General features: G+C 53.2%; 1 protein-coding gene across 5 annotated transcripts; it reads right to left on the bottom strand.

Annotated features, from left to right (window-relative positions):
* Positions 1-4412: 4412 nt before the first annotated feature.
* PAX2 (paired box 2) lies at positions 4413-95358 on the bottom strand. 5 transcript variants are annotated; one of them, XM_047702970.1, is made up of 12 exons: positions 95137-95349; positions 84344-84454; positions 80643-80811; positions 79643-79840; positions 53407-53492; positions 51615-51734; positions 45967-46035; positions 26818-26993; positions 24291-24417; positions 9107-9208; positions 6901-6987; positions 4413-6404 (listed from the first exon to the last, which is right to left on the bottom strand). In XM_047702970.1, exons 1-12 carry the CDS (start codon positions 95159-95161, stop codon positions 6283-6285), a joined length of 1392 nt encoding a protein of 463 aa, XP_047558926.1. In that variant the 5' UTR covers positions 95162-95349; the 3' UTR covers positions 4413-6282. The 5 variants fall into 5 exon arrangements, with proteins under 5 accessions (XP_047558926.1, XP_047558927.1, XP_047558930.1 ...); XM_047702971.1 differs by having other exon boundaries at positions 4413-6423; positions 95137-95346; XM_047702974.1 differs by lacking the exon at positions 9107-9208 and having other exon boundaries at positions 95137-95358.
* Positions 95359-121896: the final 26538 nt, after the last annotated feature.

Here is a 121896-nt window from a genome sequence, read left to right as displayed (position 1 = left end):
CCGCTTAGGTGAAAAGAAGGAGAATGTACTGGCTTATGACTCTGGAAGCCCCAGAGCGGTCTTGTTTCAGGCCTAGCTGGCTTAAGAGGCTTGGAGAATACTACCAGAGCTTTTTTCCTATCTCTCTCAGCTCTGTGTGTTCTTGCCTGACTCTAAGTGGTCTGCGCTCTCCATGTGGTAGGGGGCTGTCCTTAGAGGTCCAAAGCCCTTAGGCATTTCAGCTGGCAGTCCAAGAGAAGAGAAAGCCTCTCTTCCAGTCCCGGTAATGAGCCTTCTGAGAGGCCTTTGCTCCTAACCTGAGGACTGTGTGCTCTTTGGACCGGGATGTAAGGTCCCTGTAAGGCAGATGTGGGTCTCAGGCCCATCTCTGTGGTTAGGAGCTGATGGACACTCAGACTGACAGTCCCACAAGGGCTACAAAGGAGGCTGGAGGGACGGTTTCCCAATGGGTGAAGGGGTGCCCCCTTGACGCCCCCATGAGGACAATGGTCGGAGCCTCAGGTGGTAAGGAAAAGTCACCCTAGGTAATGGAGGGAGTTGTTTAAGGAGTTCAGTGATCACATCAAACCACTGGGCTTCTAGAGAAGTAGGAGCAGCACCTGCCCACTCCCCACCTCCTCCCTTAGCCACTCAGCTGCTCTCCGCTGGTCATTCTCTTCCTCCACGTGACTGAAGGTTTCTAGCATCTCTCACTCTCTCCTGTGTTCCTCTCCCCTGCCTCAGCCTCCTGCTTACTCCTGATTTCCTGTTCCCCTCACTCCATTCCTTTATTCATCCATCGCTGTTTGTTGAACGTCTATGTGCCAAACACTGCCCAGCCACTGGTGACAGAGCAGCAAACAGATCAGACAAAAATCTGTCCTCATGGAGCTCCCATTCTGATGGGAGAGGACAAGACAGAAATCAATAACTCACAGCCTGTCAGGCGTAGTAGAGCAGACGGAGAAGCAGGGGAGGGGAACAGAGTGATGGCTTGTGTGTGCTAGTTCATTTAAGTTGGTCAGGGAAGGCCCTGTTGGTCAGGAAACATCAGAGCAGAGCCCTTAAGGAAGTGGGGAGCTGCCCGGGGTGGCGGGAGGAAGGCTCATGCTTGTAGTAACAGAAGCACTGTGCAGAGGTGAGCTGGAGGAGGTCAGGGGGAGGTCTGGAGGTGAGGTCAGGAGGGAGTAGCGGTGAGGGTGGGGCAGGGGTGAGGGGGAGACAGCCAGAACATGTGCAAGGGGGACATGATCTGTTCTACATGTTGGAGCATCACTCTGGCTGCTGGGGTAAGAATGGGCTGGGGTGGATGGGGCAAAGATGAAAGCAGAAAGACCAATTAAAATGTTCTTTTGCAAACCCAGCTAAAGGATCACAGTGGCTTGGTCTAGGACAGTACAGAGTGAGTAGTCAGAAGTGGTCCAGTTCCGTGCCTCTTTTAATGGTGGAGATGTCTCGTGCTGGGGGTCAGATGTGAGATGGGAAAGACAAAGGCATGAGTGCCGATTTGGAGTGAGTGGTAGACTTCAGCTGTCCTTTACTGAGGTGACAAAAGCTGGGGAATCCCCTCGGGGCCTCCACTGGGCTTTGCTCCCTCGGGGAATGTCCTCATTCTTTCCTGCATCCTGTGTTCTGTCCTGACTGGCTTGGATTGGATTTGCGCTGGAGTCTAACTGTTGTAGCAGAGTAGAGAGATACGGTGTCTACAAGGGCAGGAGGGGCTGGGAGTGGGGCAGCTACCCTAAAGGAGCTGTGTAATTGAAGGATATGATTTTGACATTTCCAGTACAGTGTCCTGGCTCTCAACTACTTTGACGCTTCACCTCCTGCCATCTCTCTCTACCCCCATCCCCTGACTCTCCCCAGGCACCTGATACTCCAGCCAGATTTTATCTGGTATATTTCCATGCCTCCATGTCTTGGTTCCTGCTGTTCCTTCAACCCAGGACACCTTTCTTCATCTGTTTCTAATTGTCATACTTGGCGTACCTCAGCTGGGATCTCTGTGGAGTGGGATGGGGACAGGGCCTGCAGAGCCAGAATTAGGTGAGTTCTGGGGAATGCTGAAGTGGGCCCTATTTGTGTTTGGGGTAGGTAAATGGGGCTGCAATTAGAACAGGAAACTGGTCAAAGAGTACGGAACAGTCTGGGGGGGCTCAGATTTCCAAGCAGAAATCAGTGCCTCAGGAGGGACACAGCACAACATGAAAGGTTCTGGGCGAAGGTGGTCACTATAGACAGTGGAATCCTTGCTGTCCAAGCTGGTCTGAAAGTGACCAGAAATAGAACAGAAGGTAGGGGGTTTTGGTGGGGCCCAGGGAAGGGCATGGCTTCCAATTTAATGGGTTGGGAAGGGCAGGGTTCCCAGTCTGGGGGACCTGAAGGCAAAGCCAGGCAGTGGGGACCTACTGGGTATCAGGCAATAGACAGGAGTTCAGCCATGTTGGGTTTTGATGGATTCTAAGCAGGATCTCTGAAGTGGGGTGTACATTTTCCAGGGAGTGCAAAATAATCCATTTAGGCATGAGATGAGACCATTACAACTTCTATTTCTATGTATTCCAATCGTGTCCCTTTTCTATTTTATGTCCTAAAATTCATAATGTTAGCCCAGGAGTATATCTATGGAGTTGGCAAATAAGTAAATATACCTATACTGGGAGTGCACATTCAGAATTCTTTCTACTGATAATGTGGATGATCAAAGAAGTTTGAAGACCACTCTTTTAGGAGACTGGTGATCAAACGGAGCAGCACAGGGCAGGGTAGACAATGGGACTGTCATTTGATGAGATGGGGACTAGGCAGGAGACCTTCTCCTAGAGGGAGAAGAGAGGGAATAGACTTGATTAGGGGGTTGCTGATTTGTTGGGGGGACCCTTCATATCCTCCCGAAGTCCCATAATGTGGGTGAAGCTGAGCAAATGGGCTTGGGGAAAGAAAGGCCTTTGGGTTCCTGGTGGGAAGGAGGTGTCTGGGAGACACTGGCCAAGGGAGAAGGTCACTCCTTAGCCTCCAGGCCTTGTTCGCCATCCTTGGCAGCCCAGAGTTTCAACAGCCTTTCAAGTGGGAAAGGGGGGACATGGGGCCTAAGTGGCAGGTTTCCCAAGGGCAGAGAAAGAAAGTCTCTATAAGAGCAGAGACCAGGTGGACACTGGTTGCGGAGGTTGCTGAAGAGATAGAGAGGGGGACCCCTTCCAAGTATCTCAGATGCAGCCCGGACAGTCTTGGACAATCACTCCTTACCTCCCCAACGCCGGAACAGACACAGGGACAGACACACAGATCGTTCCCTGGACACTGAGCGACAAGAACAGTAAGAGTGTCTGAAAAAACAAAACCGTTTTCCTACCCACCCCGCCACCGGACCTCCCCGCCCCCCGCCCCAAGGGACAGACTGACCCACGCGAACAGAAATGGAAGCCACCTACCGCCACACAGGCGTAAGCAACTGTGCGTCCTCTCCCCCTTTCCGGGACGAACCCAAGGGCGCGCGAGGTCCTGCGAGCAGCAGGGTGTCCCTGGGTCTTCGCAGGCCTGGCACGGTCGGGCCCTGGAAGTGAACGCCCAGCGAGGAAACTGGCGGCGCCACGGGCGTCTGCGGTCTCCGCCGGCTCCGCGCGGACGCGGGGGTGAAATTGCCGCTGCGCGCCGAGCGGAGGAAGGAGCCGGCGCGGCAGACAAGCTCCACCTGTGGGGAGAGCGCCCGACGTCGCGTCCTGAGAGCCCGAGGCGGGTGGAGAGGCAGGGCCTGGTATAGACGCGGAACTCGAAGTTACTCTGAAGTTTTGGGAAGCTCCACTCTTTGCCCTAAGGGTGGGGTGGGCGGTGCGGGTGGCCACCCAAGGGCACACGCGTCTGGGCCTCCGCCTGCGTTCAGCCGCCACCCACAGGGTCTGGGCGAGAGGGTGGAAAGTGAGTCGCGGTGGGAGGGTCCCTGAGGGGTTGTTTGGGATCGACCAATGTGAGGGGAGGCCTATCCCAGAGACAGGGAGAGACAAACCTGGAGCCGTGGGGAGTGACATACAAAATTTTTATTATTATTATTATTTATTATTATTATTATTATTATTATTTTATTTCTCATGTGCACAAAAAAAAAAAAAAAAAAGGAAAAGGAAAGAAAGAAAAAGAAAAGAATCAAAACGAACCGACGCGCTGAAAGTGGCTCAGGAGACCAGAGCTGTCAGGGGGATCTCTCGAGGGTTCGGCTGGGTCCTGGGGCTGGGGCCCCTGCCCGGCCAGCTCCACAGGGACTGGGACGAACCGGGCCTCGGGGTTTGAACCCCAGTGCTCTCGCCGCCCCGCTCGGGCCACGGGAGCCTTGCCGGGCGCCGGCAGATCCCTTAAACTAGTCTCTTCTCGTTTTCCTTTTCAAATGAAAAGGCTCGAAGGGGAGAGAGATCTGGGCGAGGACTCCAAGCCTTTTCGGATTTGTTCAAGGATATTTATTTATTTATTTATTTATTTTCACTTTTATTGACTTTGTTTCTGTTATTTCGAGTCGTCACGATCCACGGGTGAGGAGACATGCAGGGCGCATCGCCGCTACCGAGAGAGCAACTACGGGGCGGGGCGGCCCGGCCGCCGGCGGCCCAGGGCGCCACGGTGCCCGGCCGGAGCGGCGAGCCCCGGGGGCTGGAGCTGCCGCCTGAGAGCCGGCCTGCGTGGGCCAGGCGGCCTGGGCTGGGCTGGGGGAGAGGCCGAGGGAGGGGCAGAGACGGAGAGACAGAGACAGAGGGGGAGAGAAGCGGGGCAGAGAGAGATGGAGAGAGGGGAGAGATGCGGAGAGACGAGGAGAGCGAGAACACGGAATTACAGAGAAATAGCCAACGAAACAGAGGCGAGAGGAGTCCACAGGACCATGTTCGTCGTTTTGCATAGAGATTTCTTTTCTTTCGTAATTTTTTTTGTAACATAAAAAATGCCCCCCTCCCCCAGGACGTGCTGTGCTTTAGTGGGCGTGTAGCTGTGTCCCCCCCTCCCCCCCAGCGAGCGGCGACTCTCACAGCACAGACAGAGGGGCGTATCTACAGGCAGGGCTGGCGGGCAGCGGGGACTCTACCGGGCGGGGCGGGGCGGTGGGGCGGGCTTATATACACAGGGGTTCGCCTTCACACGACACACACCGTCTTTCTACAAAGCAGCATCCTGTTGAGTTTCTGTTTTGTTTTTCCTTTTTGCAAAGACCATCATATTAAATAAATGTAGACTTTTCACGGTTCTGTTCAGTTCCTGCCGGAAGAGGAGGCTGGGGGTCGTGAGGGGGGGGGGTTGGACTGGGCAGCCCCCATTTCCACCCCGCCCCAGACACCAGCTCAGAACCGGCTCCTACTACGGGCAGATCGCGAGTCTGTGTCGGGGGAGGGGACATCCAGTAGCCGCTGGGCAAGACCAGTGCCCGAGGCCTACGGAAACTGGTCCTGCGGACTGGAGAGCCTCCGAAGGGGCGAGGAGTTAAGGAGGAGAGATGCGGAGGGTCGTGGGATGGGAAAAGGACCGGCAGGAGGGGAGAATGGGAGGTCGGCTGATGGAAAAGACGCTGAGGTAGGGGCAAGGTGGGGCTGAGAGTCCGGTCACTAGTAGGAGTGTCTGGACCTTAGGGAACCAGGCAGTTCAGGTGGAGTAGGGAAGAGCCAAGGGCTTCCCTACTAGGGCTCGGTGGGTGCGCGCTGCTGGGGCCTGCGTGCCTTGGGTCCCAACTTCGGAAAGACCTGATGACCCCACGCCCCCATTCCATGCCACCTCCTGGGGCAGGGCACACTCGGAAGGTGGGGGCAGTCCGGCTAGCGCTAGGGTAAGGGCTCTTCCCCGAGGGTTCGGCAGGGGGCTCTTCCTCCTTCTGCAGAAAATCGTTTCGTTCTTAATTTCCTTCGCCCAGTCCCTCCAGCAAAGCCTCCCGGCGCCGGAGCGTCTGAGGCGGGCTGCGCCCGGGCTGGGCCGCGCTGCAGTCCGCGCTGATTGTGTGTCACAGAAACGTGTCCCCCGCGCGCAGCGGCGGGCCCGGCCAGGGTCGGGCGGTGTGGCTGGTCCGCTCCGGGGCGGGCTCGGGCCTAGCCGGAGCGAGCTGGGGCGCGCCCTCCTCTCGACGCCGCGCAGTCCAGGCAGGCGGGGAGGGGCGGCGGGCGGGGTTGGGGGCGGCGGGCCCGGGCCTGAGGGTCCCGCCCGCGGCTCCACCAGTCCTGTCCGGCCTTCGACTGGGTGGTGTGAAGGGCTGCAGGGTTCCTGGGATGGGGGTGGGGCTGGGGCGGTGGCCGGGAGGCATCGCGTGGCGTCGGTGCTCCCTCCCTCCGGGGTGGGCGGTCAGACGGGGACGATGTGGAGGCCGAAGCTGTCGGCCTGAAGCTTGATGTGGTCCCCGCGGTAACTAGTGGCGGTCATAGGCAGCGGCAGCAGCGGCAGGGGCGGAGCCCCGGGGGGCGGCACTATAATAATAAGGGGAACCTGGAAGTTAACACAGGAGAAGAATGGGCTGGGTGAGAGGACAAACAGGAGAACAAAAAAGGAAAGAAAAGCAAAGACCTCCCGGGGCTGGGGTCTGGCGGACTCGGGGCAGGGACACTTTGGCTGGGTCACGGGGCCGGTCGCCCTCGGGAGAGCTTCATTCACCGGTGGGAGAGGGACCCGATGGATCGGTGACCGCCGCCGCCCGACTGGGGGCCTTCCAGAGGGAGCCAGGGTGGGTGGGGGCGGCGGAGAGCCTTCTAGCCCCGGGGGAGGGAGAGAAAAGGAGGGAAGGGGCGGGAGGCACGGGCGTCCTCAAGGCATCCCGGGACTTCAGTGCGGCACTAACGAGCCCGCGTCCGCCCGGCACCCGAAGGTCTGGTCGCGGGGAGTCAGACCGGCGTCGGGAGGCAGCCCGGCTGAGCTGGCCCACCGGCGGACGCGCTGAGCCGCCGGCCAGCCAGGTGGCGTACTCACTTAGTAAGGCGGGGTTGCTGAATCTCCAAGCCTCGTTGTAGGCGGTGTACTGGGGGTGGCTGTACGGGTTGCCGGAGAACTCGCTCCCTGCGGGAGGGTGGGGGAGTGGAGATCAGACAAGCCCAACGCCGGGGCGGACCCGACGTGCCTCGTCAGCGGCCTCCCCCGGGGTCCGAGGTGCAGGTGCGGCGCTCAGGGCGACCCCGCAGAAGGTGTGAGGGCAGACAGAGGCAGAGCAGTCCACCGGGTCCGCGTGGGGAGAGCCCGTCGTGGGGCGGGTGCAGAAGCACCGACACGGGCCCGGGGGCTTGGGGCTCCCCCAAGGAGGCACTCTGGGCCATCGGGGAAGGGTTTGTTCTGGTCCCTGTGCGCCTACCCCGCTGCTTTGGGGGGCGTGGACACTCTGGTTCTAGGAACCATAGCCCCACAGGATGGAAGCCGGGGAAGGTGGTGAAGGAAGGCCCTTGGGACACTTTGTCCCAGAAAGTCCTCAGACTGGCATCTCAGCAAGGTGCCAATGCAAGGGGTGGGGGCTCTGCTGGGACACACCCCCCTTCCGCTTTTCCCTCGAGGGATTGGATACGCTGGCCACGCAGCAGGAGGAGGCGGTGGGAAGCAGGTGGACTCTCCGCCGGTCCACGGGCGGTTAGCCGAGGGCCCCGTGGGCTGGGAGCCGTCGGAAGCAGCTTCCCTCCCTCCGCGGGAGAAAGGCCAGGCCTCCGGGTTTCCCCCTCGCCCTTTCTCCTGTGTGATGACCCCAGACTGTTTACAGTGATCCCTAACCGCGGGTTAAGTAGAGGAGAAGGGGCCCCTCTCCGAGAGGGAGCTGGGGTGGGGGTGGGGGATGCAGCCACTGGAAAGCCTGTTTATTGACGAGGAGGGAAAGCATGCGTGCAGCAGGATAATGAGCTTCTGAGCTCAACTGTGACCAAGAGGAACTGAGCTATCTCCTTCCCCATCGCTAATGAAACAAGTGTAATTTCCTCATCAGCACTAGATTCTGTTTAACGACTCCCCCCTTGCCACCATGAGCTCTCTGCTGCTCCCCTCATCCCCACCTCCTTGCAGACACCCCCTCCCTCACCCCTACCTCTCTAAGACCTTCTCCAGCCTCCACCTGCTCACTGCTTGGACCTTCCCAGAAGACACTTCTGCCCCCACTCCAGATCTGGGCAGGGATCCCCTCCCCCACACCTCCCAGCTCTCCTTAGCCAGGCCCTCTAACTCCCTTCAGCCCCTGTGGTGCAGCACCCTCTTTGCCACTGCCCATCCCCCCAAGCTCTGTTTAGCCAGGGCTGTCCCTGAATGGACATCCAGGAATAGGGCCAGTCACCCTCTTTCATCCTCCCCCACCATAAGGGTTGTGCATGAGGGGAGGGCCACCAGCAGGGGTGGGCTGCAGGTCCAGCGAGTCTCACCCTCTTTAAGACAAGAGTTTGTTGGTGTTTCTGCTAATAGAAGCTTCAACTCTGTGGCTTCAAGCCCAGCTCTCAATCAGGGGTGAGAGGCTGGGAAGAGCACAACCTCCAGCTGGGCTCCTCAGACCCTAAGTGTGGCTTCCACCTCTCTGATCCACACAGTCCAGACCCAGCTCCTCAGGAGGAACGAGGGCCCCAGTACCTCTGAGGAGATATGGTGCTCTAGCTTGTCTCTCTGAAGCCAGTATCTTTGGGTCCTGCCATAGCCTGTCTTCTCTGTTCTACTTCCTTAGGGACTAGCTCCTTCCTCTCCCTGGGGTGGGGTCAATTCTCCACACTGGTTTTCCCTGCGGGTTGGTGTGGACCAGGGTGGCTTTGTCTGAGTGACTGACAATGCCCCTGGAAATGGTTCTTGGCTCCAAGTTTCCATGGAAACCAGGGCAGGCTCTTCCAAGCAGTGTCAGCTGGCTGGGGGTGGGCTGGGGCGCTGAGAGAGGAGCTGAGGCTCAGTGCTCCCGGGGCACAGGCTCAGGTGGGCGGGCCCTGTGGAGGGGCCGTGATGTACAGTGGGAGCACACAAGAGCCACTTCTGCAAACTCCCTCCCTGGCTTGCTCATGAGGGACCAACTGCAGCCTCTAGGGAGACAAAGGGATGGAACAGCATCCCCAACAGTTTTGGGGGGAAGGGATGTTGGATCCCCCCACCCCCAGACTACTGAGCCCATGGCAGCTCACCCACAATTTAGTTACCCCCACCTAAATTGGGCAGCTGCAGTATTGTCACCTACCAGGCACCATTCCTGCCAGGGTGGAGGTGGGGTAGCTTCCCTGGCCAGTGGGGGGCACATGAGGGGGGTAACCAGGCAGAGTGGTGCTCGCCATGTCACGACCTGGAAAAACACAAAGGGGAAGGGGTGAGGCCTGGAAGAGAGAGGCCTGCCTCTGCTCCACCAGGGTACTTCGTGGGGAGGAAACTCTTGGAGAGGACAGAGCTGTGTGCAGATACGTGGGAGAATGTCTGAATGAGCGGGTCCAGGTGTGTCTTTGCACGGGTTTAAGCTTGTTCCCCAAATGTCCTGTGACGGGCTGTGCACCTCTGCTCTGTGTAGCACTCTGTGTCTCTCTGCGTGTTTTACATGCCTGTGTTTAGCTTTGCATGTGTCCCTTTGTAGCCCAAACCCAGATGGAGAAGGGAGGGAGACGACCTGCTTTTATTCCTCTTCTCTGGCAAGAGAGTCAGCTGTGGTTTCTCCAGTAACCAAATGGACCTCTATCATCTTGCTCGCCTCTCTAGCACCCCGTCTTCCCTTCAGGCTTGGAGGATAACCCCCCCCCCCCCCCCGCCAACCCATGCTGGGGCTGATGGGTCTTCCTTGTCCTCTCTAAGTAGAGCTGCAGGTGCAGGGCCTGGCAGGTGTGGCAAGCAGGCAGTTGGGGAGGGGGCGGTGGGAGGGGGAGGGGTTGTGCCACTAGGGAGCTATTTTGCTGTTAGTGTTTATGGCATTTAAACAATAGAAAACCATCTCTGAAGTGAAAATCGGGAGTTTTGAGCCAACAGTTCAAGTGGATTGGATAAAGTTCCAATGAGCAAAATGTGCCCCCCCACCAGCTGGGGACTTCTGTCCCTGGAAACTTCTACTGGCTAGAGTCTGGAGGGTGGAGGGCAGGACTTCCCTTAGCAGTGTCCTGGAGGGAAGGTAAGGCAAGCCAATATAAGGGAACCACCCGAGTCCAAAGACCTCTCTGGGACACAGCTACACCTGAGTGGCCTCTTTTCCTTGCCTGTCCCCTCCATCACCATGAAGGGACCACCACCTGCCTTGCAATATATGTCCCAATCTTTAATGACAATAATTTGCCCTCTTCCCTTTCCCACACTTCCATGCGCTAGAGAAAACGTGGTGCCTGGGTCCCATTTATCTTCTCCAGATCCCCCTCATCCTCCTCTTCAGCCTATGCCACTCCCCCACTGTAGCGCCTCTGTCTGGCCCTGAGAAGGCGAAGGGTGGCTGCGAGAAGTCACAGAACTCTGCATATCTGGCCCAGTACATTTTCTTTTCTTCAGTTGCCCTGGTCTTCATCCTCCCTATGGCTATTCCAAAACACCCCGGCTCTCCTTGCCACTCTCTCCTTGAATCTCACCTCATCTCCTACTCTTCTGAGATGTTTCTTCATTCCTCCCTTAACACATCTGAGTGATTCATCATCCCCTAAGTATACAGAGCTACAGCTCAGGTTTCTGTATTTCCAGCTGCCTGCTGAACATTTTCATTAGCTGTCCCACTGTCGCCTCAGACCTAAGGGGAATAAAAGCAAACTCATCTCCCCCCCCCAATCAGGTGTGTTGAAGACCTTCTTGAAGACCACCAAACCAAAAATCTTTGGAATCCTCTTTTGTTTAGAGAGAGAGAGAGAGAGAGCGCGCACACATTCACAAGCGGTGGAGAGCGGGGGGAGGCCAGGAGGGAGGAGGGGTAAGGAGCATGAGAGAGAATCGTTAGCAGACTCCATGCCCAGCCCAACACAGAGCTTTGATCTCACAATCCTGAACAACCCTGAGATCATGACCTGAGCTGAAATCAAGAGTCAGACGCTTAACTAACCAAGCCACCCAGGCTCCCTGAAGTCCTTCTTGATATAGCCTGGGTCCTTCCACTCTGGATGAAGTCAGTCACCAGGTGTTCCCGATTCCCCTGAGCAATGTCTGTTCCATTGGTCCCATCTCCATTTCCTCTAGAGCCTCCAGAGCTCAGCTCCTGAGCCCCCCACCCCCACCCTTGGTCTGCCATAACGGTGCTTTTGCTGGTGTTCCCTGCACGCACATTCCTGCCCCTCCAGTCTATCCCACTTGTGGCTGTCTGGCTAGTCCCCAGGAAACGTTGCTCTCAACATATCACTGCCCTTGTGCAAACCACCGCTGATTCTCTGTAGGCCACAGTTGGAACCTCCACCCTGCCAGGCTTTCAAAGCCTCCTGGGTACTCTCCCACCTGACTTTCTTAGCGCTGACTCTCACTCCGCCTGGTTCAACTGGACTGTTTTCACAAGCGTATGTGCTGTGGAACATCTCTGTGCTTTCGCTGTTTGATTTTCTTCTTCTTCCTCATAGTTTCCCTCTTTTTCCACCTCCAGCCTTAAAATGCCTACCATTCTACCCCTCAGGGAAGTTTCTTTCTTCTAAACTTCTAGAATGTCTGTGCTGCTTGGTTGACCGTGTCATTATCTCTTGTAAGGCACTGGACCTGTTCCGTATGGTGGCTTACTTCCTCAAACAGACCATAATCAAACTGAGGGCAGGGCCCTGTCTTCTGTTCAGTCTTGCATAGTTGAGAAATTAATAAAATGATGCTCAGTAAATACCCTACTGATTGATTCTCTATTGCTCTGTTGGACTTCTAGCCAACTCCAGGTGGGTTGTACAGTTTTCTAATTGTTTCATGTGTGCTGGTCTCCTTTGAAGAGGTAAAGGCTGGGATAAAATGCACGTGCTGAGATCTGCTTTTTCTCTAAAAACAGTTTGAGCAAGGGATCATGAATCTTTATAGGATGGAGAGAGAGGACAGTGACTTATTACGACTCATTTTATCATGCGATAGAATGGTTCTCCTTGATACCTGTCCAATACAACAAAGATCCTACATTTCCTAGAATTCAAGATCAGACGACAGAGCAGAACCATCAGACAAGAGATCACTTCAGACTCCCAGGGAGACAGAGGAAAGAATCTGCATCTGCATTGTTGTGGGTTTTCTTTCACTGACTTCTATTGTTGTTAAAAGTTTCATTCCTCCTGTCTGTCTCTCAGTGGTGTGGGTCTGAAGTGGATGAGGACAGCAATATCTATCAGTTCCCTGAGAGATGAATAATATGGCATTTATTAGACAAGAGCCCCCAGGACAAAGGAGAGTTGGGGAAGAGTTAGAGGTTTTGCAATGAGAAAGATATAGAAAGTCAATTCCTCCTGGTCCCTGATCTTAATGCCTACAAAACAGCCAGGAAAAGAAGGATGCTTCTTCTTCTTCTTCTTTTTTTTTTTTTTTAAGATTTTATTTATTTATTTGAGAGAGAGAGAGAATGAGAGAGAGAGAGAGAGAGCATGAAAGGAGAGAGGTCAGGAGGAGAAGCAGACTCCCTGCCGAGCAAGGAGCCCGATGGATACGGGACTCGATCCTGGGACTCCAGAGATCCTGGGACTCCAGAGTCACGACCTGAGCTGAAGGCAGTCACTTAACCAACTGAGCCACCCAGGCACTCGGGATGCTTCTTTCTTTAAAAACAGGAATTTAAATGTACCCAAATTCCAATTTTCAGCTACCTGGTTCCTACAACATGACACGGATGAATTCCTTGTAATCTAAGGTTTTGTCATACAATTCCCTACCTGGCTTCAGGAGAGAGGAAGAAAGGTCGGACTCCTGGAAAGGTGTCTCCAGCTAACCTGGATTTTACTCTATAAACGATGGTTATTTCTACTGGCTTTTCCTCTCGCAAAACAGTCAGGCTAACTTGGAGCATACAGAAACTTCTGTGTGCTGGAAGTCGCCTAGAGAACTGTTCACTGAAAGACACATTTCTAAATTCTAGTTAAAAAACTGAATCTGGGGGCGCCTAGGTGGCTCAGTGGGTTAAAGCCTCTGCCTTCGGCTCAAGTCATGATCCCAGGGTCCTGGGATCAAGCCCCGCATCGGGCTCTCTGCTTGGCCGGGAGCCTGCTTCCTTTCCTCTCTCTCTGCCTTTCTCTCTGCCTGTCTCTCTGCCTGCTTGTGATCTCTGTCTGTCAAAAAAATAAATAAAATTAAAAAAAAAAAAGAAGTGTGCCTTGAAATCAGGGTTTGCTATCATTAAAAAAAAAAAAAAAAAACACTGAATCTGGGAAGTGCTATTCAGACATTTTTAAAATGTGAGATAAGAGGCCCATGATGAGGAAGAAGCGTACTGACTTCCTGGTGTTCCGCACACAGCTGTGCCGCTGTCTCCTGTGACATCAGTATCACCACAAAGAGGTGCCCGTCAGGACCCCTGAACCAACTGAGGTACAAGCCACTGCATACAAAGCACTCTCAATGGCTTCATTAGTACACAGGGGACACCTGAAGAAGAGGAAAAAATTGACCAAACTCTTGCCAGAGCCATATATTTTTCTGGAACGCCATTGTCAATAATGGAAAACATATACTGCAGGAAGTTTTCAAATTACTAAGACCATCATGCCATTTGCCCAGCAGCATTCTTTGAGCAAGCTTCTTTTAGTGAGAAATATGAATGGGTAATGGGATGTGTGCAAGGAGAATCAACAGAGCCCTGCCGACGGATGGACAGAGGAGAGCAGAGGGGCTCCAAGACTGTCAGCACAACCACCCCCTCAAAACAAACAAGCAAAAGCACCGGAAGAGGAGAAAACAGTGACATAGCAAAATGCACCAGTTACAAAGTATGTGCCGCCCAACAGTAGACAGGAAGTGGCAAGGTGATTTGCTCATCCACGATCCCAGGAATGTGATAACAGCACCAAGAATCACAAATGAATTAAAAAAAAAAAAAAACAAAAAAACAAAACCGGGTGCCTGGGTGGCTCAGTTCGTTAATCGAGGGCCTTCTGCTCAGGTCATGATCCTAGAGTCCTGGGATCAAGACCCACGTTAGGCTCCCTGCTCAGCAGGGAGTCTTCTTCTCCCTCTGACCCTCCCCCCTTTCATGCCCTCTCTCTCTCTCAAAAAAATAAGTAAAATCTTAAAAAAGGGGGGCGGTGCCTGGGTGGCTCAGTGGGTTAAAGCCTCTGCCTTCGGCTCTGGTCATGATCTGAGGGTCCTGGGATTGAGCCCACATCGAGCTCTCTGCTCAGCAGGGAGCCTGCTTCCCCTTCTCTCTCTGCCTGCCTCTCTTCCTGCTTGTGCTCGCTCTCTCTGTCAAATAAATAAATAAAATCTTAAAAAAAAAAAAAACAACAAAACCCCACATATTACCAGGGGATGGGCATTTCGTGGGGGACACTTGTTTCCTAAGGTCACAAAGTTTTAAAGATGGATGAACCTTCAAGATGATCTAACTTCCTTGTCTCCAAGTTGAGAAAATGGAGGCACAGAGTGTAATGACTTCCTCATGGCCGCAGAGCTAGTAAACCAGAGAGCCCACATTCGAAGCTATGTCTGTGGCACACTGCCTTTGAATGACAACATGAAGCCAGATAATCCTCAAAAGAGCCAAAGGAAATGAAAAGAAGTCATCCAACAAGCAAAAATCTCATATCGTCACTGTCGTCATTAAGACGAGGCAAGAAAAAAAAAAACATAAAGAATAAAATACTGACACAAAAAGTCTGTGACAAAACTCCACGGGGTGGAGTATTAATCTCCTTGGAGAGTCTTCTAAAAAACAAAGAGGCTCTTCAAGAAACAGCAGTAGTTGGGAATCTTAAAGTACCCAGAAGTGTGAGAAGCACTGTACTTGATGAAGATGTCTTCTCAGTTCAACTGCGGAAGTCCCCAAAGAGTCTACAGCCGATTTCTACAGCAATCACTGCATCTGAATCAGACAGTGCACTTCTGTCAGACATTCCTTAGCAAATGGGCCAGATCGAATCAACGGTTTTGGAGAATCTAAGTGCAGTTCCTCTTACAAGTACAGAGAACAGCAAAGTGAATGACTTTATTAAGAAATTGGAAAATTTCAGCCCCCAGACAATTTATGCTGTTTTGTCAGCTCTAAGATTCAAGGGCAGAGTTGCGTTTCTACTTCAGCTAGACTAAGCTAGCCCTCACTGAGCACCTACTACAGCTGGGCACCATCCCAAATATTTTCTATGTCTTATCTCTTTTGATCCTTGTATCAATCAATGATGCTGATCTGTTTTTAATCCCCACAGTATAGATGAAAAACTGAAACCCAGAGGGGCTAAGTGTTATGTTCAAGATTCCACAGAGAGTAGAGGGCAGACTCTGGATGAACAGAACAAGCAGTATACTTGGGAATTGATTCTGGAATGATGTCCTTGAATATTACAGACTCAGAAAATAGGTATTTGGTCCAGGAGAGTAACCTGGGGTTATGCTAGGGGAATCTTTCCTAAAACAACATCCTGTTGCTTCTTGTTGCTTGCATGTTTTGGCTTCTTCCATTTTCTACAGCAAGGATTTTAAACTGGGGTTCACTGATCCCATAGGACTCTATGGATTCGCTTCACAGAGCCCATATAAAGCCATACATCAAATGTTATAGGTACACATACATAATATCTAGACAGCTTTTATCATACTCTTAGAAGTATTCACGACTCCAAGATGGATAAACACTCTTTTTCCCAAACCAAAAGAACCAGTTCTTTGGCATAAGAAAGACACCGATTCGTCTGAACGCACTTGAATTGTACCAACGGACGAGCTCACACAAAGAACAGCAAATAAACAGGTAGAGGGGCAGAGAGGCTGATCGCAAGCGAGAACGTCGGCATCCAGAAGACCCAGGAAATAACACAAAGGCAGCCACCAGCGCGGCCCGGTGATGACTCAGACCACAAGACTTATTAGACGTAGATTTATACAGCAGAAGTTCTATTCAGTGAGTGTGGAGATGCTTTTCCTCAGCATCGTTCTCTGAAAATGAGCACTTCTGCTCTCCACTTGACACTATGGAGGACCCTAAGGCCAGAAAACATAACTCTTGTTTTACTATCCTATTCTCAAGTTTTGTCTGCTTCTCATAAGGTGGTGAAGATGAAGACGTTAGATCGCTCCAAGGTTGGCAGTCTGTGCCTGTTTTTGACACAAGCATTTATAATACTTCCAAGAATACAGTTATTAAATTTGTAATTACTGTCTACATATACTGTACGTTTATACTGACTGTACCAATAATGATCACTTTATGACCAATCCAAATTTACATAATATACTGAAGCCACAAACTTTAAATCCATAAAAGCTGCTTTTAAAGGAGAGGAAAAGAGTTTTCTACATGTTTCGTTTGGTTTCTTATTTCCCATGTTTCTGAATCCTCTCCAAGGTTTCTCCTGGGTTGGGGGTGAGGGGGAGCAGGGATACCTGAGTGAGAGCTGCCAGTCCCAGGTGCTGTGTTGGCCCCAGAGCGCTTCCTCTGAGGTTTGTCTGCCCTGGGTTCCAGCAGAGGGGGCTGTGCCCCCAGCTCAGGTGGCTGCTCTCCCAGCTGATCTTGCCTCCCCTACAGCTGGACCTTTAGCCGCCCATAGCTGGGCGGGCTCGGGAAGGTCTGCACCCTGACAGCCAACTAGCTGGGTACAACCAGTTAGGCTGTTCCCGCTCCTTCTCCTTCCAGCACACTGCCCTTCTCTGGGCCATGGTCACCTGCTGGCCTAGGGCCCCCCAAGAGGTGGCTTCCTTTAAACTCTGCCGGATGGCGGATATAGCCATAGCCTCGGGATCCTGGGAGAAGGCTAGGCAGTGAGGGCCAGTATCACATCTGCAGAGGCCTGCGAGGGAGTCTGGCTATTTTTTAGTGAAGGAAACTGCGGCTCAGAGAGAGGGGACGACATCCCAGCCCTCTCCTCCTTCACTTCCCAAGCTGCCTTCTCTAGCAACGAGAGCAAATCGCACGTGGGCAGGTGCGGGTGCCGAGGAGGCCGGCTCCGACTCACGGATGGGCTCAGAGCACGGGAGACCCTCTTGCTGGGTGGGCAGAGGTTAAGCCTGTTTGCACAGTCTCCTGATACTCCAGGTCTCCCAGTTCCTCTCCGGCTTTATTTTGTTCCCTGAGTGCACTGAATTGTCAGCTCTAATCCTTCCGAAAGCACAGCGTTTTTCAGGCGCTGTGTGTAAGTGAAACCCTAATCCCAAAGAGAAGGGCCACTTAAGCTGCTGGAGCATTAGGCCGCTCTGGGAGCGGCCCTCGGACTTCCTCCCTCCCTGCCTGGCAGCCCAGCCGCCACTGTGGAGGAGTGGGGGGATTCCAGGCTGAAGGGAGCAAAGCCCTCTCAGAAGTAACACTAGTGGCAGGGCTTGCCTCCCCAAGCTCAGGGTTGAAAAGGGCTGGCTTGTTTGTCCTGAGGCTGATAGCAAGGAAAGAAAGATTCTGATCCCCCTAGGGAAGCAGTGTGTGTAGGGGGGGTGGCGGGGGTGGGGGTGTGTATCTTCCTGTCCCTTGAGGGTTAGTTGATTCTCTGGGGCAAACAGGCCTTTGGGTCTTATCTGGGGGCCTTTGAGGCCATCAGGAGACTTCTGAGCCCTTCGTCCCAAGCATACCTATAATATTCATTGGGATACCACTATTTAGGATTTCTGGTCATTCAGAAAAGATTGAATTGACTGATTTACTTTTACTTAGCCAAACTTTTCTTCTTAGAAAGTGCCAAATAATGGAGTAAACAAGCTCAGTGTCAGGGGACCCCCCCCCTCCTTTTGGAGAAATGTCCTCTGGGATACCCCAAGCATCTCTAAACAACCGAATAAGAGCTGAGAGGTTCTCCATAACCTAGCTAATCATGAAAACGGTACCCAGTGCTATTAGGCAACCCTTCGTTAGCCTGAGTTGGCTACTATATGTGTTTGAAATAAAGATCACTGATTTCTTAAAAATATTTTGATTCCTATTAAAACTGGCCCCACTCCCTAATCTCTACATAGATCAGTGAGCCCTAGCTGTGGAGGAATAAGCACAGTCCTTTTGGGGTGCTCAGTTTTTGGGTCTCATGGGTGGAGGGAAGAGGTGAAGGGAGAAGTCAAGATGAAAGCTCAAGGTAATGGGCCACATCTGAGCTCAGCTTAGGCGGCCACGGTACTGCATCTTTGCTAAAGTACCTGGGAGCCTTTCACACCTTCTTCATCTTCTCCAGGACTCTGCTCCCCTCTGCAGCTCCGTTAGAAGCCCTATGTGCTTCTGTCTAAGGTGCCCTGCTGGGATGGGCAGGCCATCACCACTGGGGATGGCTAGTAGACACAGACATGGACGTGGAATTAGGATGGAGTTGGGGGTGGTACAGTTTTTATTTGGCTCCAATTCCGATCTGACTCTCCCAGGCCTAGAGTGGATTAGTGCTCCTTCTTTTCAATATCCTTTCCCTCTAAAGGTGAACTGGATAAAGGAGGAAGGGAAAGAGCCCAGATCCAATGACTCCCTAGGCTGCAAACCCAGGGCACCCGCATTATCTGTCAATGTCTCATTGCTATGGAAATGCCCCTATAATTAAATCAGAGCGAAGGTCTGGGGGCTGGAGGTCCTTGGGGATGTGGCTGGAGGCCTCAGGGATGTTTGAAGGAAGCTAGCTTCATACTCTTGGGCCTTCCAGGCTTAAGTGAAGGGTCCAGGGCGCACAGGTGTGTGGGGAAGCCCTCTGGCTTGGTTTGGCCTCCACAGCAAAGGGCTTAGACTTGCTAGATGTCAGAAGTTTCCCTAGCCCCCTCCTTTCAAGGTTGGAGAGGAGCTCTGATGTCAGTGCCCTAAATTCCTCTAGCTAATCAGGGGCTTTGAGCCGACAGACAAGGCTAGGAGACTCCCAGCCTCCTTTAGAAACATTTCTCAGCCTTTATTGCCCTCTCCTCCCCCGGAGGGGCTGGCCAAGGGCTAAGCTGTTTGTTTTATGGAGGGAAGTGCAGTTCCCTTGGAAGGGGGTTGTTAACTACAGGAAAGAGGCAGTTTTTGGAGGTCCTCAGGACTCCCTGAGTAGGAGGAGGAGGGTTTCCCAGGATCCACATTTCTATCTGCTAAAAGGCCGCATCACTGACCATCCCAGATGTGGGCAAGGAGTCTGAGCTTCTGAGGGCTCCCAACCCTTTCTCAGAAGCTGAGCCTGCAGGGTTCTCACAGGCCTCCAGGACCTGGGGGGTCAGCCCTGCTTTTCAGCTTTGAACTTTGCCTTATTGACCTCCCCCCAACTTACCAGCTTCCAGGAGAAGCTTCTGCTCCCTCTCCCCCCTTGGGCACTCCCCTTTGGGAAGCATCCCCACCTCCTCCTGGATCTCAGCTATGGATTCCTTCCAAGCTGTAGCCTTAAGGCATCAAGAGAAGTTTCTCCCAAACGCTTGAATAAAACCACCTTCTCCCTCCACTGCCATCCACAGAGGGTAGAGAAGCTAAGAAGGCTCTTTTTTTCACTGAGGAGGACTGTGTTTTCCTTGTCCCTAGCTTTCCAAAGTTCAGACGTTTTTTTTCCAAAGGGACGATTCTGTGCTGACACTTGAGCCTGGGAGCTTGGATAAGCAGGGGACAGGCTCTACTCTCAGGGCTGCGCCTGAGGCTCCTGGACCCCAAAACAATAAGCTATATATAGCTGTGGTCTTCCTTCCTGGCCTTTTTGGGTTTTTTTACCAGAAGATTGGCTGAGCTGCCGGGGCGGGGGGCGGGGGGTGCGGAGGGGATGAAGGATCTAGATCCGAGATAAACACAAAACTGATGTTTTTCTGTTATCTTCTTTGGAATATGAAACATGCTTATTTTATAGTTGCTTTTGGACTGTTCTCTCTAGTTCTTAGGGGTATTGATTGTCCTATTTCTTGCTTCTGCTAACTCCCCCTCATGATAGCTTGCATTTACATGAGGGGTGTAATTTTTCGTAGTGAGCTCATCTTTACTGCTGGGGTTCCATGTGCCCTAGGTTCGGGAATGTCTCTGTAGAGAAGGTTTGCCCTGGTTCCTGCTGGGGTTTCAGAGTAGGTTATTATCCTAGACAAATTTTTTATGTCAGGTCTTGGCTGGGGGTTCCTGCCACATACTCAGGTATAAATTTGGACCCTGAACCAGGGTCAGGAGTGGGGACTCCATTTTTCATGGAGACGATTTTTCACTCACTTGCTTCCCTGGGCCACTGGGATAATTTGTGTGTTTCCCTTTCACACACGGCATTGTCTTGCTCTGTTCCTGGCTTTATGCAGGGTGATCCTCACTTCTGGCTTCCTGCTTCTTTTGAACCCAAGGTCGTGGCTCCTGTCTACTGTGTTATAACCGCAGTCTCCCCCAGGTACGGTCCAGCTCCAGGGTGATACCCTCGGGCTCTCACCTACTGCTCTGGCTTTTGAGTTTCTTCTCCTTCTGGCACCAGAGCGTGAGGTTTGGTTGTGTGTTGACAATTCTTGTTACATTTTTATCCAGCTGGGTTTTGGGGGGTGTAGCCCGCTTGTTTCTGGACATGGATCTCAATTCCTCCACTACTTCTCTGGGACTAAAAGGAGGATGGAAGAACTACCCTCGCGTGAAGCTCTCCCAGTGCTCGGTGGCGATGCCCACCGGAGGCGAGTGAAGCCTGCTCAGGGTAGCAGCTCCAAGGACTGACGGGTGGATTCCTGGGCTGCTAGGGTTAGCATGGAGAGCTGCCACATACTCCCTGTCTCTCTCTGTGTGGCCTCCAGGGTAGGGAGCCTGTGCTCCTCTTCACTGTGTACTTCCACCAGGACAAGGGACCCTCTAAATGCTCAGGCGCCTCTCCAAGGGACTTGGGGCATCCTGAAACTAGTACTCATCTTCTCCCAGATCAACACGGCTGCCTGTGTCCCTTCATGTTCCTCTATGGCTGAAGACCTGGACAGACACAGGAAGGGAGAGGCCAAGGTGAAGGTCATGGGGATGAAGAGCTCTTTTCTACCAGTGATGGGAGACTTGAAGGCACCAGCATCCAGTTGGAGCAAGAGTATTCACTGAAGTCCTGGTCCAGAGGTCCCTGGGACTACTGAGGGGTTGATGACAGCCCCCATGGGATCCTCTGGAAGGGTAAGAAGTTGACAGAAGAAGGTACCAGCCACCACCAGCCAAACTGAGGCAGCCGGGGGCCAGAGTACCCCCAACTCACTCTTTCCTCTAGCTGGTCCCCTTTTCCTTATCACTTTGGAGAGACTCGGCTCCGTTCCAGACCAGCAGCCTAGAGCAGTGGGCTGGAGAGAAGAGATGCCACTGAGCTCGAGCAGCCCAGCGGCGGAAGGGAAAGTGGGTGATAAATTTAAATAACCAGCTTGACTTGGCAGCTCGCTGAGTTGTGATGCAGTGAAATTAAAATCTCGGCAGAACTTGCAAACACCACCCAGAAAAGTCTGTCTCTCTCCTTGGTTCCAAGATGGAAGGTGGGGAGGGGAGACTATCAGGCCAAGCCCCAGACACTGGCAGCTAGCCTTGCTTGCAATGTGATTAGCTGTGTCCTGGCCCACTGGGCCCCCCTCTCCCCTCCACACAATAGCCCAGGCTCCTCTCTCCTCTCAGTCCTGACCTTGTGGAACAGCTGTATCAAGTGGCTGGTGAAGTTTGAAATCAGCCTCTGGTGCCAGGAGGTGGCAGGAATATCAATAAGGTCGGCTCTCCAGGTTGGGCTAGGGCATTGCTGGGCCGGTTTCCCCAGGACTCATCCCTGAAGGTTTACAGCCTCTGCTGCCTGTCCCCAGGGAGGAAGATGAGCCGGGTGCCCGAGACACAGGGGATGACGATGGGGCCCGGAACACCTTAGCACACCCAAGCCAGGCTGTGGACACAGACGACCTCCCTGCTCCCTCACGGTTAGCACACACCTGCCCAGAAAGAGCCTCCCCTTTTCTTTCTTGACCAAAGTCCTTCATATTTTCCAACAAAATATGCTTTTTAAGAATCTTCAAAGGGAACGTCTACAAATATTCCCAAAGCCTCTCCCATATGCCAGCTGTGCTTGAAGTTTTCACAGATGCCAAGATCTTTCTAGAAGAACCTAGCCCAAGTCCAAGTCTCTTGTGTCTGCTGTCCTTGCATCACTGCTTACTGCTACCCATAAAGTCCTGGCCCCAAGGCCACCATGCTGGACCCACTCCCGAGGTGGCCCATCAAGTCTCTGGGCACTGCCCCGTTTCTCACCTTGACAGTAGTACCTCCAGCACATTCCGTTTGTCCCCATAATAAACACATCATGAATCATTCATCTTTAATAGATTATGCAAATTAGGAGGACATAAAATCAACAAAGATCAATAACTCCAGCCGTTTAATTGCCAGCAAAAACATTTTAAGAATGAGCATAATCGGCAGCCCTCTCTTTGGTAATGGCACCATTAATCCAAACATTGGATCTTGGCCTAAGTGTAGAAAAATCATTCCCTGCCCCCACCTCCTCTCACCTCCCCTCCCCCACCTCTCCACACACTTCTCTCTTTTTGGTAATTTCCAGTTTCTGAGCGAGTTTCCCGTCATTACCACTGGTGAACAGCTCCGAATGTTAATGGTTCTGCTTTTGTTACTCCTCGCTTGATTGAAATGTCGCATACAGATTGAGATGTTAGTGCTAACTTGCCACCTGGGAATGTCAAGCTGGGTCTGAAATGAACTTTTCTCACACTTGGATCCAGATGGATCAGCCGGAGATGTTCCCAGGCTGAGCTGGGACCGTTCCAGGGCCATGGGGGGGAGGCGGGCGGGGGAGGCTCAAGGTGGAGGCACTTTTCTGTACCAGCCCGAGTTCTCCTGCAGCAGGAACCCTACCCGAAGATCCATCTCTCCACCCCGGGGAGCTCCTGCCTTCTGGACCGTGTGGTCCCAGGCACAGAGAAGCACAGCTGGGATGAGGGAAAAGTCTCCTGGGCTCTCTTTTGTCCCTGGCCTGGGCTGGGCCACCTTCAGGAAGTGGCCACTGAAACTCTCAGCAGATCAGAAAGTTGGCCTGGCCTGCACCATCTCTCTGCCTTGGGTCAGAACACCCAGAAGCTCAGAGAGCTTCCACGTTGGCCAAGGAGGACTCATATCGAGGGCCAGTTGGTAATAGGCTATGCCCTGACCCAGCCAAGGTTGTCACTCCCAAAAGCATCGTCCGGGTCTCTGATACTTCCAGAACTCCATCTCTGATCACCTAGCTGAAGAGCTCAACCCTGTCTGGGCCAGAAACAGCTGTACTGTACCAGGACATGTCTTGAGGACAGCCTGGGAAGGTTAAGGACAAGGCCCTCCTAAGCCCGCAGGTGGAAGCTCGATGGCCACTCACAGCCCAGCTCAGGCCTGAGCCCTGCTCAGGCCATTTCCACACCAGCACCAGGGCCTTGTTTCCTGCCTTTGCCACCGGCTGTGACGCTGGCTGCCTACAGGCCCGCCGCTGGGTCCCCGGGCCGCCTCCACACGCCTCGCTCGGCAGGTAACGCCTCAGTGTCTCCCAATCCCCACCGAGACCCTTCTCAATCATTCTGTCTCCCAAGGAACAAACGGCACATTGGCTTTAGTGTCTCCAGAATAATTAGGTGAATTTTAATAACACCTCAATGTGTGTTTCTCCCACTTGGGCACTTTCCTGGCCCGGAAACCCTTCTGCAGTGCCAGGCGCCTTCCTTAGCCTGCAGCTCTGAGGCCTAGAGCTTCCTTGGCTGGGTCCTTCGCTGCACCACACCTCAGCCTGCTTCCCCTCCAGCCGCCTCTCCTGTTCCCAATCCACGGGAACAGCGGGATTAGATGTCCTCTCCCCTGCACTTGACTGTGGGACAGGCCTGACCCTGCCTGGCCTTGAAATCAAGCCTCAGTCTCAGTGATTTCTCTGGGAAGCGGGAGTGCGAATGGAATAATTGTGCTTTTCTGTAACCACGGAGGTGGAGGCCCTGCCCTGAAGCCCCAAACCGCAGCTCCCCAGGCTGCCTAGAAGGAGAAGAAGGTGGACCCCTGAGAAGCCTCGGAGGCATGGCAGTAGGGAGGCTGGACACCGCCCTCCTCCCCGCAGTCTGGCCTAAATTATTTACCCTCTTCCCTCTTCTGTGCACATCCTAGCAAGAGGCATCTGATTCTGGGCACCTTGGGGGTGGCAAGAGAAAAGGCAAAGAGAGAGGCAAGAGGATGGGCAGAAGGAACCAGCATGAGCTCCTCCTAGCTTCGACCTTTCCAGGCGGAAGCACACAGAGACCTTGACCACAATCTCTTCTTCTCACATCTGCACACATCTGTTCAGGAAGCACCCTGGTTTTCGGAGGCTCGCTCTCTCTGCAGATATCATGACAAGGGGCCCACTTGTCCCACTGGGCCCCAGATGGCATAGGCTGAGGTGCCCTTACTGAAATCAGTGCCTCCCCCCACCTTCTGGAAGCCTCCTTACCGGTCACAACAGGGTATGTCTGCGTGCCTGACACGTTGCTGCCCAGCTCGGGGTTGGCGGATGCAGATAGACTCGACTTGACTTCATCAAGCCCGGGGGTCAGGGCTGGGAGGGAGTACTCATTCCCCTGGGAGAAGAGAGAAAAGCGACAGCTCTCTACTGATGTGCACACGCGGAGAGAGGGCTCAGTGTGCAGATGGGGGGGAGGGACAGGGAGCCTTCCCAGATGGGGCGGAAGGAGATGGCCAGGCAGAGGGAGGGGAGCAAGGGAGGGGCGGGCTCAGCAGATGACGGAGAGTTTTGTGTGGGTGGGGGAGACCCAACTGGGGGTAGCTAGAGGATAGTTGGTGGTGGTGATCCCAGCCCTCTCTGAACTGCTGTAGCCTCTCCTGCCGACAAAGCCCCAAGGGCGGAGTGTAGCAGTTGGGGCCCCCCTGCTGAGAAGCAAGGGGTGTTCTCAGGTCCCCCTGGAGTCTTGGGGAGGAGGGGCGGACCCTGATGGGCCCGCCGAGGCAGGAGCTCGGGGAAGGGCCTAGGGGGACCTTGGGCCTGGCACTGCTGGACTGGCTGATCGGGTGCTGGCGCCCCCTTTTTAAAAAACAAACAAAGACAGCCCCACGGGCCCCTCGCTCTCTGCCTGTGCACTGGGGTATGAAATTGGGGAGGGGGAGAGTCCACATGGCTAACAGAAGGGTGGGAGGGGGCCAGTCATTGCCTCTGAAAGGGTGTCCTGCCCGAAACACTCGGGTAATTGCCTTTTTATTGCCGTCACTGCTCAGCCAGACCCCGGAGCTGGGCCGACCAGGAGCTTGCACAAAGCCGGAAAAGTTGCTCTGATTAATATTACGTTAAATTAAAACTGATTTTCTGCTCTTTCAGGACCGTTTTTTTCCCTTCCACTTCCTGGCCCCCCCAGAGGGCCCCCTCCCCTCCCTGGCTGGCCGGGATTGCCTCGTCATTTCCAATTCCTTCTCGTATTGATCTTCCTGTAGAAATCAGTTTTGTAATTAGCTGCAAATTAGGCCTTCTACTGGGGGTGAAGCTGCCCCCTGATTTATCACCAGAGTAATTCGCTGTGATCGGAGAGAAATTAAAATGAACTCAATTAGGCTTCGGATTTGCTTTATGGGCCCTGCTCTGAGTTTCAGGGGGAAAAATGACTGTGCTGGTGTTTAATAGTCTAATGAAAGTAAATAAAGGTTATTCATTGTAATACAGCCGGGGACTCGTGGAGGGTGCACCGAGCCGCCCGCCTCGGCCGGCTCCTCCTTTGTTGGTTTATGGCTCAGGGCACCTTAAAAAGACTTTTGATTTTTGTTTTATGAAGACAAACAGCTTATGGGATAAAAGGACGGGCGGAGAGAGAGGCGAGTGGCTGGGAGCCTCTGGCGTCCTAGAGCGGAACCGCGCCGCGTGGAGCCTGCAGGGCTGCGCGGGTGTGAGAGTGCGTGAGTGTGCGTGTGCGCGTGCAAGCCCAGTGGACGGGGTTGTGCGGTGGCTGTGAGCCTGGCCAGGTGTGGGAGGAATGGGAGTGTGTGCACTGGGGCCCCTCTGGATGTGTGGGTGGAGGCCGGTGCTGGGGGTGTGCCGAGCTGTGGTCTGGGAGAAGGCCCCCCTTCTGGCAGATGGGGTGGGGGGGCGTGTGCTAGCAGGAGTGTGAGCTGTGAGTGGGGGAGGGAGCAGGTGCCTGTGGTGGTGTGTAAACACGTGCACAAGAGTAAATGTGAGGAGTTAGGAGATGTGTCTACGTTGTGTATTGTGAGGGTGTGTTGTGGGCTGTGTGGTGCACAGGGCCGTTCTGCATCTGGACGAAGTATGGGGGCAGAGGGGTAGGCCATCAGCCGACCTCAGGTCACATTGGACAGCTGGACTTGGGAGCAGGAGGCAGGCCCCGAGGGCGAGAAAAGCACCCTGGTCTCGCCCAAACTTTCTATAAGACCTCCGAGGCATTTAGGCAAGGGACATGGCAAGAGGACAAGGACGTGTCCTGGGTCTTCTATGCCACATGCATGGAACGGCAGGGCCAGAAGCGACCTATTAGACCTTACCCAAGTCCTCCATTCTATGGATGGGGAAACTGAGGCTCTGAAAGGGAACAAGACTTACTCAAGACCTATCACCCAGAACTCATCATTTCTAACTGCCATATACCATAATAGTTTTTCTGAACACTACCATAGCGTCTCGGTGTGAGTGTGTCTACTTGGCATGCACGTGGTATACCTGTATGTCACATGGGTGATGCTGGGTACACACGTTTTTCAGATGCCTTGTCCTGCCCCGTTCCTGTCCACTTCTGCAAGCAGAAAGCTCCTTCCTGGGGTGCCTGGGTGTCTCAGTCATTAAGCTGCTGCCTTCAGTTCAGGTCACAATCCCGGGGTCCGGGGATGGAGCCCCATATTGGGCTCCCTGCTCAATGGGGAGCCTGTTTCTCCCTCTGCCTGCTCCCCCTACTTGTGCTCTCTCTTACTGTCAAATAAATAAATAAAATATTTAAAAAAAAAACCAAAAAAAGCTCCTTCCTCACCTGTTCTGATTTGATGTGCTCTGATGCCTGGAAGACGTCGGGGTAGGAAGGACGCTCAAAGACCCGATCCAAAGCTTCCAGCTGCTGCTGGGTGAAGGTGTCCGCTCGCAAGTGCTTCCGCAAACTGTCCACGCCACTCTGGGAGTCTCCATTGGGGACCGAGCCCTCGGACACATCTGGAGGACACATGGACACTGGTGGCATCAGCGCAGGCTGGCACAGGCATAGTAGGTCAAGGGGACTTTCTAGCCCTGCTGGGACCCCTCACCCCCAGCTTCTAGGCTAGAGCAGCTGACCCAGGGGCTGACCATGCCTCCAAAATCTGGCTGGGGAAGCCAGAGCCTCTGAAGGCCCTGGGAAAAGAAAGGCAAGTTGTCCCAGTGTGGGCAACCGGGGGTATGGGAAGGACTTGGCAGAGCTATAGCCAGGGGGTCTCCTGAGGGAATGTCTCCGAGAACCCCTTCTGTCCCCAGGCCTGGGTCAGCCTGGGGGAGGAGCTGGGTGTCTCAGACCAGCATTACCGAGCCTGTGGAGAATTGAACTCGGCTCTGAGATGAATTTCAGTTCCACTGACTCCAAGGGTGGAAAATCATCAAATCTCCGAGGCTGAGTGTAACACGGAGACTGGGTGAAGTAATTAACTTCACCACTGAGGGAGGAGGGACTCTGAAAGTCAAGCTGAGGGATTCTGCTCTCGTGGGGCCAGGACAGAGACCAGAGTAGGAGGACAGCAGGTGATACGTGAGGAGCGAGACCCCGCCTTGGACAGACTAAAGACAGTGTCTTTGTGCCCAGAATGTGCTCCTATACCCAGACTGCCCTCCTCAGCCTCTGTCTCCGACCTGGACTCCAGCCAGGCCTCTGACAGGGGCCAGCCCCATGGGCGCCTGGCTCCTCCTGTGGTTGTCACAGAGAGCCGAGACACTCCGTGAAGGAAAAGCCACGGAGGTGCCACACTCGTGCCTGCTCCCTGGGGCTGCAGGCCAGTTCTGTCCAGGTCCTGCTCTACCCAGACTTTCCGCTACCCCTCCCCCCCATCCCTGCACCCCTGCATCCTGTCTGTTAGTTTCCAGAGCACGCAGTGAGCTAAAAGTCTCCTCACTGGCTCTCTCTGTGAACATCTACGTGGCAACTCCCCAAGCCGAGGTTGGGTCCTTGCCAGCCCCAGTGTGGCCACTCCTTGGCTTCCTTCAGCCCAAGACCCACAGAAGAGCCTTGGGCCTGGGGCCAGCACATGCTGGAGGCCTCAGGGTGTTCCTCTGGGACTATTATATATATCAGTTTATAGGTGATTATACGATATGATATAATCAATATTGCATTATATACAGTAACACCGTACAGTATCATTCGGGAGACCATAGAAAATATTACATATTGATTAACCTCAACCCGCAGCCATCCTCTCTTCCGGCCTCCCAGATGGAGCATGGGGTCTGCTTTCCAAATGGGACCCGCTATCTTCCCTTCCCTGTACTCTATTCCTCAGGAGGTGGGAAAGCAAAGAAAGTGTGTGTGTGTGTGTGTGTGTGTGCGCACGCGCACGTGCGTGTGAAAGAGAGAGAAATGAAGGGCAGGATCAAGGCGAGGTGGAGAGACAGACACAGGGCCAGCCTCCATGGGGTTTCCATGTTCCCTGCATTCCTACGGGCACAAAACTTGGTTGTTGTATTTTTTACTGTGCAAGCCTCTGGAATGATTTTGTCTTAGACACTGCATGTGTCTCTCTTATATAAGTTAGGGTGCGGCACACTTAGTTTTTCCTTGCATGTGGGTATTCTCTGTGTATACGCATTTGTACACATGTAAACATCCAGACAGATACGTGTGGGCGTTTGTGTAAGTGACAGAACGAGAGCTGTTTTCCAAGCACACGTGCACGCGCGCGTGTGTGCACACATGCATGTTTCACCGCATGGGGAGCGTGAGCTCAGGTGCCCTGTGTTTCTTCTGTGCCTGCTTTTCTTTCAAGGATGTGTCTCCTGATCCCACCCCTGTAGCTCTTTGCGTGTTCATTGTGTCTAACCCTCTCCCACTGGAATCCTCCTAACCCCTTTGGGAATCCCTGCTGTCGGGCCGAGCGAGGTAGCGGTGTTTTTGTGTGCGGTTATTGCAGTGTCGTCAAATGGGTCCCGGCAAGGAAGGTGTGCATTTGTCTGTGAGCAGGTGCTCCCGCGTTCAGTGCCCGGGTGTGTGCATATGTGTGGGAAGGCTCACAGCGTGCCCCTGTGTGGATTTGTGTCTGAGCCTGTGTGTGGCTTGACTCCACCGTGTGTGTGTGTGTGTGTGTGTGTGTGTGTGTGTATGGGGGCTGAACTGAAGCTTTGTCCTCAGGTCACTGGCTGGAGGAGTCTCTTTTCCTTCATTTATTCAGGGGCCCTTCAGATCTTGACAAATCTGTCACTCTAAATTTGCGAGAGATTATGGTGCTCTCTCCCCAGCCCGCAGAGAGGTGATATATGATATCTGCTGCCCCTATTGATTGCCTGATCTGGTGGCAGAGGCCGGCGAAATGAACTTGAAATGAACATCATGCCTCAACTCATTGTGCGTATAATACACTACTTAATCCCACATTTTTCAGCCGCTATGGAATTCAATTGATCAATCATGTTCCACTGATAGTACTGTTTTAGGGGTTATTGCTGCTCCCTCCACTCACTGACCTTTTTATTTATTTATTTTTTTGTATACTCAGGCCCTGGTGATAAGACAGGTTACAGAGGCAGCAGTGGAAGGGGGAGGGAGGACGGAAAGGCGAAGGGAAGCCTGCTACTGGAAGAGGTGGCCGCAGGAGGCGGGCAAAGGGAAGGAGAGGAGGAGGAAGGGCGCAGGGGTGAGGGAGAGAAAGCAGGTGCTGGAGGATCAGGAAAGGAAGGTGGTGTGATGAGAGCCTGCAGAGAACCCCAAGAGAGGCTACAGGAGGCTTGAGGAAACTCCCAGAGGAAGAAGAAGGCAATGAGGAGGCAGGAAAGGCAGCGGTAATGATGAATGACGAAGGAGCACAAAGAAACTTCTGGAGGGAGTGGGGGGTGGGGGTGCAGAGACAGGGCATGGGCAGTGGAGCCATGGAGGATGGGGACCAGAAGCTCTCGCAGGCTCTCTTCAGAGGAGGGGTGGCACCCTTCCTTCAGCTGGAGAAGGATGGAAAGGATGAAGGCAAGGGGAGATTGTGGGAGGGAGTGAGGAGAGGTGGTTGGGAGAAGCCTGGGATCAGAGGTTCAAGAAGCAGAAGTCCAGGAAAGGAGGAAAGGCAGAGGCAGAAAACAGGCAGAGGAAGAAGGGAAGACGCTCCTTGCCTTGTGCTGGCTGGGGAGAAGTCACTTGAACGGGGAACCTGGGTGTCCAGCTGTGGAAGGGCCTGGATGGGCATGGGGGAGGGGAGGCAGAAGAAGGGGAAAAACAGAAGAGAAGATAAGAGAGAAGAGCAGACACAAAAAGAGAACATGGAAGAAAAGACTAGAAAAGGAAGAGAAGACGAAGTGGTGCTCAGCACTACCCACAGGCAGAGACCTCCTGAGGATGACGGCGAGAGAGCCCTCTCGGTGGGACTTCCCAAGGGGAGACTCTGAGAGGGGACACAAGGAGAGGGATGGAACCACACGGGGACATCACTGCTAGGCCCCGGGGAGTCAAGGCTCGCTGGCAGAGCCAGCCAAGACAGAGGAGGAGGCAGAAGCACATTTTGATCTAGGTTTCAGAGTAAGCAGGAAAGGAAATGCATGAGTAATTAGAGAGCATCCTTCTCCAAGAAGATTCCCGATCCAACAGAGAGCCAGGCCATGAGTTCCCCATGGGCAGAGACCGTGAGTGAATTCATCTCTGCGGCTCTAGCGCTGGGCACAGACATGGGCATAGAGGAGGCGTTTGATGAGTGACTGAATGAATGGCTGACCCAGACCCCTGGCCCAAGGTCTCTGGACTGGCCACCTGACTGGCTTGGCACCCCAGAATACCCAGTCGACTATCAGGTCCCTATCAATCAGAGGATGTGGGAAGATCCACAGCAGGGCCTTGGGTGGGCTTATGCCCCTTCTTCACTCACCCCTACTGCTGGTGAGCTTCTAACAGTGGCCCTCTCACCAACACCACCCTGCCCACCTATGGTACCTTTGCCCAAAGGACAGAGAACGCCGTCTTCCCAGTTAAGAGCAGCACTTGACCTGGGAGCTGCAGAACCACCATCCAAGGAAGGCAGCAGAGGTCGCTTGGGAACAGGGATCAGAGACAACCTCTGAATTGGACTCCCCACACTGAGGCCCTGTCACAGACAGCGGGGGTGGGATAAGATGGGTCGGTGGAAGCTGGTTCCACAGAAGTCCTTTCCTAACTGATGGGAGGAGGCCCTCGGCCTTTATCTTGATGAGATAAGCCAACCCCCTGTCAGGATTCCAAGAACAGGCCTGGAGTATGGTGGCCTCACATCCTGGGCTTTGTGGAACAATTCTGATTTTTAATTCTCTTTCCCACTGCCAGGCCCTATTTTAGACAAAGGTTGGAAAATGTGGTTGCTGTAGGTTTAGTAAGACCTCACCCCGCACACTGCTGGAGCAAGGAAGGGACCGTGTGCTAATTAGTCCCTGCGTGTGGGGGATTCAGCCCTGTCCTCCTTCTGTCCCTGACCCAACCACCGTCCATGAGCAGCTCACAGTACTCAGCTTATTACATGCCATTGAATCCTCCCCACAACCCTGTGAGGTCAGGACTGTGATACCTATGTGAAAGGGAGGGAAACTGAGGCAAAAAGACGTTACATGGCTTAGCCAAGGTAGGCAGGGTAGGCAGTCAGTTAGTGACAGTCGGGATTTGACTTCAGGTCTGCTTGACCCAGAGCCTACCCACTAAGTCATTTCACCCTGCTGCCCAGGTTCTAAACCCAGGGACTCAGATGGGGACCACTTGACTCCATCTGGGGTACAGTCTCCCTCCTAGCATCCCTACTTCTCTGCCTTGCACACTCCCTACACTGAAGACACAGCCTGTGGCCCTCTGCTGACTGAGCACAGACTGTTTGAAAATGACTAGGGGAGACTTGGTCCAAATTTCTCATTTTACAGTGAGAAAAACTAGGAGGGGTAAGCAGCGAGCAGGGGGAGGTGACCAGTTCGAGGTCATACAGCTCGGTGCTAGGGCTCTCAGGACTGGACCCCATTCCAGGTGTTTTGTCCACTACAGCAAGAGCACTCTCAAGGACAGTGAGCTACGACAAGTCCTTTTTGGAATAAGGCAGGATATAAATAAATTTATCAAATTAAACCGTGAGCTATAACTTTGATGAATATTTTTCTTTTGGGGGAACAAAGGCTCATATTGTCTTCTCCTCTGACTGCTCCCTATTTGCTGAGCAGTTAACAGAACGCTTTCACAGATCTTAGGTTATCTGGGCTTCCTAACCACGCTCCAAGGTAGGTAGGGATTATGATCCCCTATTTACTGGTGAGGAAACGAGCTCAGAGCAAACAAAGTAGAGATTAGTGGGAGGCTAGCTCAAGGGCATATCCACCGGAGAGCCTGGCGCCGGGAAGGTGCTCCGTGGACAGCTGAGGACGGAGCTACAATGGGCAGCAGGAGCCCACCCAGCCCGTGTCCAGAGCGGGGGCTCCAGCAGGGGTGCCCCAGTTTCCACAGGGACAAAGACAGGTGCACAACCAAAGATCATCTCGACTAGAAGTAGAGCCGCTTTGTGAACATGGTTGACGATGGTTACCTTCGGATCATGAGCAAATCTGGATCATTTCTTCTCACCTAAGTTTTTCCATATTGTCCAGACTTTGTACAATAAGCATGCACCACTTCTAGAATCATCAATAAAAATGTCATTTACTCCCCCAGCGAAAGGATCTGATCTCACTCACTTAGCCTTGTCACTCCCCATCTCTTCTGGGCTTGCTGGGAGCAGAGCCCTACCTTCTACATTCTCTACCTTCTCTGACTCCAGGCCAGGCCAGTCATGAATCGTGCTGTCCAGTGAGAGCCCAGCAACTTGGGCAGGAGAGAAGCCACTGACTACCACATCCTAAAGGTGAGGGCTAGGCACGAAGGTGTTCCGTCCTCCTTGTGTGATGACTTTCTACCTGAATTCTCAAAGTAGTCACTGCAAAGGACAGGAGAAAGTTTTGAGCACTGACCAAAAAGTGGGTGGGAGATGATTAGAGACAGAATGAAATAATGCCATTTCCTTGGTCATAAAACACCCAGGCTCATCAAAGTCTACAAAATCGAGGTGGGATCCAAGAAGTAAGAATTAGGCATTTGAGAGGGATCTTTCAAGTACAGGGAAGAAGTATGCTACCATCAGCTCTCGAAGCCCCAGTACACACGTCTACCTCTGGGGAAACTGACATTAGAGCTTTTACATATACTCATTAAATCCGCTTGACTTTATGAGGTACTTCTCGTTTTTCAGATGAGCAGGAAAATTATTTGTTCAACAACAGCCAAGGACTAAGCAGCAGAGGCTGGATTTGAACTCAGGATGTCTGACTCTGAAGCCCTCTCCAAATTCGCCACCAAATTTGCCTTTTATGTCAAAGGTCATCACCATCATTGTCATTAGCACGTATGGACACCATGTCCCAGGCGGGCTTCAGAAGATTCACACGTAGCATCTCCAGTTCTCACACAACACTTGCCAACGAGATACCATTAGTTCAGTTTTACAAACCAGGGAACAAGCCGAGGGAGGGTAAAAAAAAATGCACAAGATCACACAGCAGAGAGGAAGCAATCCGGGGGGACGTCAGTCTTACTTCATCGGAAGACAGAAAATGACTCCAAGAAGCGAGACAGGAAGAAAAGAGAAAAGGGACAGAGGAAGTAGGATCATTGCATGAGGGGCTTCGGCCCCCAGGGGGCAGGGGCGCTGGAGGGGCCTGGGCTCTCTGTGTTTGGGGTGGGGGGCTCCGTGCTAATGTCTGCGTCTGCTCCCCACCATTCTGACCGGTGGCGTCAGCTCCGCACCCCCCTTGTCTAACACTACCTTCCCCCTCTGAGGGGTTCACCCCCAGCTGCCAGTTGTTGCAGTTTCAAACTCAATTGTTCTCCTCGGTACTGAGGCAAATGGAGTCATTAATTACCTTCTATCGGCTGGGCTGAGTTCAGAATGCGATCAATATCCCCGCTTGTCATTCAGGGCAGCCCGCTGGTGCAGCCCGGCCCCACCCCCACGCCACGCAGGCCTTCCAGCTGATGGGGTGCGGGCGGGGTTCCAGGCACCCCCTCCCCTACTTTGCTTTCCTCAGGGGATCAAGAGCAGGGATTCGGGCCACAGGGAGGGGTCTAGATGGGGAAAAAAAAGGGAAGGAGTGCGAGGGAGGGAGGAGAGAATGGGAGGAGAGGGGAGGGGAGGGAGGAAGAGAGGAAGAAAGGAAGAGGGGAAGCTTGGGGGAAAGGAGAAATAGGAAAAGGAGAGAGGAAGAAAGCCCTACTGCCCTGTACTGGGAAGGGCTGCAAGGCCCAGGCTGGAGAGTGTACTGGTGGGAACACAGTTTGTCCAAGGAGATGGGATGACACTCCCCCGTGCCTCCCATCCTTAAACTGGACAACCTATGAGTCTGCTGTGGCCGAGGACAGGGCATGAAAAAGCCCTTGGAAACATGGCCCAAAGCTTAGGCTCTGAGCAAGACTAGGTTCTGCCTGGCCTTCTAGCCCTGCCAGACCACCTCCTCAGTGAGTTCATGGTAGGGGGAAAAAGGCAGGTGCCTGGCCTGCCTGACCTCAGTCTTGCTGTGTCCATTGACACCCATGTGCCTTTAGGGACACTAAGCTGCACTGGTGATCCTAACAGGACACTGGACTAGGAGTGACATCTGAGTTGAAATCCTGGTTTTGTTGCTCACGTGCTACATGGCCTTGGCCAAGTCCCATGAGTTCTTCTGGATTGAGTTTCCTCAAAGTTACACCAATGGGTGGCTAGCTCCTCCCTCTGCAGTATTAATTTCTTCTTTCTCTGTGTTCCAATTGCCATCTATCCAAACCTCTATTGTAGAAATAATAATAATAACTGAAATTGATCCAGTTCCTATTACAGTAGCAGACACTATGCGTAACATATAGACACTGACTTAATCCTTATAATAACAGCGGCTAACATTAAGTGCTTACTATATATTAGGCACTCATCTAAGAATTGTACATATATTAACTCATTTAATTTTCACCAGAACTTAAGCAGGAAGCTTCTATTATTATCTCCATTTCGTAGGTGAGGAAATGACGTGCAGAGGTTCCAGAACTTTCCTAAGTTTACACAGCTAACAAGTGATGCAAGAGGCAGAAGAAACACAGGCAATATGCTGGTGGCAGCTTAAGTTCGTAACCCAGAGAAACCAAGGGATGGAAAAGTTAAGTAACTTACCCCAAATTACCTACTACAGCCAGTAAGTGGCAGAGCCAAATTTAGAATCTATATGTATCATTGTCTTTTTTTTTTTTAAGATTTTATTTATTTATTTGACAGACAGAGATCACAAGTAAGCAGAGAGGCAGGCAGAGAGAGAGGGAGGAAGCAAGGCTCCCTGCTGAGCAGAGAGCCTGATGAGGGGGCTGGTGGGGGGGCCTGATGCAGGGGCTTGATGCCAGTACCCTGAGATCATGACCTGAGCCAAAGGCAGAGGCTTTAACCCACTGAGCCACCCAGGCGCTCCTTATGGTTGTTTTTTTAATGTTTGTTTTCTCCACTAAACTGTGACTATTTCGAAGGCAGGGACTCATCTTTTTCATCTTCGTAAATCTAGCATAGGGCCAGAGATGATTAAAAGAAAAAAAAAGGAATATTGGCTGGTTCATCTAACAGAATTCCAGAAGCAAAGGTAGATGACCTCTTAACTTGCTTTGCTTAACAGTTTACCTTTTAGAAGAAAAAAGAAACAACGAAGTGAGTTGCTACTCTGGATTCAGTGTCACTGCATTTTACAGCTGCAAATTATCATGGAGATGATCATTTAATCGGATTCCCTCTTAGAGACCAAAAAAAACAAAACAAAACAAAACAAAACGCTCAGAAGATTGAGTAATTTTCCCATGTCACCCAGCTGGTGATCTTTAAGATGGGAACCAAGGTTCTCAATGCCCAATGCCCTTTTCACTATTCCAAGCTGCTTAATTCTGACCAAGAGACAAAAACCAATAAAAGGCGGGGCACCTGGGTGGCTCAGTGGGTTAAAACCTCTTCCTTCGGCTCAGGTCATGATCTCAGGCTCCTGGGATAGAGCCCTGCATCCGGCTCTCTGCTCAGCCAGGAGTCTGCTCTCCCTCCCACCTCCCCCATCCCCCCGCCTGCCTCTCTGCCTGCTTGTGATCTCTGTCAAATAAATAAATAAATAAATAAATAAAATCTTAAAAAAAAAAACGATAAAAGGGAAGTGATGGGGATCTGCGGAGAAAGCAAGCATGTCTAGAGTTGACAGTAGCCGGCGAAGGAGGCATTGGACAGAATCCAACTTAAGGAAAGCAAACTGCTACACAGGGAGGGAAAGAATGGTCTTGTGATTCCATGGCAAGAGATTCTACAAGGGAGTATAATTCCGTAAGGACAGGGTGCTCTAAAAATGAAATTCCACCTTTACAAGCTCAAATAATCAACCTGACAAAGTAAAGGGACTTGAGTGGGGGAAGGGTTGAAAGAGAAGGACATTTAAGGAAAAATCATTGCTGTTGCACACGGATAAGCTTTAAAATATGATGAGCCTAGATTTTAAAAGGACATGTACACTGAACAGTGGAAGATTATGCAGCCATTAAAAAATCATGTTTTCAAAGAATATTTAATGATATGTGAAAATGGTCCTATATAATGTTAAGTGAAAATAGCAAGACACAAGCTGTATATACAGTATCATTCCAATTTTGATAAAAAATTATATATGCACGGAAGGGAAAAAAATATCATAAAGACTATACCAAATTCTAACAGTGGTTATCTCTCAGTGATGAGATTATGGGTGGTTTTTCTTTTAAAAAACTTACTGTATCTTCCAACTACCTTCCAATGAGCATGTGTGACACTCATTATCAGACAAAAGTTATTTTTTTCCCTTTTAAAAAGGACACAACAGATGGAAGGAGGGGACCATAACCAAGGATGGATATGAGAGTAGCGTGAACCTGTCAGGAAGACAAAAGGTCAGAACAAGCTGAGACAACAGAAAAGGGATTTCGTAGCTATGTCTGAAGAGAGAACAAAAAGGCAGGCTTAGGTTCAGTACTTGGCAAGGGGAGTAAGAAAGAAAAAAGGGGGGGGAGAAGGCAGAACCTCTCGACCCTCCCTCCCTCTGTTTGCCTTCTTCTCCACCAAAGCAAAATCTTCAAAATTGGACCAGCATGAGTTGCCCACATCAGCAGGGGGCCAGCCAGGTAACTCTTCTCTATTTCAATGTACTTAACTTTCCCTGGGCTCAGATAATTCATCTACCGGCACCCTCCAGGAGAAAGTGGATAGGATCCTAAATTTTTTGCTGGTAATCCTTGAGAAATCACAATGAAATCATGAGGCAGTGACAAAGCCCAATGCCATCTTCCTTGCAAAGGGGAGGGGGGTTCATGCAAATAACGCTCTAATAAATTTAATGCTAGGGTCAGGAAATCTTTTAGAAGACATTGTTATACAGTTAATGTGTGGGCCCTGGGAAAAACATGGGGATACCCCGGAACCTGCCTGCACCCACCAAGAAGAAGTTGTGGCACATTCATTAGCTATCAATGCTTAGATCAGATGCTAACCCCACTAAAACCCCTTTTAACTGCCCTGATTGGAAGCAACTGTGTGCGCTCTCTTTTTTAAACACTCATCATAGCACTTTATACCTTGATCATAGCATCTATCGCATTCTGCTTGTATAATGATGCGCATGTTTACCTCCCTACTAGATTAGAAGCTTCTCAAAGAACTGCATTCTATTCACTTTTGTAAACCAGTCCCGCCATGTTTTATACATAGCAGGCACTCGATCTGCTCATCAACTTAAGTTGTATTTTTAATTGATTGAGAAAATGCTGTGGATGTGGTGAATGTTAACATTTCACAGAGAATCCCCTTCCTAATTTTATGGGCAGGATGAAGAAAAGTGAAATGCTTGATGGCTGCTGGGCTTAGTAGTACCCAAAGCATTCATTTACTGCAACCAGGAGGGAAGCTTCCACTGGTGGGCCACTGTCTCTCCTTTACTGTAGAGACAAATCATTTTTTTTGAAGATTTTTTTTAAATTTATTTATTTGGGAGAGAGCACAGAGGGAGAGGGAGAAGCAGACTCGCCGCTAGAGAGAGAGACCGATGCAGGATTCAATCCCAGGACCCTGAGATCATGACCTGAGCTGAAAGCAGACGCTTAACCTAACCGACTGAGCCACCCAGGTGCCCCAAGGCAAATAATTCTTGTAAAAAAAACCCGATTAGGATGATGCTACAGAAGACACCCTTATGATCTTAAGCAGGTAGAATTAAGAGCCCAAACCAACAAGATGGAATTCAACAGGGATAAATGGAATGCCCTATGTTTAGTTTAAAAAAAAAAATCAATTATCCAAGTGCAGAATGGGGTAGACCTGGCTTGATAGCAATTGATGTGAAAAAGATCTCGAGGTTTTCGTTGACCACGAACTCGATATGATCTTGAGTCTGACAGAGCTGCTAAAAAAAAATCGAATGTAGGGGCGCCTGGGTGGCTCAGTGGGTTAAAGCCTCTGCTTTCGGCTCGGGTCATGGTCCCGGGGTCCTGGGATCGAGCCCCGCATCGGGCTCTCTGCTCAGCGGGGAGCCTGCTTCTTCCTCTCTCTCTGCCTGCCTCTCTGCCTACTTGTGATCTCTGTCTGTCACATAAATAAATAAAAAAAATCTTAAAAAAAAAATCGAATGTAATCTTGGGTTACGTCATGGAGGCAGAATCTCCAGATGGAGAGTGACCATGGTTCTACCATTCTTGGTATTGGCCAGACAGCCTCTAGGGTTCACTGGGCACGTAGGAGAGACTTTAACTGTCAAGAGTGAATTTAGATATGGGCAACCAGGATGGTGGGAAGCCTTCCTCCAGTGCAGGGACCACATCATGTGAGAAACTAAAATTCACCCGGGGGCTCAGCAAACCAGGTGGGACAGATGGAAAGAAGGGAGGAAAGGAGGGAGAGAAGAAAGGGCATCAAAGGGAGAACTTTACCATCACTCTAAGTGGTGAATATTGTTGTCTCTATTTTAAAGAGGAGGAATCTGAGATTCAGAGAGATCATGTAAATAGCCGAAGGTCCCACAACCAGTAAGGAGAGCAGACGGACCCCACAGCCAGACATTTGGCTTTCAAGGTTTTTCCCTCAACACTACCCTGACTCAGAATCAAGGTAGTGCTGTTAACAACGACAACTGTCCATGTATGTCCTATGTGCAGGCAGGGGCTGTGGCCCGTCAGCCAGAACTGTGGGAAGGGAGAGTTCTATGGGAGTGAAGGATAAGACCAGATGACCTTTATGAATCTGATACTTTGCCTTGTCACCATCCTCAGCCCAGCAAATGATCTCCTTTCACCTGGGAGGGGTCTCTGGAGACAGTCTCTCCGCATCTTAGGTACTCTGGGGCTCAAGTCCCAACTCCCGCTTGTTCTAGCCACTTCCCTGGATGCCTAGTGAATGCTTGGCCACATGGTTCAGCATTTAATTAATAGCTTATTGTCTGATGTGTGATAGCCTTGCCTCCCCCAGTAGATTATAAATTCCTGGAGACTCCTGTCCTCCTGGTTATTTTTTCCTCTCATACATCCCAACACAGTGGGCACTTGAACCCACACTGATACAAAGCTCGCCAGAGATGTAAGTTTTCTCAATATTCCACTATTTACACACCAAAGGAAAACCACAGACTCTCAGCTGTCTGAAACAGCTTATAGGAAATCTGCCTGAGGACAGAGGCGTGACCCTCACAGTTCTTCACCAAACAGTAGAGGGGAGACCTAGACCTCCAGAGAATTATACCAGTACAGTGACCTCCCCCCTTCTGAATAAGCTAGTCCGCCCTCATCCCCAAATCCCCAGGCACCTGTAGCAAAGAAGGGCAAGAGCCCCCACGGCTGTCAGCCACCGTGAGTGCGTGAGTGCGTGAGTGCCTGTGACCCATCTAGGAAGTGGGAGGGGGAGCAGGCAGAGGTAAAGTGGGAGGGAAGGGGTGACCAGAGGCAATGACAGGAGGGGAGTGAACAGGCAGTGAAGAGAGAACTGAACTGTACAGATAAAGGGGAAGGGTGAGCCCTGGGTGGGTTTGGGTGAATTCCCCAGAGTGATCAACTTTCCTGCTTGAGAGCGGGCGCTGTGCCTTCCTGCTGGCCGGCTGGCAGAGGCTAGGGCTCCAGGCTCCCTGGCCCTCGGTGGGGAAGGAGGGCTGGCCCAGCGTCTGTCTGTCTGTGTGGGGATGAGTCTCCTCCAGCCCTATGTGGGCTCTCAGGACAGGGCTGGGGCCTCCTGCCTGGTTCTGGGTTCCAGCTGGGGCCAGGACCAGTTAGAAACCTCTCTAGAGCCAGGAGGGAAGGGGGCTTTGTTAGCTCAAAGGACACAAGCAAGGCGAAAAATTACATAGCAGGCCGCCCTAAGTATGCTTGTTTAGAGAAACTGCTTGCATTTATGAAGTCTTTGGTGCGGAAAGCAGGGTTGCAAATGACTGCATCAGAGCGACAGTAAAGGCCATTAATTTCCTGTTATGTTTTCCTGTGTTGGGGGCTTTATTAATTTAATTTTACACTGTCGAACAACAGCGAGAGCTGACACTGCCAGCCTCCACGGCTGGGGTTTTCTTTCTGTGTGTGTAGCAAGGCTTTGCCTGACATGCAAATCAACGCTATTACCAGAACCAATAAAGATGTGTGGCGGGAAGAGGGGAGGGATGAGGAGAGGGAGGGAGGGGAGGAGGGAGGGGAGAGGAGAGAGAAGGGGAGAGAAAGGGCGAAAGCCATCCTTGGCCAGTTTCTGCCTCCCTCCATGCCTGGCATCTCCTGGCTTCCAGAGCATTCTCCATAATCAGCAATTTCTGCCCATCCTTCGCTTTTCTTTCAACTCTTTTTCCCTCCACAGTCCGCCTTTGCATGACTCTACCTCTGCTATCCTCCTCTGTCCCAGCTCCTGGTGGAACTTGAACAGGGACACCAAGTTCCTGGGGAGAGGCAGGAGACAGACTTCCCCTCCCTGTGTCCCATCCCCAGCTAAGGCCTGTCACCGAAGCAAGGGAATGTCAACCCCAAGGGTCAGAGTGAAGGCCTTTACTACACACTCCCCTTTCTTCCAAAGTCAATGACTCCAGCCCATTTACATGATTAGTATATGCACACGTGAACCCATGTGCTTGTGCACACAAAGAAACCCCCAGAAGAGCAGATAGCCCACCTTGCTCATAAGTCCCTCTGAGAGCCCTTATCCTTAATCTTGCCAATCATTCATTTTCTTTGAAGTCCCAGGAAAAAAATACACTGTCTCTGTTTCTCCTTAAGAGACTCCAACAGCTGTCTTCAGGATCTACAAGGTACCCAGCTGGCCTAGACCAAGATACCAGAGAAAAGGAATCCCAGTGTCAGAAAAAAGATAGCTTCCTGGGAGACCACATTCTGGTCCCTTTTACCACAACGATCTGCCTGAGACCGTCCCCACTGCCCCTCACACAGAACAGCTTTTACAGGCCGGCTGTCCCAGGGGTCCACGCAGCCCTCAGTCCCGCTTGCCATGCCACCAGTCTGCTCACTGGTTGTGTGTCTGGGTGGGCCACACCACCAAAGGAGAGGAAGATTGGGGCGGGGGGGTGCTGGGCAGGTGAGAGGGAAGGAAAGTGAAGCTCTTAGAGTCACTCCTACCAAACACACCATCTGCACCCCCTCCATCTAGACTTTGCAGTCAGCTGGAGGCTAGGGAAATCTGTGTGAGCCCGTGGACAAGAAGAGAGAGAGAGAGTCTATGCATCCCTCCCTCTGTCACTGGCTTGCCTGAGCTCCTGCCCGTACTTTCTGCTTCAGGAGCTGTTTGCCAGGCTCTGAGAGGCTGTTGAATGGAATCCAGCTCTCCCTAGGAGGGAAGCATAAACTTCATAAACTGCATTTACCTTAATGCAGGTTCCTGGGGCTGCTTTCCTTGGGCTTTTCTTCCCTCCTCTGCCTGCTCTGTCTTGATCACATTTTATCCCTGCCCTTGTGTGCACCCAGACCCCACATGCGCACACCTGCGTGTGCACGCACACACGCATACTATAGCCAGTACTTCTGAAAAAGATCAAGGCTCAGGCAGGAGGAGAATGCACAGGGTGTGAAAGCCGTGTTTAAAGGAGAACCCCTGGGCCTGGCGGTGGGGGGCCCCCCTGCGAGGTGCGAGGAGGGTCTCCAGTGGAGCCTCGAGCACAGAGAGCGTTCTGAGGCAGGCGGGGGGGGGGGGGGGGGGGGGGGGGAGTGTCCTTCGGGGAGGGAGGGATACTGATGTGGTGGGGACATCCAAATGGTGGGGACAGCCAAATGAGGAGCCACCTGGAGGCTGGGCCCTGGGGCTCCAAGGAAGGGAGGGAGCGAAGGCGCGGCCTTCGTGCAGGTTGAGGTTTGTGAGGCCTCCCTTGTCTGGTGTTGTCAAGGTCAGCAGGTTCAGGTTCACCGAAGGGTCAGGATGGTTTGAATTACTGGCTCTCCTGCAACTCGGCTAGAAGCTCGTGATCTGTCTCCCAGCCCCAGAGTCAGGCCCAGCCCTCCCCCACCCTCCTTGCCTTTGCGCCCACCCCCAGGGCAGGATGGGGAGGGTCCGGAGGGTCCCCGCGGGCGTGGGCCACCGTGGTGCCTGGGGAAGGCAGGCAGGGAAGAGACTCTGAGCTCAGGGCTCCTCCGTGCAGCCAGCAGGCTCAGACCCACTCCTCCGGCAGGCAGCCGTCTGGCCTGCCTGCCTCCCAAGCCCTTTTCCTGAAGTGTCCCCCACACCCCTGCCCTTTGCAACTGCCCCTTGGCCTGCCGAGGAGGAGGAGGTGCCTGGGGAGGGGAGCCCAGGGTCAGCAGGGCCCGGCTTCTCACTCCCACATCCAGAGCCTGCACTTGGGGGAGAAGGGCAGAGCTGAGGCAGCGGATTTCTCGCCTGGTGCCCTTGCCGGTGGAGGAAGGAGACTGATGCCTACCTTCAGGGCTGGAAGGAGGTTGCTGTGGGGAAGATAGGAGGTGAAGACACATTCTGACAAGACAGGTGTGTGCACACACTTGCGCAGGAGGGCACGGACGTAGGGGGCGGCAGGAGGACCTGAGGCCTTGGCTGGGAAAGTTCGGGTACCACGCTACCCCCACCCCGGTTTCCAATGGTGGAGGGACACAGGGAACCCCTCCATGGCAGATCTGTCCATTCTCTCCTGGGCGCAGGGGCGACCTGTCTGTCCCAGCTCCTTATGAAGAAAAGTCTCTTTCGTGCTAGACCTCAATGGTCTTCCTCAATCAAGAAAATATAACTCTTCACAATGGCATGAACTGGCTGGGGAACCACACCGTTTAGTGATCTGGCTGCCGGTCTCTGGGGTGAATGCAGAGATTTACGTACGAATCCACACACCCCGGCCAAGTACACAGAGCCATGGCCAAACCCTGGTCCTTCCCCACAGACAAAAGCAAGTCCACGGGTGCACAGACGCCAAATAAAATATCAACATAACCTACCCCTACTTCTGGGTAACAATATGATCAGTGTTCAACAGGCTCATGGCCGACATTCCCCAGAAAATGGGGCTAAAATAGGTGATCCATCTCAGAGAAACTCCCCTCTCGGGTACCAACGGTCTGATCTCCCAGGTTACTGGGAAGATAGAATCATAACAACGAGTGTGTGCTCATAAGAGGATTTCTCTTTTTCTTCAGTGTCTTAACTCTTTCTCGGACTGGAGTGGACATTAGCCAGGTTTTGACGATTTGTTGGAAAAGGAACATAGGTTGAGCTTTGTGGATACAGTAAAACTCGGACACTTGCCCAGACAGATGACTGCCTTCATGTAGATTGGTTTCTGGACTTTCACAGGACCTGCCTTATGAGGGCGGAGTCTATGACCTGGGCCGGGTCGTATGGGGATGTGAAATCATATCCTTTCAGCCATAATCTACAGAGGACCTCTCCTTAGAGAAACTCCAACTCTGTTCGGCTTCCCTCTGCCAGCAAAATGTTTTCTTACAGTGCCTGGCCAGAGCCTGGAGGAGAGCGAAAGCTCTCACAGTGGTTCTGTGATTTCCTGCCCAGGATGGAAGCTGACACCAGGGTTCCGAGAGCATACCACCCTGGGCTCTGGGCTCTGTGCTCCTGGGTTGGTGGGGCAGGGGGTGGTATTCTTCGAGAAGGGAAGCCGAGGGCTGGGGACGTAGGTGTGGAAGGAGGAAGGGGTATGCAGACATGGCTGCGCCCAGGTGCTGGGTCTGGTTAAGGATTCTGCAACACGGTGCAGCCTTAAGGTGTCTCCTGGACACTCCTCGGCAGCCCCTCCCAGCTCCCTGTCCCACTAACAGGGCCTACGCTCTGCAAAACTTCCCTAGGTTCTGCCCACGCAAGCTGCGCTCCGACTGCTCTCTGCTTCTGGCCATCCTTGGCATCTGGACCAAAAGGCCAGAGGGAGTCAGGCTCTGGCTCCTGACTCACGCCACCCTCCCAAGCAGAGCCCACCTGCGGCCGTCCCCCACCGGCCTCCTCCAGGAGGCGCAGGGGAAGTCCCAGGGCCAGGCAGCCTCTCCTCTTCCCCTGGTGTGTGTGTGGGGGGTCCTCCTCGTCTGCCTCTTCTGACACCAGCACTCCTCCCGCTGCCCCTCCAAGAAGAGAGTGGGGAAGAGAGACTGGGGACCAGGGCAGGCCTGCTTTACATTAATGAGCTACCCTGAGTGTAGTCCGGCCACCGAGGCCGCCTACAAAAGGAGGCGAGCGCAGGCGGCCAGGAGCAGGGTGGCTCAGGTAATTGGTTTATCTATCTGGAAGCAGGGGGAGCCATCTCAGCACAGACAGACTAGCAGTAAAGTCTCTTCCTTAAGGCTATTTCCTTTGTCTTTTCAATTGCTTGCACATCCATGTGAGAGAGGGAGAGAGTGTTAAAGAGAGAGGGAGAGGGAGAAATGTTAATTTGTGAATTAATGGCTTTTCTCAGCGGAATTGTAAATTCAAATGTCACCTCACACGGTGACACCACGGCTGGTCTGCTGAAGAAGCAATGATAAGATCCCCCACCTCCCTTGGTGCCCCTCCCTCCCCAAAGATAGCTGTGGAGTGGAACATGCTACTTTTAATTTGCAATAACAACACAACAGAGGTATTCAGTAATGACTGCCTTCCTCCACCCTCCTCCTGCCTGCCTTCCCCCCAGTCCGCTTGGCTCCCCATTTCCTCCCTCCCCACCCCTTTGCTCTTTGGAAACAACACCTCACCTCACCCCGGCTGCCCCCACCCCAGCCCAGCCAGGGCTCATCACATGGAGGGTGGTGGTGGTGGCGGGGGGTGTGCCTTCGAAATTGACGATGCTGCAACCCTCTCTTCTCCTTCAATAATCAGGGAATTAATGACCCTGAAGTTAAAGTGAGGCTGATACCGAGGCCCTGCCCAGCGTTGGGAAAAAGCCTTCATTGTTTTCAAGCAGGAGGCGGGCAGCAGTGAGGGAGATTCATGGATGGAGATTGAATATGCAATTTTCTTTCACCTTGCCAAGAGCTGCCCCTGGGCTGTGCCTGGCCTAAATTTTTCCTTTTACCATCTCTGCCTTATCCGGCCCTCCCACCTCCCTTCCATTCTTTCCAGAAAATTACCTTCAAAATTGATTTCCACTTTTACAAACAAATATAATGGGAACACAGGAAAAAACTTGGGCCGTGATGAATTAGGGCTGTCAGGTGCTTCCAGGTCTCCTTTGCTTTTGTTTTACTACCCGATCTGCTCTTTGTTTTTCCAAGGGCTGGAAAAAGTGCCCCCCATCCACGGAGTGTCTGACCCTCCAGGCTGCTGGGGCCTTAGCCCCCAAACCCGGCAGTGGCCCGTGGCCTAAGTGATCCGAGCCCTGAGACTCTGTTAGCCTCTTGGTTTCCCAGTGGAAGCCTGACCCACCTCCTCGTTTCCGCTCCCTGGCTCTTAGGAGCCCACCCTCTGAATTATCTCTAACCGCCACCCCCCAGCTCTGTCCCCTGACCCCCACGCCATATTCCCTCTGTCCCCCATACCTCTTAAAGTCCAGACCAGATGCAAACCTCCACCTCCTCTAATGTGGGCAGGATCAGTGTATACCTCGACTGGAGCAAATAAGAGACAGACAGACACTGAGAGATCCCGAAAGACAGGCAGGTAGAAGACTGGGGACAAGACCCGGAGATTAGGAGACCAGGCTCCTCCTGCAAGGGCTGTGAGGTTTCTGAGTGACAACTCCCACACAGCCTGAGGGTGTAAGGGTTCCCAGCCTCAGTCTCCCCGGCCTTAGGCCCCAGGCAAACCAGGAGGCAGGCTCAGGACAGCCCATCCTTTTGCCTCCAGAATGCAAGGTGGTGCCTACGGGGTCTTTTGGGTGACACTCTATACACCTGTGGACTCGGACGGCGGAGGCTTCAAAGGCTCAGGCCTGGCCTAGAGCTCTCTCTGCTCGATAGTGCTGGCGGACACACACCTGCTCACACCTGGTTGTCTCTTCAAGTATATACACTACCCAGAAGACTGCACACCTGCCCTGTACAGGCATTCCATGCCCCTTTTCACCCAAAGATCTCAGAATGGTGGAAAACGCACATTTACCCATATTTGCATAAACCACGTAAAAAATTACATGGTGTGCATAAAACAACACGCACACGTTTCCCTAGCTAAATAAATACACTTACATGTGAGAGCAGAAATGCACAGCAATGGAGAGAGGGAGGGATGCCTCCATGTTAGAAAAGAAGGGGTCCTAGATTTAATTATGCGCATCTAAAATGCCTTTGGACATTAAGAGAGGACACATGGCCCACCCAGATAACCACACAGCAAATGCCCACGCAGAGATGGACAAAGGTCCTCCCGATCACACACGGGTGGCTGACATCTTTCCCTCACTCCCTAGCCCCATCCCTGTGAGCTTGTCCCAGTGTCAGTTTCTTGCACCAAGAATGGAACGTGGGCCCAAATAGGTTTTATTCTGAGATGACTTCACTTTCCTTCAAAGTATAAACCTGCCGATTAGGTCCTCCCCCGCAGACCCACGACAACCTGCCTTCCAAGATGGAGTTGGCTCAACGCTGTATCCGTGCTTCTGTGTGGTCCTCTCCACAGTCTCCCTGAAATGAGTGCGATGCCATCTCCATTGTATAGAGAAGACTGAGCTGATCAAGGTTGAGCAATCTGCCCGAGCCACTGGGATTCCAACCCTGGGGCGGGGGGGTGCCTCACTCCAGGGCCCCACACCTTTCCCCACTGAGCCACACTGCCCAGCCACGCCACTCCAGGGACAGCCTGCTTGCCTCCACCTGGCACCCTCATCCTCCTCCTTGCTGGGCGGGGGTCCTGCAGCCTCTTCTTGCCCAAAGCCAGGGCTCCTGGACCGGGAAGGCGCTGCTCATTGCCACCACCAAATCCCCTCATTTGCTCCACATCTAACCTGAGCAACACCTAACTAACTCAGGAAACAAGGCTCTTTTTCCAGTTATGGCTACATCCAAAGCAGAAGGGAGCTATTAAAGGCAGTGACAGGACTGAGCCATTTCCTTCCAACCTGCCCAGTCTGCAAATACACCCCTGCATAGGGTTGGGCACCTCTTAACCACGCAACTCAATGTGTACCTAATTAATGGAATGCAAAATCACGGCCCCCTGCAAGCCCACACATCAAAGGATGATACCAACACACCTTCCTTCACACAGATAACCAGCCTCATACCATATGACTTCATTTGGATTTTTGGACAAGTTATGTAATTGCTCTGTGCGTCAACAACACGCATGGACAGCGATGCTTTAGGCTATGGCCAAAAGCAACTGGGTGAAGGCAAAGGACTCTGGTTTTCCAGCCTGAAAAAATACAAGAGTCTCTATCTTCCAGCCACATAAACCAGGGCATACAGTATTCAGGGAAGCAGTGTCCCTTCAAGGGACTTTAATATACTCAACTGAAATCATAGCCAAAAAGAGGTAAGGATCTTATCAGGGCACTAACTGGGGATCTACCTTCTCCGACTGATGGAGAGCCTGGCTTCTGGATGCTTTGTGACATAGCTTCCTCGTCTACCCTTGGTCCATCTGCCGGTCTCATTCTGGGAGCTCCTGGACTCAGGTAGGTGGACAGCATCAAAGCTTCTTGACTAGCACATGTCTCAAAGGAAAGTCCAGGGATTTTCCCATACCTCCAATGGCATGAGAAGGCATCTCAGGCAGGCTCACAGACACTGTCAGTTCCCTTTTCCCCGGAGTCACAGCTGATCGGCCCTTTACTAATATCTCCACAGATATGATTGTTGCTGGTACTAATAACGCCGTCCATATTCCTAGTGCCAATGCCAATAATGCTCTGGGTATTATCACTGTGAACACCAATAACTATCGCTGAGATTGTCTCCAGTAATGCCAGCACACGTTGCAGAGATTGTCCTCACTAATGCCCACCACCGTGACATTGTTAGAGCTGAAGAATAGGCCCAGCTGTACCCAGAGGCAGGAGCCAGAGCAGCTAGCTTCCTTGAGGACAGAGAGGCTCACGGCTTGCCCTCGGGGTACGGCACCACTAGAGAGATGCCACAGTGCATGGGGCCTAGGGAGGTGCGGCGGGGTCCTCCTGGAGCGAGATGGGCCCCTCTGCTCCCTGGAGGTCTAGTCCCTTGGCATGCATCCCCACTCCCATGCCAGTGCCCTGCAGGGCAAACCGCCCCCCCCCCCCCCCGTCAGTTTCCTTGTAGCCTGTGCCGCAAGCTTGGTGGCTGAAGGACACACCTGGGTGTCTGCAGCCCGTGCCTGAGGCCGCCTCCTGCCACCGGCCTGCCAGCTGCTGTGCTACCTTGGCCTGACCGCACACTTGGGCTACATCATCTTGACACATAATTATCTCTCCTATTCTTAATCATCTGAGCTGCTCCCTAATGCAAACTGGGTCTGGCTGCTTGGAGGCACCCAGGATGGGGGAGGGGGCAGAGCTGCAAAAGGTCTGCCTTTGCTCTCTCCTTTCCTCTCCCTTCCACCTGGATCCCACCGACAGGTCAACTGTGTGAAGCAGCCGGGGGTGGGCACGGGGGCAGGTCGGGGAGAACGGGCTTCCCTCACAGGTGCTGCCTTCTACCAGGGAAATGGCGGCTCCACCTGGGCTGGGGTTGGTCAGAGGAAGCGGGAGTCAAGGCAAGAGAACCATCCCCCCATACCCCAAAAGAAGTAGGGCCTCAGATCCTCCTTGTCCCCTGGCTGGGCCAAGGAGGTAGGTGTTTAAGCTGTAGGGGAAACCGAGAGCTCCCATTAGCCCTCACCTAGAAGATGCCAACTGCTTCCTGAGCTATCTCCCCGCTGCCATCACAGTCACCCTGCCGGAGGATGGCCTTCCCAAACCTAGCCCTGCTCTTCTCTCTTCCTGCTCAGACACTTACAGTGGCTACTCATGTCTGCAGAATGAAGAACATGGTCCAGTCTCGGGCTGATCTCCTGTGGCCCTAACCCATGCACTTAGCCTTAGCCTTCCCTCCCAGCCTTTCTCTCTCACCGCTTCAGCCCTGCCAGAGCACGTGTGAGTCTTCCCACCACAGCACCTTCTGGTCACAAGGCACAGTCTACCAGATAGAATTTCACACTGCCATTGTCTCTGAACATGCTCCTGACCCATCATTCAAGCCCCTCCTTGAAATGCAGCCCTTCCCACCAGGCTACTCCCTTCTGACTCTGGGTTCCCATGGCGTGTGGCCCAGACCTCCATCACAGCACAGCTATCTGATGGGCCTTTCTGCTCTCTGGGCTCATGTGATTTACATGCCCCACTAGACTGTAAGCTTCTTAAGGACAAGAATCATATCTTGTTCTACTTTGGGGTCCTCCAGCACCGAGCCTTTCTTGCCGCTGATGCACAAGAAAGGTTCACTGAATTGAATTGACTTGAAACAATGAAGGTGATCAGTTGTAGGGAGGAGAGCGCTCTGTTCTGGGGCAGCTGGGCCCAACCCTGGGTGGCCACAGCCTCCTGCACAGGCTTCCTCTCAGGAGGTCCACAGGAGCCCAGGAAACAGCGCATGTTTGGCCCCAAACACAGACAAAAAGGAAGAGTACACAGGGGAGTGGGGTCCTATGGCTTCCCCTGGCCCCGCCTGGTGGACATCTCACACTCTAAAAAATGCAGGGGCTGGTGGTGAAAGGGGGAACCCTTGGGGCCTGGGGAAGAATCTTCCAAACCACTCAGGGTGCCAGGGCGCCTGGCTAAGGCTGGAGTGTGGGAAGCCCCCAGGGAGAACTGGGACCTAGCGCCTTTCCGGAAGCCTCTCCCTGCCCATCAGGGGCTGCCGCCAAAACAACCACAATGAAATTTAGTGAGTGGCAAAGGCCGTGGCAGCCAAATGGGTTTCGATATTTTGGAAGAAGGAGAAATAGAGCCAGACAAGCTGTTTCCCTGTGAAACGAGGCCATTAGGGCTTCTGGAAGGAGGCCAGCTCCAGGTCATCACTGTCTTGCCAGACCCAGGCCTCTCCCATGCTCCGTCCCTTCTGCTGGAGGCTGGGGCTTTCATACTCTCTTTGCCCTCAGCCTGGGCCCAGGGAATCTCACTTTTGTCCCTTTTCTCCATTCCTTACCCTCGAACGCTACCCCAATCAAAGGCTTGTCTATGCTTGGGATGGCCATGTGATTTATTGTCCAAACAGGACATTTTTGAGAGAAAAAAGAGATGCCAATGGGCCAAGATGCAGAGACAAAAAGCATAAATTGGGACCGTCCTGGCTAATGGGATATGCAGTGCCCCTTTATATTCATCTCTAGAGGATTCTATTTCATGGGAGGTACCTTTAAAATCATACACCCTCCCTAGACCAGAAGGTTACTGCTTCCCCAGCAGGGACCATGAGACCAGGACAGGAAGCAGGCTCCAGACACTGGCGTCTCCACCGGCCTGGGCTTGTGGGCCCTGTGCCCTGGGCCCTTCTCTCATCGGAAGAGAATCAGATGGTCACCAAGGGACTCCTCATGTCTCAACATTTATAAAACGCCTTCTCCCAAGCTCCTGGCCACCACTCCCTCTTCGAGTCCTTTCCCCTCTTCCTCCTCTTCATTTCTCCCTGCCCTGAACTCCCTGCCCAACAGTCTTGGCCGCAACTTGAAGCATTACCTGGAACGGGGAGTGGGGGGGAGGGGGCAGACAAGAGCCTGAGTGGTGTCTCCTCCCATAGGGCGGAGTACAGAAGGCCCATGTCCAGCTCCCTGAGTGGTTTCAGTGGGGCCGGTGGGGGGGTGCAGAATCCATGTGTCACAGAGAAAGGACACCTGGGTCAGCCGCATGTGACGTCATGCCCCCATCTTCTGATGGGTTGGGATCAGATAAGAACAAGGGCAGATAGGTCTTTAATCCCGGGGTCAGAGATCAGCTGTCCCCCAACTTCCTGATACCTCCCAAGATACACGGCTCATGCTCTCACCCTTGCACCCTGCTGGGATGTTAGGGGCAGTCCCAGCGGAAGAGGAGGCCACTGAGGCTGCAGAGCAGATGGTGAAGCTGATGGCCAACAGCCTGCCTCCCTCTCCAGGAGCCAGCAGGGCAGTGGGGGGACCTGGGCTTTGCTACTAAAACTGATCTCACAGCAGAGCAGCTGCAAGGCCGGGCCGAAACCGGAGCTCCGAGTCCAAGGACAAAGCATGCACAGGGAAGCCAAGCCTCTTCCCTCCTCCCTACCTTCATCACGTTTCCTCTTCTCACCATTGGAGCGAGGGATCCCCAGGATCCCATTGATGGAGTAGGATCCCACTGGATCATTGGAGGCGCTGGAAACAGGAGGGGAGGCCGTACTGGGAACTGGATGAGAGTAAGGAGGAAAGGCCATCAGGATAACAGCTGTGATCACAGGCCGAAGCCCCAGGGCTGGGGGCAGAGAGGGGCAGAGGCAGTAAGAGGGATGGGGAACTCATAGTCCTCTTTGTCCTCTGAGGTTTACGGGGAGCGCGGGGCTCTACAGCCCCAGGTCTTCACCCCAGAGACTCCTCTGGGCCCTTCAACTCACTTCCTGAGGATGGAGGGAAACACCAACCCTGAGTCAATCCCAAGAGTGACTTGGTGTTTCTGCAGAAAGCACAGCTCTTAGCAGGCCTCCCTGCATAGCCAGCCACCCCTGGGGCCAGCCTGCTGACCCATCTAAACACACCCCAGCTCACGGTCTCTAGGCTCCTGGGTCGGCCTTTACCAACTTTGTTTCAGAGGCAGTGGCTTTCTAGGCTCTGTCTCTGACACTCTAGGAGATACAAGAATGGGCGTGATATTGCCCAGGAGGCCATGGCTCCTCTCTACCAGTTGCTTCTGGACTTGAAATCACTTGAGAAGCTCCTCATTTCTCCCTCAGGGCACAGGTTAGTGAAAACACTCACTGTACAGTGATCAACTCGGGTACAGCCTGGCCTAGCCCTGCTTCCCGGCACACGCTGTAACACGGCCTCAGAAACTACAGCTCCTGCCAACTTCAGGAGGGCTTGGACCAGCCAACTCTACTTCCTGCTGGTCCAGAGAGAAGAGGACAGCTGCCAAGAGGGGCAGCGGGAGAAGTAGAACCACATTTCAGCCCCTTATGCCCCAGGCCACATCTATGGCTATAGCCCCACCAAGCGCCCTTGGGTCAAAGGGAAGACTATATGGCAGGGGACATTAGCTGGGGTTGTGGTGGGCCTGGGTCATGTCTCCAAGAGGCCATGAGCAAGGATCAGTACAGAAGGAGGCTGAAGCAGCAGAGTACAGACGGGAGGGGAGAGAGACAGATCAAGAAGAGATGGGTTAAGAGGAAAGAGGCCATGAGGAGCAGAGCAGAGAGGGGGGGAACAGATCCAGAGTCACACATGCAGAGAAAGGGAAAGGCAGAGAGAGGAAGGAAAAGAGAGAAGGCAGAGGAGGGGAGAAGAGAAGAAGAATTTGAAAAATTACATGCGGTAAGAAGGTAGATAGGAGAGAAAGAGGCAAGTGGAGACAGAATCAGATAAAAACAAAAGATGAGGAAGGAAGTGGAAGGGGGAGAGGAAAAGCTAAAGGATGGGGACACCTGGGTGGCTTAGGCGGTAAGCATCTGCCTTTGGCTCGGGTCATGATCCCGGGGTCCTGGGATCGAGCCCCTCATGAAGCTCCCTGCTCAGCGGGAAGCCTGCTTCTCCCTCTCCTGTTCCCCCTGCTTATGTTCCCTTTCTCGCTGTGTCTCTCTCTGTCAAATAAATAAATATTTTTTTAAAAAGCTAAAGGAAAATCTTGATTTAGACAAAGACAGAGACAGAAAAGGAGCTGCAAGGAGATGTGGGCAGAAGGCAGAGAACAGTTCTGGAGAGTGAGTCTCTTGGGGAGATCCCGACCTCTAGTAGCTCAGGAAGAGTGTGGGCTGGGAAAGAGGGCCTTGGACCTCAGGTAGATGGGCAGGTGGACTGTTCTGCGGCAGGAGAGAGTGGCTGGCTCTCCTATGTGGGGCCCCCCTCCTCCCTTCCTTAAGCCCTCTTACCAATGGTGTGGCCGGGGGCAGTCACTCCTGTCCCAGCCCCATCCGGCGTTGGGTGGAAAGGCTGCTGAACTTTGGTCCGGATGATCCTGCAACAGCATCAAAACAGCATCACACATCACATGCCTACTCCTGCCGGCACCAGCTCTGGCCCAGCCCCGCACAGGGCCTCTCCCAAGCTTCCCAGCTCCTTCCTCATCCCTTGGTTCCCTGTGCCCCCCTCGCTGACTGCTGTGAGGCATGAGCTGCCAATGCCCACCCCCCTAGGGCTCTGCAGAGCCAGCCTAGTGCAGCTGGACAGAGGCGTCTGCATGCTCTCCCTCGGTGTGCATCGTCTGAGCTGCAGCTGGATTTTCAGTGGCAAGGACTGGGGCAGCAGAGTGAGTGGAGCACAGCATCCTTCCCTTTTCTGGGGGTGGGGACGGCCCTGATGGCTTGTTGCCCACCCTTCCCTCCTCAACCACATGCAAAGCTCCTCTGAACAGGACTCCCTGGGTCTGGAGATCATTTTGGAACTGGCTTTCCTATTGGGACTGTACCACAGTCCTCTAGAGTTGGGGGACAGAGTAAGATTTCCCTATGTCTTGAACTAAAAAAATATAACCAGGAAAGGGCTGGGTCACAGGTAGTCCTTTTTGTCCCCGGGATTCCAGCACAGCTCATGGTCCCTTCGCCAAATACCAGGCCCTGAAAAGCTTCTTCCTGTGTCCATGCACTGCCCAGCTCCTGCCCAGCTCGCTGGCCCACTGATTTGCTTTTCTGGGGTCTTACTTGGATCACAGCTTCTTTACTAGCCTAGTTGAGAAGTCTGGCACCCATCCTGTATGCTCTGGCGGGGGGGGGGGGGGGGCGGGGGGGGGATCAAACACCCCAGGGCTGGGATGAGCCTGCTTGTCAGTGATCTGAGGAGCCCACGGCTCAGTGATGCAGAAGACCAATGCCAAGACCAAGGAATGCTCCCCTCCGCCCACTAGTCCGAATAGGTACTCTTGAAAGCAGCTTCTCCCATGGCATTGCCCCTCCCTACACAGAAGCGTGGGGGCTAAGTTCACCCAAACCAGCCAGGTGAGTCAGAAGCCATGAGCAGACCCCACTCTGATTTAAGTGAGCGCTCACGGGAACAGAGATAAGGCGTCTGCCTCACTGTGCTAGAGGAAAAACTGGATGGAGCGGGGACACACATCCAGAAAAAGCTCAGGGGCCCCAAGGGGCCTGGGAGTAAACGTTAGAAGGAGGAGGAGGAGGATCCCAGCCCCTTACAGGTGGGGGACTAGGAAAGAAGTCCCTGAGGAAGTAGATCTTCATGTAGACCTTCAGGGGAGGGCAGGGCTGATAGACCTTCAGGGGAGGGCAGGGCTGAACGGAGGAGGGCAGGGAGAGGTGTGGAAAGGGTAGCAGGTGGTCTGGCAGGGGCCCTGAGTCCTGCTTCTGACTCTGCCTCTCAACAGCCACAAGAGCTCTGGGGCTCATCAATCGGTCTCTCGGGGCCTCTGTTTCTTTAGCTGTAAAGTAAAAAGGTGGGACTACAGGATCTTGAAGGGCTGCTTCCCAGGGAAAAATATTACGGTTCTAAGATGAGCAAAGCGGCTGTGGCAGGGTAGGGCGGGATCATCATAAGCAGGTGCTGGAGGAAGGGAGGAGAAAGGCATGGAAGCCAAATTAGTTTTAGGGTTTAAAGCCCAGACTGGCCAGCCAGGAGCAGTGGAGGTACGTAAAGGAAAAAGAGGAAATGAGGCTGAAAACTTGGAAGTAATGATGGTAAAAGTGATTTTCTATCTGTTCATCATCTAGTAGGTGCCCAAATTATATACAATTTATATCACTTATACATACGACGGCTCCTTCTCCCAACAACCTCCCGAGTAGATACTATTCTCCTTTTGCAGGTTGAAAACCAAAGCTGACAGAGGTTAAGTGGCTCAGTCAAGACCACACTGTTGGTGAGGGCGGAGGTAGAACTCTGTCCCTAAAACGGGTGCTCTCCGTGACTTTGTCACACTTCTGTCAACACGCAGCAGCCAGGGTTAGAGTGAGTCTCAAGCCGGGAGTGATCTCGAAATTAGAGATCCGGGTAAGGCAGCACACAGGCACGAGGTCTCAGGAAGGAAAGGAAAGAGTCTGCAAGACACTGTGAAAGCAGAATGACCAGGATTTAGCAACTGGCTGGAGTCAACCATGGCCCTAAGACCCTCAGTTCTGGGGACAAGGCAGGCTGGTGCTTTGTGCCGCTGTCAGGAGAGGATAGGGAGGGAGGTGGCTGATTTTGTCTTGGGCTTGCAGTGTCTGGGGTGGTAAGGGAGTGTCCAGCTGGCACAGTAGACACAGATCTTAGACTGTCAAGGAAAAGGGTATTGATAGAGACAAGGGACCTAAGGAGCAGGTATCTGGAGGGCACCCACCTTCACAGGCTGAGAAAAAGAACCTGACCTCGCAGAGGGCTCAGAATTGGTCACATTGGAAATGGCAGGACCACGATGGGGCCATTTCACCTAAGTCATTGGTGAAGAACGTTTCCAAAAGGAGAGTATAATTCGCAGTATCAATGACAATGTAAAGACTGGAGGGAACTGGGAATAAGAAGAGGCACAGATTTGGGAATTTGGGGGACGGTGGTCTCATCAAAGCAACTGGGACAGGACAGAAAGAGGTTAGGGAGTGAACAGGAGGAGAGGGAGGCAGTGAAAGTAGACCAGTGCCTTCAGAAGTCTGTAGGAAAGGAGAGGAAACCAGTGGATGGAACTGGCAGCTGAGGGGGAGGGAAGGCCATTTAAGGTAGGAAGGACCTAGATACGTTGGCAGGCTGAGGAGGTAGAACTAGGGGGAGAGCCTGAAGTTGCCTGGCAGGATGCAGATGACTGAGAGAACAAGGCAGAGCAAGGAGAGGCAGCAGGAAGAGCTGGCGAGAGAGATGGTGCATTTTGAGGTGGCTAAGAGCTCTGAAAAGGAGCTTTTACAGCTCCTCTCTCTCAGCACAGCAAAAGGCAAGTTCATCTTCCTAGAGCTGGGGGAAGGTTTGGAGCATAATCACAATGGGAAAGATCAGACAGGAGCTGAGGCCCATTGAGAATGGTCTATAGGAAAAGTCTAGAAGGGGGCTGTGCAGCTCAGAGCAGCCACTCTGAATTCATTGCAGCAAAATCTTCTGGGATCTCACTGGGCCTGCTGTGTGGGGGCTCTGGACTGCAGGTTGGTGAGCCCTGGACTAAGGAAACCCCAGGGCTGGGGCTGGTTGACTCAGATAACTGGATTGCCTTGCGGAGTTTCTATCTTTGTTACCAAGAACCTCTGACCCCTGGGGCACTGGTGTAGATTTAGTCGAGGCAGCAAGTGATGGAAAATCACTACTCCCTGATAGTGGCTTGGGGATCCATGGGAGAGGAGCTGGGCAGGGCGCCTGTGTGAGTTACATGTCCATCCATGCCCCCCCAGGAAGTGGACACTTGCTAGACTCCAGAGCTGATCTGGGGAAATTTAAGAACTGGAATCGTGGATACCTGGTGGTTATTGATTGCTGACCTGGAATCCTGTACATGACTGACAACGCAGGGGATTATCACCAGAGCTTCAAAAGATCTTAAAAAGCTTAAAAAGTGTAGGACTGCTGTGGGTGACTGTCTGATACTACTTTCCCATTTCTCCTCATTCTCTCCCCATCTTTTTCATTCTTGGCACTGCAAGACAGCCAGACACATGCATGTCCTCCACAGCCCCAGGCGGGTCTGGCCCTCAAGTCAAGTGTGCAGGTAAAGATCTTTGGGGGATCAGTGGGGAGTCTGGGAGCCCATGTCTCTACTAGGCAGCTAGCAAGTGCCATTTCTTGTTGCCATGGGAAAACGGCCCTGTCAGGACCCCTGCTCCCTACTTCTCTTTCCAGCATATTCTCCTTCACAGGGATGGGCCCTTCCTCCCCAACCTTTCCTGGCTTGGCCTGAGCCCAGCAGGAGGCACTTGAGGAGCTTGGCAAGGGTGTGACTAGGGTAAAGGGATGAAGGGGTGGGCTCTGGGCCCAGTCTGCCTGAGTCTGAGTCCCAGCTCAGGGGACTTTCTCTAATGAGACCCCTGACAGTTTCTTACTCCCTCACCTGTAAAAGAGGATAATAATACTGTCCACCTCCCAGGATTGTTGTGAGGTTTAAATAAGATAATGCATGTCAGATGGTTAGTATGATGCTTGGCTCAGTAAATGCTAGTGCTAATAATAATAACAACGTCTAGGAGTAGCCATGTTCCTGTGGGTGGCCATCAGGACCAGCTGCCTTCTATTTAGGGGCTGAGCCAGGTGCAGGCAGGAGGCCTCGAAGGCCGACATGGTCCAGCCGGGTCAGTGCCGCCGCTATGGGGGCCCCCGACAGAGCACCAAGAAGACAAGAAGCAACAGCAGCAGTTGTCGTAGCCTGACCGCAAAAGAGGCGCATCAGAGAGACACTCAGTGAGACGGACTAGGGCCCTCCGCCCAGGATCCCTGGGAGGGATCCACAGACAGCATGAGCCCGAGCTTCTTCGGGGCCCCGTAGATGCCAGGGGGCCGTGACTGTGCTTCCAAGGATAAATGACAAGGCAGGTGAAGTCACTCTTTCCTTGGTTAAATTCCCAGGAGGCCTCCACCTCCCACCAAGCTGGAGATCAAAACAGTTTCATCAGCTCTGTGAGTTAGAATGAAAGCAGGTAATGAGTCTCCTATTAACAGTTTGCTAAACTCATGGAGAAACCAAGGAGCTCTCAACATTCTAAGAAAGCGCCAAGGAAATCCTTCCTCCTCTTCTGGTTCTCCTCCTTTTCCCACTTCCTCTTCCTCCTCTCCTTCCTTCCTCTGTGTGTCATTCTCTGTCTCTCTGCCCCGTGGCTCTCTCTGCCCGTCTATGGGTCTCCCTTCTCTGGGTCCGTCTGTCTCTCTGCACCCCGTAGTCCCACTGTGGCTGTGTGAGGTTATTGATTCCTGGGAGCTGGGGGAAAGCAGGAGGCAGGGCTGGGGTGCAGGCTCAGGGATGGAAATAGAAGGCTATAAATTATTTGTGACAGGAAAGCAATAGTGGCAGAGTGCTGAGCACAAGTCCTGTGTCACTATTAGATTCCTTTTAGCCTGATGACACTGTAAAAAAGGTTAAGTGTCTGCTGGAATCGTACACCTGGGGGGCCGGGGCAGCCTAGGAGCAGAACAAGCCACTGAGAGCAGGTATATCAATTCTCCAGGCCAATAATATTCCACTCATTGATCGCCACGCAAAGTTCAAAAATCTCATTACAGCCAGGCAGACCGGGAACTTTTTACAAATCAATAGAATGATATAATGTATGTATACTTAGTACAAATGTATCTATTCATCTATCCATCCATCCACGGTCCGCCTCAGGGTTTCCAAGTTAACCTACCCATCATATTATGTTATGTTATGTATGATATTATATTGCATTGTATTATATGATAATAAATGGTGTCCAAAAACTCCCCCTGAGGTGGAGATGAGGAGAGGTCCTATTAGCATTGAGGTGACCTCAGACAGCTCACCTTGGAGAGAGTTAGGTGACAGCATAGCCAGGGCGAGGCTGGTCAGGATTTCTAGGAGCAATGCTTCCTTAACAGGAGCCCCAGGAATAAAATCCATTGTCTACTGAGTATTTACTATGCGTTAGGCAATGCTCTACATGCCCCAAACAGTTTACTTAATTCTCACAACAACCCATTTTGGAGATACGGCATGTTGCAATTTGCCCAACGTCACCCATTTAATAAATGGCTAAGTCTGGGGTTTGAACTCAAGGAAACTAAATGCAAGGCCCACACCCGTAACCACCACACTAGCCTATCTCCAGAAAAGAAATACCCTGTAGCCCAGAATCCAAACTCCTGGATTTATTTCCAGCCTCTTCTATTGTGTTCTGAGAAACAAAGGGTAGGGGCTCCCTGAGAGTTAGTATTCCCTTCTCTAAAATGGGAGTAATAACACCTGTAGGAACCAGCCGCTGACAACGTGATATATACATGGGATCTCCAAACACGTCCCCATAAAATCCTATCTGGATGCCTGGAGCAGACGGCATTCCCCACGATGAAATTACTTCTTAGCAGAATGGCAGGTTGGTCCCAGGCTTGGCCATGTTACTGGTTTGCTGAAAGGGTCTTTAGGGCAAGAAGTCAGGTGTCTGTATACACACGCCATGCACATGTATAAATCAGTTCAAACTGTCCTAGGGTAGACTGCCCACTTCAGAGTTTTTGCAGAAAATATTTCATTCCTCGCAGGGGGAAAGTCTGTCCTGATTTGGTAAATCGAGGGAACTCCAGGGGCCGACAATGTCTCAGCCTTGCTGGCCCCACAGCCCACTGAGCCAGGGGAGTGGTGGGCAGGGCCTCCTTCTGCACCCTCGGGCTTCCTGGTATTAGAGGCTGGATCATTCCAGAGGACAAAATGATATTTGCTTCAGCAAAGGACATTTTGCACATAACTGTTTCAACACAGGCCTTTGAGAACTGCCTCTGCCGGGTACATGTCCCGGGCTGAGCCCTGCGTCAAGTTGGAACAGCGCAGACAGCAGGAGACTTTTCATGGCAGAACTTCAAGTGAACTGTCATAGATTATTCAGGAGAATTTCACCTCCCCTAAAAATGGTTCCTCCCTCCCCATCCTCCTGAGAACTTTGAGGAACTAGGATTTCCCCTCCGTACATCCCAGGAACCAAAGCCCTCACATTTAGGACCGCCCCCTCGCAGACGAAACAGCATCCGTCCAACCTGCTCTCCCCACTGCAGCCCGGAAATGCTTGGTGCAAAGTCATCTTCCCAGGCTCCTGCTCAGCAGTCTGTGCAGGTCAGGGTGGCTCGCCCATGCCCACTCAGACCCCTGCAGGTTTCAGCGCGGACAACTACCCACAGGTCAGGCAGGGTCTGTGCGTGAACATGGCCGCGGACGGGAAGCTTCCGGAAAAGGCAGGAATTTCCGTTCTGGCTAGAGCATGGTAGAGCTGGAATGCTGGGCTTCTGAGCTTAACACCTCCCCTCCGCCCCCCCCCCCCCCCCCCCCCCCGCAAATGCGCCAAGAGCTTCTGCCTCCTTTGTTGCTTCTCAGAAGGCATGACTGAGCTCCAAGAGATGAAAAGCTTGCAGAAGAGTTTCCTCAAACCACCGTCCTTGAACCACCTGCGTTGGAATCCCCTGGGGTGCACTTTAGCCCTCCTGATTAAAATGTCTGATGGTGTTAAGGCCGAGGACTCTGTATTTAAGCAAATTGCCCAGATTATTCTTAAATCCTATAATATTTGAGAAGACTGGCTTAAGCCAGGGGGTAAAGAAACCACCCCTGTGGTAATATAGGGGAGCCTTGAGAGGGTTGAGAGAAAGTCTTAGAAGGCTCAAAGTTTCCTTACTCCTATCTGTCCATCGACATTTCTCTCCATCTGCTGATCCTGACTCCCACTGACCCAGGAAGCAAAATTCAAGAAGCTATCACAGTTCCTCCGTGGAAACTAAACTAGAGGTTTAAAATAAAAATAATTTCAAAATAGGTTTTTGTACATTGCCAGATGCTAGATTCCCACTGGGTTCCTTGGCTATCACCTTAAATAGTATTTCTTTAGATATCCTGCATCAACTTAGCCTTCTAAGACTGGCACTACGGGCGATAATCCTTCCACCACGTGTCCCCGGGAGCCCAGGCCAGATACAATTTACCAGGCTAGATGGGCCATGGGGCTGGCCCAAGGGGGCAATAGTGATGGTTTATATGATGAATGGTAAGCATATGGATTGATTTAACTTCAAGATATGCATAGGTTTAAAAATTAAGGGGCAATGTGTTTAACTAACCATTTGGAAACCAGTCTGCAGTGCATGCCAAGCCCAGAGCGTGACCAGACTAGCTCTTTTCACCACCGGCCCTGCCCTCATCTGTCAGGGCTTCCGGGCTAGAACTGGGGTCCACCAGCTGTCCACCCCATGATCCTGCTTGGGAAGTCCAGAGGCTAGAAGATTGGCAGGATGTAATGGTGAAAGGGGTGCCGTGTAGCCTCCCTGCTGGGACCAAGTCCTCCCTGCCCATGCTCCGTGTCCCTCCCTGGCAAGCCCTCCTCCCTAGGCAAGCAGAAGGAAGCCTGGAGGAAGTGCCCTGAGCAGCAGCAGAGGCGGGGCCTGACCTCCTTGCCTCTTGCCCCTCCCACCTCTGGCCCAGTGACTCCAGAATTCGAAAACAATCCATCGGTCTGTCTCCTGAAAGAATGTGACGTGGCTAAACCCTACAATTGCTTCCTATTACCAACAGAATCAATTCAAAATTCCTCAGCCTGGCCTTCAAAATCTTTCCCAATCTGGCTCCGCCCTGGCTTTCCAATCTTTCTCTCCGCACCCCTCTTGCCCTCAGGGTCTAGCACAGAGCTGAAAGCTTGTCTCCTTGCTTACTGAATTCACACTGAGTCCTCCCCTAGACCCTGAGCTCTACACCGGCAGAGATCACACCCATTTCTCTCACTAATGTATTTCCAGCACCTAGCAATGGTGCCTGGCAGAATGTTAGCGCTTTAAAACTATTTGCTGAATAACAAATGAAGGTTATTATTAATAATGATAAGGATAACATCTTCGGGAATGAAGTGTACTAATATACATTCACTGTGTACCAGGCACTGTGCTAAGCACTTTACATGAATTAATTTATTTCTCACAGCTTCTTAAGAAGATTATTATCCCTATTCCACACATGTGGAAACCGAGGCTCAGAGAGGTTAAGTAACTGACCCAAGGACACACAGCTGTTAGGCAGCAGAACCAGGATTTAAACCGGGGAACCTGGCTGCAGAACCCATTTAGCTAACCACTGGGTGGAATAGCTCATACCCAGAACAGACGGTAGACTCTAGGAGAGGCTGGCCCGATAGAAGAGCTGCACACAATAGTAGTAAAAGAAGTAACTAGAACTTATTTCATATTCACTAACTGACAGCCACAGTGACAAATGCATCTGCTCATTTAAATCCTAGCTACAACTCTGTTAAACAGGCATGTTCTCTATGATGCCAAGCAGACAAGAGTGGCTGAGCAATTTGCCTAAGGTCAAGTGCTTAATAACACCGGAGCCAGACTCTGGGTGCAGGCCTGGGACTCCAATGTCTTTAGACTGAACAATATGACCTCTTCTGGGAATTTCTTTATTAATAGTTATCTGTGTTTGTTAACTATTTGGGCCTCATCTTTTCCCATCTATGTTCTGGACAACTGAGCAAATGTATGCGTAGACAACGGACAGAAACTGCATATAGTAGCGATTCTGAACATGCTTAGCCTCTCCCCTGTGTTTGATGAGCAGTGCGTCTATGTTACAAACGAACCACAATTTTAGGTTAAGTGGCTATGGTTTCCGTATTTATATGCACTGGGAGGTTTAGGGTGTAGAGTTTCCAAATTCTCTGTATCTATTTATCTACTTATTTAGTTTCCGAATCGAGTACGTGAGTGTGTAATGGTACCGCACACCGAAGTGTTTCTATGTTTCTAGAAACGACTACTGTGATTAGTGTATCTTTATATTCATGTCGGCTCTGATGCATTGATCCACAATTTATAATACTAGATATATTTGCCAAAACCTACTTCATGAATTTCTGCTCCAGTTATGCCTATTTCTGTCAAATATGTAAGCCACAGTCACATTCTGCACCAGTCCCTTTCCAGAGCATCTGGGATTCTCACATCACAACTGTGTTTTTATATTGGTCCATGCATCGGTATTGATGTGCATAGATGTGCACTTGTACACATGTGTATCTTTCTGTCTATGGCTAGGACGTGGTGGGGGGGGGTGTGGAAATGAGAGAATTATTAAATGCCAAGTAGATGTGCAATAAATTCCATTGATTTTATAAACTTCAACTTGTCTTCAGTCTCCTTCCATTCTTTATCCTGGGGGTATTGCAACAAAAACCTATTTTAAATACCTTTACTCCCCCCCCCTCCCCAAAAAAGTGTCAATATTTTATTTGGATTTTTAACTTCGCTCCATAACAGTTGTTTGACCTCCTGACTCATGCGAGTCACATAAATTCTGGGACTTTATTCAGGAGCCATGTTCCTGCTATTGAATAAGCAATTTGGGAGGGTGAATTAATGACTTGTGCTGTTGCTGGAAAGTCCCTGAAGAAATATTAAAATTGCTTGCAGACTGAATCGATACTCAGTGAACACCCAGCAAGACGGCCTCGGCTCTGGAATGGCCACCGAAGGCAGGGCTTGGTGGAGGAAGGGGAATTCCTGCACCCAGCTCGGTGAGCCCCCGCTCCTGGCACCACCCCCTCCATCCCTGGAGCTCTGTCATTTTCAGTAACAGCAAAGTCTTATTAAACCCCAGCCAGGATAGAGCTGATTTGTCCTGTCTCAGGAAGCAGGCTCAGGGGACAGTTTATTCTCTTACTAGCAACCAGAGCCCAGAGGCCTTATTGAAGGTGATGGTCTGGACACATCCACCTGCTGGAGAGACGGGATGGCGCTGCTGCTTTCTGGCAGGCTGCACTGTGCCTGGGGATTGGCTGGGCACTGAGCTTGGGGAGGCCGTGGCCGTGACCATTTTCTACTGGGCGTGCAGAGGGGCTGGGGGCTCTACTGCCCGGCGCCGGCTCCAGCTCTGCGCATGCGTGACCAGCCTTTGCTGTTGCTCTGGCAGCCACACGATTTCAGCCTTTGTGTATGGGTGTGCCTGTGGGATGGAGAGTTTGAATTGTGTTGGGTGTACGCTGTAGTGCATTGTGCCCCGATGCATTCCTGCAGCTGGCTTAAGGTTTGTTACTTGGTGTTTTGTGATATTGTATTGAGGTGACGGCACTTGGTGTAACACTGAGCTGGAGGAATGTGGGTATTGTTTAGCAGCAATGGCTAGGTTTCTGCTTTGAATTATTGTGTTCGTTGATTATATCAGCATCTTTTTTTTTTTTTTGTAATGTATGTCTCAGAGATTAGGTTAATGGGTGTCTCCTTGGTGATGTGGGTTGAGTAATGATGTTGGATCTGGGTGGTGGTGTAGGATTCGGTAATTGCTTTCTCAGTGTGGTTGTGGGAGGTGGGTGAGAGGGCCCATCCTTTAGCTTTTTTACCTTGCTCCAGCTTAGTCGTTTGCCCTGCTGCTTTCCAGAAGGAAGATTCTAGAGATGGGGGGGGGGATCTCTTCTCGAGGACCAAATGCACAGTTCTGTCCTGTTGGAAGCCATCTGCCCCTGATTCATGAACACTTCTGACACAGGTCCTGGTACCACCTTGCCTACATCTGCCTGAAGGGTCAAAGCCAAAGCTGGACTCAGTGCCTACTGAAAGTCTGGGTCCCTGATATGACAAGAGGAGGATGGATGGGAGTAAACTCCCCGATTCCAATGAACGTGAACCCTAGTCCAGCATGAACTCTAGCTCCCCAGTCCACTAGTCTCCGTGACTCTGGACATCAGCACCTTCTTCCTTCCCAGCATCCCCTGCACTCACAGGGCCACACCCACAGCACAGGAGAGTATGGCAACACCTCATAGATGTGACTTCCTACCAAGGTGCGGGGTCTCTGTTCTTGAGCTTGTCAAGAGAGGGGCATGAGGCTGTAAGATATACAGAGCCTCACAAGAGACCATAGATACCTGCTCTTCCTCTGATGGAAAAGTAATAGGAAGTAGGGAGTGCTGGAGGAGCACATGGGTTTTAGAACCAGTATTGCCTGGGTTCAAATCCTAGTTCTGCTGCTTAGCCTGTGACCTGAGTAAGTTATTTAACGTCACTGTATTCCAGTTACCTCATCTACAAACAATCCTATAAAGCCCTATGGGGTTGTTTACGAGGCTTAAATCAATTAATACATGCGACATGCTTATAATGATTTCTGCTATAGTAAGCACTTGTTAGCTACTATTATTATGAATATAAGGGCTTACCAAGTAAAGGAGCCATAAGATTTGCCTATGCATGTGTACAAGCACATCCACATGTGTGCTAATATACATAAAACCCTAAGATGAGTAAAGGTATGTGTGTGGTTTAAGCAGAGAAGTGCAAAAACTGCAGTCAGGTAGCGTGGAGAGAGGGGCTACTTCCCTCCTTGGCCCTCTGGTCCATTTGGACAGGGGCAGGAGCTGGGATATGATAGATTTCACCACTGCCCATCTCCAGACCAAGGTTGCATCTGGCCCTGTGAGGACGAATAGGCAGAAAGGAAAATGATGGCCCTTAAACATTGTACAGTTATGAAAAAAAATCCAAAGATAATTGAGTTCTCAAGATCCAAATTTAGCTCATTTAAAAGATTTCCTTTCTAATTTAAAAAAGAAGAACGTTGGTCGGCAATAGGTATAAATAAGGGATAATGAAATCAAGGGGTCAAGTTGGGAAATAAGGAAGGGGTAAGAAAGGAATCAGATCAGTGAATATGAAGGCATTTGGGTGTGGATCTTACGAAAGTCCATTGAGCTGAACTTGGCTACCTACCCAGGCCAAAGGGGCAGGGAGAGCTATAGGCAAGAATGGGACTGGGTGCTGGGTTCAGTCCATGGACCTTCCCATAAAGATGGAGAGCCAGAGCACATCATCGTGAGTTTGGAAAACTTTCATTTTCATCTTTGCTCCTGTTATGCGCAGAGTGAGTAGAATTTGTACTTGTCCAGTTACTGTGAGCTATTGCGCTTAATACATTAAGCCCAAAGTAAAATTTTTCTCCTGAATTTCCTCCTTAAAATCTTCTACGTCTTAACAGCGAAAATAACTGCAATGATTATCAACCTCCCACACTTCTCTGAAACATACAGAGATGTGGGACAAGAGTAGCAGGTTGGTTTGTACTTGTCAAATATTGGCTTACTTCCCCTCTCCTCTCTCTTTATCCTTTATCTTACCTTTACTTTTTCTCCTCTCGTCCCTTCCTCTTTCTGTTTACCTTCCTTCTCTTCCCTCTATGGCATTTAAGAATCAGAGGAACCCTTCAAGCCCATAAAATAAGGATTTTTTTTCATGACTGTTTCACTTTATCTTTTTTAAAAAATGACAAAATGCAAAGCACCACAACCCATGAAAATGTCATGAAGCCCAGAAAATGCCAACCTTCAACTCCTCAACCACTAGTAGGTTAGTAGGAGTGCGCAGGCATAGGAAGTTTATACACACACACATGCACGCACACACACAGACAACCATAGAGGCTGGGGTCTCAACCAACGAGGACAAAGGGGGCAATTACCTGACTAATTCTGTTCAGTGGTCAGATAACTGACTCATCGTGGGCTTTTTTCCCTGCACACACATAGAACAGGTCCTTTCCTAAATCCGGCTGGGCTCGTAGTGGACCATAATTCTCACTGACATTCACGATACACATTTCTGTTCACAGAATATCCTTTCAGCTCAAGCTTGTTTATTTAAAAGAGGTCACTGTTTGTGCACACACAAGCCAGAAGTCACAAACGTTGATGCAGACACAGAGCAAGATCATTTGGTGATTATGACCGCCATAATAACAACTCACTTGTATCAAACACTTTCTAGGTGCTGGGTGCAATGCTGAGGTGTGTGGATTAACTCGGGTAACCCTCCTGAGAACCTACGAGAGAGCTGTACGGTGGGCCCCACGTTAAATGCGTGAAGAAACTGAGGTCCAAAGAGGAGAGGAGATTTACCTAAAACCACATAGCCAGCCAGTCAGTAGGGAAGTTGACTCGAACTCCAGCCATCGCTCCCAGAGCCCACTTTCTTACATTGTCTGGGTTACATAGGTTTGTGTGAATAGCCTGGCAAATAGCAGGTGCTCAGCAAAGGGTTTCTGAATGGACAGATGAAAGTATAAAGGAATGAAAGACCATGCCTCCTAAGAACCCAATACTCTCTTTAAGATAGTCCCGTGGATTCCATTACGGAAGCCAGGCCTACCGGACAGCTTACCCTCATCTGAACGAAGTGATCTGCCCTCCCAACCAGCTTTCCAGGGAGAGCGCCCACTGGCTATGCTTGTTCAGATACCAAACTCTCTAAACACCAACTCTCCACTTGCCTCAAGTCCAGACCCGTCTCCTTGTAAGCCAGAAACCAGACCCAAATGTATCAAAGACGCTTTCTAACCACGACGCTTTGTCACCTAGACTATTTTCCTCTGCAAACAGGTGTTTCCCAATGAAATGCAACACCGGTGAAATGAAAATGAGTGTCGATGCCTGGATAAGAACTAAGAAATCTGATCAATTATGCAGATGTCTCTAAATCACCAGCTATTTGGCTTCTTATTGACAACCCTCACAGAGGACTGCCTACAGGTTGGGTTTTCGTCCTGTTTGGGACTTGTCACATTTACCTCTTTGTCAGCAAGTGCGCATGCATTTCTAAGAGACACAAGTGAACGCTAAAAAGGAGGAGAATGACTCAGAATAAAAGAGACTAAAGCAAACTTTCTACCAAAACTAGTCAAGCAGACTCCATCTAGGGATGGGTTGCAGCCTTGGACATCCATTAGAACGTGGGTCTGGCTCACAAAGATTCATGGGCTCGAAGACCTTTAAAGACCTCCTAAGGCTGTTTCCTCGGCTGTATGCAAAGCCGGCCCCATCAGATCCCTGCACCGTAGAGCTGAGGGGTCAGTCTCACTGGTCTGACAGGGAGGGCCCAGTTTACGGCCAAATCCACTCCCTTCATGCTGACACGGCCTCATCCGCTTTGTGGACGCCCGCACGCCGGGGCACAGAGTATCTCCACGTGCAGTCCGACCAAGCTGTAGATCTTGCAACGCTTGGCGTAAATCTGGTTTGTGACTTTGTACATGTACCCCCGTGTGTGATTTAGTGCTCTGCTTTTTATCAGGGCTCCACTTCCATTTCCTTTCCCTCTCTTCTTTTTAATGCTGTTTACAGCTTCCTTATCCATACAGCAGCACGGTGATCCTTCAGTGTCTCCACTGATCTACCCACATGATTTTTCTGACCCGTGTTTTCTCTCCACTCGACTTAATTTATGTGTTGGTAAATAGGAACTTTAGATCGTTCTATTCAACAGTGTTTGGGGTTACTGCTTTTTATCAAAGGCATCACGGCATTGAAGGACTCCGTGCAGGGGACAGTCGTTTACTCCCATGAGTGACCGGCTGTCCCCACACATGAGAAGGTCGCGTGCGTGCGGGTGTGCCTGCGCGGTGACCCCAGAGTGTGCCTCTCGGCTCCGCTGCCCTGCGTCAATGCTGCTGGGCACTGGTAGGAAGAGCTCGGTGAAACCAAGGTGTGGACAGCAGCCGCCCCTCAAACGGCTGGAGATAAATCCAGGGCCCTCCCTGCAGGTGACCGCTTGGTTCTTTTAGGAGGAGGTCCACCTATGCCTCGCAGGGCTGATTCCTCCAAATTTCCCCTCCCATGCACACCCTTCATCCCGGAGCTGCAGTGGAAGCTTGTGGTGACACGACTCACAAGCCAGATCTGGGAGATCTCTTCTCTTAGAGCCGTGAGTTGGCAGTGGGCAGGGGAAGGGGGGCAGGGCAGCGCCTTCTTCGATTTTGGGGTCATCTACCGTCTTTTTTCTTCCTCTTTTCAATTTTTGCCACATCCTCTCCTCATCTCTAACTCTATTTGACCTTGAACTCTGTCCTCTCCCTTCTCACCACAGTGGGTCCCAAGGGGGGTGGGGTTGGGGTTGGCACACCCAAAGAAGCAGTTACCTGGCCCAAGAGGCCTGGAGGCCAGTAGCCAGAGGGGCCGGCCCATCCCTCCACTCCTGGAAATAAATCCCATTGTATTTGCATTTTAATTTTCCACATAAACAAAGGCCCAGAGTACTCGCTTGGGCAGCATCACTGGACGAATTTAATTAGAAATGAAAAGTTTATAGGGCCCTCTTTAATGCGATTAATGCTCAGTTAACATTTATCACATTCGTATGCTGGAATCGCCTTTTCTAAGCAGCCACTGGCCATGAAATGAATTTCTCTCAACTTTTTTTGTACCCACCCTGGGAGGTCATCTCCTAAGGAGTCTCTGGGCGGCCTCCCTGGGGCCAGGAACTACCTGATCCTCAGGGCCAGGTTAAGGGGAGGTGAGGGAGGGGAAGAGGCCAATGTGTACTTGCTGAGGCTGGAGGACAGGGCGTGTGAGAGCGAGGGGGGCCACTATGTCTAGGGGGAACTGGATCGAGCCAGGGCTGTATCCTCTGCAAAGAGCTGAGTGCTCAGCCCAGCAGACTGGCCAAAAGGTTTCAGAGCCTCTTCCCTAATTTAAAAAAAAAAAAAAGACCTCCCTTCCCAACACACATACTCAGTCTACTTCTGTGGCCCAAAGAACAGATTTGAGCTAGAGCTGGCCAAGAGTTACCTCTGGCTCTCAGTTCCCTCTTCCTGTCTTAGACCATCTCTCTTCTACCCCTTCTCTCTCTTTCTCTCTCTCTCTCTCTCTCTCTCGTCAGGGGCTCCATTAGACTGTCCCTCCACCCAGCCCCATGGGGACTGGGAAGGGAACCCGAGTCTTGACCCCAAGGAATACCTCATTTCCTCTGTCTCTCCCAGAGGCCAGACAGTCCCAGTCTGTGGGAAGGCTGCCTGTCCTGGTGTGAGCTCCCTAAAGAAGCCAAGTGGAGTAGGGGAACATGAAACCTCTGTTGGTCCCCAGAGGAAGGACAGCCTTCCTTATCTTATCAAATTCTCTTAGCTCTTTAGTTAGAGTGTACAGAGATTGGCCCCCTAACCCAAACCAGCAACCCTGAGGAGGAGGAGAGAGGAAGGAAAAAGGTAAGTGATGGGGGGAGGGAGGGGAGGTGTCCTCTCTGCAGATGATAAAAGGGGATAATCAGCTTGACTTGTGTCCCCACCTACACGCACACTCCCTTTGAGGACCTTGACAGACACAAACCATGTACTGCTACCAGGACTCCTGGTAGGCGTGTCACACACCCACGGCCTGGCCATTACATGCTACTCTACACCCTCACCTCTAGCAAAGAAAATGCCCACGTATGTGCACATAGACTAAGTGTGTCGGGACCTTTGCACCTGACCAGACCCCCACTCGTCAACCCATCGGGTGATCTATCGTCCATTCAACCCACGCTTGCCAGAGAACATTTGCTAACGTCCCAAATAGGTCACCCACGCGATGGCAGAGACTCTCATTCTGAGACCAAACAATCCCTTCAGCCAGAAACTCTGTGAACAGCAAACCACTAGCCCTCTGTTTGATAAGACTGACTCCTTTTAAGCACTCCCTGGAATACCAGAACCAATTAGACAGCTTCCCAGGACACGAACGCTGGATTCAGCTAGATAGATAGCACATGCCCTTTCCAAACTTCACAGGCTCTTTCCAAAACAGAGCCACACAGAGGCCCTCAACGCAGGGTCACCAACTTCTCTCTGTCTGACACACAGCCAGGCACCATCTCGCCCTCTCAAATTAGGGTGGAAAGTCACAAGAGGTAGAAGCAGTGTCTCCTCCCTGACCATCTCTGTGGCCTGTCAAGCGAGATACTGCCTACAAGGCTGCTGGTTTCCTGCAGCTTCCTCCACCAGTCCAACAAAGACCCTGCCGCCAAGAGGGAGCATCAGGGCAGGGGAAGGCAGCCTCAGGGGCTCCAACCCTGTGGCCACTGACATCCTCCCTCCCTGCCCTCCTTCCTTCTCTCCCCAACCTCTGAGCCCTTCCTCTCTGATTTCTTGACCTCACTGCACCTACCGGGTAGGAACAGTTCCCCTCGTAGCCTGCTGCCCTGTCTTACGGCCTTTCTGCTCCCCATGCCAGGCAGTGCCTATAGCGTCCCTCTGGCTTCCTCCATCCCCAAATGGCTGCAGGGGGAGCTCACTGCAGAGCAGTTCGGGCAGGGCTACAAGCAGGCAAAGGAGGAAGTCCAGGGCAGAATGGCTGGAGGCTCCCTGGTAGAGGGCCTCAAATCTGGAACACCTAGGAAGTGAGGACCTCCCTCCCTCCCTCTTGGCCTCTCTCCGACTGTCCCCTCTGCTGGGAACTAGGCTGCAGCGACTACATTGCAGTGACCCGACAGCCACACCAGCCTGCCTCGGGGTGCAGCTGGTCACGAGCCCCAGCTCCTGCGACTTGACCTCCCACGCCACTTCCTATGTCCTACCCCCTTTGTCCTTCCTGGTTGGCCTCCCTTTTCTCTTTTACCACCTTCTGAGTTCCCTGAAGTCCCCCTCAGCCTGGTCTACCAGCTGCCCGGAGCTCAGGCTCCCTCTGACCACCTCCAAGCACCACGAGAGGCCCTTGGTGGAGACACACGGGATCCAACCCCCTTTTAAAGCTTCCAGAGCTCCCTGCTTTATACTCTGGCCATGCACTCCATTCTCATCCAGCCAAGCCAGCTCCGAGGCCTCTCCCTTTCACCACTCAGCCTCCCCACCTCCTTTCTCACTCTTCAGCCCTCCTTCTGAATTCCGTCCTCCCCTCCTACTCGTGCCTCACCCTCCCTTGCCCTCACAGTAGAGAGTGGACTCTCCCCTCCCCACTTACCTTCCTCAGGGGCTCCTGGACTAAGGGGCTCTGGAAACATCCCCGATACTCCCACTCCTGCACAGTTAGAGCTCTGGTCTGAAGCAGGGAAGAGAAGCCAAGTCTGGTGACACAGCCCTGGGGCTGCAGACTGGGGTCCCAGGACTGAATCAGGCCTGAAGCCATGTTTTCATCTGCCAGAGAGGAGTTTTCAAAACCCAAATCTTCCTGCCTCTAGGCTGGGCCCGCATACTCCAGCCCTATGGTCCAGCTCTCACCAGCTCTGTCCCAGCTCCCGCAGCCCCACTTTCCTCCCTCCACGTCCCTACAATCAACCTGACCCCTCTAGAACGCCAACTCTCGGTTTCTCACACTCTCACGTGAAACACACAAAATAGCTTCTTATATTATCTCTCAATACCCAAAAGAAAGAGTCCGTTGTTTTTTGTTTGTTTGGTTGGTTTTTTGTTTGTTTGTTTGTTTGTTTTGTGGTTTTTGTGGTTGCTGAGAACGACCTATAAGAGGAGCCTGGCTCCATGGCCTCTCCCGTCTCCCTCTTCCCTTCTATATACCTCCTTTTCCTACCTGCGGGGGATGGCATGGGTCCCTGCTCCTTCTCCTCCAGTGCCCTGTCACTCTCCTCTTCGTTCCCACTTCTGACAGCTCCCGGAGCCCAAGGCATCTGCCTGTGCCTTCATGTCCTGCCTGGTCTCCAAGGCCCCTCCAGTCCCCAGTTATGTGTTTCTTACACAGAGCCTCTTCCTTATTTCCTCAGCTCCTGGGTTCCTGGGGGAGGACATGGCAGCTGGGCCCAGGGCCTGGCCCTTGGGAGAGCTCTGCCAATGACTGTGTTCCCGTGCTGCTATCACGCCTCCTGCCGGGGGGAACCTATATCCCTTGGTAGGTCTCGGCGTCAGAATGTACAGGAAAGAGACCCACTGCGAAGAGCATCTTTTTAGTTGTGTATACAGTTGGTCCCTAACTAGTTTTGCTGACTGGGCTGGGACAAAGTGAGTGTCTAAGTGAAGACGGACAGCTGACCTCATACCTCTCCAGTACGAAGGTGACATCACTGTAGCCAGGCCCCTCTTTTGGGGGGCTAAATGGACCGTGGAGTATTACAGCGTAAACAAAGATTGAAGGAAAATTTGACTTCAGTTTGCCCAAATTATGAAACAAAGAATCTTTAGCTGAGCCCTACTATCACCCACTGGCCCAAAGACTGCCTCACTGATTGACCTGATGGGTCAAGGACAAAGTGTCCAGCCTTTGTCTATGACTGCAGGACACATCCTTTAGAACTTCCTCTCTTTCCTCTTGGCCTTGGAGCCTTTTTGCCAAAGAGCACACACACACAGCCATACACACTGACAATGTCAACCTCTGTGCCTAGAAACCATTGTGAACCGTGTTCAGGCTGTACCTTGCCAACACCCAAACAACAGATTCCACGGGAGGAAAACTTTCAACCCCATGGTGTACTGGTTAAATTTCATTTCCCATCTGTTTATTTCACTTGGGATAGGGACATTGGTTAGTGAGTTACTGTTTCCCATGCCTCAGATCTGTCAGGGGCCTCTCTCTCCTTTCTGGACTCAAGCACACGGCCAGGTGCGCTGCACTAGCCACAGCTGCACCTGTAACTGCTTCCCTTGCAAGAATCTGAACTCTGGACACCTGGAGTGGTGTGTGCGGGAAAACAGCAGGGATTCAGAGAGGTGGCTGGCCAGGTTGGAAGCCTTCACTGCACTCTTTTAAAGAACAGGAAGTGAAGGGGTGCCTGAAGGGCTCAGTCGGGTAAGCTTTAGACACTTGATTTCAGCTCAGGTCATGATCTCAGAGTCCTGACATCGAACCCCACCCCCTTCACTTTGGGCTCTGCAGGGAGTCTGCTTGGGATTCTTTCCTTCTCCCTCTGCCCCTCCCCCTGCATGGTCTCTCTGGCACAATCTCTCTCTCTCTCTCTCTCTCAAATAAATAAATAAACAAATCTTTAAAAAAGAAAGAACAGGGGCGCCTGGGTGACTCAGTGGGTTAAAACCTCTGCTTTCGGCTCAGGGCATGATCCCAGGGTCCTGGGATCGAGCCCCGCATCGGGCTCTCTGCTCAGCAGGGAGCCTGCTTCTCTCCCTCTCACTCTCTGCCTACTTGTGATCTCTGTCTGTCAAATAAATAAATAAAATCTTAAAAAAATAAATAAAAAAGAAAGAACAGGAAGTGAAAAAGAAATACATAGACATCATTTCCTCTCACTATGAGACCTCCAACTCCAGGTAGCAACAAGGAGGGACTAAGGACAAACCTGAGAACTAAGAGAGGAAGTCACAGAGCTGGAGATCTAGGAAGCTGGGAGCAGAAAATGGAGCTCTTGGCTTAGGGTGTTCCTTCATCAGTCCTGCGGACAAGCTGGGAAAGGAGGTCTCCTATCCCCTGTGGGTTCCGAACAAGCCCCTCTTCAGAGTGTAGGCTCTTGGTAGGGTTTGTGGGGGGAGGGGTGGCATTCATCTTCTGCACCAGTTACTATCACGGCTCCTCTTTCTCTGGGAGCTGTGATGTTCTGGTCTATAAGCACATACCATCCCATGTACAACCACACTCTCTTGCAGGCACTGGAATAAGCCCGTTTCCGGAATGTTCCCTCCCACACCAACTTCCAACGCTAGATTCAGTCCCTGGATCTACTTTGCATGGGAATTGGCCCCTTCTGCTGAAATACACATAGCTCTGCTCCCTCCCCAACCTTCCCTGCTCCGGGCACCCTGTCTCCCTTCTCCAGGGGCTGCTCCTGCCCAGCCCTATCTCCCCTGGCTAATTCCCCCTGTGGCCCCTGTATTGAACTGTTGTGTTGTCCATTTCCCTGTGACAAGGGCTCTGGTTACAGAATTATTGATTGGTTTTCATGCAGACAGATGGGCCTTTCCTGAGCTCCCATCGAAATCCCTGGCTCTATGGGCTGATCGTTGCCTCTCGGGGTGGAGGACTGCACCCGGAGACCACCCTCCATGCAACCTTCTTTGCCCAGGCTGTGGACGGTAATAAATGGAGGCAGCCTGAACGATAATAAAAGCAATTGAGTAGGTTACCTGTGCAGACACAAGATTTATGCCTCTTCATATTTGATGTGATTGTTTTATTGAGTTCTCAAAATAGTTGGGACACTAGTTAGTTAGGAGGAGTTTCCCTGTCTTGTAACTAAGGGAACAAAAATGGCTTTTCAAGGGGTGCCTGGGTCGCTCAGTCTTCGGGCGTCTGCCTTTGGCTCGGGTCATGATCTCAGGGTCCCGGGATCGAGCCCCACATCGGGCTCCCTGCTCGGTGGGAAGCCTGCTTCTCCCGCTCCCACTCCCTGTGCTTCTGTTCCCTCTCCCACTGTCTCTCTCTCTGTGTCAAATAAATAAGTAAAATCTTTTTTTAAAAATGGCTTTTCAAGGGGCACCTGGGTGGCTCAGTGGGTTAAGCCTCTGCCTTTGGCTCAGGTCATGATCTCAGGGGTCCTGGGATTGAGTCCCGCATCGGGCTCTCTGTTCAGCAGGAAGCATGCTTTCCCCGCCCCCTGTGCCTGCCTCTCTGCCTACTTGTATTCTCTGTCTGTCAAATAAATAAATAAAATCTTTAAAAAAAAAAATGGCTTTTCAAGAGGACAGCTCCAGCTCATTTGAAGAAGTAAGATCAACAGTCGTACCCAGTTCCCATTTTAGTCTAGCGATGGGTGATCTAGCAGGAGAGCCTTCTCTGGGGAAGGATGGGTGAGCAAGCCTCCTCAGACAGAATCTGGTGCATCTGTTTGCTCTTTGTGGCCCCCAGTCTGGTAGGCCCCGGGCCACAGAAGGCAAGTTCTCTGTCCTTATTTCTCCTCCTCCTCTAAGGACAGAGCCTCCTTCTTAGTCCACCAACTTGCCTTGGCTCTTTGCCATGAGACCAACAGCCCAACAGCTACAAGGGCATGGAGATGTGGCAGGTAAAGCCACCCTTCTGGCCCAGATTCATGCCAAGCCAGGTCTAAGAGTCTAAGAGTCAAATGTGCAATGTTCTAGAACCTGAGTTTCAGAGAAAGAGACATAAACTCCGGCTCTGAACATATCTTCAGCATTCCCAGCTTCTTTGGATTGGCCTTCAAATGAACAGCTGACCCACTACTGTCACCCCACTGCCAGACCTCTGATGAGGCCCTCGAATGACGCAGGATGGAATCCTTGCATAACACCGGGGCTGCAGCCTGGAAGCCAGTGTTGTCACCACTGGGAAAATGAACATGCTTACTTAGAGCCAAACAGGCTGAGGGAGAGCGTGGGGTAGCAGGTGATCAGTGAGAAACTGACTCTGGAAGAGTCCACTGCAAAGATCTAGGGGCAGGGAAGGCCCTGATCCCAAGAGTGTAGGGCAGGCTGGAAAAGTTAAGAGAGCAATGGCCTTTCCATTGGCTCATTCTAAGAGATCCCCCTCGGGGGATCCTTGGTAACGCTAGACTCTACCTGGAGTTTGTACTGATTCTTTCAAAGGAACTCTAATCTCTGCCCACAGCAACGGCCAAATCAGAAGACGCTGGCATATAAACAGGAAATCCCTTCCTGCCTGGTCAGTTGCTCAGCGACATAACTGGGTGACTTTTCCCCCCTTCAGTAGCATGGATCTCCCTCCCTCTCTTCCCGCCCCGCCCCCAGGCCATTTCTCCCACCAGGTTTCAGTCTCAAGTCACCTGTTTATAAACCTCGGTCCACTACAGGGACGGCAAATAAGCTGAGGGGCGGGCAACTCCATGCTTAGCGGTCAGTAATCCAATATCGAGACTGAGTCACAGAAATTCCACGGACTAAGCAATCCAGTCATCCCCCTGGATTTTCAGCAGTGGTCTCTAGGGACAGGAGTGTGTTTGGGAGGCATCCCTGACCCACTCCGCTGACTCAGAGAGGTATTTCTCTGAGGATTTACCAGTGAAGTACGTGGACGGAATGTCCAAGCCTTTATCGCGACAGGATCAGAGAAAACCAAAACCAATTTTAAGGTATGGAGGCAATTTCGTTTATAACCACAACAGCACATTTCAAGTGCGGCAACAACATCTGTTTTGGGAGGAGAAGACGAAAAAAAAAACCTCACAATTTGGCTCAGGTGGGTGAGTGTGTGTGGACTTCCTTTTTTGCCAGCCACCAGCACACACACACACCCTTACGACGGTTAAAAGTACCAAAGACAAGTGGGCATCGCACCAACAGTAAGGCCCTATACTCAAGAACCACCCCGAGGCACCACACTTCCTGCACAGAGGAAAATCTCCAGACCCTTCCTATAGTGAGTAAAAATATACAAAGTTCCTGAAATCACCAATGCTGACAGAAACATCCCGCCTTTATCAGTCTTCAGGGTGAAACTAAATCTCAGATAAACCTTTCCCCCTTCAGAGCCAAGCACCCACAGGGATGAAGCCGAGGACATGCGGGCCTAGACACATCCCTCCAGCCCCAACTCAGCAGCACAAGCGGAAGCCCTCAGAATTCTTTCCCAAATTGGAACCATGGTAGGATACTGTCCCAGAGCGAAGTCAAGAATACCTTGACCGCTCCTTGTCGGCAAAGCAAGCTGGGAAGCCTAGTCACAGACCCAGGGCTGGCTCTCCATGCTGCCAGTGGCTTCCCTGTTCCTCTCTTCCCACTCCCTCTCCATCTCCAGCAACACTTGCCCATGGAGGGCCATTTCTACACACCCAAAGGAAGCCTTGGTGCCCCTCAGGTGGTGGGGTTCCACGTGATGAGCAGATTCCATAGTTGTCATCATTACCAAGCTGAGGCCGTTCTTTTCCTACTCCCTACCCACCCTTCTACTTTCCCCCAGGGCTGGGGAGTGCACCCCCAGGCTTCTAAGATCAATCCTGGGGTCACCTGTTCCCTGCTTTCTGTGGCTTTTCAGAATGAGCTTTCCCAAACTCCTGCATGAGCCAGGTCCCTAAAACATCTGAGCCAGTGAAGGTGTATGTTGGGGAGAGGAAGGGCAGAGTTCTAGACAGTGGGGGCGTGGGAGGCAAGGGATGCTGGCCCCAGAAGTGCCTTGATTGCTCCAGTCCTCCAGCCATCAAGAAAAACAGACCACCTTAACTGTGCATGTCGGGGTCCTCCAAAGCCTTGCAAATCCTACCACTGATGACAAGCATTTCTCTTGAATGTCCCCCAGGACCCCAGCGCCCAGTCCCATCAACATCGTTCCTCATCATGCAGATCTCTGTTCGAGCTCGCTCCCAGGACCAGCAGACAGCCACGAGGCTGAATCTCCAGATGGCTCAGAAAACAAATGCTTTGTCCCCTGCCCTTTCCTAACCACCAATCCTGTCCCAGCCCCAGAGCTTCACCAGCCTCCTCTGGCTTTTAAATGCAAAAGACACATTCCTCTCCCAAACCACCTAGAGTCTTAATCCAGCTCCTTCGAAGGTGTCTGAATGTCAAACCGCTATGCTTTCAGTACCTAGCGAGCCAGGCCTGGGGAGCTGGAGGGTTTTCGGAGGGTGTATAATTAGCTGATCAGTATTATGTTACCCTGTTCATAACTGAATAACCATTTTAATACAGATGGCACACACTGGGATAATTTCTGGGGTCGCCTCGCAGTACGTTACAGCACGAGTGTGGCAGAGGGAATCTTCTTTAGCCAAGGTACATTCTACCAGCTAATTTTACCTGCTGTTTTCAGGATGATTTGGGATAATTCCATATCATTTGCAAAATATTTAAAAAAAGAAAACTTGATACGTGATGCCAGTTTCAGAAAAAGGCACCATCTGAATTATTAGTTGTCCTGATAATGAGTCTATGAAGAATACAAAGAATAACAAGGGTATGAAACCCTCAGCCTTCTTCTCACTTGGGAATCTGCCCTAAAATGGGGGGCAGGGGTTGAAAGGTTGGCCAAGCTGTCTGGAACTTGTACAGGGTCTCTGCTGATGTCAGATAGTACAGTTCTACGATGCTGAAGCCATCCTGGGTACCTGCATCCCACTGCTCCTTGTGCCTGCTCTAGCCGACACAGGCCCAATTTGCACACCTGCACGGTGTGTACACACATGGAGCGTCCATGCGTACCTTCCCAGAGAGCAGGCTGGAGGGCTTGGGGAGTGGGAGGCTACCTTGCACAACTCCAGCCTGTGTCGGCCCATGTGCCTGAGCCTGTCACTGCGCAGACCTCTCCCTAGTCCTATGCATCCCAAAGTGGAGCTGGGGGTCTAGAGCTCTCCCTGCCTGCCTGGTGTCCCACTCCTTGTCCAGCTCCTCTGCTCCCTGCCAATTGCTGGCTGGTGGCTAGCGTTTGCTCTCAGGCCTGGACACTCGTGTTTATAGGCCGGAAATCTGTGCGGAGCTGGCTAGCAAGGCCTGGGCTCCTGGGAGGCAAGCTTTGTGGGAGTTGGCAGGGAGGGTGGGGAAGCCAGGACAGGCGGCTGCCCCTGGGGAAGGGAGCATGCCTTTAGAAAGGGAAGTCTGTTTGGAAACGATGAATAGACACTGGTCATTTTAAAGGCTTCAGCTTAGACTGTGATTGTCTCTAGATACCGAGGCACGTAATCTTGGAGTCTTAATTACCACAAACACTTGGATTCATTTCCAGGACGCCGGCGGGAGAAGCCTGGCAGGGAATACCCAGCCCTGAGCTGGAGACAGCTCTGTCTGTCTGTCTGTCTCTCTGCCTCCCAGGTCTCCTCCCTGCCGGAAGGACTTCAGGACTTCGGGGGGCTGAGAGCCTGGAGCACAGGCAGGGGCCGGAGAAAGATCAGAGACCACAAGCTGGGAGATGCCCTGATGGGCAGGAGCAGGGAGCTGGAGTCCCGCCCTGTAGACGAGGCTGGTTTGCTCACCTGTTGATGGAAGAGACGCTGGGCACGGTGTCATTGTCGCAGATGCCCTCAGCCAGGAGCCGGTCTCGGATCTCCCAGGCGAACATGGTGGGGTTCTGTCGCTTGTATTCAGCAATCTTGTCCACCACTTTGGGCGTCGCCACTTTGGGCTTGGAACCTCCAATCACTCCGGGCTTGATGCTGCCGGTCTCATAGTACCTGCGCCGGGAAGGCCGGCGGGGTCAGCGAGAACAGGCCATGGCAGGGGGCAGAGAGGCTGCAGGCTTCAGGGCGGTGGAGCCACGCTCCCACCCGAGGCAGCAGCGTGGAGGGAAAAGACTCAGCCTGGCTGAGCCAGCTTCCGGAGGGTGCGCTTGGCTGAGGCGAGGGATGGACCGAAGGAGGAAGGGGAGGATGAGAGGGACACTCCCTCCAGGAAGACAGTCATGCCGGGGACTGAGAGCAGAGCACACCAGCGGGAATAGGTGCCCCTGGGAGTTTGAAAGCCCGGCCTTTTATTTAGAAAGAACAGGAGGAACAGCAGGATTCCAGGCCTCCAGGCCCACCAGGGCTGAGGCCCCCACCTCCAGCCCTTTCCTACTGAGCATGGAGCCCTGGTGAGAACCAGGACCCTCCTGTCCCCTCCCCAGGGCTGATTTTTACTTTCCTCTTGGGGACCCATTTATGCTCCCCACCCTGTTCCTCTGAGCCCCCCAGTCTGCATGAACTATGCTTGGAGAGGACTCCCTCCCTGTCTGAAGTCTGGGATCCGGCAGCCTCTTCTCAAGAACCCTAAAGCTGGGCAGGAGCTGAGTGACCCTTCTCCACCCTTACTCCTGGGCCCGTGACCACCACCTGAGTACTCTCTCCAAAAGAAGCAGCTCTCTAGGTTCCCCCCAGTATCCAGATACCCCGTCTCCCACTGGCATCCTGGACTTTGAGCCAAGTCCTTGGTCTGGAGACCCAGGCCCTCGGGCTGAGGAGGCAAGGCTTCTCCCAGGGGTGGCTCTGAGGCCCTCACCTGCCCAGGATTTTGCTGACACAGCCGTGGCTGACCCGCAGCTGCCGGGATATGTCGCAAGGCCGCACCCCCTGGTGGGCCAGCTCCACGATGCGCTGCCTCACCACGTCGGGCAGGGGCCGGCCGTTCACAAACACCCCCCCGAGCTGGTTCACACCCCCGTGCCCTGCTGGGGAGAGACAAGAAAAAAACACAACACCCCACACACAGCAGGGACCGGCCATTAGTCAGGGTCCGCGGCCCAGGACGTGCAAAGGGAGTAGGCAGGGCGGAGGGGCATGATCTGGGACTCGCGGCAGAACGGTGGTCCGGTGGTCCGCCGCTGCCGAGCAACGCAGGGCGACTGGGGATTGAAACCCACGGGCCGTAGAGACGCGGAAACGCAGACGCAGGAGAGCAGGGAAGAACACGGCTCTAAGACCAGCACCTCTCAAGGGAGAAAGTGAGGGAAGGAATGGAGAAGCAGGGTGAGAAGAGGGCAGAGGGGGAATTAGTGCCAGCAGGAAAGAATGTAGGAGAGGAAAAGAAGGGCGGAGCAGAGAGCAGAAGCAGGGCCAAGCGGGATCCCGCCTGAGCCGCAAGCAAGGGGGAGTCGTTGGTATGTGTTAGGGCTTGGAGGCAGATAACTTGGGGCGTGGGGTCTGGGACCGATTGACTCAATACAAAAGGGCTCTGAGCAGAGAGAGGGGCTAAATGTCTGACTCCCTCCTTTTGCTCCCTACCTCTTGTATCTATTTTTAATCAGAGTTGGTGTTCCTGCCTCCTTCCCTGTGTTTTTGTTTTTGTTTTATTCTGGCTTTCGATCGGGATTTTTCCTTTCCTTTATGTTTTCTATCTTTAGATATTTCGAGGCCATATTTCCCACTTGAATCCCTAGTGTCTAAAGTTCAAAGAAAGCCAGGTGGAGGACGGAAGGCTGAAGACGCAGGGGTCCGGTGTCCGTGCTCAGAGCCGGGAAAGCAGCCGGTTGCTGCGCGGGGCTCCCATGGGCAGCAGCCAGAGAATGCAGGCTGCCGCCCGTAGCCAGGCTTGAAAGCCACTTCCTCCCCTAGGTAGCATGGTACAGGTGGCCTAGACAGGCTGAGGGCTCACGGGACACCCCGTGCTGTCAGCCAGAGCCAGCTCCCATCCCTCCGACCTCTTAGACCTCGGCAGCCTCCCAGGACACCACAAAGCAAGGGCATTTGCTCTCATGGCCAGGAGGAGGGCGCAGGGTCTCCAGCGGGGTCCTCCAACCTCGGAGCCAAAGTGGTCACCAGATATCAGGCCCGAGGACGCTGCGCGGCGCCCCATTCTCCCTGGCCTACAGCAGTCTAGAAATCCTGCACCCAGAGCAATCACCCAGAGCCGCAGTTCCTGAGCAATCCAAGCGCAGAGTTCTAGTGGCGGGCCTGACTTGGCCAGGAACCTGCAGCCCGGGTCCTGCTGGCTTCAGGCGACTTTCGGAGAAAGCGGGAACATCTGCGTTCAGCTCATTTCTTTCCCATCCCCTCCTGGGGGTACTGAGAGCAAGGGCCGGTGAAACCCCTGGGGAGAGGCTTCCGATCTGCAGGCTGGGGGAGGCTAGAACCTCTTTTATTTGCCTCTCATTCCCGCTACTCTTCCTACCTCTAGCCCCACTCCTCACCCCTCCCTTCCCTCCAAACCCCGACCATCAATAATTTAGGCCCCGGGAGAACTCGCGTTACCGGTATGAAAAGGCGGCAGCTGCGGGCAGATTAAAGATGAATAATTCAGCCTCCCCCGGGCTCCGGGCCCGGCCTCTCGTCCCCAATCTAACGGAAGGGGATGGGAAGGGGGCCGACAGGAGTCCTGGGCCGCGGGCCGGGAGCCGCCCCTCAGTCGGGCCTGGAATGCGCCACTGCCGCCGGCGCGGACTGGGGCTGCTGCTGCTTGCTGGCCCGCCCGCCCGCGCCACGCTCTCTCCCTTCCTCCGACCACCTTCAGCACGCCTTGCCCCCTTTTGGGTTTCAAAGTGACACCCAGTGGGCGGCTGGGACTCGGCAAATCCCCCGCGGAATCGGCCAAAGAGCGAGAGCAGAGGCGGCCGGGCAGGGAGGCCGGCGGGCTGGGCGAAGACTGCGAGAGGACCGGTTCCACTCGCTCGGAAAAGGAGACAGGATTTCTGGCTCAGCTGGTGGAGACCAGCGGCGGCCCGAGGCTCCTGACTCGGATTACCTGTACTTGGAAATTATTTTTAAAAATATATTTTACCCCAGGAGTATTTTTTTTTAAGCTCACCCCTGTAATGCTAATTATAAGCTTAGAGAAAAACAGAGGTCTTCCTCCTTGGCTCTCTTTTCTGGAGTACCAATCCAAGCCAGGGCTAAAAAAGTTTCCCAGTGAAAAGTTACAAATCATCCTCAATTATTAATCTACAGAGGAGGAGAAGTTTTCTATTTAGAATCTATTTATCTAAAAAAAAAAAAAAGACTGCAAAAAAAAAATCTCTGAATTGTTCTCCAAGCTAAAGACATAGGACATGAATTAGATAAATTCAAATTTCATTAAAATAATTTCCTCTTTTCCTCTTTTTTCATTTTTTCTCCCCTTCTCTTTCCTGGATAACATCCTTTCTGTTTTCTTTCTTTTATTTTCTTCCACCTTTTCAAAATTTCTCTTTCCTTTCTCCCCAGCTTGGGCGTTTGCCTTCCTTTTGTTCTTTTCCCCTCATTTTCCCCCTCTTTGACTACCCACTGGCCAGGTCACTGGCTGGACCATCTTCACCATGAAGTGGGAGGCCAGCAAAGAGCTTCCAGAACTGCAAGCAGAGCTTGGCTCTGCCCAGGGGCCGCCTGGCAGGCTCCTCTACTCCATCTCTTCCTGACTTCGATTTCTCCTTGGAACCCTTCTTTGTTTTTAGAGCATCTCTCAGGGAGAGGTGGAGAAAGATGACCACCGTGTCCCGCCAGTCTCAGCCTCCCAACTCAAGTAGAAGAGAAGGGGAAGGAGAAGGAGAGAGGAAGGAGGGAGAAAGGAGAAGGAGAGAGGAAGGAGGGAGGAAAGAAAAGAAGAGGAACTATTACAAGCCAGCTCACAAGAAACCCTGGCTAGGCTGCCAGGGCCTGGAGATGCTGGGAGCTGAGGGTCAGTTGGGGGCACCCCACCCCCACACTCTTCTGCCTGATTGTCCTGACACTGAAGCTGCCGGAGCTAGGAGTCTCCTCCTGGACAAGTACACTCAAGTTTGAGAAAGGTAGCGATGAATGGAGGGTGGGGGAGGATGGGAGAGTGAGAGAGAGAGAGAGGTAGGTAGGTGAGAGGGAGACAGGGAGAGGGAGAGAACAGAGAAAACAACACAACACAAACCCCTCTAAAACTGCCTGCCAATTAGTCTCCCAGTCCAGGGCAAGAGGGTGACCAGGGAGTGGAATGGCTAGAGCCAGGGCTGGGGGCTGTGGATTGATGACCTCAGAAGGAGCAGGTGGAAGAAAGGAAGACAGGTGATGGGCACCAGGGAAAGTAGGAAGGCAGGTAGAGGGATAAGTATTGGTGACATAAGGCAGAAGAGGGAAACTGGAGGCTTTAAGACGCTGGAAAATGAGGGGAAGAGGAATAACGAAAGGGGGGGCCTGGAGAAGTCAGCGCAGTCTCCAAAATGGGACCTGAGCGCAGGGGGCCAGGGCCGCGCCGGGACTGGAAGGGAGAGGTTTAGGACGGGGAGCCCCGAGCTGGGACAGGAACCGGGCGCCGGTACTCACGGTGCATCGCGGAGAAGGGGTCTGCTTTGCAGTGCATATCCATGGGGAGGCAGAGGAGCGGGAGCAGCGCGGCCGCCGCCGCCGTGTCGCCTCTCAAACTCAACTTCAGGACTTGAGGAGAAAAGGGAGGGACGTTGGGGAGGGGGGCGAGGTAAGCGGGCACCCAGCTGCGGCGGGGCGGGCGGGGGACGCCGCGGTGAGCTCCCCGCGGGGACGCTTCCTGGGCGGATCGGAGCTTGCAACCGCAGCGACCGCAACTTCCCACCGTCGGGGCGCGGGGCTGGGCGGTCAGCAGAGCGGCCCCGGGGCGGCGGGCCGGGCCGGGGGGATCTGGGGGCGCATGGCGCGCGCGGCAGCTGAGGCTACGGCTGAGGCTGGGAGGGGGGAGGTGGCTCTCTCACTCCCCTGGAACCCGGTCATCCGAGAGGCGGCGGTCGGAGAGGGCGAGGAGCTGGGGCGGCCCGAGGGCGCCGGGAGGGGAGCCGGGCCGCTCCAAGTGCCGGTGAGTTGGCGAAGTTGGCAGAGAAGTAGCAATCCTCGGGATGTCCGAGCGGGCGCCTCCGGGAGGGGAGAGCGCGAGCCGGGCCCCCGCCCCCCGGAAAAGGCAGGCGCACGCCGCGGCGGCCGAAGGGCCGCGAGGGAGGGAGGGAGCCGAGCAGCTCCAGCAGCACTGGGCTGGCCCCAGGTGGGTTGCGGCTGCAAGAAGACTCGGCCGGAGACTGGAGCCTCCGCTCCCGGTGTGTGTCTCTCTAAAAGCTGCAAAGCCCCCTCCAGACCCCCTCCCCCTCCCCGCGCTGGGAGATGGATGACTTGTCAGACAAAGGCAATAGATTCCACCACTCTGTGATTCGCCAGCGCCGGAGCCCCGAGCTTCGGCGAGGAGGGCCCCGCGCCTGTCACTCCGGTGCCGGTGAGGGGAGGGTAGGGGAGGGGGAAACGGGAGGGAGGGAGGAAGCAGCGGGCGAAGGAAGAGGGAGGGAGGGGAGCGGGCCAGGGGGAGGGGAAAGGGGAGCCCGGGATTAAAACTACACTGAGAAACGAAACTCGCCGATAAGATAAACGTTAGATAAGGATAAAGAGCGGCCAGTCTAATGAATATTCAGGCAACGACCGAGTGCCGCGGAGCGCGCCGCTCTCGGAAGCCAGGCTCACAGTCCCAACTCACCTAGCCCTGCCATCCACCGGCCAGTGCCCGCGTGGGCCACGCGGCCCCGAGCCCAGTCCGCATCCCTAGTCTTAACCCCCCTCCTCTCAGCTCTGAATTCCCTTCCGTTCCTTCCTGAGTCTTCCTTCCTCTCTCTGGTCCTTCCCTTTCGCCTTTCCCTCCTGAGGTGCCTCCCCACCCACGCACCCCCAATTCTCATTCCGGGGCAAAGTGCCCGGCAGTTTGTCCTCTCTCATTCCACGCGCAGCTGCGCGGAGGACTTCCCTCGTCCCCTTGGCCATAAGAGTCTGGGTAGCCCAGAACGCTCGGTTTAGGATGGAGCTGGAGACCTCCAGCGAGGACCCACCTGCCTCAGTGGGACCCAGCGGACGGTGGGAGAGCCAGGGACTTGGCTTCTGGACCCTCGGGTGGCCTGGGAGAAGGGCTTGGGGAGGGAGACAGTGCAGAGCGACTGGTCGCTGGCGGCAGAGGACGCGGGAGCCGAGGTTTGCTCTCCCCGGCTGGAGAGAAGAGGCTGCGAACGAGGCTGAGCGCCGCCCGCTGCCAGCTTGACGGATCCCGAGCTAGCGCAGGAGGCGCAGCGCGCTCGGCCGGGCCCCGCTCTTGCCGGAGCCGCTGCCCCAGCCTCCGCAGCCTTCGTCCGCGCTCGCTCGGGTCCCCTAGTACGCACCAGTCAGGAGAAGCCCTTTGTCTCCTAACTGGTTAAGTACAGAATATCCGGGAGATCTTTATGAAATATTTTCCCTCGTCTCATAAATCATCTTGGCACTTCAGCTGATGTTTTAACTCTCTCTCCCTCCTTCCCTCCCTCCCCCCGCTTCCCTGGGTCTGCGAAAGGGCGGCTCAGGGAAGCCCGAGCTCTGCTCTTGCTGCTTGGTCTCGGGGCGCCTCTGGCCTCTGACTGCAGACCTTGGCGTCCGCGAAAGAACCGCAGCCTCACAACGCCGTCCCGCTGGCCAGTGCCCAGGCAGCAGCTAGGCTGGGGGACACACCACCCCACTCAGCCAGGAGACTTCTACTGGGCCTCTTGCACCCAGGGGGTGGGGGGTGGTGGTGGTGTTCAGAATGCCCTTAATCCTCGGGCGGGGATCCAGCCAGGCTCAATCCTATAGGATTCTGAACCACCCACTCCTTAGGGCTGACTCAGCTGGACATTTGCCCTCCCCCTTCCTGGATCCTCCGGAGCCTAATCTGCTTAATCCACCTGCGGAGTAACTTTTGGGAGGGAAAAACAAAAAATAAAAAAACAAACTTCTCTCCAGCCCCCTCCCTCCCAACCCTCACTCCCTCTTCCCGTGGGCGGCCAGGCTAGTTCCCTGGGGCTGGAGGGTGAAGGCGCAGGGTCTAGCCCCGAAGGTCAGTCTCTTCCTCTAGAGACCTGCAGATGGCGCTCCCGGGTTTGCTTTGGCCTCCCAACCCCACGTACACGCACTAACTTTGTGTGGGGAGCGAAAAAAAAAGAAAACACAGTCCGGGCAGCCTAAGGGAAAGGCTCCCAGGCTTGGGAGAAAGGAGCTTTCAGGTTGTATTACCTGGTACAGCCTTGGGCTTCCTTCAGGAAGGTAATTAACCAAGATTGGGTGGAGGGAAAGGCACAGGGGAAGGATCCTTATTGAAAGGAGCTCAGAACTCAAGGAGCCCTTTGCCCCCAGGTTTCCCTACATTGGTCCAGAAAGTTAAGTCTTGGGGAGTCGGAACTACAGGAGGAATAAGACTGTAGACAGTCCCCCCCACACACACATAGACTCATTGATTTTTCCAGACCCAGCTAGACATATCTCTATGTTACACATACTATGAAGAAGTGTGGATGCAGACAACAGGCATTTCCATGTATTGGGCAAGAGGGATGTCACATTTTGTGAAAGGGGAACTTAATGCACAAGTGTGCTACAAGTTATACTCGCACACCTATCTTTCCCATGTACCCCCCAAGGAGTGAAGACCCTTCCGTGACAGTTCACTTCCCAGGTGGCCTCTGAGGTCCCAGAATCACTCCCACCCTGGTCACCCCCACTTCCTGGGACCCCTTCTCCAGCATTGCACTAGTTGGACACTCATCCTCCCTCCAATCCAGCCCCTGGCAGCTTCCTCCTCAGGTCCAGCGCATTCGTGGGTCTAGAAAGTTAAAGAGCAATGATCCCTGATGATTAGAAATGCTTTTAGCCCAGGCTCTTCCTTCTCCTATGGCTCCGGAGCTGGCCTATAGATTTCTCTCCAGGCACTGGCCTCTCCCTCTGATGTTCCTTTTCCTGTTCTTCCCATTCTTTTTCTATAGAGTCTAGTAGAGGAGGAAAAAAAAAAAAAGCAAGAAAGGGGAAAAAGGAAGAAGAAAGTAGAGGAAAGAGGAAAAGAAAGAGAAATAAAGAAAACAACCCAACCCCAAACACAACCCGGGCTCCGACCTGTCAGGGTTGGTTGCTTTTCCCGTCTGCCTCTAAATGAACCTTTTCTCTCTGGTGTTTTCAAAGCGGCCCTTCCACCCCCCAACCTAGGGGCATTTACACTTCAAACAAGGCGCCCGCCTCCCTGCGGAAATTTAAAGGCAAATAAACTTTTGGGGAGTTGCTCTGATACCCATCTCGGGATTTGCTTCATTAGCCGCCTCTGTGCATCTGATCTGCCCAATAAATCTTCCTTGTGGATCTCCGTTCCTTCACCTTCTCCGCTCCCTTCCCTGCCAGGCTCTCCCACTGCCCCAGCCCTTGCCTCCTTTCTGGAGGCTGAGTTGCAGCTGGCCTGACTCTCACAATCCAGGACCTCCTCCCCCGGGTGTAGGTGTGGGAGAAGCAGGACCCCCCTTGACTTCCTCCCCCGCACCCCAAGTGGACAAACGCACAGGCATCCCAAGCCAAGCATGACTAGTGCTCCGAGCTACCAGATGCGTTTCTGGACAGATTGTGCATGAAGTGAAGTACTCGTGTAGACCCTGTCCGCTTCCCCCACTTACACCAGCTCTCTTCTCCACCCTTCTGCTCCTTTTCTGGTTTCCCGTTCCCTGGCCCAGTGCTTCCTGTCGGGGTGAGGAAAGGCAAAGGGGTGGCTACCTCTTGGCTGTAGGCAGAGCCCTGACCCAGAGCCCAGACTCACCCCTCACTGCCCCTCCACCCCGACCTGGAGCAGTTTGGGCTGGCAGCTGGGCCCTAGGAGGCTGGGGGCACCCAGGGAGCTTCCCAGCCGGGCTCCTCCCCCTTGGCCTGGGCTTGTCCTCCTCCTTCCACTCCTTCCACCTCCTGGAGAGCGGCAAAGGGAGCCAGGGCCAGGCCTCTGAGGGAGGGGATTAGAAATTCCGAAATTAAATGTATCTCCCTAGGAAATGCTCCCCACTGCGCGGACCAAATTAAACGCATTAAAGTTCAGGGGGGAAAAAAAGCTGTTTAGAACCAAGGGGGGAGAAAACTAGTCCGAAGGGATGAGAAGCAGAAACAGAGGAGGGAAGAGGGGAAGGTAGAGCAGAGCAGCAGCTTCGCCGCCGAGCTCCTTTTCTGAATTAGTCCCGGTTTTGGAAGTCACCGCCACTGGCACCAGAAGAAAAGAAAAAAGCAAAGAGAAAAAAAGTTCGCTGACAATCCAAGTGTGGGACGGCCGCGGCCCACTCGCCCTCTGGGTCCTGGCGCAGCCCGGGGCGCCACTCTCCGCGACCAGAAACCAGGCCTCCGGCGCGCGCACCCGGCCCCCTCTCCAGCTAGGCCTGACCCGCTCCTGCCCGGCCCTCTCCCCTCCCCCTCCCCATTCTCTCCCCGCCCCTCCCCCTTCCTAGCCCTCTGGTCACGTTGGAGGATGGCTTTTTTTTTTTTTTTTTTTTTTTTTTGGAAGAGCTTCTGGTACAATATGGAGCACCATGGGCTGCAATTTCACACTCCACGGCACATTCCCCCTAAAGCTACTTTCTTTTTTTTTTTTTTTCATCTAAGACCCCCTAATTTCTGCTTCCTCGCTCCCTCCCTTGCTCCCTCCCTCCCTCTGCTCTCACTCTTCTTTTCCCGCTTTTGTTCCCAATATTTGGGCTCCCTGCGTGAAGCCCGGGTTGATGGGGGGGCGCCTCCCGGCTGGCCCCGCCCGCTCGGTCTGTTGGTCCTGTGGAGGCCCGGCGCACGTGCTGCGCCTTTATCCTCACCGGCCCCTCCCCCTTGAACCCGGCTGCTCCTCGCCAGAGGTCCCAGCGACCTGCCCGGCCCTTCGCAGCCCCTTTGAGGGAAAACGACAATGCAAGCCACTTGGCCACCAAAGCGGCCTCTTAGCGGCACGGGCTTGCCAGGTGGCCGCCGCCAGTGGGCCACCCGACTGGGGAGCTGAAAAAATTGTCAAGCCAGGAGAAACTGGGCCAGTAGGTCTACAGGGTAGGAGTGGAGAGCCCTGTGTTACCGAAAACAAGTGGAGGGTGGGAGCCAAGAGGCCCACAGAGGCCGTGAGGCTCCCAGCTCAGACCTGTATACAGCCTGTCCCACACACCCCCACCCAGACACTCATGGACTTGCACAGCTAAAGGGGCCACTCACCCCACAACCCAGAAGAAGCAGCAGCCACCACATTCACAGTCCCTTTCCCTCTTTGGGCCTCAGTTTTCTCACCTGTAAAATAGGGATGATTACCTGTCTTGCCTACTCCATGGACCAAAGCACTTTGAAAACAAAACATTTCTGTGGTAGGTTAAGGAGTAAGTGCTCAGCTTTCTGAGCCTTTACCCTTCCGCAAAGGGAAGGAGGGATCTGAGCTGGTTAGGCAAGCCAAGGGGTGGTGCTTTCCATCCAACTTCTATCCTATAAAGGAAACAAGAGGATTCCTTGCTGCCTCCCTTAGTGTGTTCCCCCCTTTCAGGATTTTTCCTCCTTCCATTGACTATACCACACCCTGTCCATGTTTACCACTCTGCTCTGTCTTTCCTGACACTCCATTCTCACTCCTTCCTGCACGCTCACCCTGCTGCCTCAGCACAGATGCTAGAGGAACCGTTAAAGTCCTACCCCCCCCCCCCCAACAGCCAGGTTAATTGCAGCCTCAGGCGCGGTCCCCTTCAGGCCAGTCTGCCAAAACCGTTGGGAGGTGGCTGGACGATTCACTGAGACGTGGGAAAGGAAATCCCGTCCAGTCTGGTTCCAAACAAAGAAAGTTGGTCCTCCCAGGACCTTCAGTCAACCTGCCAAAGCCGGAGCGGAGCTGAGACCGTGGGGAGAGGACTGCTGAAGGGGAGTCGTGGAAGGCGGGGAGAGAGGAGGGGAAGAAAAGGGACATGAAAAGGGTGCTGAGGGAACGGAGAAGACACCTGTCTCTGGAAGGCCCGAAGAGGCTGGTTTGGACGTAGCCGGGGTCCCCAGCCGGCCAACACCTCTTCCCTTCCTCCCCAAGCCCGGGTGAGAGAGCGCGAGTGAGGCTGTGCCGGGGGCCCAAGTAATGATTAACACCCGCTCTCAGCCGGGCCTGGAGCCCGCAGCCGGACCTGGCTGGGGTGGAGGGAGAGACAGTACGGGCGGGCCCCAGACCGCCCCGGCGCTCCCCGCTACCGCCACCGATACGTAGGGGGCTGCAGAGGAAGGGGGCAGGCGGGAGCTAGCTGGGGGGCCGCCGAAAGGGAGCGGCGTGCAGGAAAGAGGGGAGAGCGCGACTGCAGATGCTGGACAGGCCAGAGGGGAGCGAAGGAGCCACAGCCGACGTGCAAGGAAAGGAAGGGGCCAAACGCGGGCGCGCGGCTCTGCAGCGCAGAGGAATAGTTAGAGAGGGGCGGGAGCACCCCGGCGGGCTGAGTTTTGCCGGAGTTGCGAGCAAGCACCAAATCTACTCTGTCGGATCCATCCGCGGCGCGCCCGCCCTCCCTTCCTCCTCTCCCAGCAGCCGAGTGGATGCGAGGAGCAGGCGGAGAACGCGCCAGAGCCGGGAGCGGGTAAGGCAGGAGGAGCCCCGCCAACCGAACACAGGGAAGCGCTGGGCAGGGCCGCCAAGGCGGGGGACTAGCTGCTGGGCGCCGCGAAGTGGCTGGAGACAAAGGACCTGAGCGGAGGGGAGAAGGGAAAAGAGTGGGGCTGATAGAGACTGGGAGAGAACCAAAGCACAGGGGGCTCTCTGGGGACCGGCTCTCCTGCCACCTCCGCCCACTCCAGCCCAGAGCCGGGACGTCTGGGGGGCTCGCTCCTGTTCCGGTGTCTGGCCCGTGGGCCTGTGGCCTGGGATCGGGGCAAGGGGTGTTGCTGTGGCTGTGGGGGCCCTGTGTGTGTGAGAGAGAGAGAGAGAGAGTGTGTGTGTGTGTGTGTGTGTGTGTGTACGCGCGCGTGCGCGCGTGTGTCTGTGCGCGCGCGCGAAGGTTTAAGCAGACGGGAGGGGGGCGGAGTGGGGGGAGGAGGGAGGGTCTCCGCTGTAGGGTTAGACCCCAGCCCCAGGCTGCTGCAAGCCTTTGCCCTCCACCCTCCGCGGTACAGAGCCACCCACTCCCCGAACTTGAAACAAAAGGGCTGCACCGAATCCCTCAGGAGCCAGGACAAGGGCTCTTCCTGGAAAAAGTGCTTTGGTTTGAGACTCTAAAGGTCACTGCATCCAGGATTATTTCTTAACTTTCTGTAACTGCTCCTAGGGGGAAAAAAAAAGACGCAAAGTAAATCTTGGACAGAAAAAAGCCCGGGTCCCAGTAGTTTTCTCCGTCGTGTCTGGACCAGCGGTGAGGTCTAGACCCGCGGCAAACGAACAGATTGAAGAAACTGACTAATGGAGGGAGAAAGCCTCTTTCCATTTCTAAATCAATTAAGGAGAATTTCTGATGGGTCTCTTTGAGGGCTGAACATCTCTTGGTGAGGGGATCGCCTGAGAATGTTGTAAGGGTGCGTGGAAGGTGTGTGTGTGTGTGGGGGGGTGGATGGAGAAGGGTGTCTGGGCAAACAGCTGTGTCCTAGGCTGGGCTGAGATAGGAGCTCAGGACCCATCTCCAGCCAGCACCCCCCCCCCTCCCTTTGCCCTCCGCTGAGGCTGCTCCGAGGCCAAGGCCTTCTCAGCCTCTTCCTGCGGGGCCGCCAATCAATCCTGCAGGTCAACACAGCAATTAATAACGGGGTGAGGAGGCCTGGCAAAAGAGGGAGGGGAGGCGTTGAGCTGTGTCTCCCCCAGGCTCTGAGGGTCCGGTGGAGGACCAGGGAGTGGGAGGGGTCTCTGAGGGCAGAAAGAAACCTGGGAACTCAGTGTGGGCCAGGGAGTGGGCCCAGAGCCCCAGGAGGGAGAGGCAGGGGACCAGGGACAGAGAGCCAGAAAACCAGCTAGGACAGGCCGGCAGGCATCAAATAAACGTCTTATTTTTATGATTCTGGGGGTATAGGCGACGAAAGCCAAAGACCACAATTGACCTAGTTGCAGATTCTCTCTCCTTCCTCCATGCTTCGCCTTTTCCTGGTGGTTTTCGCTACTCCAGATCTGGCTCAGCGACACTACATAAAACCCGCATCCTTCGCAAACCCGGCTGCGGCGGTTGCGCCAGGGCGTCAGCCAGACACGCTTGCTCGCGCGCGTGTCATTGTCATTTTGAACTAGCCGGATGAGGCCAAAGGGGCGCGGGGGCCGCCTGGGGGACGCAGAGCCCCCGGGGAGCTGTGCCCCGGCCAGACGTGCCTAAAGTAGAAATTAGGGCCGGGGCAGGGGGCATGAAAAGAAAGAAAGCGGCTCCGAGGGCGGAAGACTCCGGGGCTCCGTGGGGCCGGCTCGAAGGGAACGGTGGCTTCCTTCTCTCAAACACAGCCCTGCCTCCTGCCCAGCTCCGATGCTCCTCCCCACTCTTCCCCCAGGCCGCGCTGCTGGCTGGACTGCGATCCCCGCAACGGCCAAAGCGGGAAAAGGAGGGAAGGGAAAGGGAGTGCGGTGCACAGCTGGTCCGCCCGGTCCCTTTACCACCCGCGCCAGGAGTGCGGCTACCAGTCCTGGCACAGGTAGGCGCAGGCGACCCTGGGGAAGCGCCCTGGTCCTTTCTGGAGTATCCCACGCGCTCAGAAACTTGGAGTGAAGGCCCTAACAGAGCTCAGGGATGCCCCCCCCCCCCAACCCCGCTCTGCTTTCTCCTTCCCGAGGCTTTGGGGAGGAGGCCTGGCTGCATCAGCTGGGAGACTTGCCGGGACTGGGAACCCGTCTGCGCACCTCAGGCCTGCAAGGCAGGAAGAGCTGCCTTTGGAGAGGGAAAACAGAAGAGTGGGAGTGTCGAGAGCCTGAGCAGAGGGACTGGGAAACAAGGAGGGGTGGGGGCAGGAGGTGGTAGGAAGCAAAGTAGATGCAATGAGTGAGGGAGAAGCCTGGACAGGAGAGGAAGAAAGGGGGAGAGAGGTTTCCAGGAAGGCCCAGCCATTAGGTCTGTCCTTGGGCTGCATATTTATACGGTCGAGGGGGTGCACAGATGGGCTCTCAATTGAATTCCATCTTCAACACCATCAGAGATTGATTTTGTACTCGCTTTTAATTTTGCCATAATTAATTAGATCATTACAACTGTTTGCTATTGATCTCCCTACTTAAACCTCTGGTGCAGAGGGGTGGCCCAGAGCCCTAAAAGCCCAGGAGACCACAGTTGACACTCCTGGGGGCCCCAGTTTCCTAGTGGGTACAGGCGCCCAAGGGGGAATGGAGGCAGCCCAGGGACTGGGCCAAGAAGCTTAGAGGAAGACCAATCCTGAGAGTGGAAACTGGATTATCAGCTGAAAGACAGAACCTGAGCTGTTGGGGTCTGGCAAAAGGGGTGGGGGAGACAGGGGAAAGGTGAGGAATGAAGCAAAAAAGGGCCCAGAGTAGGTCCTTGACCTCTGTGGGATTATTTGGAAAACTTGGAAACTGATCCAACCCTGTCCCTCCCCACCAATCCAAAACTAAACTTGGCTACCTGGCTTCACACCCCCCGTGCTACTCTAGGGCACGTAGTGGGCAGACAGAGTTGAATTTACAGGCCTGGAGGAGAGAAGGAGGGAGGGGGGGGGGGAAAAGGAGCAGCCCTCCACTCCCTTAGCCCTGTGGGTCAATGGGTTCAGATTCTGTTCTCCATCTGGGTCCCCTGGGGCCTGCTATCCCTCCCCTTGCCTCAGGCCTCCCTTAAGTTTATTTTGGTGGCAGAGCCTTTTCTCCAAACATCAGACACATCTACATCAGTGCTTACATTTAAGTTCAAACTCAAAGACACAAGACCCTCATACACGTGCACACAGACATGTGCACACAGAGTGTCCCCATCCGCTAACACATATGCACACCCACACCCACACTCCATTCCCACTAGAAACCAAGGCCTTCCTTGTGCACCCAACTTGGAGGAAGTTGTGCAAAACATTTATACACTGCAAAGCGGAAAGATAAAGTCCTAAAGGCACAACAGAATGGAAAAGCCCGGTTCTGTAAAGAGACCAAGAGAAGTTGTAAAACTCACGTTTTCTGGGTGGAAAGTTTTTAGCAGATTTAGAGGACACCCGGAGGGAGAGCACAGGAGGTCCCACCTGTGGGGAGAGGCCGCAGAGCCCCAGTCCCCAGCAATTACATTGGCCCCCGCCACAGGGCAAACACAGAAGGAAGAAGGAGTGGGGTCTGCCCTCGGGCCGGGTTGCCCCATCTTTCCCACATGCCGCCCACCCCCCCCCCCACCACCCCCTGCCTGGGGCGCTGACCAGTCGCTCCTCGCTCTTACCTGCACGGCCCGTGCGCTGTTCCATGCTCTGCGCCCCGCCGCTGCCGTCCGGGCCTGGGTCTCGCTTCTCGGCTCCGCCGCGGCCCGACAGCGCGTCTCGCCTGTGCCGCCGCTGCCCCCAGATCTGGGCGCAGCCACCCAAGACCGAGCGGCTCAGATAACCCCGGCTGCCCGCTGCCTGGGCTGTGCGTCCGCTCGCGCCCGCGCTCGCACAGCCGGCCGCGCCGAGGCACAGCCACGCGCGGAGGAGCCCCCGGCTCTCCGCCCCGCGCACACGCGCGCACACGCACCCAGGCCCCGAGCCAGCCGCTGGCACGCCGGCGCCCGCGCTGCCGGAGGCACCCAGAGACCGAATCCCCAGCCTAGATGCCGGCACACCCTCTCACCCCACCCCCTCTTCTTCACTGTCACACGCTCCCCGTCAGCCGCCCAGCCTCGCACGCAGGGGCGTCTTCACTCTCTTGCACTCCCCAACTTTGTGCGGCCCCCTTCCCGCCCCCATTCTCAGCTTCGCCCCATTCCGCTTTCCCGATGTGGGGTTCCACAGCCTGCCACCCCCTAACCCCCGTCTCAGCCTCAGTTTCCAGGCCCTGCAAACGCACCCCAACTTTGTCAGAACGCAGGGTCGCTCCCTGAAGGTCCTTGTCACCAATGCATTATGGAATTGCTCACTAAATTCTTCACAAGCTCTCCTGTTGCCGATTCTTTTTCGTTTTCTTCTTCTTCCCCTTCTTCTTCCTCTTCCTCCTTTTCCTCCCTCTCCACCTCCTCCTTTTTCTTCCTCTTTGCTTCCCCTTCTTCTTCTTCCTCCCCCTCCTCCTCTTCCTCTCTCCCCTTTCCTCCTCTTCTTCTCCTCCTCCCTTTAACTTAGAATAGAAGGAAAAGTCTTGGCTTCTTTGCCCTTAAGAGGTGATCAGGGCCGCAGGAAAGGGAGGAAAGGGGAAATGGCCAGCCCCCTCCCATAGGTCCTGCCACACTCAAACCCCCACTTGAGCCACAGTATTCCAAAATAGTCTGGTCTTCTTACTGCATATACAATCCCTTGCACCCTCAGATTCACACCATCTCCAAGCACACTCAGCCCTGATCCGAGTCTCACTTTCGCTTTATCCACATCATGCCCTCCCAATCTGGAATTTGCTCTTCACACCCTTGTCACAAATTCTCCCTCAAACCTCTCATCCACCACTTTTCACATATGCACTCTCTTGTACTTCTACTTACACAATCACACACCCCTCGAGCACAATGTTCCTGCTCCTAGCCCCCCATGTACCCCTTTCTCATTTATCCTGCTCTATAACTCCACCTACTTGTCCTACTCTGGGCCTCCCATGATCACAAAGCCTTGCTCACATGTGGTGAGTGAGAGACTGCAAAGAAAAGTGCTGGGTAAGGCCCAATGTGCAAGCAGGGGTCTGCGGCTGGCCTTATCCCCTGTACAGACACCTCCAGGCCTCAGGCAGAAGGCCATCGAGCAAAGGGCAGGCTCGTGGGGCCTACTGAGCACCCTTGGGTAAGGAACTGGAAGTTCTTCTCTGGGAGTCCCATCCATTTCAGTGAAAGTTCCTCTAGGAAGATGGTGTGACCAGGGACAGGGTGGGGTGTGTGGCACAGGGGCAAAAACCTTTATCATTGCTCCTCAACTTCTAAAAATCTTCCTACAGGAACAAGAATTTCTGCATTTTTAGGAAATGCAGAAAAGTCATGGCAGGAAAGTCATGGCAAAATCTTACCAACATTTGTGATTCCAAGCATCAGACTTTGCTGGTGTTTTTTTTCTCTCTTCTTTTTAAAAAAATTAAACAGTGATTTTTCCATTCCAAGAGCGCAAAAACTTAACGGAAATTTTTTTTTCTTTTTGTTATGCACAGAGCAACATTCATTTCCAAAGAACAAGGATGGGAGAGTAATGTGCATACATGAAACCCTAGTCACACACACAAATCACACTCATGGGGGTCACCATTTTACACACTCATGAATGCTCACACACACACACACAACCTCTTACCCTGTCACCTACTCAGAACCACAACCACACCCCGCCATACACCCAGGGCCTGCTGAGTCACACCTTCTCTGCGCCTTTGTTACCTCTGGAAGATAGCGCTCATAAACCTTGCACCTCTCACGCGTTTCTCCAGAGATAACTTGTGTGGAAGTGATTTATAAAACGTGAAGTGTGACTACACACACGTTCATTTCTCTTGATACCGCATTATCAGACAAAGGAACTGAGACCCCAATGTTCCAGAAACACACATAGCAGGGAGGTACCCATGGGAACCAGGTGTTTTGAACTGGGGACACACACACTTGGATCACTGTCCCTGCCTGCCCCTGAGCCAGCTCGTTACAGTTACCTGAACAAGGGGCCCAGGGTTGGGGCAGTGCCAGGGCTGGGGCCTAAGCCCAGGGAAAGGCAGCTGAGGTCATTGTGCTAAGTAGCCTGTGGCAGACCAAGAAGGGGAAGGAACTTTCTTAGCTATTGGCTCTGATACCTTGACTGGAAGCCTGCAAAGTGATGCCAGTCAAAGGGTCCAGAGTTGTACTTCGGCCTCCCTCCAGCCTCCTCCCTCAGGCTCTGCTTCTCTTTGTCTTCCAGCCCTCACCCCTGTTCCACACTGTCTCTTGGGCCCTTTTGCTCATTGCCCGCCCCATTGATTGAAAGTCTCTCTCAGGTTCTCCAAGGAGTCCCAGGAAAAATGAACCACCAGTCTATTGATTCTTCATTAGAATTACATTTTCACATGTGCTAAATTGGTTTTAAAAGCCTTTTCTGTTGTTATTGTCTTGTCAGACCCTGTGGTCCAGGGCAAACCAAGTTTAAACGTTGTGGCTTCTTAGGAAAAAAAAAAAATCACTGAGGCCAGGTCTGTGATTACTTGCTCTCCTGACTTATTGTTGTCATGATGACAATTGTGATTTGGTTTAAGTATCTTTAGGGAAAGGGCCTTGCAGGAAGCTGCTCAGATCAGACTGGGATGGGTTGGTGAGATGGGTGTGTGTTGAGATAGCTCTGAAGCTATCTCAAGAACACCAAAGCACTTTTTCTTTCCTTGAATATTTAATTGAACACTTGAACCTGTATTAATTGCTTCTGGGACAAGAGGAAAGGTGAAAGTTTTAAAAATCAAGTTTATTTTCTCCCTCTTCTTCCAGATTAAATAGAAGAGAAATTAAAAAAAAACCAAACCCCACCTATTCTAGCTCCCTTCTCTTTCCCCTAAATAGCTGAGAAGGGGGTGGCAGTCATTCCCTAGGTGCTGAGGGAGAGGTGACAGCCTCCTGCTTTGTAGCAGGGCGGAAGCCCAGTCACGAGGACACTTTTAATCATTACACTCTGTGCTGGGGGAGAATTGAATCCAAATGAGGTGGGGGAGAGGTGGGAAGAGAGAGGTAGGCTCCCACCTACCTCCTAGAGAAAGGAAGAAAGAGAGAGACAGACAGACACAACCAGGGACAGTCTGAGGGACTGGTCTTTGCAGAGAAGCAGAGGCCAGAGAGGAATGAAAGGGAAGGAAGACATAGGAAAGAAGGAAAGAAAAGGTAAAGAGGAGAGCCTGAGAAAAAGAAATGTACAGAGGAATGTACAGGGAAAGAGCAGGAAAGAGACCAAGGCAGTCAGAGAAGCAAGCCCCCGGGAGCTCGCAGCCCCTGCGACCCCCGCCCACCTTCTGGCCTGGCAGCCCGCAGGCTGCGCCAGGGAGTGGGCACTGGGCGGCGGCGGAGCCCAGGCAGGAGAGCCGAACGTCTTCGTGATGTGTTTATCCCCTAATCAGTTCATTAGTTATAAACAACATGACATTAGAAGTTAGGAGGCAGTTGATATTAATTTTTATTTAACTAGTTGATGTTTAATCCGTCACGCCAGGCTGGGTAGCAGCGAGAAAGATCTTCCTGACACAAAACCAGTTAGAACTTCATAAGGCGCAATCAGTGTCCGCGCGTTGAAACAAACAAGAGAGACAGAGTCAGAGAGACAGGGAGAGACGGAGAGACAGAGAGACAGAGGCCGCCCAGCCAGAGACGGAGCCGGCCGGTCGCGCGGGAGAGAGCCAACTCCGGGCGTGGGCTGGGGAAAAATAAGCCGGAAAGACTGGGAGCGCAGAGAGGACGGCTGCCAAGGGCCTGGCAGTCCTGAACCGGGGCTCCACGCCCAGCACGTCCCGGCGCAATAGTGAGGGGTCGGCCGGGGCTGCCGGCCGGGGCCCTGCTAAGTCCCTCCGCGGCGCCTTCTGCGGTGGAACGCGCTGGGGGTCCGGCGGCCTGGGGAGAGGCAGGGGCTAGCGTCCCAGCGAGGCCAGGCCAACACTTTCATAAACTGTCCTCTCCCATGCCTGGAAGCCCAGAACCTCTCCCGTCCTGCACCAGGAAGAGCGGCCCGGGCAAAAGAGGAAAGGAGGAAAAGGCGAGCAGTTTGTGCCCAACGGCTCAAGTTTGACAAAGTTTGCGGCGGTCACAAGCCAGAGCAGGGTGTGTGTGTGCATGTGGGTAGGGGTGCTCGTCAGTGGCGAAGGGGGAGGAAGTGAGGCGCAGTCTTGGGGTTCTGGAGGCGGGAAAGTTTGCCAACGCCCCCAGGAGCGTCCCCGCATTCGGGGCTCCGAGTAAAGACCAGGCTGTGTTGGTCGCAGGCTCCTCGGATGGCCGTGCCCAGCCCGGAGTCTGAGTTTCCCCGGGCTTGCCCAGGTTAAGCTTCCCCCTCAACCCCGCCCCCAAGCACGAGGGTTCGGCTTTTTCCACCTTCACACCGGGCACCTGCGGGGCACTGGCTCGGTCACGGCTTCCTGCGTCGGCACGGGGGGGTGGGGCGCGGAGGCCGGGTCTGTAGTTTTCCGCGGTCGCGAAGGACACTGTTTGGAGGGACGGAGGCATCCTCGCCCGCGCGCAGACTCAGGCCGAGGATCTCGCATTTGCATGTTAATCTGCCTCCACCGCGGAAAGGAAATCGCTGAATTCCGAAGAAAATTGCCTCTCGCCAGCGGTTAATAGTTAACTCAGACAGGAAAGTTCCCAGGGAAAGGCGAAAGCCAGGGCGACAGCCGCAGGGGAGGAGGCCGGGGAGGCGGCCTGGGAGGGCCGTGCCCGGGCCCCGGCCTCTCCTCTGGCCCCGCGCGCTCAGCCTGGCGCGCCTCCCCTCCTCGGGCGGCGCGTCCCCCACCCCGTAATTAGCATCGTTTAGTTCACAAACCCTTCCTGGGAGAAATCTGTACCCTCGTTCCGGAGCTCGGTTCAGCACCTGATTCCGCCGGGTGAGGCGAATAAATCACTGCGGCGGCGGCGGCGGCGACGGCGGTGGTGGCGGCGGCGGCGGGGGAGCCGGACCCGAGCCCGCCAGGCTGGGGCCGCCGGGAGAACGAAAAAGTGAAAAGGGGTGCGGAGTCAGGGGAAAAAAAGAGGCAGAGAGATGGCGCAACCCTAGTCCGCGGAGAGAGAAGGGTCCGGGAAGGGAAACCCAAAGAAAGTCAGGGACCCAGCGGCACAGAAGGGGCCCAAATAAACAAGGGAGATACAGAAAAAGACGGACGGAGAGAGGCGGGGAGAGTGAGGAATAAAAGCGAACGAAAAGAAAGGCAAAATGAGGGGAAGTGGAAGTTAAAGAAGAAAGGAGGGCGAAGAGGGGAGCTTAAGAAGGTGAGGACAAAAGAATAAAGAAATAAAAGAAAACCAAAAGAGCAAATGCATTTATCTACAATAACTCCTCTGCCGCAGGCTCGGCGGTGAAAACGCGCCCCGCCGCGGTCAAGGATCCCTCGCCAGGGTCACAGACCCGGGAGGCCCCGGCGGGCCGCGCAGCCTTCGCACTCGGGGCTCTAGGTCGGGTCGGGCACAGATTCCGACTCCAAGGTGAAGTTCCAGGGGGCTGAGTCCGCAGTATCTGACCCCGAAAGGCATGGTATTTGTGTGTGTGTGTGTGGGGGGGGGGTGTCACCCTGGATCCACGGCGGAGAAGGGGATGGGAGATAAAAAGCGCAAGGCTCTCTTGGACGCGCCCCGGGAGCCTAGGACCTCCTGCCCGGGCGCGAAGGGAGGCGGGGACCCGGGGCAGGCGGGCTTCGGCCGCTTAGCTCAGACCCCTCAGGGTCCACGCACCTAGGACCCCCTGGGCCCCTTTCTTCAGCAGGGCCTCGGAGAACTCGCCAGCCCGGCTTCCCAGCGCCCGGACTGGCGCGCCAGGCTCAGCTTGGAGAAAAAAGTAACGCAGAGAGAACCGCGCCCCGGCGCCAGTGGAGGGCGCATTTCCCGAACCGCCTCCCCGCGGCGACAGAGGCGCTGCGCAGATTCCGCTCGCTCTAGGGGCCAGGCCCAGCCGTGACCTGCCAGGGGCAGAGTGCGGAAGAGGAGGAACAAGAGAGGGGACTTGGGCGGAGGCGGGTAGCGGAGCAGAAGAGTAGAGAGGAATGAAAAGCGGAAATGTGTACCGCATGGAAAGGAGGGTACAAGGATGTTAGGGAGCGGCCGCTCTGCGGTCTGACGAGGTCACCTCACGGACAAAGATGGGATGTCCCCTTCCCCGTCTGGTCTCACTCATTGCAAGCCCCTGTGCTGTGGCGCCCCCAAGACGTCGGGCTAGAGACTGAGACCCCAACAGGGCCTCTGGGGGCCTCTGTGCACGTGGGGCCAAGAGAGGAGAAGAAGGTTTCCTGGCACCTGCCAGGCAGCCCGTGGAAACTAGCACCAGGAAAATTTCCAGCCTCTGGGATTTCTGGGTGGGTATGGTCCAGTCCAGTCCACTCCTCCCCTCCCTCTTGCCCTGTCCTCTGTCTTCTCTGGCAGGCCGGAGCAGCCACAGAGCCAGACTAGAGGAGTTGGGGGAAAAGACCTTCAGGAAGAAGATTGACAGTTCAGTCCATTTCTACTTTTGTAGGGAAACGGGACAAAACTGATACCTAAACCAGAACACTTTCAATCTGGGGAAAGTAGGGAGGCAGTGACCAAGCTAAACCAGCTCAGAGGGCATCAGTCAGTTGGTCAGTCCACCTTGATCTGCTCAGTGATGGACTCCGGGGTTCCAGAAGTAAGTCAGACACTGCCTCTGCTTTCAAGGAGTACATTATCTGGTGGCAAAAATAAAGCTTTGCCAAGAAACTCCAGAAAGTGTCAAGATGTAGGACACAGAGGATGTCAGAGAATGCTTCATAAAGGGGATGGGATCTTGCAAGATGATTAGATGTCCACTAGAGGTGGGGGGGGCAGCTGCGTGGGATATTTCCCGGGCACAAGGAGATCAGGGGCAGAGACATGGGGAAGGGGCAACAACCCACCTACTTGGGGAATGGCTAAGTGTTCTGGGAGGGCAATAGGGCGTCAGAGGTGAGGCAAAAGAAATAAGACTGGGAGGTAGATGGGGCCTATATCAAGGAACACTTTTGCTAAGTTCTGATTTCTCCTTTTGGCCATGGGATGCCATTGAAGGACTTTAAGCAGGGAAGGAGGAAGATCTGATTTGGAGGGGAAAGACCAATCTCCATGTGTGGACAGTGGGCTGGAGGTAGAGAGAGAGAGCAGCAGAGACTGAGAAAACAATGTTCCCGACAAGAGAAGATGGAAGGTTGAAAAGAGTCTGAGGGAGACAGAGAAGAGATGTCAGAGATGGAGGCAGGATGGTGAGTACTTGGGCACAGAGTGGATGTGTGTGTGTGTGTGTGTGTGTGTGTGTGTGATGGAAAAAAATGATAAATTAGGTCTCTGAATACCTTCAGTCTCAACTGTGACCCTTCCCCACACTCACCACCCCCCTTTCTTAAATCTTCCCCCTCATCATGGTTATAGAAGTGGAAATCCACATAACAGGTCTGGAAGCAACACTTTCCTCCTCACCTCATGCATCCTTACCAGGCAGCCTCATACAACAAGAAGGGGGTAGCTTCTCACTAACCCCAAGACAAAGAAGGCAGTATTGAAGAGTGAAAAATGGAGCCAGGTCGTCCTGAGATTGACCCCATCTTTTTCTGTTCTAAAACATACTAGTTCTGTGATCTTGGGCATATCCCTTGAACTCATTGTGCCTACATGTCCACAATCTGTAAAATGGGGACAAGAATATTTGCCTCACAGAATTGTTGGAGGGTATTAAACAAAGGGTATATTAACCCCAGCCATAGATGTCTGACCACATGAATTCCTTCTCCATGCCCAGCCCAGACCCAGGCCTCTGCACGCACTCATACAGCATTTTCTCTTGCACAGGCACCACTGTCAGGGGGTACCAGGAAGAGGGACATGGAGATACTCTTGAAAAATTGTCAGTCCAGAGGGAAGGCCAGGTGCCTCACTGGAGCAAAGTTAATCATAACAACAAACCATGCCTGAGGGCTTACTGAGTGTCGGACATTGTTTTAAGTGCTTTGCATATATTAATTCTGTTAATTCACATCTGTTACTATTAACCCCATTTTAAAGATGAGGACACTGAGGCACGGAGAGTTTTAGTAACTTGTCCACAATCACAGGGTGAGTAGATAGCAGAAGTAGGATCTGTACTTCAGATATTGCTTCCATAAGCTACATTCTTAAACACAGGCTGTACTAGATATTCTTAGTGTCCCCAAGGAAGTCAGGGGGAGAAGGGACATGGGCTGTGGCTCAGAGGCTGAATGGGTGTGAGAGGATTTCTCCAGGGCATCCCACCCCCATGCTCCAGGACTGACCTGGGTTGTCCCCTACAGGGGACCAAGGTGTCCCTGGGAATTGCACAGAAGCACAGAGGACCCTGCTCATAAGCCCATCCTCTCTACTGGCTTCCCTGGGTCCCCATAACAGGCACTGTGGATGTCCCCAGCATTGATTTTCCTGTGGCCCGAGAGCTGCCCTTCCCGCTATGTGTGGGAACTACTTACAGTCCCTCCTTTCTCTAGGCCCACAGAGGTCTTTCCTTCCCCCCTCTGAGCAGGAGTTATCTTTGCCAAAAGACAGAAGTTGAAGAAGTTCTGGAATTCCCCAGGCCTGTCAAAACTATCTACACTCTTTTAACCCATCCAGGTAGAGTGAGACAGGGATGAATGTGTGCCTGTGAGAGGAGAGGTCTGAGCCTATATTGAGAGGTCTCCTATATATACATTTTTTTTTTCTACTGGAATTTAACCAATCCCTTACCTGTGAGTTTTTAAAAAATAGTCACTGTAGCCAGGAAGATACTATTGCCAAAGTGCCAGCCCCACAGAACAAAGCGACTTATGGACTATTAGGTGACTGCTTTCCAGTTTGCAGCCTAGTCTTTTGAAAACCTTCCTCCAAGATGGACAGGGTGTGAGGCAATAGCCCCCCAGCGCCGGTGACGGGATGGATTAGAGAGAAGCTGTCTCTCTTGCCGCTGCCTTCCTGTCCCCCACCCTAGGTCTTCAGCAAGTAAAGTTGTGTACTTGGCTAGGAGGAGGGGGGGGGGAGGGGATGTGTGGGGGACGGCTGCCTGCCGCATCCCTGAAGGAAATAGATCCTTTCCCAAAGACAAGTTACTTTTCAAGTTTAAGTGGGAGGTGCATCCCTTCTGCACCGGGAAATTAAAGCATTAGAGCGCGGGCACAGCTCCTGGCACACACAGCGACCCCCGTAAATGTCATTGTTATCATCGGAGGCCTTCGAAGCAGCCCGCACTGCCTCAGTCCCAGGCTCGGGGTTCACCGGGACTCGTCAGCACCTGTGGGAGCTGGGAGCTGAGAGCTGGGAGGTGCGCCTCCTCGGGCAAAGCCGCGCCTCTCGGGCCTGAGGCTTCGGCCCCACGGGTCCCGGGTGCGCAGAGCCCGGCGCTCGGCTGCTCAGGCGAGCGGGCCAGGTGGAGAGGTTGGACAGCCCGTTCGGATTAGAGGTAGGGGTGGAGAGAAGTGCGGAATGCGCGCGGGAGGACTCGGTCGCCGGCAGCTCGCCGTGGACGCCGGCCTGGCCGCTGCCGCGGAGGAGCCCGCCAGGCTTGGAGCTGCCCCGGGGCCTGGCGCGTCCTCCCCGCTCCCAGCGCGCTCGCCCGCGGCCCGCCCCGCCCCGCCCGCCGCGCGCCGGCGCTCGATTAATAATCATAAACCCCCCGCTCACCCTCCTCTTAAAATTAATAACTCTGTAATTAGAGTCATTTCAGAAGCCTCCTGAGCCGCCGAGGCCGGCCGGGCCGCCGGCCGCCCCGCGCGGTGGGCAGAAGGGAGGAGGAGGCCGGGCGCGGCGGCCGCGGCATCTGCAGGTACAGAATGAGAATTAAAATCGCTCTCAACAATCCAATACACTTTTTATCAGCCATCTATCTGAGAGCCGGGCCCATTCATCATCCGAGGCATTCTCCCTGAAAACAAGACCCATTCAGATTTTATACAAATTATCATATTTATCATCGTCTCCAACTCCGGAGTAACATCTCCGCAAAGTGTCTGCCGTCTCCCCGGGGAGCCGCGCGGCTCGGAGCGCCCGAGCGCCCGCCCGGCAATTCCCCCGCGGAGCCCCCTCCCCTCGCCCCCCTTTCCTCTCCCCGCCCCCCACCCAGGACGTGGGCCCCGACTCTGGCCTTAGATCCGCTGCCTAGGCTGGACCCCACCGCTCTCTCTCTTTCTCCCCACTCCCCATCAATCTCTCTTTCTCTCCTCTCTCTCCAGCTCTCTTCCCTCTCTTGGCTCTCCCTCTGGCCTCGGATCCACTATGTCTCTGCTTTTTCCCTCCCCACTAGCTTCCTCGTCTCTCTCTCACTCCTCCTCCCCACCCCCAGACCCTCTCCTGGTCTCCAGGGCCTGGTCAGGTCTTCTTTTTTCCTATATCTTTCTTTCTCTCTCTGTCTCCCTGTCTCTTTCGGTCTTCACTTTCTCCCCAGGCGGCATCCCCATCTCCCTGCCAGAACCAAGAAGTAAGAAGGGCAATTTGTAACAGAACAGCTTGAAGCCCCCTCCAGGACTGAGGAGGTCTTCTCCAGGTCAGTTCAGGGGCCGCCCTTGGCCCATGCAGTGTCTGAGCAGATGAAGCAAGGCCCCATGAGAGACCCTGTTCCTGCCCATCACACACTACAGTCTACTACACACTACAAACAACCCCCCCAACAAGGCATACACACAGCTACACACACCACACTTACCACACACACACCCCAGCGCACTCAGAGGCCCACACCACATCCACCACACACAGCCCCGAACACACACAACCCCCAATACACTCCCCCACATTGGAGCTTAACCATACTCATGGGGCCACTCTCTCTACACACATAGCTTCTCCTCATACCACACACAGACCCCTCATACATACACACAGCCCTCAGCACATACAGAGGCCCAGAGGTGCAGGAGGACACATTCCAAACACACAGGGGTTTGTCCTCTCACCCAGAGTCTTAGGCTCCCTCATGTCTCTCCTCTCTGTCCGTCTTAGCCTGTACACACACTGGCTCTGCATTGACCCACAGGGTTAGTGAGGTCTCCTTGGCTCAGACACTGGAATATTTAGATTCTAAGGAGGGAGACCTCACAAAAAGTGACAGAGGGAACAAACATTCAGAACACAGGTTTCTGACTCAAACAACCATGGGTAGGTGACTGCTTCCTTTTGGGGCTTCTCTCCTGAGGGGACCTTACTGGCGTCCTTGGAGGCAGCCATATTGAGGTTCCTTCTGACCTAGCCCATCTTCACTTTCCCGTCAAAAGCCTGCCTCAGTAGGTCGCTGTGGAGAAGCCTGTGGCTCTCTGTCCTGTGGGCTGTTGGTGGATTCATCCATTCCTCAGTCATTAATTCAACAACCCCTGCTGAGGGCCTCCTCTGTCAGCTCTGGGCCTGGCATGGGAATACAGTGGTGGACAAGAGAGACCCAGTGCTGCCTCCATGGAGATTTCAGTCTAGAGCAATGCTGTCCAATAGAACTATAGTTCTGTGATAGGGTAGATATTTTATACCTACCTTCTTCAATACGGGGACCGCTAGCCACATGTGGCAACTGAGCACTCCAAGAGGGCCACATGAGATCGAGGAATTTTTTATTTTATATATAAAATATATATTATTTCAGTTGATTTATTTAATTTAATTGGGGCTGATGGCTACTGTATTGACCAGGACAGGTCTCTTGGCAGGTTGGTCTTCATTTCATTAAATGGGGCAGGATGTGTGGGTCTTCATTTCATTAAATGGGGCAGGATGTGTGAGCCATGGAAGGCCTGTGAGTATGAGCCCAGGGCCTCTGAGTGTGGCTCCTTCTCCTGTTGCGACAATTAGGACCACTGCACCTGTGTCCCAAATTAGGACCACTGCACCAAAAACCTGTGTCCCTAAAACAAGACTGTAGATGAGTTTTTCCCCAGGAATCGGTAACACGAACACTTCTTGGCTGCTAGACACTATTTACATATGATGGATCCTAAGCCTTACTTGGGGTTCATAAGCACAAATGCCTGTGTGAGCAGAAATGGTTGGGAAGACAACAGGGTGGGGGGTTCTGGGGCAAACGGAGAGGGTGAGGCCTCTAATGTTTGTGCCTGCCACGCAGAAGTGGGGGCCAAGGATACCAAGTTGTCTGTTTTTTTAAAAGATTTTTTATTTATATATTTGACAGAGAGAGAGAGACAGGGAGAGAGGGAACACAAGCAGGGGGAGTGGGAAAGGGAGAAGCAGGCTTCCCGCTGAGCAGGGAGCCCAATGCAGGGCTCAATCCCAGGACCCTGGGATCATGACCTGAGCCGAAGGCAGACGTTTAACAACCAGACTTTTAAGCCACCCAGGTGCCCCGAAGTTGCCTGATTTTTTGAGAGCACCCAGGAATCTTGGTTTTTATTTGAAATTCATTGGAGGCTATCACAAATTAAGAAAACACACACACACACACACACACACACACACACACAAAACCTAAGCAGGTACATGGTGTATAAGGCAAACAACAAATGTGTAAAGATAGTCATTACAGGTTTGTTTGCAGATTAGAAGTAATCTAAATGTCCATTATTAGAAGCCTACTTAAATGACTTATGACACACCTACTCAGTGGAATATTAGGCAGCCTTCACTAAGAATGAAGTGAATCTTTATATATAAAGATATGGAAAGGGGCGCCTGGGTGGCTCAGTTGTTAAGCGTCGGTCTTTGGCTCAGGTCATGATCCCAGGCTCGTGGGATCGAGCCCTCATCGGGCGTCCTGCTTAACGGGAACCTGCCTCTCCCTGTCCCACTCCTCCTGCTTGTGTTCCATCTCCTGCTGTGTCTCTCTCTGTCAAATAAATAAAAATCTTTAAAAAAAAAAGATAATGGAAAGATCTCCAAGGTGAATTAAGTGAAAAAGTTAAGCATAGAACAATGTGTAAGGTACCATCTACTGAGAGAAAAAGAGACACATATACAGGCATCCACACATTTGTGCCAGAACAGACAAGCTCTGGAAGGTATATAAGAGACTAGAAATAGGAAAGGGACAGGGGTGGAAGGAAGGCTTTTCCCCTGGGTACTGCTCAGTATGTTTTGGCCTTGGCAGTAACTGCATGAATTACCTATTCACAGTAGATGCAGGGCAAACCCAGCTAAAGGGCAGCTTCGGCTTTTGGGTCACATATTCATTAACTCTGATCTTCACGGTGTGTCCCTTGGAGGTAGTTATTACTGACTCCATTATACAGATGAGGAGGCTGAGGCTCCTTTGGATGACGGTTGTAGAGCAGTTCAAGTTCGTACAACTAGTTAGCGGTGGGCTTCGATTCTAACCAGGTCCCTCTGGTTCATAGGCCATATAGGCCACAGCACCATCATGCCTCTTCCAGAAGAGGGGAGGAGAAGGATGCTTAACATTATCTTTGTCAACAATGATGTTTATTGGGAATTTGTTACATACTAGGCACTGTGATAAATATTTCGCGTCACACTTAATCCTTGCGACTTTATGAATCAGACACCGTTTTACAGATGTGGAAGCTGAGATGGAGAGGTTAATTAAGGTGCCCAGGGTTACATTGGCTAGGAAATGGTAGAGACAAGATCCTCACCTGGTTATTCTAATTCCAGAGTTCAGTGTTTAACCATCTCAACACACATAGAGAACTCTGCAACCTGTTCTTGTACCCATGGTCGGCTCATCCCAAGAATGATCTATCATACCTCCCTCGGGTCTGTCACAAGTGTCCAGTGGCTCCTAGAGTCCAGATGCATCTGCACAGACTTCCTAAGTCCTCTTCCGTGGTGAGAAGAAATGGATACCTAACTGCCAACAATGGTCCTTCAGATCCCTTGTGACTCAGCCTTCCTATTTCTATCCTCATACGCTGCCCCATGCCCAAGAGCAACTAGAGTTGCCTGTTTACTTTTTCTTTTTTTTTTTTTTTGAGATTTTATTTATTTATTTGAGAGAGAGAGAGAGAGAACACAAGATGGGGGAGGGTCAGTGGGAGAAGCAGACTCCCTGCTGATCAAGGAGCCAGGCTCCACTGCGGACTCCATCCCCAGACTCCTGGATCATGACCTGAGCTGAAGGCAGTCCCTCAACCAACTGAGCCACCCAGGCACCCCTAGAGTTGCCTCTTTTCTCCAAGTAAATGTGAGTGAGTCTGGCTCCAGGGCCCCAGGCACTAGCAGGATGGAATGATTGTAGAGCCATGCTCTCTCTCAAGTCTCTTAACGGCAAGTGAGGAAGGCAGGAAAGGATTACTATTACTCTTCCCTTTTTGTGGATGAGGAAACTGAGACTCATACATCACATCTACTTGTATGAGTTAAAACTATATTGTGGTGCAAGTTAATCCAGTTACTCCATTATCTCGTGGCAGTGTCTCCACAATCCCTGTCCCCATCTGGAAACCATGGGGGGACCATTACCCAGGGGTCCCAAGCTGGAGATGGAGGAAGACAGCAAAAGAAGCAGAGAGGTAAGGGGACAGCCAGGGCCTATGAGCAAGAACTTCCCTCATTGATGGCTCGAGTTCTTTGGCTAAAATGGTGGCTGAGTGTAACCAGTGGCCTGGTGTAGTTCTCTGTGCCCAAGGACATGTGCCTACTCCATAGAACTCAAGGCCCAGCCTCCCACACAAGTTTCTCTTCCCCCATGACAACTTTGTCCTCCTGCTAAGCCTGAGCCAAAGAGCAAGTACACTGAGAAGACCAGAGATTCTCAGCCTGCCTCCCCCTGCCCCCTCAGCCACATGGCTGGATCCCCAGTACTAGCCTGAACTCCAGTGCATGACTAAGGGAGAAGAAACAGGCAGATACTGAGGGAACACACCCCCCCACCCCCATGAATGTTTCCATGCCTATGTTGGCAAAACAAAGGCTCTGGCAGGATCCAGAATCTTGGAGGGCCCAGGGTAGCCAAAGGCAGGCTTAGATGGGGATAGCAAAACTGTCAACTGACTAACACACTCGGCTTCCCCTACAGTCTCAAGCATCATGTCCAAGGAATGTATTTAACAAATACTTACAAGGTTCTTGCTGTGTACTTGGCACCATTGTAAGCACTTTACAAGTGTGCTACTTTCCTATTGCTGCTGTAACCAAGTACCATACATTCAGTGGCTTAAAACAACACCATGATCATCTCACAGTTCTTGAGTTAGAGGTCTAAAATAGGTTGGCTGTTTTCCTTCTGGAGACTCTAGAAGAGAATGAGTTGCCTTGCCGTTTTCAGTTTCTAGAAGCCACCACATTCCTTGGCTCATGGCCACATCACTGATCTCTGCTTCTGCCCTCCCATCTTCTTTGACTCTGATACTCCTGCTTCCCTGGCATAAAGACACTTGTGTTGACATTGGGCCTGCTCAGATAATCCAAGACAATCTTCTCATCTCAAAATCCTTAACAAAATCACATCTTCAAGATCCCTTTGCCATGGAAGGTAACATAATCCTAGATTCTGGGGATTAGGAGATGAACATTTTGGGGCAACCAGCCATTAGTCTGCCTGCTACAGCAAGTATTAACTCATCTGATTCCAATAACAACTCTATGAAGTGGATGGTATTACAATCCCTGTTTTTGCCATTGGGGAAGCGAGAGTCACCAAAGGTTAATTTTTTTTTAAAGATTTTATTTATTTATTTGACAGAGATCACAAGTAGGCAGAGAGGCAGGCAGAGAGAGAGAGGGAAGCAGGCTCCCTGCTGAGCAGAGAGCCCAATGTGGGGCTCGATCCCAGGACCCTGGGATCATGACCTGAGCTGACGGCAGAGGCTTTAACCCACTGGCCACCCAGGCGCCCCACCACCAAAGGTTAAATTTGCCCAAGATCATACACTTGGTGCATGATGAAGCTATAATTCAGTCCCAATCTGTCTGTCTCCAAAGTCTATTAAGTATTCGGGGGCCTGTGACATCTATAAACGTTCCACATACTCAGACATCTCACATGATGTCTATATATTGTTCACAAACATATAACTTATACATAGGCATACCTTCCACATATATGTATTCTGCTCACATACATATGAGCTGCAAATAATTGAATATACACAAAATACTTGGACACACATTCACAAACATCCCCTCTGCTCACACACACTCATACTGCACTCGTACACACATGCCCCAAACACATTTATGTATACTGTCCCTACAGAGCTTATGCATAAGGACATACTCTGCACATACAGCAAACGTGTTATACGTTCTCTGCTATCTGCACACACATTCTGTGTTCACAACCTCATAATGCCCTGTCGTGTATATGCCTGGCACATGCATGCACACAGAACCAAGCAAACATATATCTTTTTCATAAATATACATCTTGCAAAGATATAGAATATGCCTGCAATGACACTATGCATAAAAAAAGACCTATACATAAATACACCACTTACATACATATACTTAGCAAATACCTATGGTGTCTAGACACATATCTTACCTACACATATACCCTACATACTCACTTGACACATACATACATTTTAAACATCGCACCCTGTACCCCCAAAGCTCTGTGCCCTGCATACCCCACCTACGTACACATTTCCATGCTACACATACGTTCTCCAGAATGATGCGCATGCATACAGACTCTGAAGACACACATCCTGCACCAACACAGGCATATCTCACGTAAAATACGTATATTCATACACACATACAATTCTTTCTTGATACATTTTATACGCACATTCTGTAGTTATAGAAACCTGTATCCTATTCATCAGGACTAAGTCCATGGTGAATAGTCGGCTTTAATTAGCACTTCACACAAAAAATAACCTCATAAGTGTACAGCCCTGCCCGAGGTTGTGAAGTGTTTCGTTTCCCCGAGGGGGTATCCCCATTTCCTTGGGGAGGAGGCTGAGGCTGGGGAGGGGCGGGGCCAGCAAGGCCGCCCCGCCCCTCCCGCCGCCGCCGAGGTGTGATCAGCCCCCGGCTCTCGTATCCCTCAGCCCCAACAGAAAAGTAGTTCCAATACCATGTTTGTTAACTAGGTTATCTAGGCTGTGGAAGATTTTAATGTTGAATTTTATAGCTTTACCACGCTCTGCCGTCCTTGTGAATATTGTAATATTGCATTTTTTACAAGTTACTCTTCTGTTAATGTTCCAGCTAGTAACTTTTATAATCCTCCTCAATGAAATTTTTTTGTATTCTTCCGCACCGTTAACCCCAATGGCGGCGCCTCGGCCCCTGGCAGGAGGCAGATACGAGATGAATTCCTCTTTAATCAGAAATAATAATAATAAAAACACACACGCGGCTCCGCTGCCTCTCACTCCGGCTTCCCTCACCGCCGCTGCCGCCTCTCAGGGCCGCCTGTGGGCCCTGCGGCCTAGGCTCCGGGCGGCCGGCACCCCGGCTTGGGCAGGCCCAGACGCGGGGCTGATTGGACCCATTTCAGACCCTGGTCCCTCCGCTCTCCCGCCCTGGCGCTCTCCTTCCAGAAGCCGAGTCCTTCCTCTTGCTCCATTCTTCAGCCTCCCCTCCCCCACCCAGACTCCAGCACCCTCCCTCCTTACCATCCCTCTTTCCACCAACGCAGGCCTGGGTCTCTCCCAAGACCTCTGCCAATCACTGTTTCTGCCTCTCCTGTTCTCCCTCTCTCAGGCGTGCTTCTGTCCTCTCAGTATGCCCCTTTCTGCCCCGGCCTATGCTGCAGATCTCTTCTTCCACCTGTCTAGGTTTCCTCTCAGGCTTTTCTTTTCCACCTCTTTAACCACTGCATTTCCAGTCTCCATCTTCTTCCCTTCTCTTTTCTTCTCAGAAGACCAGAAGCTGTTTGGCAGGAGAGTGGGGTCCCGAGGATGGGGTGGACCCTGCTTAGTGAAATAGGGTTTTGGACTAGGTTAGGACTGGGCTTGGACTGGGGGTACATTTGGGGCCGCTAGGGAAGGGAAATGTCAAGAGAGGTTATGGTGTTTGTGCATGCAAACAAAGGGAGTCAGGTGGGGGAAAGGGAAAGGATGTCTAAGAGTAGTGGGAGAAGACTGAATCAGAGGGACCCCAGGCTCCCGGGGTCTGGGGAGAGAAGGCAGCTTGCCAAAGAAGCCCTGATTTAGTGTCGGACACACTCTGGCAGCCCCCTTCTGTTTAATTTTAAAGACCCATCATGGATGTAAGGTGGGGGGAGGGAAATGGGCTATTAGTTAAAGAGATGAAAGCTACAGATTGGGAAGTCTTTGGAGGGGTGTGAGGGAGCATGCGCTAGGTACTTGGGGGTGAAGGGCCTGTCTTCACTGATAAGGGCACAAGAAAATATGATCCCAAGACTACAGCAGACCTTATGAATTCTCCATTCTGTCAACACATATTTATTGAGCATCTACTATGTGCCAGGCCCAGTATTAAGATCCAGGGAACACAATGATGAGTGAAAACACAATCTTTGACCTCATGAAACTGATGGGCTAGTGGAAGTGACAGATAGTAATCAAATCATCACACAAATAATTCCTTAGAAAACTGGGATCACTGTAAAGGATTTCTGCGCTGGGGGAATAGTACATTCCTGTGGCTTTCAGGAATCCCAGTGGGGTTATGGGGAGCAAACTGGACTCAGAGCCCGATAAGGTCTTCTTCTGCCTCCTGCTCAAGCTCCCAAGAGGTAGGAGGGACTTCTGCCGCAACCAAAGTGGGATTTTATCAGCTGGTTTTCAAGACTTCATCCTGTCAGATTTCCCTAGGGTCTTCCAGATCTGACCACGAAAGTATTCTCCTCCCTTTTCATGCTGAGGGGATCGTGGTCCCATGCGTGAGAACAGAGGTGCCCAACATCTGGAAGTTGGAGCCCCAGCGCAGCTGAACATCTGGAGCGCTAATCGCAGGAGCCGCGAGCGGCCCTGTCGGTGGGGTCGGGGAAAGGGGTGAGGGTGGGACAGCTCAGCTAGCTGGGCACTTGACGCCCCTGTTCTCCGGTTCCCGGATCTGGACCGGCCAGGAATCCGCCTCGACACAATCCAGAGTGCCTCCCCTGCCCTACCAGTGCCCCTGCCTGTGCCCGCACTAGCGGAGCTCCAGGTCCGCTAGGAAAGGTTAATGGTCCTGTGCCCCACTCCCACCTCCGCAGCAGGCCGGGAGCGTGCAGGTGAGGGGGATATTGTTAAAAGAAGACCAAGGAAAGGGAGAGGAAGAGGGACCACAGGGAGGGTGGGGGCAGGCGGGGCGGGGGCGCCGGGCGCGCCTGTGCGAAGCGCGGAAGCTGCGAGCGCCCGCGACAGTAAAACATCTGTAATGTGCCATTCGCTGCTGCTCGCTGATTGCTCATGGATTAAAGATTAAAATCTCGGCTTTGGCAGATGGGGAGAGAGAGGAAACTCTTACGAGCACGTTTTGCATCTGCATTTCATTCTGCTCGGTTCCCTGCGCCACGCCTGGTGGCGCCCGCCCTACCCCGCCCACCCCGCTCCCGGCTCCCCTTGCGCGGCCGAGCTGGGCTGGACCACCCCGGCCACCCTTTCTGTTGCTCCGAGCCATAGGTGCCTGGTCCCTCTCGTCTCGTTCTCATCTGGCGTCCTCGCCTCTGATCCAGTGTCGGTCACTCCCGCTCCCATCCAGACTGCAGGCAGGACACGATGACCCTCTCCAGAAAAGGGGTCCACTCCCTTCCACCCTCTGGGGGCATCTTTCATATTCCCTGACCGGTACAGAGGACCGGGAGGGCTGGGTGGGCTGCGACTCGGAAAGGGAATCCAGTGGTGGTATCCCTGGTCCTTGGAGGTGGTAAAAAGTAACTGCGATGTGGGCTGGGGCGGAAGCGCCACCTCTGTGTTTTTCGCACTGACCTGCTTTGGAGGCAGGGAGTGGGATAGGAAAAGGGAGGGAGGCTAAGAGGACTCTTAGGAGCTCTTAGGGCCCGGAGGGGTACCCCAGAACAGGGTCTGTTCTGGCTTTTCAATAATCCCTGTAAATGAGCCTGGTCCTGGAACTTGAAGGAGTCCCAGCCTGTGCTCACGTGCTCTGGCCTCCGAGGCAGATCCACCGACTTCCTCATTTTCCTCTCTCTCCCAGAATGTGTCCCTGGCAACAAACTTCGCTGGGGAGGGAAATCCAGGCAGAGAGAACTAGAGACAAAGGACTGTCAGAAAGACAGACAGGTATTAGAGTAACAGAAAGAGGAACAAAAAGCTGCAGAGTAGCGTGGCAGATGTGAGGCCCCCCCCCCCCCAACATGTGGGGGGGGACGCTGGGGGGATGGTAGAGGGGGCCTGCCTGGGTTCTCAGGGCCCCAACTGGGAGGAGGGGGTTGGTTCAGGGTGAGCAGAAGAAAAGCTGAAGAAGGATGAACGAGAGGAGGGTTGGTGTGGCAGATGTAATTAATTACTGCATATTAAAATGTTTGTTTACAGAGATGAACAGCGGCCGGAGGTCTGATGGTAATTAATTCACAGCATTTCCCAGCCCTCTTTGAGCCCAAGCCCCTCTGGGAGGCCTGGGGGTGGACTGGGCTGGGTGAGGTGCTGGCTTGTTTGTGCCCTGCTCTCACCAGAGATTGGAACACAGATTGACACTGAAGGGGACCTCAGACAGCTCCTACTCAAGCCCCATCCCACTGCACGCACTTGGGGCAACCCAGGCCAGAGAAGACATGTGATTCGTGATGTGCTCAAGGCCACCAGCTAATCAGTGATGGAGCAGAGACTGTAGCCCCTATTTTCTTGCTCCTGGAGATGTGGTCAAGACCAAAGGAACACTGAGGAGATGGTGGTCTTGAACAGAGATGATGTAATAGAGAAGGTGGAAAGTGGGGAAGAAAAGTTTCAAGGGGAAAAAGAAGGGATGGAGAGGAGACCAGAGGCCCCTCACTGGAGAGTTTGGGTGGGGCAGGATGGTTATCTGAAAGCAGCTCCTTCCTACCATCACTCCATCCTGGGCCTTGAGGAGGGAGGCAGAAGCAGTTAGCATCCTCCGCCTTTGAGTCTGACAATCTGGCTAGCTCTGCCATGCCTAGTGCTATGGCCTTGGGGAAATCCTGTAACCCCTCTGAGTCTGTTTCCTTTTCCAACGGAGGCCTCCCACGTCCAGTAGTTGGGAGGCATACACTGTTGTTGGTACTTTCACAGAGGGAACAGGTGCTGGCACTTACCCCATGCACCTGCCTCTGTTCCTACTTCCTCTTCATTCATACACAGTCACACTCAATGGCACAGACAAGCCGTGTTCACAAACAGCCTTCAGCTCATTCATTCATTTATCCTGGAGTCAGGTGAGAGATCGCCAGGCAGATCGGTGGAGTTGGGGGGAGGCATGATGAGACCCCTGTGTTGTAGGAGCTCCCAGGACTCATAACCATGAAGAGAGAATCAAAGGTGAAGGCGCAAAAGGAATGTCACCTGACTGAGGGGAAAGTCAGGGGCCAGGAGTCCCAAGTCCCAAGTGGCAGGCCTTGGGCTGGTAGCTCCAGAGGGGTGGCTTTCTAGAGAGCCTGGGCTCCAGGCTGGGCCATAAAGGATGGGTAGGAGGAAGGGAGGAAGAGGAAGGCTCTGTGGTAGAGCTAGGTTCACAGATAGAAGGTAGGAGGGCCTCATCTGCGGGGGCGGGGGGGGGGCGGGATTGGTGTGTGAGGAAGATGCGGAAGGAGAATCCCTCACTTTCTCCCTCAGGCACTGCTCCTTCCATACCAAATCTGGGGCTGAGGGCAGGTGGGAGAGCAGGCAAATTTTCCCTCTTATCTCAAAACCAAGTGGAGTAGGAGCTTAAGGGAGAGGGAGAGGGCCACCGGCAGCGTGAAGAAGGCTGGGTGAGCAGAAAAACAGCTGGAGAAGGATGTAGTATTTGGGGTTGTGAAGGGCAGGCTGAGTGTGTGAGTACCAGAGCATTGTGGCTCTGAGTGTGTTCTTGGGTGTGACTACAAGGGTGTGGTATAGGTGCTTGGGTGTTGCCAGTATGTCAGTGTGCTTCTGAGTGTCTCTTTGTGAGGAAATGCTGAGAGATGACTTGTGTCCCTCTGGGCCTTTCTCCCATAGATAGTGGCCCTTCCTCACAGGCCTTCAGCCTCACAGGTGCAGTGGGAGGAAGTGCAGGGTCCCCCGTGAGAGGTCATTCCCCAGCCTGGTCTGATCCGCAGAGCCTTTCCAGAGTCCACTAGCCTCCCTCCCTGTGGCTGAATTAGTGCCGGGCCTCAAGAGGGCCTGGAGTCGGGGCAGGAGCTTCCCTCCAACTGCCCCTCTGCCCTGGCATGGCTTCCATATGTGTTTATTACAAACACAGACACACACACCAGCACACGCAGAGCCCAGGAGATACAGAGAAGCAAAAAGAAGGAAGGAAACCCCACCTGTCAATCCACACCCCCCTCTAAAGTTGAGATATTTCTTTCCAGTCTTTTTTCTAGGCGAACATGGTCACAACAGAAGTGGGGTGGCACCATACAAGGGGTCCTGCTGCCTGTTTTCCCCCTGCCATCGTGGAGGGCTCTGGATCGCCCCTCTAGTCCCCACTCCCCCTCACCCCAGCCCCTAGGGCTCATTACAGGCTCCTCTTCCTCCCCATCCCCACCCTAGGACCCGCCGGGGAGGGCGTGCTGCTGGTGGTGGTGGTGGTCGTGGTGGTGTGGTAGAGGCGGCGGCGGCGACTTGTTGGGCTGGAGCGAGGGGCCGGGGTGGGGGGGTAGGCGGTGAGCACCTGCTGGGGCGCCCCAGCCCCGGCCGGGCCGCGGCGGGCGGCGAGCGAGGCTCAGGGGAGGAGCCGCGGGAGGGAAAGGAGCGGAGGGAGGCGGAGCGGAGCTGTCGCTTCCCATCAGGCGGAGGATTGTTCCCGACACGCGCAGGCCCCGCGGCGTTTCTGTGTCAGGGAGTTTTGCCGGCGCCGTGACCCGTGCGAGGGGGGTCGGGCTGCGCGCGGGGAGCGGCCAAGAGTGACCAGCGCGGCCGGCCGCGTCATCGCCACCTGGCCGGGTCACTGCTTCTCTCCCGCCGCGGGCGCCGCCGGCCGGGGGAGGGGCGGGGGTCCCCCGGGCTCCCCGCCCCGCTCTGCCTAGGGGCAAGGTCAGGCGGGAGCAGCATCTCTCACCGAGGGACCGAAAGCGAGCACCACCCTGGGCCTCGGTTTCTTCCCTTTGGAATGGAGGTGTGTGGGGTGAAGGCCCTTTCCTGGTCCCGAACTAAGGATGTCCTGTTTCCTGAGAAGTGCATGAGGCCGCTGGCTAGAAAAGGCAGTGCCCGAGGGTGGATGAGGCCCCCGAAGAGGCGCGGGGCTGGCCCCAGAGCCAGAGCTGCCGAAATCGGACTGGGACCTGGACTCTCAATGGAATGAGGCCAGGGACTTGGCGTGAGCCTAGGCGTGGGGTGTCCATGCAAAGAAGATGGTCACGGAGGCGTGGGTGGCCGAGTTGCTGAAGCCGGGGCGGGGTTGGGGGGAGGGGGGTGGAGGAGGGGCTTCAGGGAGGGAGGGGCTGGCTCCTGACCTCTTCCCCCCAACCACTGGTCCCATCTGAAATCCACGGCTCCCATCTTCGGCCCTTAATGATTTTGACGGGCTCCATCCGCGCACCATCGGGGCCTTTGTGTCTGCCAGACCAATGGCCCCTCTCCTGGGCCCACCCATCAGTCACCCGGAGCTCCAGCTGTTCCCAGCCTTTGGAGCAACCTCGGCCGTCACCACTACAAATTGGCTCTCAACAGCCGCTTCGAGACCCCTTCTCTGCCATTGTCTCGGGACAAATGGCCCTTCCCCTGCACACAGCCCCACAGGCCCAGCCCAGGCTGCCTGCTGCTTCTGAGAAGGGGAGGGAGAGCCCACGGAGCTCTCCCGGGAAGCCCTGCTCCCTCTCCAAGCCCAATAATCTAGCCAGGCTGGGCCAGCAGACAGTCCCCACTGCCCAGTTCAGGCCTAGACACCCAGTGTCCTTTCTCCTTTCCTTAGTCAGATCTGGGCTTCAGGAGGGGAGGGGACTAAAACTCCTCCTTCTACTTCTCTCACAGCCCCTAGAGCCAGAGAAGCCTCAGTGTGCCCTTGTTGACTGAAGGCAGAAAAGAGGAGTGAAAGAGGAGGCAGGGAAGAATTGGTGGAGGAGGGCATGGGAACTGGGAGCTGGGGTTCCCTGGAGCCACCATGGCCAAGCACAGAGCCAAGACAATTACATGCTTAGTTTTGCTGATTGCATTAAAATCATTAGAATGAGGGATCTGAAAATTGTACGTGAAGGGGTAGAATTAGAAAGGGCTTTAGAGACTGACACAGGCATCCCCAAAGTGAATCTGGTACAATTAGCTCAAATTGTGTTACACAAACAGACACTTCCACAAATCGACATGCCCACCCTCCCTTCCCTTCTTCCTTTTTCTCCCATTTGCCTGACCACTGCTCAGACTCCTTCCTCTTTCTCCTCCTCTTTTGCATTTTCCATCTGCCCTGCTTCACCTTGCTCCTCCGGGTGCCCAGGCTGTGTCCCCTGAGCTGGCCTGAAAGGATACGTGGGTGGGGTCTCTGGCTTTGGGAGAGGGAGACAGAGAGACCAAGACATTCCCCATGGAGCCCCCCCTTTAGTCAAAATGTCCCTCCTAGCATCTGTCCCAGTGTCTGTGCCAAGACTGCAAGAGACTTAAAATGATCTGGTTTGGGGTGGAGAGGGGGTGGGCCTGTCTGCTAGTGTCTGTGTGAAAGGTGGTCTGAATGTCAGAGTCTGGATGACATTGAGTCTACATAGGGCTGCCTTTGTGAGGGTCTCAGGGTGTGCGTGTGTATGTGTGTGTGTCCCTGCTATACCTTACTCAATCCTGTTGGTAGCTAGTCTTCCTCCGGTGGACTTCAGTCAGCCATCTGGGGAAGGGAGTCAGAGGGGCCTCTCCTGTGATCTCAAGGAGCAGCAAGCTAGGGGTTGGGTGGCCTGGGAATGGGCCCAGGCCTGGCTAGACTGGGCTGCCATGGGGAGAGTCTGTTTTCACCCTGGTGAATGGGCCTCCCTGGCTAGGGGAATGGTGGAGAAAGGATGGGGCGTGAGTGGGGGTGGAAAATGGAATTGCCAGCCTGGAATGAATGGATGGTGGAGTTTCTCTTTTGTAACCGGGAATAATTAAGATAGATGTGCGGATGGATTAGCTGTCCTGCAAGGTCAGGAGCGCATTGCCGGATCACTCTATTATTTCGCTGCGCCGCAGCTACCCAGCGAACGCCTTTTTCATGATATTTTGAACATCCGCACAGAAAAAAAACCAAGTGAGTGCACGAGAGATACAAATGGATCGTTTGGTGGAGAAATCCGTCTTCGTCACCGCCGCCAGGCTGGGATTAATGCGATTGAAGGCTCCTCCAGGCTCCGCCAGGGAGACGGGCTCGGGAAAGCAAGAGAAATTGGTTTGTACCCCTGGGAGCACGATTGATGGGCCAGGCCCGCTAGGCTGGGCTGGGTCACTGTGTTCTCAGGCTGGGTTGGAGGTGGGGAACGGGTCTGAGGCCCGGCCTTGGCCTGGGTGGGCCTTTCCCTGAGGGAGAGACTTACACTGGGCTGACACCTCCAGAAGCTTGCTTTGGAGACTGAGGATGTAATTGTGGGGAAGATTTCAGGCTCTGATGCTCCTGGGGACTGAGAGACCTTGGAGAAAGAATAGGAATGGAGGGGACACATCCCCAAAGACAACGCTCTTTCATGAGAGGCCCAGGGGAAGCTGCTAAAGTCTGTCAGGATACAGTATCTGAGGAGAGGCTCTGGACAAAGGCAACGTGGCCATTTACTCTCAGAGCAAATATTTACCAAGCCTGCATGTGTGCCACGCACTGTTCTAGGTTTGAGAAACATGGTACGGCTCCTGTCCTCATGGTGCTTGTAGTCTAACCGGGAAGGTGACCCTGGACATGTTCTGCTAAGTGTGATGGGGCTTGTGATAGGGATGTCCACAGCAAAAGAACAGGACCTTGACTAAGAGATCAGAGATGGCTTCCTTCAGGGGTGACATAAATGCTGAGTCTTGAAGGATGGGTAGGAGCTACTAAGATAGGGGAGGGGGAAGAGAACTATATTCTAGGAGGAGGGGACAGACTGAAGATCTGGAAGTTAGGAGGCTGGTGGAGAACTCTTGGTTCTGCCTGATGGAGAAGATGGAATGACTTTACCCTCGGAGCAGTCAGATGACTTGTCCAGGGTTATATGTCCTGCAAATGCCAGAGCCAGGGCTGGAACAAAAGTCCCCAGCTTTGGAGTGACTGCAGATTCCTACTAGTCTGGTGGAAGAGACCAGGTCTTCAGTCTCGGAAAATATGAGCCTTATTTGGGCAATCCCCATCCAGAGGGGGTGGGGACCAGGGCACAAATTATTTTAGAGCTTATTCTAGAGTGATACGTGAAGATCTTCCTTATTCTTCGGAACAGCAGTGCAGTACTCCATGGCGAGGATGTACTGGGACTAATCAAACCAACGTGGATGTACATTTCACTTGTTACCACTTTTCTACTATTGCAAAGAATGCCAACGT

The sequence above is a fragment of the Lutra lutra genome, chromosome 14, assembly GCF_902655055.1.
Source record: "Lutra lutra chromosome 14, mLutLut1.2, whole genome shotgun sequence".
Taxonomy (NCBI): domain Eukaryota; kingdom Metazoa; phylum Chordata; class Mammalia; order Carnivora; family Mustelidae; genus Lutra; species Lutra lutra.
The sequence above is the reverse complement of the archived record's forward strand: the minus strand, read 5'-3'. Positions and strand labels throughout refer to the sequence as shown.

Excerpts from the sequence above, each read along its gene's own strand:
- PAX2 (XM_047702970.1), bottom strand. The coding sequence starts at position 95,161 with ATGGAACAGCGCACGGGCCGTGCAG. Across the intron at positions 80,812-84,343 it reads CCCCTTCTCCGCGATGCACC|CAGGGCACGGGGGTGTGAAC; the intron begins GTGAGTACCGGC and ends GTCTCTCCCCAG. Across the intron at positions 53,493-79,642 it reads AGCGTCTCTTCCATCAACAG|GATCATCCGGACCAAAGTTC; the intron begins GTGAGCAAACCA and ends ATGCTGTTGCAG.